The sequence below is a fragment of the Thalia democratica genome, chromosome 4 (assembly GCF_965202585.1).
Source record: "Thalia democratica chromosome 4, ktThaDemo2.hap1.1, whole genome shotgun sequence".
Taxonomy (NCBI): domain Eukaryota; kingdom Metazoa; phylum Chordata; class Thaliacea; order Salpida; family Salpidae; genus Thalia; species Thalia democratica.
In genome coordinates, this window is record NC_139168.1 from 33,060,030 (window position 1) to 33,204,208 (window position 144,179).

Genomic DNA, 144,179 nt, shown 5'->3' on the forward strand with positions numbered 1-144,179 from the left:
AAAAATTAAATTTATTTAATACTGGAAAAAAGCTCTTTTTTAAGTTAATATAGCTATTGCAATGCAAAAATAAAGTCAAAGTATATAAAAACTTAATATCACCACAAGTCAGTTAAAATGCTAAAACTAGAGTTTTTAAAGATTCTTATTTTTATTTGTTTCAGTGACAAGTAATTAAAATAAAGTAGTAGATCTTACAGAAAGTAACTAATTAGAGTCCAAAAATAAGCGTTTTAAGCTGTTATGCAAATACACTTATAAAAAGTAAGTTTTTAACCTAAAAGCGGTATTAAAGATTTTGAAACAGTACTAATGTGATAATTACTGATCAAGCAGCTTTCAAATTTTCAGTAAAAAAGTAAAAAACACATTATGATTGACCTAAAAAATTTGTTTTCGTATTATAACTTCATCTACTACTATTTGTTTTTTTTCTCTTACTCATCAACAGTATCTTCAACTGGTTTCAAAAGCTGTGAAATATAAGTTTAAAAAAAATGTATATGTTTTATTTTAGTTCAAAAGAAACAAAAATAAATAAAGTTTGGATGCTAAGTGCTAAAATTAATAGTAAAAAAAGAAACGATAAAAAACATGCAATATTTACGAGTTGAAAAACTGTTTTATCTAAAAACCTACATACCAAATAGAAATACTCGTACTAGTTTTTGGAAAATACCTGTTTGTAATGAAAAATTAAAAACATTATTTTATTAATTTTGAAGTTTGTATAGTAGAAATGACGTAAACATATGTGGCTGTTAATAGTTGTTAAGTTTAGATGACTAAGAGTTCGAAACAGTTATTTGGACTAAGAAAAGCTGTAACAAATTTTTAGAACCGATTTTAAAACAGGTCAAGCTCTTGTGGGAACGGGTCAAATATATACGAAGGGATCTTTGCACGAAGACACTTTTGCACGATGGGTCATTTTTTTCACGAGAATAAAAAAAAAATTAAAAAAAGAACAAGAAAAAAAGATAAGTTGAAAATAAAGAGTTATCGATTAAGGATAAGGGTTAAGGGTAACAGTGATAATAAAAAATAAATTATTAGTAAAGGTTACTATAAAAAAAAATATAAACTGATAAAAAAACAAAAACGAAGGAAAAAAGTTACCGACCAAGGGTAAAGGTTAGGGGTAATAGTGATAGTGTAATAAAATAAATTAAAAGTAAAATAAATAACTAGATTTATTTAATTAAAAAAATTTTCAACCAATGCAAAAGTGACCCCTCGTGGTAAGTTGACGCCGTGCAAAACTGTCTTCGTGCAAAAATGTTCCTTTGCGCAAAAGTGACCCTTTGTGCATATTTGCGCCCACGCAGCTCTTGTAGTTAGTTGATATAAATTTTTATTCACTAAGTTTTGAATCAAGTGTAAGCAAATAAAACATTAGTTTAGTTTTTAAAACAAGTCTGTAGCAATAACACCTACCATATAATAAAGTAATAATATTTTTGTTTAGTGAACTAAATAAAAACGAGTTTTTAAGTTGTTACTTTTCATCGAATTAAATAAAAACTTAGAAAATATCAGCGTTGAGATTAGTAAAATTCTAGAATAGCTCAACCAGCGTAATAATTTGTTAACATAATCAGAATTTCATTTAAATCTTTGTGGCGTTAAACAAACTTTGGAGGTAGGTTGAATTTCATCCATATGCGTCGCTTTATCACCACCTAGTGGCAATTGTTTCTGTTGCTCTTCAGTTTGTTTTGAACATTCAGTCTACATCATTTGGGTAGATTTTAATAGTTAAAAAAAAAATAAGTAAACACTTTAATTATATAGTTGAATTCTTTTATTTTGTTCTAAAAGCTAATGTTAAACAAATTTCAAATGGTTCTAACTTTTGATAGATCATTTTCCATCGTTTTAGGTTTATCGGGATGATTTTGTAAACTTCCACTTTTTTTAGGTTTTAGCTGTTTTAGTTCCATATTTTCTACCTGATAGAATAACAAAAATATTTTATTTCGTTTAAAAAACTTGCATTTACTTATAAAACATTAAAACCTAAAGGTCTATCGAAAAACGAATCAAAAAAGTTCTTTTCAGTATGCGAATACTTTGTTTGATTAAAGTCGTTTATTTGTCTATTTGAAGAGATCAGTTCTCAAAAAGCTCCGCAAAAAAGTTATTGATTGATTGAAAAAGATGATGCCTTAGTTTAACAAAGCATATACGAAATTAAAACATGGTTGAGTTTTTATACTATTTAATCATGATACTATGAAAAATTAAAACTTAATAAATAAAAATTTTTTTTAGAGCAAGCATCTATTTTTGGTTAATTGTATGTTTTTATTTCTAAAATATATAACAAGATATTTTTTTTAGATATTTTTAAGATGATTACTTTTGTAGAAATATGCTTGTTTGATTGTGATGTAACTTCATTGTTGTTTGTAGATGAACTTCTTCTCTATCGATTTATTAAAAACAATCAGTAAATTTTGTCTAAAAAGCCGATTTTAATAATTCACTGGTTTTTAAACCTATTAATTTTACAAACTATATCATACTTCAAAATTCTTCAAAATATATATTAAATACAAAACCAGTATGTATGTAAAGTAGTGTAATCTTACAGTAATTAAAATACTAAAACTTTTTGGCGACTTAAAACTACTATGAATACAAAAGACTGCAAAAGTAAACGTTTGATATTTTCAAACGAAAAGCAAAATATACTAAAAATAAAAACATAGCTTAAATTTTAGGTAATTTTTTAAGACTTATAAAGACATCAAGAGCTAATTGCATTTTGAATGTTGAACAACGAACCCCAGTGGCAGAGGTTGCCGAGGTAACGGTTGTTATGGAGGTTCTGCTTCGTCGCCTGTTCGTTGTCAACTGAATCTCCAGTTCGGTGTTCAGATTTTTCCACCAACGTTTTAGAACTTCGTGCACCTTTGAAATATTATATGTTGTCAGTTTGTTTATTAAAACTGACTCGGTTATTCACTAAAATTACATAAGGGTTTTAAGTTATAATTTTTTAATAAGTTATCGTAAAGATAAATTTAGAGTTTTAATGTTTTAAAAATGTTTTAACTTTTTGACTTTTTTATTTGTTATAGAGGCGAAAAATTACAAAAAAATAAAATTAAAATTACCTGTGCTTATATAAAACTATCAAAAAATCTAGATAAAACCTGTTTGGTGTAACAAAATAATTATTTAAAACAAACTAACATCTCCATTTCCCAAGCAGAAAATTACAGCCAGAAAAAAACCCTGAAAGATTATTAATTTTTATGTTTTGTTACAATAACTTACTTAAATGTTATTTTTAGAAATCTTTTCTAAAAAATTAAGCTAATTACATTAGCTATTTTCGTCTAAACTGTTATTTAGAAATGCTTTTTATCATTTTTCTTGATAATGTTATTAAGTTTCAGTTGTTTGCAAACTAATTTTAAACATTTTAAAAATCATACATCATAACAAAAAAATTGAAACAGTTATTTTAAACAGAGCATCCAATAACTTTTTCCAGCTCTACCTGAAACGAGTTCCAGCTCACGTCCCAAGTCACACGGATCTTCCACAAGGTGGTGTCCTTTTCCGGCCATGGCAGAAGCTGGAACACGACGCCGTGGACCGCGTACATCGGCAGTGCGTGCAGTGTGGACCGAACCAGCGTCCTTTTAGCCAATTAAATTTAATGTTTAATAATAGAGAAAGTTTAATATTATATTTCATTTAGCTTAAAAAAAGTGACGTTTGTTACTTCTGATAGGATTAGGGCAATTTTTTCGCGAAAAGTAACTGTTTTAAAAACTGACTTGAAAGTCTTGTCTTGTTTGTTATTGAGGTTGCAGTTCTTACTTCTGAGTTTCGTCCAAATTAAAGAAATCATTACAACGAACAAAATGAAATCACACTAAAAGTTAAACGAGTTTTTATTTTTTTATATTAGCTTATATATTTTTTGAATAAAAGAAAATAGTACTAAAATAAACCTCTAATAAAAAAAAGTTTATTACTACAAACTGTTATTACTAGATTTGTATACTAATTTTTTTCTTTATTTTTAACACCTTTATTTATATTTTTAGTTTAATAAATTTAAAACTTGATTTTGGTAAAGTACTTTTGTTATAAACACGTGTACAGTTTTATAACAATAATAACAAATTAGCAGAATTTATATAAATAAGAGATAATTTAGAATTTAAATAAAGTTTTCGGATATTTTTAAAACTAAAGTTATATAAAATACTATAATAGTTTATCTTTATCAACTTAACAATTTGAAGTTCTTTACTTGTACTGTTACAAAATTAAAACAAATCAATACTAGTTTAGCTTACCACTAAAGATCCTAAAATGGGAGCTTCGTAAATGAGATAAAACTGCTGGTACTTTGAGTCGAGCCAGCATCTAAATAGCAACAGTGTTAATTTTTACTGGAATGTAAACTTTGAATTTTTGAAACTATTTAAACTAACTCAGAATTGTCCAAGTAGTATCTCAATCCAGCAAAAAAGGACAAAATAACTATCGGAACACCTATTCAAAAATTACATCTTTATTTTTAATCAAACAAAATACTTTTTTTTTTGAAGAAATACAATAAATAAATTCAAGTAACTTGTAAGAAAAAAAACAAAGTATTTAAAAAAACTTTGTATTTAAAGATTTTGAATACGCATTTCTCTAACTTTTAAATAAAAAAACAACGAAACAGTCACAATATAAATTAAAACTCTATATAAAATGGATAGCAGATAATTAATACTTACCGTAACCGCATATCATGTAGTTGACAAGCTTGATTTTTTCAGGCTTTCTCGTGTACATTAAAGACAACAAATACAGACCTTCTTGTAAAACCCAAAAGTAACTCATGATGTGTGTGGCATAATACCCCATCATGATAAACCTGCACCCAAACTGTCAACAAAATTGTAAATAAAATTTAAAAAATAATAAGTTAACTTAATAGGTTTATTGACAACGCTAAGTGTGAAAGAAAATAAGTATATGCAACTATGTACTAAAATTAGTGACTACTCTGAAGCAAACATATAAAACAAAAATGCACTTCGCTACTGTTGTAAAGAGACGGAAAATTCTGAGTGGTTGAATTCCAGTCCCACCGGTCTTTCAAACACTTGTGTGTATCATTATGTTGAATGTGCAGAGGGTTGTGCAAGAAATGGAAAACTGATCGGAGAAGAAAGGAAATGAACAGGTTGGTGTGAATCTTGTTTCTAGTAACCCACAGAGTTCGCCTGTTCGTTTTTGATTGATAAATTTAATATTAATAAGTTCACGCCAGTCAAATGTACATTTAAAAGTTGACGTTAGATCCGGTAAATTAGATACATTTTTGCGTGAACTCAAAATTTTTAAAAAACTCATGTTGTTAACTTTTTTGTTGGTGTTATTGTAAACACATTTTTATATGAAATGTAAAACATTATATTTTAAATAGTTTGATAAAACAAGTTAAGACTTTATTAAATTCATTCACACACATAGTAATGTTGTAAAAACACACTTGACTTCAAGTAATAAATAGGTTGTATAATCTTCTAACGCTGGCAATTATAATTGAGTTTATGTTGTAATTACTTGGAAAAGAAAACAATGTATACATAAGGACAGTCAAAGTGGTTTTTAGTACATAGAAAACTTTTAAAAGTAATTTTTCTGAACGCTAGTTTTTTGATGGTAGCTGACTACCATATTTTAACAAAAAAAATTCATAAAAATTGGTATTTACCGTTTTAGCAATAGTACCACTCAGGAATTAAAAAAGATATTCTTTTACATCTTTTAATAAGTATATAGAGTTTTATGTCTTATATTAAAACATAACTTTATACTATTTAATAACTATAGGTTACTATTTTAATTGCTTAAAACTTAAAATTTAAAAAAGCATACGAAAACGAACTTACTAACCTAAACTTGAAAATGATGATCAGGGAAATTCCCAACGCGGCGATGGAAACAGCGTAGCCAACGTCCATCAAAGTGTAGTAAAACAAATCAGCCGACATTGTGATATTGGTCCCGGGTGGCAACCCCATGGGTTCCGGGTTGATGCCCACCTTTTGCGCGTCGTAAGTCCTCGACAAGCCCGCGAAAACGTTCCGGATTGCCGACATGAGGTCAGGACCGAATTCCACCGAGTTGTGCTCGTTTGGTATCCCGAACGCTTCAGCGAGACTCATCTATAAAGGTGTGCAATTTAGATAGAATTTTTATTTTCAAATGTTTTTTAGCTTTTTTATAAATTAATAATTTGGTTTAATAGGAATAGTTATAGATATAAACTACTGCAGTTTATCTACTTTGTAAAGCAAAACCAAACATTTTCGATTCTTGGTTCCTTCTTTCCTTTCTTTTTTCCTTTCTTTTTCTTGTAACTTTTTTTAGGTTTGTTCTTCTTTTTGCTTTGAAGTTTGTTCTTATTTTTGGGTCTATTACTTGCTGACCTCTTCTTTCTTTTGTGTAGTACGGGCTTGCATCTGTCATAAACTGGTCTTTGCCACTTCCCGTTATCACATAATCGTCTTATATACTTTTTCTCTAAAAGTATTAATAAAAAGTCAATTAAATTCTTTTTTTTAAGCTACATTAATATGTGTCTAACACCTTTATTTTGTTGTAGCTTAAGTTGTTTTTGATATTTTTAACTACATTTAACAAAAGTTTAAGTAAGTATTATATACTTCTTCAAAAAAAAAGTTAAACATTGATGTATTAAAACAGTCTTTTGATAAAAGAAAGTCTAGATTTACTGTTTTTTTTATATTCAAAATCTATACGATGTAGAGGTTTATAGCTTATTGTAAAACATTCAACTAAGCAAAATAGACAAAAATGTTTTTATTAAAGCAAAAAAAGCATTAAAATATTACTTTTCATTTTGTGCTTGATGTATTTAGAGTGTATGACCGGGTTGGGTATCACCAGTTCACAAGGTAAAATGGCGGTCAGACCCGATTCGATCGGTCCCCAACATGCTGTCCACCTCTGATGGTCTGAAGTGTATTCCCAACCACAGCTCCCGTTGCTCGTTGCTGGTACTTTTAAAATTTGAATTTTCTTATCAAATAGTAAATAAAAAATATTTCAAGTTACTTATTGATTAATTACGCCAGTACATCAAATACAAGACTTTTGGTAAAAGAAGCATATTAGAAATAAAAACCTTTCACTTAAAATTATGTTATAAATATTATTAAGAAATAATAGGGTTGATCACGCCAATTCGATCATCAGACCACAAGTTTCGGTAGACTGAGACCGGTTTCGTCCTTATTAGGACTCATCAGTCAGTCACAACCGAAAAACTTGTAGTCGTCAATCTACAAACGGTTTATCATGCTTTCACATGAATCAACCACTTGCTAGCAATGATCAGTGACGTCAGCATTGTCATTTGCCGTGCAACGTTTAAAACATTGTCCACTAAGCAAGACATCTGGCACGCTCGTTTTAGTACGATCAACAAAAAACATCGGCGAAAGTCAGCAGAGCAGAAGCCTGGACTTTCGTTTGCCGTGAGACAAGCTCAAGTTTAACAATAGGGTTGATCACGCCAATTCGATTATCAGACCACAAGTTTCGGTAGACTGAGACCGGTTTCGTCCTTATTAGGACTCATCAGTCAGTCACAACCGAAAACCGAAACCGTTTGTAGATTGACGACTACAAGTTTTTCGGTTGTGACTGACTGATGAGTCCTAATAAGGACGAAACCGGTCTCAGTCTACCGAAACTTGTGGTCTGATGATCGAATTGGCGTGATCAAACGAAAGTCCAGGCTTCTGCTCTGCTGACTTTCGCCGATGTTTTTTGTTGATATTATTAAGAAACTATTTTTTTTATAAAGATTGATTTACGTTAGTGTGATTACAATCGTATAGCTATATTCTTAAACTTCTACTTTTTATTTTCGAAATAAGTAATTAATACTTACCTTTATAGTTGTCAGCATTCCAATATTTATTACACTCTTCAGTATATTTCTTAAATATAACTTTTTCTTCTTCCCAAGTAATTTTGCTGTCTTGTTGAGCATGCTAATAAAACAAACATACCAAACAATTGTTTTTTGTTTAGTTTAAACTTTTTTTTAGATTAATTGTTTGTTTATCTTAACTTAGTTTATTTTCAATGTGTATAAGTAAGTCTTTTAAACATTCAATACTTTTTTTTATAAGTCATAAATTTAATAAAGCTAATAAAACTAATACCACAAAGAACAGTAAAATAGAAAACAATTAAATTGTATTACAAAAAGGTCAACATAAGATAAAAAAGTCAACTACTTTTAAAAACAAATGTCATACTTTTTATTTTTGCTTTTTTCTGTTTGAAAAAACGTTTATATGGTTTTTTGAAAAAAGCTGTAAACTTGTTTTTTGTTACTTTAACCTTGATAAAAAGCTTAAAACAATAGGTATTTGTAAATTAGTATTGTAAGTTACCGAACAATTTTTAATTTAACACTGTATATACTTACAAAAAAAATTAAAAATAGGTTCAGTTCCTGTCCTTTAGTAAATTTTAATTTGAAAGTATTATATTAATATTCGGTTTTTCAAAGCAATTTCTAACTTTAAACTAACCATTAAAAGGTTTCTTGCACTCATGTTCATAGAAGTGTTAATGCGGACCAACGGTTCCTATAGTAAATAGATGTAATGTTCACAACTAACTTTATATTTACACAAAGGTATCAAGCTAATAAGGAACTAATGACTCGTACAACAACGCAGTAACAACTATTATAAATTGTTAATAATCTTTGATTAACCTTAATTTTAAATAGGAAATTAATATATTCTCTAAGGAGTATGTCAAACAAAACACGTTTAAAGTTTTTTTTTAATATTTTAGTTTAAATCAGTAAGCTTCTGGCTTTATTCAGCATTGTAAAAATTAATATATTACAATGTAGAGGGAAGTATCAATTAGTTTTTATATTTAGACAAATCGTAAAGCTTTTGAAGCTTAATTAAGTTACGATAAACATATTTTTGTTTTAAAAACTTAGTTTTTATATGACATAGTAAAACAAAACTTACCGTTTGTAAGAAAGTGTTTTTAAGTTGTCAAATAAGCTTACTTTTATTTTTGTTAGTATACTAAAACTTTTTAATAGCCTTTTAAATTTTAGGATAGATGTTATGTAGTAGTATGCCTTCTTTAATGAAGAATAGGTCAGCTTATGAATTTGAAAAATAAAACATGCTTAAAAAAACCTTTGAAAAACTAACTCAACTCTTATAACGAGTATACTTTAAAAAATATCTTTTGTTTATTAAAAAGTTTTGAATTCTGCTTGTTAAACATCTTTCTAGTTTAAATATCTTTCTAATTGCTTATGTTTTAAGTACTGAGAAAGTTTTTTCAATGTTTTTCTAATCAAGTTTTGTCTTTTTGGGATTAAGTACTGTTTATTTTAGAATAAAATATATTTTTGATGTCATGATTCTATGAATTTAAGTAACTTAAAAGTTAATTATAGACTAACTACAAACCTAATTGTATAGTTTTAAACTTATACTACTCAAAACGCATTTTTATATTTAAAGTAAATATATTATTTATAATTAAAACATTTAAATATTATTCAATTTGTCATCAAAAAGATGACTTTTCAATTGAACGTTTTTTCAGAAACTAAAACAGCTACATTGTGTACCAAAGTATTGTTATTAAAGGGAAAACATTTATAAAGTTTAAATTAAACTTACCAATGTAAGAATACAGTAGACACCTCGATATATTGAAGGAATACAGCAGATACCAATTACGAGAAAGCAAAAATAATTACAGGTTATCAAAGCTCGTATTCCCAGCCATACTTTTTGCTGAAATATTCAATAATTAAAATTAGTTCAATGCAAACTATTAAGACTATGTTATAAATATTCCTTTTAAAAGTTGCTGTGCAATGTTATGTTTAGTTTTTTTTTACGTTTTCAAAACTTAATTTAAGTTAACTTTAGTTGAACTTTAGTTGATAACTTTTTTTTTTCGATAGCAAAAACCAACGAAAAAGATTTAGAGTTTATAATGTTGTTTAAAACTGTTTTGTTTTGAAATATTTGGTTCAAGAAGTTTGCTAGTATCACATACAACATTTTTTCTCATTATTTTTTTAGAACTTTTTGTTTACTTTATTACCGTTTTAAATTCTTAAATTTAACAACAATCAATAAAGTAAAACATATTAAGAATTTTTAGTTACAAAGTAAATAACTAATAATTTTTTTTTTGTAATTCTTCATTATCTGACAGTTTTTTTACAACAGACTTTAAAAGCTTGTTGTGCAGTATTATGATTAGTTTTGTAATACTTTAGAATTGATTTCAATTAACTTTATTTGAACTATAGTTTTTTTTTTTGACAGCAAGAACCAAATAAAATAATTTAAAGTTTTTAGTGTTACTTAACTCCGTGTCATTTTAAAATACTTGAAACAACAAGTTTAATAGTGTTTGATATAAAAATTTACTCAAAAGTTTATCAAAACTTTACATTATACATTATTACATTTTTATTTTGTTTTGTATGACAATAATAAACAAAGCAAAATATGCTATCTACATAGATTTTTTAGTTACAAAGTATTATCGTAACAAAGTTTCTTTTTTATTTGAATTATACCTTTCTTAGTGATTTTAAACACAAAACATCATAGCACGTATAAATTCATCTTATACGAAACACATTAGACTAAATTGTAAACAAACATATCACCTTAAAAGAATATGTAAAAGTTACTCACATTAAATGCTTTTGTAGCTTGAATAAATGATTTTCTGTTTTCCGTATTTTCAATTTCGGCTAAAACCATACTGTTTCACACAAATTTGTATTAGCCTTCAATAAAAAACTGCGTTTGTTTAGTAAACTCTATGCTCTATCTTGAAAATTTGAATTAAAACTATACTCAAATTAAGTCTATATATGTATATATTAAGTAAAGTTTTTAGAAGTCTGATAATCTTTCATGCATTAATTTTGCTATTAACAAGAGAAAAATTTATTTAATTTCATCTAAATTATACTGAATAAACTAATAAACAACACAGTTATATAAACAATAAAAAAGAAACCACTGCTTAAACTAAAAAATCAGCGGGCAACTACAGAGTTGACAAAACACGTTGTAGAAATTTAAAGATTTAATCTGATTACAGGAGGTTATCGGACAACAGCAGACTTTTGTTTTGTGTGTAAGCAAGTTGTCACTACAAACATAAACAACTTGCTACATTTATCGTCGAATTTTTTTTTTGTCTTTTTTGTCTTTTTGCTGAGTTTATAATTTGTTGTAATGATAAGAAATACTTTTGGTATTAACAGCAACAATTACAGTTCTTAACTCGACTTAAAATAAATAAATACAAACGTAATTAATTTTTTTAAGAGTTGCATTTGTCATGATAAAGTCAACTAAAGAAATTATTCTTTAAAATAGCTTAGTACTGTTTTTTTATATGCAAAATTGAAATTAATCAACCAAGTATATGCAAAGCTAAAATTTTATCATTAGTTTACTCGATATCTAATTCAGCAAAAACACGAAAGCAAGAAAGTTTAAAAATAGAAAAGCTGATAATTGAGTAGGAAAATGAGTAATAAACCAGGCTTACATCAGAAGAACTTTTAAATGATTTAGATGCTAATCAATAGTTCATCAGAGATTATCGCGTATGAGTAATCACGACACTCTGTTACACTTGTTTCCCTTCTGACAAAGCTTTTAAATAGCTGAATACTTCGTTTTTTACTTTATACTTTAATATGCTTATTGAATTTTTACTTTAGATGTATCTTTGGTCAAAATTTTATTCAGGTTTAAAAGCATCTTGTATACAAAAATAAAAACGAAAAACTGCACTACATTTTTGTCAAAGCTACATCAAAACAGCTTGTTTGAAAAAAGAGCCCACTAAGTAAAAATATATTTTTCTCCGAATCAATATATTACAGAATCGCACTCAAACTTTAAAAAAATCTCGTGTGAACAACCGTGTTAACAAACATCAACAAAAAGTTCTCACGACTCACACATACAGCTGAAACATTCTGAGTTTCGTTGAAAGTTCTCAAGCGCTCGACCCTACCGCGAAGACTCGAACTTAAACTAACTGCTTCAATTCGAAAAAATATATTTGCATACGAACGCGTTACGCACCAATGCGTTTCATCCGCGCCGTTGAGAAACATTTTAAAAAAGAGTTTTTGAGGCTTCGCATGGTGACGAGGCGCGCTAATTGAAGCGAATCGTCCCCATACATCATCTGTTGTCGTTGGCAACCAGAGGAAGCGGGGGGTCAATAGTGAGAAACCGGCGAGCTGCTTGATCCCTAAACCAATAGTTGCTTGTTTTTTCGTGATGAAAAAGCACAAATAAGTTGTTTTTGTGATTTAACCACGGAGTTTTCGTTTGTTGTGGGGAATTTCGGTTGAGTGCTTTTAAAACGTCCTTGCGAAAAGGCTGAAGAACAAATGTTTGAGGCTATTTTTAGAGAATAAAAGAGTTGATAAGTTTATGCTAATTTATTAACGAGTCTCGTTTATTGCTTCGTTGTTTAGTTAAACTTATTTTCACGTACTTCTACGAACCCTACATGAAGAATTTTCTATTATTGAAAAATTAGAAATTTCACCGAGGACCAAATTTTTTTATCTGGTTTAAAATAGCTTAATCTGTTGCTTCAACGAAGAGTAGTATAATATAATATTCAGTATAGTTTTTAGAATAACTAAAAATTTTTGGTACATATAAAACATTAAGACGTAAAATATGCAAACAAATTTTTTAAATCATTTTTTTTACGAGAATAAAGCAATTAAAGAGCTTTATTTCATTGTGTTTAAAAAAAAGTTTTTATAAAATCATACAAACAAACTAAATTTTATTCTTAAACTTGTCTTGTTTTAAACGAATACTAAAACAAGTTATAGTTAAAATTCAAATTCAGTTAAAATCTACTATAATATTTAGAAAAATTCTCCAAATTAAAAAAACGATTTGCATAAATATATGTAAGTTTGTAAAATAATTTATCATAAATAAATAATGTTCGATGAAGTACGATCAACTTAACACTATACTTAATTTGATTGCTCCCTATACAAAGCTGTTTAAATATTAATATAAACGCAGTCCAATTTTTACTTATTTTTGCAAATAAAAATTTGGCAAAATAATTCAATTATAAGGTTTTATAACCAGCTGTTTTTGCTTACAAATGTTTGTTTATGTTTTTTAGTTCAAACCTTTAGTTTTCACGACAAAATCAACTATCTTACTTTTTCTGAAGTTAACTATCAAACGGTTTGAAAAGTTGTTTTAGAAATTAAAGTAGATGATTTACTTAAGTTTGTATTTTATGATAAGTTTAATATTAGCTTAAATACACTAGTAATGAAACGCAAAAATGAGTTAATTTTATTTATAAATCACTGCACAAATCGATTACACTTTTATGGGAGGTTATACTTGCATTACTTAAAAGCTCATATTGAATCATTTGTATACATAATATAATTTATATTCAATATTTTAATAATGTCTGTACTTTTTACATGTTTTTTCTCAAATAACATTTCTAAACGTAATTACTTGAGGTAAAAACCGATAAAATTAAAATTAATTACTTATAAAATTTAATAAAAGTTAGTACGCAAGGTTTTTTATATTTTAAGAAACGGTACTTTATTAATTATTTATTTACTATTTACACCGTAAAAATAAAAACATTTTTTTGAAAATCAAGTAGATTTTTTAAGACTTAATATTTATAAAAATAAAAAATCTCCCAGCGTGATACATTAACAAATAATTTATTTACAAAAAGTTCACATCAAATACGAATTAGTTTCTATCACTAAGTTTGAAAAAAAAAAATTGTGTTCTGTTGAGCTAAGAAAAACACAATGTTCATTATTATCAATAATTCATTAATTGTAAAAAATAAGATTTTCAGAAACACATTATGTACTAATAATTTTTATAAGCTGTAATTGATTTAATTAAACTGTTGTCAAAAAACATGTTTTGTTTTCCACTTAACTATTTTTTTTTTCTTTAAGAAGAGTATTGTAAAATCAAATACTGTTTTAAGTCAATATCAAAATAACTTGTATCAGCCTTAAAATGATCCTAAACTAAACCAGCTAAAAAAATTTTAATTCAGATAGTTTATTTTTATTGTAATTTTTTATTAAACACTTGAAAATATAAAACAAGTGTTTTCTGTTATTTTATAGAAAATAAACAAATTTAAATTCAAAAATATAACCTAAAAATAAATTAAATTTACAATCTAAATGCCTTTAATAATTTAATAAAAACCTTTGGTACAATGTTTGGGAAATTTTTAGTATACTTTTGACATATATTTTTTATTCAAGCTTGGTTCTTGATAAGTTACATATTTATTATACTCTAAAAGAATCTTAAAACTTTAGACAACCAAGCTTAGTTTAAAAATTCTCATCTTTAAAAAAATTATTATTGAAACAAAATATATCATTTGTCTTCATCAATGAGCAACTTATAGTTGTATGATTTTATGTTAATTAACTTTTAACTTACAACTCTTTTATTTAAACTTTTTCATAGTCTAGCAACGAACCTGGCATACAACAGACTTAAAAACTTATTTGTGAAAACTAAAAGAAAATAACATTTAGTTTTAGTAAAGATATGAGTTAAATATATTGTTTAGTGAACGATAAAAAAGCGCTCAAGAGTTTTGATCTAAGGACCTGGTGTGCGTAAAAATTTAACAGTAAAAAGATAAAATATATGACTTAAGTTTTTTTAAGCTTCAACGTAAAATAAGATCGAGAGTTTTTTTTAACTTGACATATAATTTATAAATAAATTACTATAGTTATAAAGTGCTTTTTTAACTTCTTTGTTTAATGTTTTTGTACTTTTGTATTAATGTGGACTGAAGTTATGAATAATTTTTTACAATTTTTCTATAAAAGAGAATTGTACTAGATATAAAATTAGATCTAAAAACAAGTCATTCAAAAATACAAACGAAACTAACAATGTTATTTACTTGAGATTTTTTCTAAAAGTTTGGAGAAAAATTTTTTTTATGTAAAGTGCTATACTTAAGTAAAATAATGAATAGATTATCATTTTAAGTAAAATCAAATTAGTTTGCTCGTTACTGCTTTTATAGTTTGTGTAAACACAGTTGCACGTAACTAAACAAACAGCAATTAACTGTAATTTGAAAATGAGTATGAACCGGAACTTACATATAGTAATGCAGCCTATGTAGCGTACATTTAGTTTTCAAAGAATGGATAATAAAAGTTACTTTCTTTTTTTTCATTATCTTGTTAGTGTTATTTACAAAAGTACTTTGCACCCTATTTTACAGTATTTCTTATAGTGTTTCTTTTTTTTTTTAACAAAAGTTTTTATTTTGAATATTATAGAAAAGTATATATTTATATTTTAGAAAAACTATCTTAAAACTATTTTAATACAGTATTGAAATAGGCATAACATTTCTCAAACAGTTTTTTTTACAGAAATATAAAAAACATTTTAGTGGATGAAATATAAAAAAAAATGTTTATTAAGCATAAAAAAGAAAACACTTTACAAGTCACAGACTAAAATATTAAAAGGTAAATACTTTTTTTGAAACTTAAAAAAACTTTTTAACTGATTAAAAAATTATGAAAGTCAACTATGTAGAAGTATACTTAATCGATCTTTTTTTAAACATTCAGAAAATTTATTAACGCACGAACTAGTTACAATAGCTTTTAAAGTTTACACAGCTTAAGCAATAAAAGAATCTCAACTATAAACTCAACTATTTGAACACTTTAAAGAAAATATACTGTATTTTTAACAAATTTAAATGATCACCTTATACCAATTTTAGATTTTAAAACATATAAAACTATGAAAATAATATTTGCTGGTTATTCAAAATGCGGTACAAAAACAATGGCTGAAGCTCTTAGAATTTTAGGTTACAGCGTTTATGACTTTATGGAAAATTACGAGTATTTAGGTGACAAATGGATGAAAATTTTCAAAGAAGGAGGAACTAAAGATGATTTCTACGAAATGTACAACGATGTTGATGCAGTGACGGATGCACCTGCTTTTACGTTTTGGAAGGAAATTTTAGAAGCATTTCCAGATGCCAAAGTTAGTTTTAGTTCAATATTAATCTTCATTTACTAAGTAACTAGTTATATTTGTTGTTTAGAAACTGTATTTCAAAGTTATCAATGAAAGCTGTTCTTTATGTTAAACTTATTGTGATTTTTTTTTTATTATGTTAAAAATATATGAATTAAAATAACTATTCAAAAATATAGTTTTAAGTGTTTGTTAAAAAGAGATTCTAGCCAAACAAGTTCTATGGAATATATAATAATAACAAGTTGTACAGTACCCTTTTCTATTACACTAACACATGTTTCTGTGTGTTAACGGATTAACACACTTCAACGGTACTCTGTAAAATAATAAATACTGTAAGAGAAAAGTAGAAGCTGAAGTAGGTGTATACACGTGTCTGTTAAAAATTAAAATAATTTAAGTGTGTTAATCCGTTAACACACAGAAACATGTGTTAGTGTAATAAAAAAAGGGTACTGTATAATTTGCTTTCATGAATTAAAATACTGAGCTAAGAAGTTAAAGTTTTAGTAATTTTAAAAAGTATCAACCTTTATTAATTTATGAAAATAATTGTAATTTGTTGAAGTTACTTTGTGTTGCCTTTGGATATATTTTGTTATATACTATGAGTTAATAATTTTTTATAGCTTTGTGTTTTAGTTTGTTTAATATTAATTTCGTTAAGTTTTTTTTAATTTAAAACGTTTAAATTAAACAATTTAAGCTAAAAAAGAAATTATTACTTTTACTTAGTTCTGCTTAAATTTAGTTTTATTCGTTAAGTATATCATAATGTCAGCATAGTATTGTTTTTAATACAAATATCTTTTTTTTGTAACATAAACAAGTATGTATTAAATAGTGACCTACCAAATCTGGATTTTTTTTTTAATTTAAGACCTGTGAGCTGTTATTTGTTGTACACAACATTCTTTCCAAAGCTTCTTCTATATTTTCCGCCAAGGTTGCTAAGGTTGTAAAACTACTTTGACCTGGTCGACTATTCGCTTTAAAATAAAATAAAAATCAGTACTTTTTATGCGAAAACACACTTGACAGCAATGCGTTGTTTCTACTACAATTCTGCTTTTCTATTGTAAAAGGATAAAGCAGTTTAATCATGTAGTTACGAGCTGCCATTCTTCATCTGTAACAATATAATTGGATTCAAGTTTATTGTAAGCCACGTAGTACTGGACATTTTCTTTGAATTTTTCTAATCATATCAAAGCCAAAACTTTCAGACAAAATTAAATTAGAAGCATTTCTTTTTGCTTTCTTTTAATAAAGTCAGTAATTAAAAAAAAATTACAAAACTTCACAGTTTTTAATTTCAATAATATTCTAAACACTTTACGTTCTTTTTTTATAAACATAAAACTTTGAAATATAACTTAATTTTATAAATGCATTTTAATTTAAAATAAATGCTTAAAATAACCTATCTGAAAATTTCGAAAACAACAATCTTAATTGACTTGTTAAAAATTTTAAACACGCTAAAAAGCATTAAAAATTTCTATAATAAATTTTCTAAGCAAAAACACAAAAATCTAAGTGTAAAATTGAAAGAAGCTATTCGCGGAAAGCTAAGTCTTTCCAATAAACTGGATCCTAATGCGGATCATTTTTTTAACTAATATCCGACCGGATCCGAATCCAAGCGAAAAACATCTAAATCCAGCTGGGTTCGGATCCGGAACTAGGATCCAGTAGATCACTATTATGTAATTCTAGACTACTAGCTTTGAGATCACATGTATAATACGCATAAAATGTACACAACATACATTCAAAGCTTTTTTTTGCGTCATCATGCTAATATAGATTTTAAACTAAAACTTGTGATTTTATAATTTTCAAAGATAATTTTCCACGAAAGACCAGAGGATGAGTGGTGGCCCAGCATGCAGAAGCAAATGCAATCATGGGAAGGTTTTACACTGAAGCTGCAAAACTATTTGTCTCCTACTAAATACCGTTTGTTCGTATGGACACAGCATAAGTGTGGGTTTTGATATTTATCATTACTAAAAGTAAAGTTATTTTTATAAAAACAATACTTATTTGCTAAACAACAGACTACACTTTTAGTTGTGAAACATACAACTCATTGTTTATTGTTTTTGTAACACGCTGTACTGCAAATTTAGTTGTTGCTGTTTTCGGAGTTCAACTGAAAATGTATCTGATTGGAGACAATCCTACCAATGAGTTGCTCATGAGACATTCCTACAGGGCGCACAACGCTTACGTGAAATCGGTAAGCATTGATTCATGGCAAATGTTTCGAGTTTTTCTGTTTTTATTTTAGTGTAAGTAGCATTAAAGATTACGATGAAAACAGCTGTCTTAACATTTATGAGTTTATTTTGAAAACTATTGTTTACAGTGTGCGCCAAAGGATCAGCTTCTTGAGTTCAACATAAAAGATGGATGGGAGCCGTTATGCGAATTTCTCAAAGTTCCGATTCCCAAAAGTGAATTTCCACACAAAAATAAAAAGGCCAGTGTCACACAAGAAATGATGGATACAAACCCATTGTTCATAAGAATGCAAAGAGAAATGACTGTCAGTCTGTCGCTTTTAGCCGGTCTTTCCATGTTTTGTTTATACAAAGGCTTCACAAATCGTTTTAAATTTCTACAGTTATTTAGTACACATTTTTATAACATACAATCAATGTTTTAACGTATTATTTTTTGTTTATATAGTTTAAACTAGTGATCTTAAAGTTGTGTAAACATAAATGACAGATAAGTCACAACAATGTACTATAGTATGACATTTAATAAGTTAAAACAAGTATATGTTTATTCAGTATTTAGAACTCTTTGTTTATAGAATGCTTTGGTTTAATAATTTAAACAAAATTACAATATTACGTGTCCAACGGTTTATAAGGTTTGAAAATATTGTGAAGGTTTTTAGTTGATATTAAAACCTATTTGTAGAAAGTGTTTTATGCTTATCTGTATATTTAAGTATAAATTGCTTATTATTAAAATTTGGCTTTAAATTCTAAACTAACAAAAATATCACTTCAGCTATTTCTAGGATAAATATTTGTTCATTGGAAAAAAAAGCAAAAAAAAAATCTAAGTAATCTAAACTAAGGTTAATACATTTTTTCTTACTTTATTTTGGTTTTCTTCAAAGTTTGTTTTTTTAAATACTGGTTTCCATTTAATTTTTAAATCAAAACTTTTGTATTTTAACTTTTAATTGTTGAATAGTCTAACTTTCATTACTATCTCAATTAATTTTTTGAACTAAAATTTTATTTAAACTAAAAAAGTAAAGATTTTAAACAAAACATATTTAGAAAGTACATTATTTTTTATCTATATTTTTATAGATATAAAAGAAAAATAAAGCGTAAATAAAGTATAAAGTTTATATAAGTTTAAAATTTATGTTGAATAGGTATGCTAACCTTGTTCAAAACTGTAAAGATGTAAGCTGGAAAATCAAAACTTGCGAGTTTAAATATAAAATAAGTTTATTAAAGATAAACTCAAAGCTCAAAAAAAAAATCGTCTAATAGCTTTGGTGTACAAAAAGACTTTCAGTCATCGTACACCACAGTAAAGAAGATAAAAGAAGAATTTAAAATTATTTTACTAACAAGAAGATAAGAATCTGTATACATTGTATGTATAGCTTTATAGCTAATAAGCGAAATAACAAAAACTAAAAAGTATTTTTACCTTCAATACAAATACATTTAAAGCTACAATATGTAGTATACGCAGTAGAAAATATTTAGATTTTATAGAACAGTGGTGGTTTAGAAAAACTAAAGCAAATTTTAGTTTAAATATTGTGTTCTTACAATAGTTGAAACAAGAAAATTATAAAAAAACATAAAAAGTTTTCATTATCAAGTTCTGTTTTATGAAAAAAAAATGTTTTTTTTTTGTTTACAGCTTTAGCAGTAGCTACACCCAGTTTTAACAGCATAAACTTAAAAACATTTTTGGTGATAGTTTATTTGCTTAAACTTGGAATTTTTAAAATATTTTTCTAAATTTGTTAATAAGTCTTTTATTGTTCAATTAATTTACTTTTTTAAGTGCTTCTTTATTAGGTTTAAGTGTTATTCCTTGTTAAACATACCAACATTAAAATTTCATTATGTTTCTTTTTAAATAAGTATTTTTCAGCATAATCAAAAATGTTTTTATAAACAAAAAAGCTCTTTCTAAGTTGTTTTGTTTCAAAGTTTAACAAAAAAAATCTTTTAATAGTTTCTTGATCAAATTTTTTCTTAAAACATCCAATTTTTCTCTGAAAAGTTAGTCTACCCGCGTACCATTCATCCTATAACTTTTCAGCAAAAAAAAACTAATCACATAATTATAAAACTGGTTTTTATTTATTTTCACATAACAAAAACACAAAAAATTCAATGAATTTTTGTAAGTTTCCTCAATTTCAAGCGCAGTTGCCCTGCAAGTCGTAGTAGAGGTCGTTCCACTCATTGGGGTCGTACAGGTTGAGACCGTCGTCAATGTGGACCGGGTCGGATGGCGACCAGACCCCTCCCCACCTCAGCCCGTTGTCCATGACCTTCTGCACAAAGCACTCGCTTTAGCTGTTTGTTCCGTCTGAATGAAAAAAAATAATTCAGTAGCTGTTAATTTATTTTTTAAAGTCACGATTTCGTTAGAAATAATATACTGAAATTCTGTGCGCTAAAAACGGTTACATGTCAGTTTAAACTATGGAAATGTAAGTTGTTTAATAAATATTTAAGGGGCCACATCTCAAAAACTAATACTTATTAAAAAAAAGTATATTATGTAGGTCTTTTTAAAAAGATTGTGATAGATCATGATGGCAAACTATTTTAGTTTTTAAATATTTATTAAAAACATCAACAAATGAGAATTATTAACATTTGTAGTTGATATATAAATATGCGTGCACCCACTAAAACAATCATTACAATAAAAATCTTAACTTTGTTTTTAAAAATGATGTACAAATTGTTCTTGCATCTAGAGTATTACTAACACCTCAACTTAAAAAAAACATTCACTGATACTGTAATTCTAGTATTACCATCGAATACAGCCCAACAAAATGCGCATCATGACGTCACAAACTAACAGTACATGCAGTCGCCGTTGCACCACCCAGCAGGAGTGTCCAGGTTCAGGTCTATGGCGTGTCCTACGAGATGGTTGGAGTTGCTGGCCGGCGGGACGACAGTTCCGTCCAAATCCTGGCCCTCCTGCCTGAAAGCGTGGGTCACGTACACCTGTGTTGTGGTTTATTTATTTTAATTAAAAAAAAAAAGTCTGAGCTTTTTTTGAAGTGTTTAAAAAACGGCGCTGCCATGTTTAGAAAATTAAAACTGTTTGGATGCTTAATTTTTGTATTTATCCTTTGATTTTTTTGTATCATTTAAACTACCTTTTGATATAAAATAAAACTGTTCAATAACTTTATGGGTTAGTTTTGTTCTTAACGACTATAAATACAAAACATTATACTAAATAAAAATTATAACAAACGTAATATATCAAATACACAAACTAAGAATGTAAAAATTAAACACTAACAGTCACATCACATTGTTTTGCGTATTTGTTAATTTTATCGAGTGAGCTTTCAAATCCTTTTTCGTATTCCACTTTGAGGCCATTGTACCCGACAACGTTAGTTCCTCTGTAGTTTTTCAACGCACATGCTAAACGAAAATTAAGTTTATAGTTAAATATTTGTTTAATTAAAAATACTGGCTTTGAGTAAGTCATAAGTATTGTAGGAACATCGATGTATTAAGAACTTTGAAACCAGTGAAAAAGTGCGTAGTTTGCAGATTGGAGACAATATTTACCCTTTTCTCGACGAACAATAGCTAATATCTAACTGCATATTTAAACATGCTCTAGGTTCTTAAAGATATCAGACTTTTCCAAAACAAAAACTTTGTTATATCAGTGTTTATCATATAAAGATCATGTTATATTTATTAAACTTTATCCGTTTAACAAAACTTGTGAAAAATTTGTTTCAACAAGCTTTTTGATCCCACTCATTAGTTATTTAGGAAGTACCTTACGTAAATGCGTACCTCTTGAAGTGTCTTTATCTATCTCCTTACTTTACAAATGTATTTTTATCACGTTATTAAGTTAGTTGTTGTATTGTGACAAAAGTTTTTCATCAATAGTAAAGTTAAACAAAGACTAGGGCAGTTAGTTTAGTTATTTTTATACACCGAAAAACATTTACTTACCGTTAGCATATGCAAAAAGCAACACTAAAGCTACCAAAACTCTCATGATAAAGCTAAGGGTATGCTAAATTTGATTATAATTACTTCGTAAATTTCTCGTTTTATATACACTTTTGCATATTTGTTTGATATTTGGTTTTTTAATTACACTCCATGTGTTAGAGTCACACGGATATATTTCATATTTTAGTGTGTTAGAAGGTCTTTGTTTTTGCCGTGTAATAATATTTGTTTAAGGTTACAATTGCTGACTAACAAACGTGTGTAATATTTATCCTTGAAAACTAAATTAAATTATAACTACGTGAAATTCAATTCGATCAGTTATTGCAGCTTTAACAGTGCTTTGAAAGTAAAAGTTATACAAGTATTAAATGTTTTACTACGTACTTATTTTTTATAGTTGTAAAGATTGAGCCTAATTTGGTTTAGAACTTAAACTTCTCTTAAAATCTATTAAAATATGTAGTAAATAGTCAAAATAAAATTTACTTATATTTGTTTTAACTTGTTTTGTAAATAATTTATTACTTACAAGTTCTAGAATATACCGTTGGCAAAACTAGAACTGTTTGCTAATAAAAACTATACTATAGCTCTTTCAGGTATTAACGTAAAAGTTTTAGCGATTGGAGCAATAAATATTTTTATCAAAATATGGTTAAAGAAAAGTTCTTATAAATATTAAAAGTTTTTTAAGTTGATTTTACAAACTTTTTATGTTAAAAATTACAAAAGTTTAAATAACGTTTTTAATTAGTAAGGTACACATAGTATTAGCTAAAACCTGGTGCACCATTGTAAAGCTAAATATTTGAATAAGAAAACAGTTTTATTTGCTATTGAATATTTTTTATATTAAAAATACATGTAAAGTATTAACTTGAATTTATATTTTTTATAATGTCAAAAATATACTTCAAATTTTTATATAAAAGTTGTCATATTTAATATAAGTTATAGTACCATTAGATTTAAATACAAACATACTTTTGTACTTTGTTTGAATGTAAACTATTGTAATATACAACAAACATTGTATTTAAACATTATAATTAAAGCTGATGAAATATTTATTACAAATTTTTTAAATGAACATAATATGAAATTTAGTTTATATCTAAGACTACTTTTTTTTTCTAGTGTACTTATTAGAAACAAATACAATTGAAAATCCTGTAAGATAACATTTAAGTAAATCAAACACCATTTAACTAAAACATTCTATTTAATTTTTATCAATGTTTATTCAAGTACAACTATAAAATATTCATTTTTACTATTTAAGCTACTACTTTTTAAGATATTATCACTAAAACGGTTGCCAATAGTTTCAAAAATATAAAAAAGACAGCAATTGATGTAAGCAAATTTTACCTCATTACTCAAATATTTTAAAGTACTTTGATTAATAAAATATTAGTCTAAAGCAGTTAAAAGTTACACTTTTTGTATAAAAACAGTAAGAAAATAAATAAGAAAATTCATTGTGTATATTTTTTGGGTAATTAAGTGTAGTTTACTAAATACTTCGAACGTACGAAGCTTTCTAAAACATTGTTTTGTTTAATTAATTGTTTAAGCTAAAAAAACATTGAATGTTAGACATACTTGAACACTTAGGTATCTTACGCAACAAAAAAAGTCATAAGTTTTCCTTAAAAAACATAATAGTTAATACGTTATTAACAACTTCGTAAAACCCTAAAAAGTTCTTTTTACAAAAACATTCTTTACAAAATGAAACTTATCGGTAAATTACAAAACCCAAATATATTTCCAATTTACTAGTAAAATTTTTCTTTTTATCAAGCTTTCATTATAAAATAAAATAATTAGTTGTTACAAATCAGTTCAAAGTGAACATTTGTATTAATATTAGTAAATTGATTAAGTAATTTTTTTTAAATGTATCTAAGACTAAATAAATACAGTTTAAATTAAAGTTTTAGTTATTTTTAAATTAATAACATGTACCCTAAACATTAAAATAACTTTGAAAAGTTAATCAGTTATACGGTTATACTTCATAAGACTTCTAAAGTTGTTAAACTAAACGAAAAATAGATTACAATCCTAAATTACATATTCGTAATTACACTCAGCAGCTGGCCAGTACGTTTTTATTTACTAATCAGTTATACTACACTGTATTACGATTTAGAAAAGATATGTTTTTTTAATATATATATAATAAAATATATTTTACAACTTTGAGTAAGTTATAACAGATGTAAACTAGTAAACTATTAGGTTGAAAGTTTTAAAATTATGTTTACAACAAGCAAAGTTGGTAACTATTTCAGCAACTAACACAAGATACCTCACGAATTAAATCTTATGTAGTGTACAAATATAAATGCTCTAAGGATAAGGGCTACCAATATATTGGATTTACTTCGAGACCATTGATAGGAAGAGATAAATAACATCTAAGAGAAAAAAACAGCTGTATCTGACCATATTATAAATTGTAACAATTGTGAAAACGAAAAAACATCTGCTAGCAGTTTTGGTACTTTAAAAGAATGTAAAAAGAAAGTAAATTTGAGACATTGATCAGCGAAGTAATTTTGATAAAACGTTATAACCCATATTTTAAACCAACAAATAACTATACCTGGTATTACGCACACATTAAGAACTTTTATTAAGTATACTTTTTTTTTTGTGTATAAATGCTTATATGCACAACTTATATTATTTATCTTGTTATTTTACTGTATTAAATAATTTTTAATCTATAATTTTTCTATATTTTGTTGGTTAACCTGTGTTATAGTTTTAGTTGTTAAAACTAACTTTAGTTATTTCGCACAGTTTTTTTTTTGATAATGACCAACATATAATAATGACCGTCACGTTGGATTAAACTATGGAATTTTTATGTGTACCTCTTTAAAATTTTTATAAGAGTATTTTAAGTTGCAATTTTTAAAAGATCACTCTTTTAAGTGATGTGTAAGTGTCTACTCAACAAGTAGTATAGCATCGGTTTGTTATAATGTATTTAGTTTTTGAATATTCTGAAGATGATAAAAAGTATTTAAAATTAAGTTGCTAATAAAGATTGTAACGAAAATTTGCAAAGTACAGTAAACTGTCACCTAGGTACGCACTTTGACACAGCGCAAAAGTGCGTACCCAGCCGGCAGTCCTTACCTAGAAAATTTTGGTTATTAAAAACCTACATAAAGCCTAATACAATAATGTTCAAAACTACTAAAGTTTACAAATGACTCTATAAGCAAAATCCACAAAAAAGTCTATAACCATAAAAAACATATTTGTTAAAAGTGTATAAAAATTCTCCAGTACTTATTTGATATATGTACATAGCCAAAGTTTACAAACTACCAATGTTCTTGATAACTTTTACAAAAAGTCTATCATTCTAAATAAATATGCTGTCTTCAGCATAAACACAAGTAGCTACTGGTATCATTATCTTATCTACTGGTATTACTGGTATCATAACAAAGTTTTATCTATTTTTTTAGTTCTTGTTTTACTAAACAAGTTTTTAAGTACATTTTTATACACAAAATTCAGTTAATTTTCGTTTAGTTTTTTTTCTTGCATTTCGTTTAGCGATTATCTATTACTAAAAATTTAAATATTTAAAATTAAATCTAATAGCTTGTAAGAAATTTTATAAGTATGTGGTGTACGACTCGATAACCTAAAGGTTCCTTTGTACACCAGACCAGGCCCTTAGGCCAAACTTTTTAGAGCGCTTTTTTCATCGTTCAATAAACAACACTGGTAAAAACTATAGAAAGCTACAGCCAGCTTTTAAAACTTTGAAAATATATTTGAAAGATCTTGCTATCAAGAAAAAGTGTTTCCTTAACCCAAACGATTTACACTATCAGACATCTTTTCAAAAGCATTAGTAATAGATAAATTTAGTTGACACTTTCTTTATTTTCCTAAATATCGCTTTTTTTAATTACATTTATACATTTTTAATCATGGGGTGTGTAAATATCAATTGCAATGTTCTTTATCTTGGTTAATATTGCTTTTTTATACTTCGGTTATTTTCGGCTAAAAATTGCGTATCTAATTGGCAGGTTGCTCTACTTGCTTTATTCAACTGACGCACAAAAAACATGTGTCAGTTGATTAAAGTCAAAATAATTTAAAAGTTAGAGAAAAAAAAAAATTAAAAAAGAACATTAAATAAGCTTGTAAATTTACTGCTTTCAGCACTAGTATTCTTAAAAAATATTTTAAAGATAAGATAACATATAATACTTTTTAGCATTTATTATTCATAAATGCTAATTTAAAGCAAATATTGAAATACTGAATAAAATTGTAGTCTCGACGATTAAAAATGTCATGGTTTTTTGCCAGTTTTTAGTGAAATATATTAGTTATAACTTTAAAAAACATCAAATGTTATTATTAACGCATAGTAATTAAAGTTGTGGCAGAATTCGCTTTAACATAAGCAAAATCTTATTAATATGTAATTAAAATAAGAATAAAAATGCTCACATATAATTATTTACTATGGGCAACTAAAAACAGTTAAACTTTAGTAAATAAAATTTACCACTTTTGAGGTAAATTTTTTGTTTTTAGTTAAAAAATACTGTTATTTTTATAGAATAATTTTATTTAATTCTAGTGTTATTTTTATCTAAAAAAATTAATCAACTTAATAATGAGTTTTATTTTACAGTTACGCGCTCAAAGTCATTAAATAATTATTACATTAGAATAAAACTATGTTAATACATTCGTACTTATTGCAAAGGTAGCACTATCAAATAACTAAACTTTAGCTTATGATTACACCTTATGAGTTCAACATTCAATGTATAAAGTTTGAATAAAAAACGACAACTAAATCTTTTAACTAATGTAAAGTTTTTGGTTAAAAAAATTTTTAAGAAAAGAACATAAGTTTTATTCTTTTTTCCTTTTCCTTCTCTTTTTTATCACAGTCGTACAGGTTTAAGGGAGTCAGTAAAAGCCCAACCCCAGTTTTGAACACAGCATTTTTTCACTCAAGATTGCGAACTTAACCGTTTTTGCGTACGTAAAATAGTTGTATTTTATTTTAAACCAAATCAGTATAAAAATACTTCTCTTAAGCATTGTACTTCAAATTTAGCGGACATCTCGATTTAATAAAAAGGTCAGTCAAATTAAGTTTGAAAATCAAAGTGATTTATATAAACATTGATGTATTTATAAATGATATATATTATAAATTAGTTTAACCTATATGTTTTAACTTAAATTATCTACAATTATTTTTTTCTTAACTTCTTAAATGTATATTTGTATACAAGTTTGGTAGAACACTAACATCTGTTTTAGTAGAACATCTACTACTAAACATAGCAATGCTACCTACTTAAAAAGCATAGTCTATTATATTTTTTAGTCAATGGGTCTGCTCGGCGTCTCTGAAAAATAAAAAAAACAAAACTGGAAATTAAAAAACAACTACGAATAAATTTAAGTTTGAAATATGGGAAATCTCCATAGTTGAAAACGTGGAATCTAGAAATCATTGCCATACAATAATTCATTAAAAGTATTTGTGAACAAATAAGAATGAAACAGTTTGAATACTAAGGTAAAACATCATACTATATTTATAAGTATGCTTGATGTTATGGTAATAGTAAAAATAAATGTTTTTTTTTTATCTTATGTGCAATTGTTATTTTATTGCAGATATTTAGATTATATTTTGACATTTAAACAAGCTACTAATTTTATGACTAAATTAAACTGTTAATCTCAGGATGTTTTCTTAAAAGTAAATTATTATGCATAAACTAACAATAGTCATATTTTTTATTTAGCTTGAAAAGCCATGAAATATGTACACACTAGGGTGCTAATTTTTACAGCTACTTTTTATTTTCCAGCTGTAAAAAAAAGTTTTGGAATCATAATAAAAACACTCTTTACAAAATTTTAGATGATTTAAAGAAACACCTTGGCATCAACCAATTTTCCAAAAACCACCTCAATGCAAAATGTATGGGATCCAAAAATTGCAACCTTGGAGTTTTAAGCTTATTTTTTTTACATGTGGGCTAATTGTAACTCAAACACACTGTGAACAAGTTAAAACGATTTAAAGAAAGTTTTATGGTGGAATTTCTTGATTTTATGTTATTTTTATCACTTTTTGTAACTTCTATTGAATTTCCTTTTTTTTTCTAAAAACAAGAGATTCCACCATAAACCTTTTTTTAAATTGTTTTAAATTACTCACAGTGTGTTTGTGTTACAATTAGCTGAATAAAAAAAAAAAACAGGGTTGCCACACACTCAGGGAATCTCAGGGAATTTTCAAACTGTAGAAAATTTCAGGGAAACTCAGGGAAGTTTTGATTTTTTCTCTAAATTTCAGGTAAGTTTTTGAAAATCTCAGGGAATTTTTTTTCTAGATCTAGAATGAGGTTTAGTTAATCCAGTTTAAATATTTTGTTCAAAAGTAGTAATTTTTATTATTTAAGTGATTATTTAGAATTTTTTTTAGCCTTGCGGCTAGTCCTTCAATATTCTTAGTATTAACATTGTAGTTTTTTTAAGTTTTAAATTTATATTTAAGTAAAATCAAACAGTTTAGAGAAATGAAAGTTGTTGTTAACTATTCATTGAAAAGTTCTAATAAACTTTTTATTTTTAGTTACTTATGTAGTTTAAAAAACACTATGTTGTAGTATTAGTTCTTATTTTTTAAATAATAAAGTTATTTGTTATTTGTTTACAACTACTTGTTTTCAGTAAAAATAATTATAATGAATACAGATTAGTGTTGTATTACTTTTGTTAAAAAAATAGAGGTTAAATTTTTGGTTTATAAATAATAATTTCAAAAGTAGTAGCAGTAATGGTAATTAATTTTTTAGTGTGAATGTTTTAATATACTTTACAACTTTTTTGCAGATTTAATTTAAAAGCTTTTTAAGTATTATGAGTAAAGTACAGTTTAAAACGTTGTTTAAAAAAAATTGGCTTAACCATGAAGACTTCAAAAATTGGTTACTTGAGGATGTAGACAAAGAGAAGTTTAAATGTAAGTGGTGTGGTGATGATACACCAATGGCCTTATCCAACATGGGTATTTTCTTGAAAAAAGTCACAGTTTAGACACCTTTTATTTTGACACACTCGATATCCCAAGCAAGTATAAAGATTTAACAAGAGTCCTTGAGGCTGTTTTTGTGCTTCACAATAGCCAGGCAAGTGCTTCACATGGCAGCGAACGGGGATTTAGCTTAAATAAGGAAGTAATATCAACTAATATGGGAGAGATGACAATAAGGTCCCGAAGAATGATCAAAGATCATCTATATGCAAACAGTCTAGAACCAAGCACAGTTGAACTAAGTTCTGAATTGTTAAAATTTGTAAAATCTTCTAGGGCCCAATATTTGGCATATCTTGAGCAACAGCGCTTTGCTAAAAATGTTCCAAATAAAGGTGATGCTTTGAGCAAGTTATGAGAACAAAAAAGTAAACTTACAAAGCAACTCAAATGTTTGAATGAAGACTATGACAAATATACTGCAGAAGCCAACAAACAGTCTGATTTAGAAGCAATGAAAGAATTATTAGCAAGAGGAATAGCTGCTAAGGACAACGCAAATAAGCTTGAAAATAAAATTAAAACTATTGATTTAGAAATTGCATACTAAATAAAACAGTATTAAGATTTTTTTATTAGGTAATGTGAAATTGTTTTAAAATCAAAATTATATTTTCAGTTATTTAAAATAGATTGTGTATAAACATCCAGGGTTGCCACTCGGTCAGGAAAAGTCAGGAAATCAGGAAAAGTCAGGAAAAATTTAAAAAAATGACAAAAGTCAGGAAAAGTCAGGAAAAAATGGGGGGTTTTGAAAAAAAGTCAGGAAAAGTCAGGAATTTTGTTAAAATTTAAATAAAAGTCAGATTTTGTCAGTTTAAATTTACAAAATTCCTTGTTTTCCAAAGCCTTTAAAGGATAGAAATTAATTAAAAGTCCTTTAAAGTCAGGAAAAAATTCCAAAATTTTCCTAGAAATTTACAAAAATATTTAGTTTTATTTCCAATGCCTTTATCTGGTATAAATTAGTAAAATATCCTTTACAAAACATATTAAACAAGTACCCTACTTGAACAAGCAGATTTTGTAAGCTTTTCAGTATTGATGATCTGTAGTAAGGACACTTCCATAGTGAAACTGATATATACACAAAAGTTTATCTAGCATAATTTTAGAATCAAAGTGTTTTTTGTTGGAGTAAATAATTGAGTTATTCATAACTAAGCAGTTAGTTTAGTTTTTTATGTAACAAATTAATGTGCATACTTTACCTCTTTATAATTTTTTTAAAGTTGTTTAAATTTATAAAATAAGTTATAGGAGAGGTATATGCCAAGATTAAGTTTACTTATTATTTGTATTTTTGTAGAGTAAGTTTTTAAAGTAAATAAGGGTATATTTATTTGTTACAAGTTTTTTACCAAATGATAAGAGGAAATATTTTACAAATAAAAGTAAAAATAAATGAGTGCCAAAAGAAAAGAAATGAAGCCCACAAGTTGTGGCTTGATTTAGAGAAAAGATTTTCTTCAACAAGTGTAGGGAAGCAGATGAGAGCGATTTGAATAAAATAAGGCAAATAATTTTAACTGCCAAGAAAATAAAACGGAGTGCAGTTCAGACGAAGGAAACCATATTTTCGTTAGATGAAGAGGTTGAAGTGCTAATAAAAAAACGGAGAAAATAAATTTTAGTACATACATTTTAGAAAACAGTATTTGATTAAGTTATTTATTGTTTTAATGTTTCAACTGTAAAAGTTCGTTATTGTTTTAGGGTTTGAGTTGTGAAAGTTCCTTATTGATTTAAGGTTTTAATTGTATTGTTCCTTATATGTCGTTTCGTTTATTTAGATACATTTATGATAGGAAATTCTAAAAAAATGTGTTATTTATTGTTTTAAGGTTTCAACTGTAAAAATTTGTTATTATTTTAAGATTTTAATTGTGAAAGTTCGTTATTAATTCAAGGTTTTAATTGTAAAAGTTCCTTATATGTCGTTTGTTTATCTAGATATACAGTAGACTACCGCTTAAGTACGCACTTTTTTTGGTACGCACCACGCCTTAAGTACGCACTAAGTTTGAAAAATCTACCTTCTGGACAAATAGAGCATTTAAAAGATTTAGTGTCACTGTGAGTTGCTTGATGTTGAACTAATGAACATTGTAGAGCAAATTTTAATAACTATCTTAATGAAACTAGAAAAATAATTTTTTTTTAAATACTATTCAATCTACATTTTTAACTGTGCCATTATATGTACAATTCTTTTATCAAAATAAAGGATGTTATATTAGAACTTCTAAGAAATTCCAGTTTTTTTGCCTAAATTTTCAATCATCAAGTTTTCCAAATTATTTTATGTTTACAACCTGCTAAGTTAGCCTGAGACTTTCAAAAATTTTAAACTTGGGTGAGTATTCCTGAGTAGTCTAAGTGGCCTGAGATTGTGACAGTCCTGTTATTAAATGTTAATAAACTAAATACTTATGTAGTGGTTGCAGAAAAATGAAATGTATAATGATATTTGAGCTGTAATGCTGTAAAATAAATAAATCTAGATGAAAAAGTTAAAAAACCTACAAATACAACATAGTTAAGTCATAGTTTAATTTAAATGTACACACATTGATGCTTTGAAAATGTTTGGTAAACACAATGTAGTTTTGTACTCTTCCTCTAACAAAACAAAATATGTGGCTAGTTGTATGAAAGAGAACAAACAACTAAATTTCATATTATACTATGTCATCAAAAAGTACGCACTACCCGTGCTAAGTACGCACTTTTTGGTCATAACATTTTGGTCATAACAAATCATACGCACATTTTGGGTTCAATTTACGTACTTAAGCGGTAGTCTACTGTATTTATGCTTATAAAATTGTGTCTTTTTTCAGACAAGCTGTGTTTATAAGGTAATAATACAAGTATTTTGCTGATAGAGCTGTTTATTACAAACATCAATCATACACAGATGGTTTAATTAATGTACTGGAAGTTTGATGATAGAATTCAGCAAAAAACTGTTGTTTTAACCTCTATTGAAATTAGATTGAAAGCTTTATACAGTTTCAAGTGTTAGATTATGTATTTTAGAATAAGTTTAATTTAAGAGTTTGATTTAGAAAAGTCAGGAAAATTTTGGTAAAAAGTCAGGAAAAAGTCAGGAAAAGTCAGGAAATTTTTCTCAGCTTGATCAGTGGCAACCATGAACATCTAAAAGACATAAAAAAAATTTAATTTTAGATTATTTTGTATCAGTTTTTAGGTATTAAGTTGTACTTTGATATGAGATATTTCTTTAGCTATTTCTTTAAACTCTCTTTTTGCAGGTTTTTTTACAACAATGTTAAGCTTTTAAGTTTTATTTACTTCATTCAGAACAGTTGCTAGGAAAGACATACAAGTCATAATAAAGTTATTATGTATGCATTTAAGTGATCTTCAAATCATCTAAAATTTTGTACAGAGTGTTTTTATATGATTTTCAAAATCATAAAAAAATTTCAGCTTCAAAATCAAAAGTAGCTGTAAAAATAAGCACCCTTACACACTTGACAAAAATACAAAATTTTAGCTCTATAAAAAACTGAAGAATATTAGAAACAGGATATCTAATTACCCTAGAGCCCCAAAAAACCTAGAACTTGAAACTTAAAAAAATGGGTTCTGAATAATGTTTACATGTAAAGTAATGAAAATCTTATCATTTAAGAAATAACATTTATACATACAAAAGTACTTATTTTTAAGAATTTTATTTTTGCTTAAATACTTTGAAAATATCAATACAGTAACTTTTTAGTAATGTTATACTCTTAAAAACGTTTTTTAACCTTAATTTTAATTTTCTACTAAAGAAGACAAGAAAGTTTGTACTTATAAAAACCAGTAGAAATCTATAAAACACCAGTGACCACTTTTTAGGTTTAGCCTTATTAAGAAAACTGGCAAAGTTATGCATCATATAATTTAGTTACGAATCAGGCGAAGTTTTACTTTGCAGGTTCTTCAGAGTTAGGTAAAACATTTTCAGGTTAAAAAATATTTTAGTTAAACAAATTACCCATACTTAACCTCTCTGAAATTTTATGATAGAAAACTGTACCTACCAAAAGTTTTAAAATAACATTACTTAAATCATTTTTTATAAAAGTTTTTTTTCAAGTAAACTAATATAATTCTAGATATAAACAAATTTTCAGGCTTTTTTAATATTTCAAAATTATTAAGAGAAAATAGTGTTGCATTTTCAAAGGAAATATTTTATTTGTCAAGTTTTGTTACTTTTTAAAGTCATTTATTTCAAATTAGTTTGATTATCAGTAGTTAGTGAACTTTAAAAAAATATGATTTAAGGGCATAGGGGGGGGTAAACACCCTTTTTTGGTTTTTGATCTTGTTTTATATAGTTTTTACTAAGCTACAAGATGCTTTTTACAGATTTAAAAAATTCAAAATAATTTTTGAGATATAGCCGGTCAAAGTCAGAGTCAACAATAGGTTCCTTATGGGAGGCGCAAACTAAAACGGCAAAAATAGACTATTTTACTAAAAATCTATCTTCTCCTACGTTTTTTGAGATAACTACCTCAAACTTTCAGGAAATGTCCCTTGATATATTTAGAAAATTCTGTCGGAAGGAATTTTGAAAAAAATAAAAAATAAAAATTTTATAAAAAAAATAAACAAAAAAAACTGTTTTTTTTTTGTTTTTTTGTTATAAAATTTTTATTTTTTAATTTTTTTAAATTCTGTTCCGACAGAATTTTCTAAATAATGCAAGGAACATTTCCTGAAAATTTGAGGTAGTTATCTCAAAAAACGTAGGAGGAGATAGATTTTTAGTGATTTCTAGTTATTTGCGGTTTTAGTTTGCGCCTCCCATAAGGATCCTATTGTTGCCTCCGACTTTGACCGGCTATATCTCAAAAACTATTTTGAATTTTTTAAATCTGTAAAAAGCATCTTGTAGCTTAGTAAAAACTATATAAAATAAGATAAAAAACCAAAAAAGGGTGTTTACCCCCCTCCCCTATGCCCTTAAAGTCATGTAATCCTAAAACATCATTGGAAATCATAATCATTCAAAGTTTAGAACTTGATAAATAATTTATAACTGATAATCGGCGATAAAAAAGCTAACAAAACTATTTCTTAAATGTTTTATTTTTTCTAAGTTTTTTAACTATTTTTATCATTTTTTCAGTATGATGTTCATTTTTTATTTTCGATTTACACATTAGAACCATTTTAGTTTAATTTCAACAATGATTTTTGGTGTTTATATGACAAATATTTTCATTTTCAAATATTTAAAAACTCAACTAAGGGTTGCCACACACTCAGGACAGTTTGGATTTTTTAAATCTCAGGCTAGCTTAAGCAAGTTTGAAAAAAGAAAAATCAGGATGAGTCAGACTAGTTTGGTCTAAAAAAATAAAACTTAGAATAGTTTTAGGATTTTTAAAAATTTATATCCAGTATTTTTTCTATATTTTAAATGAAACTTAGTTGATCAAGATTCAATATTTTGACATTTATAACTAATTTTGTTCAAAAACTTTATTTGTATAAATTTATTTTTTATGTAGATCACTCTTGATAGTTTTTTTTTAACGTAAACAGTTGCAACTGTCAACTGGTGATATTTTAAAAATATTAAAGTTTTACTTGTTGAAGAAGTATCCACCTAAAAAAACAAGCAAGTAGACAAAGTTTTGTGAACTAAAAGATTTCTGAAAAAAAAATTGGGACTACTATGTTTAGATCAATAGCGCAAACTAAAACTAGAAATCACTAAAAATCTATCTTCTCCTACGTTTTTCGAAATAAATACCTCAAACTTTCAGAATATGTTCCTTGGAATATTTAGAATATTCTGTTGGAACAAAATTTAAAAAAATAAAAGTATTATAACATAAAAATAAATAAAAAACTGTTTTTTTTTATTGTTTTTATAATTTTTTTTTTTTTTTAAATTCTATTTGACAGATTTTTTTAAATATCGCAAGGAACATTTCCTAAAAGTTTGAGGTATTTTTCTCAAAAAGCGTAGGAGAAGATAGATTTTTAGCGAATTATTTTTTTTTTGCGGTTTTAGTTTGCGCTTCCCATAAGGAACCTATTGTTGCCTCCAACTTTGACCGGCTATATGAATTTTCAAAGTCTGTAAAAAGCATCTTGTAGCTTAGTTAAAGCTCTATAAAATTGTGAAAAAGTGATTTATCCCCCTATGTCCTTAATTTTTGTTTAAGTAGAAGTTAAAAAATTACATACATCATGTGGCATAGAATAAGTTAAAGGTATAGAGAAGTCCATTTTTTTTTTACAAAATTTAAAATTGCTCTTATTTTAAAGCTTATAGTATATACATTACTACTAAAGTTGTTATTTTGCTCAACTGTTTAGAGCACTCTTATATTAGTTGTATACAATACAATTACTAGAATAAGTGAAAAAAAGTTTACCCTTCAGATTACAAAGCATTTATTTTTGAAAACATATTTTAAAACAACTTATATGCTTTCTTCTTTAGATCTTATAATAAAATAAGCAAATAATAATATAAAAAGTTTTCTGTGCATACATTAATGCAGTGATTGTCAAGCTAATCAAAATCTATGTACACTTAAATGCAAAAAAAAAATTGTTGCACCCCAAGATCTAATTTTAATAAGTGCCGCTAGTGGTGTCACTACGTAAACACTTTTACTAATGCAATTCTCCTTTAAAGTAATAACTCAGTTTATATGCATTTATATGCAAACCTTTTAACAACTAAAGCTAAAATTTCTCATTTGATCCTTTTTTTAATGAACATTTCTATTTGGTTGTGTACCCTTAAAGTTTTGTACATCCCAAAATAAATTAAGTGTACACCTTAATGACCACTGCACTAATGTAACATTAAATTGTATATTTTAAGTGATCATACTTAAAAAACACTGTTTTAGACTTAACAAAACTACTGTATAAATTTCAGTAAAAGTTTATTACTGTTATTCATATTTTAATTTTTAATATTAATTGCAGGTATATAAAATAGATAGAAATGAAAAGTTCTAAACCAAGTAAACTTGTGGTAGCAAGGTTTATTACCAACGAGGGAGTTAGCACAAGTTTAGATGTTCAGTTGCCTTCTTTTAAGCTAAGCCAAATATTTTCAGTGTTAAAACAGTTGCAGAAAACTAGCAATGATTTGCTGACAAAGCATGTTGAAGCAACAAAAGCTGCAGCTGAAAAGGAAAAGGATGTCTAACGAGACTTCTGATAATCTAAATGGAAAAATAAACAAGATAGTAATCATCTTTTTAAACAGGCAAAAGGGTAATGTAAAGCTGACTTTTCTATTTTAGGAAAATTGTTTTAGTATAATAATGAAAATAAAATTGAAGTATGTAGTTTAAATTTATTGTTCACTCATATATGGCTTACATTTGATTATGATTTCATTATAAAACTTTGTAAGTTTAAATTACTTTAAAGAATAATTTCTACTTGAGCAAATAAAATTCAAATAGTGTTTGATAATTACAACAAAATGTTTCAAAAATGTGCTTTAAATAAAAAAAAATATTTATAAATGTTTGTTAAGGCCATAGGGGTAGTTAAGGCCACCTTGTTTTAACAATTTAATTTTATTTTAAGGAGTTATATCTTGGCTATGAACCAGTTATTATCATAGTTTTTAGTAAAATCAAAACAACTCTTCGGATTTAAGGAACCCAGAGTTGGTGAGTTTAAAAGGTTCCTTACGGTAGTTGCAACAAAAAAAAAATCTGTTGATAGAAACTATGTATTGAACCAGAACTATGAATTGCGGTCCATGTTTGTACTAAAACTACATACGAAATCAAATATATCTCTCAAGTCTAAAGTAACTTTATTTTTGATACTCTAAATAATTTAACCTATAGTTAAAACTTAAAAGGGTCACATAAAAGCTGATGTGTTTTTATGTATTACAAAATTTTTTACCCTTAAAATGGCCATTATGTATTTTCAAAATAAGTATCTAGGTAATTCTTATCTTACTATTTACTAAACTTAATAAATTTTCTTTTGTGAACAACTTATTTTTTTATAACTTTTTTGATCTGTTTTGTTTTGACACTGTTTAAACAACAGCTGTTTATAAATTAACAATTGATACTATTTACAATTTGTAGTATTTAAAACATTCTAGATCACTAATAAAAAAGTATATAATGTCTGGTGAGCTCACAGGTTATCCACGCATAGCTAAGGACAACGTCTTAGATCTAATCAAATGTGTCAAAGATTGGTCGAAAAACAAAAACGATTCCATTTTCCACTTAAACAATGTGGCATCAATAAAGCTGGACTTAATAAGTAAAAAGGTTATCAATGAAGATGAAGAAGAACCAAGCACTTATAGTGATTTGTTGCAAGTTCACACAGACAAGCTTTGTGATACTTACAAAAAAATGGTAGCAGTAAAAGATAAAATGCAGAAGATTGCAAACAAGTTTCAAGGCCTGTCAGCAAGTTTCAATCTTGAAAGAAGTTTCAGAGAAGGAGAGGAGGAAGATCTGGTGTTTGACAACTTCAAATGGGATCAGTACGTTTCGAAAGTAGCCACTGTGGCAAAAATGTTCTCAGAAGAAGCCAAAGTAAAAGAGGAGATTGTCAGAACAGTTTGTCATGTTGATAGTTTTCCTGGAGATCTTGACTATGATGATTGTAAAAACGTTATCACTACAATGCAGTCGTCTTGGAAGTATGAGCCGTGTGTGAATGAAGATGAACTTGAAAATGCTATTAGGCCTATGTTAATAGACTTAGACCTCAACTGCAAGAACCAGCTTAAAGAGGCATATGCTTTAAACTATGGATATTAACGTTTGTTTTAAGTTAGAAGGGTACTACTACTAAACTATAGGTATTTACTGATATCATTTTAGGAAATTAAATTTTAGGCTATAAGACTTGTTTTATGAATTATTTAATTAATTATTTTTTGCTTGTGTTTTAATAAAGTTGACTATGAGGCTTTCTGAATTGAAATCTATTATTTGTGTAACAATATGTAGAGTTTTATAGTTTTGATATAAATATGAACAAAAAATAAAAGACATCAATAACAAATTTCTAAGATTGTTGTTAAACAAATTTTTTTTAACTTAATTAAAAAAGTAGTTTTCAAATAATTTTTTGTTTTAGAGAAAGCTAATGAATATTATTTTTTTGTTATTAGTGTATACTTTTTGTTTATCTAAGTACTTAGTAATTTTGAATTGTTTTAATTTAGCTTAATAGAAATTGTTTAGTATAAAATACTTTTTTTTTAGTTAAAAAGTTTACATTAAATTAAAAAATATATATCTGTATTAAAACTCTAATAAGTTTTTCTAAAAAATAGAAAACAATGTTGAAGCTAGTCTTTTTTATTGATATTGATGACCGCGGTTGCTGTACTAGTTAACTTAAATGATAAATAACTAAAAAACTGTTTATTGTTTTTAAAACTAGAACCACTTTTTTATAAACTATTTTGAAAGTAAAGAAGTAATTCATACCGATTATGTACTTTGTTTTAAACCTAAAATACAGGGCTTCCTCACGTATAATTTAGCTGGCGTTTAAAACTAAAGTTGTATACCAGTTTCAACATTAACACAAACTGTCTGTCCAGGTTTTATGATAAGAACAATAATCAGGTACATAGCCTCGTACGTGATGGAAAAGCCAAAAGTCATATTCGTGTTGGGCGCGCCCGGTTCGGGGAAAGGCACGCAGTGCGCCAAAATCGTGGAAAATTTCGGCTACCTGCACCTGTCGGCGGGCGACCTTCTCAGGAAGGAGAGGAGCAACCCGGACTCCAAGTACGGCCAGATGATCAGCCAGTACATCCGGGACGGGCTGATCGTGCCCGTGAAAGTGACCTGCACCCTCATCGAGAACGCCATCAACGCGTCGGGCAGCAAGAAAGTGATGGTGGACGGCTTCCCGCGCAACAAGGACAACCTGGACGGCTGGAACGAGCAGATGGGAGGGAAGGCCGACGTGGACTTTGTCCTCTTTCTCAAGTGCGACCAGAAGACGTGCACGGAGCGCATTTTGAAGCGGGCGGAGACGAGCGGAAGGAGCGACGACAACCTGGAGAGCCTGAAGAAGCGGTTCGACACGTACGTCAACCAGACCATGCCCATCGTCGAGCACTTCGAGAAGGTGGGCAAGGTGCGCACCATCGACGCCGAGCACAACCCGGAGGAGGTGTTCGACAAGATCACAAAGCTGTTCGACTAGACGGGTCCCTGTTGGAGGAGTGGAACATTTTAAACTTTCGCTCGCTTGGTTTTAGAACTGCTTGCTGCACCTTTATTATTCCTTTGCTTAGATGAGTTAAATTTTGAATATGTATTCAACGAAGTATTTTATTGATGTTTTACTTATTCAAATGCGATCATTAGTCATGAGTTTGGCACTATTATTTTATTGCTTTATTTTTTTAACAGCTAATTTAAAGTATTCGATCTCCATGTTTCATGTTTGCTACAATAGCAGGCTAGACTAAAAATTTTATTAAATTCATTTTGATTTCTTTTTTTAATTTCGGCACACTCAGGACATTTTTAGACTGCTTTTAGAAAACTCAAACTAGATTAAAACTTTTAAATAAAGTTAAACTAGTTATGAACCAATTTAAAACCTTTCATTTAGTTAAAAATAAAAATTTAAGCTTATAATGTGGTTTTACAAACTTCAATTATTTATTTTGAAATTTTCAAGTTAAAAAAACTGTAAAAACAATTTTTTTAAAGGTTTTTTTATAAACTCACACTTTTTTTGTTTACTCAAACTACTTTAATTTTGTTTTAATGAATTACAACCCTGCTTTATATAAACTGATGTTCATTTTGGTTTTAACTTTTTTTTTTTTTTGTAACATAGTTATATATATATATTTTTTAATTAAGATATACTTTTTGCCGTAATGCAGTTACTTCTCTACAAGTCTAATATATAATCAATTTTCTAAACTATAATATCAATTTCAAACGTTTTACTTAATTTCTGTAGAATACTCTCACTTTTAACTACCTAGCTGAAGCAGTTTTTTTTTTTTTTTCTTGTAACAATTTTTCTAGTAATACATCATTTCAACCAGATCAACGCTTTTATTATTCTTAAGTAGCGCTTCAGATCACAAATAGATACAAAATGAACAAATCAGTTGTGGCCACGGCAGGAATAAACATTGCAATTATAAAGTATTGGGGAAAAAGAGACGCCAAGCTCAACTTGCCTCTTAACTCTTCAATTAGTATCACGTTGAATCAGGTACGCATGTTTTATAAAACATTTTTTATGCAGTAAATTAATTGGTGCATCCAAATAGGTTATCTACAAATAATGTATAAAACGCTTAATAAGAAATATAAGTAAAGTTCACGTGATATTTCCACAGGACCACCTCAAAACAACTACCGAGGCAAAGTTTGACGCCAGTCTCGAGGATGACAAGCTGATTGTGAATGGCGTTGAAGAAGATATCTCAAAAAACAAAAGAGTTCAGAACTGCTTGTTTCTGGTACGTTTTAGCATTAATGACTTTTTGAAGAGAAAATAATATGCTGAGTTATTAGTTATATAAGTTTTGAGTATAATATCAAAAACATTATCATATTTAAAATCTATTAATATTTACTATTGAAAGGTGTTTTTCTTTAAAATTAAAAAAAATCTTAACTGCAAATTTTTAAAATAGTTTCACCATAGTTCTAATAAAGTATTAAAGTTGAATTTCTAATCAAACAGACGAATAATTCTTTTATTGAAGCAAGTTGTTTTTTGAATTCTTGTTTTTTCTCTTACTAAATTTAAAGTTGCTTATATTTAAACGTTATAAACATATGACCTTCAGTAACCTCGCAGATCAGGCAGCTGGCGAATCCTCCTTGCCCGCCTTTTCCCGTACTCATTTCCTCCGTCAACAATTTCCCCACCGCCGCCGGCCTCGCTTCTTCCGCCTCCGGATACGCGGCCCTCGTAACCGCGCTCGCCGCCCTCTACGACGTCACCGACCGCGACGCCCTGACAACGGTTGCCAGGCGCGGGAGCGGCAGCGCCACCCGCAGCATGCACGGCGGCTTCGTCAAGTGGCACCGGGGAGAAAGGGAGGATGGGAGCGATTCGCGCGCCGAAGCTCTCCGTCGCCTCCGGTGGCCGGAAATGAGGGTGTTCGTCGTGGTCGCTTGCGGCGATCGCAAGTCGGTGGGAAGCACGGAGGGAATGCGGAGGAGTGTCGAAACCTCCGAGCTGCTGAGGCACAGAGCCGAGGTGGTGGTGCCGCGGAGGATTGAGAGGCTAGAAGCGGCAATCAAAGCAAAAAATTTCCCTGAATTCGCGCGCGTCTGCATGGCGGAGAGCAACCAGCTGCACGCCATCTGCGCCGATTCGTACCCAACCATCCGCTACCTCAACGAAACCTCGGAGCGCCTCAAGCGGATGGTCCTGCGCATCAACCGTGACGGGGATATTTGTGCGTACTCGTTCGACGCCGGCCCCAACTGCTTCCTGTTCTGCTTGGAGGAGAACGCCTCCATGCTGTCCGCCACCGTCAAAAAGTACTTCCCATCCTGCGAGCCGTACTTTAGGGGAATTCCCCAAGACAAGACAACGGATTTTTACGACCTGGGCGGGGACTTCCCGGTGAGCGAGAACGCGGTGGAGTACGTCATTTGCAGCGACGTTGGAGGCGGACCTGAAGTTAAAATAGTTGATTGCTGATAAATATTAATGATTATCATTTAATTTTCAGTAAATGTAAGAGTTATGACGGTAAGCTTTCAAAATTTTAAAAGCTGAATCACGCAATTTCACTGGGATATTGTAATCATTTAAAAATTTTTCTATCCCCTCGCTTTATGAGATTTTACGCAGCTACGAGTTACAAGCTGCTGCACTATTCACTGTTAACTTTAATATCACGTTTAATATACACTTGTTCTTTTTATGCGTAAGTTTTATCAATCTAAGTAAAAACTTTGCTTCTAATGAATTGTTCATAGTTTAATTGCGCAAAAACTGAATTTTACCTAGAAAATCTGCGTTTACTATCGATGATGATTGAAATAACACATGCATAAATTCAAGTACTTTTTATTGTGTTTTCATGCTTTGTTTTTTATTATATTTTTTGCCAATCACAAGTTGTAAAAACGTTGTAACTTACGTGCTTGTATTAAATATCAATAGTTATTATTTCTTTTAAACAGTGGTTATACTTAAAAAAGTATATTAATCGTAGTAGAGACAAAAAACCAAAATTTGATTACACTACCATAGATTCATTGTATTAGATTATATTTTTAATGACTTTGCACATTTTGGTCTACTACAACTTTTTTGATACTTTATTTAGAAGTTAAAACTGTTTATAAATTAATGTAGTAGTTTTAAAACTTAACTCGTTTTTTTTGACATCTTTACATGTAAAAATAAACACTAAGTAGTTTTAAAAATTATTTTTGTTAAATTTAGGTTTTAACTAAAATTTTAAGATGGGTTTTTATATTTTTGTTTTAGGTTAGAAAACAATAAGAAAACTTTAGGAAGTAAGAAAAACGGTAGTGAAAATCATCGTTGCTGGTAAATGAATCATGTACTACTTTCAATAGGCAAGTCTAGGCAATTAAAAATAGGTATAAGTTAAAAAGCATCTACTAAAAAGGTTTGAAATAGATATCATTTGTAAGTTTTGAAAAAGAGTTATTGAGTTAGGAAACATCCAATTTTATATTATATGCGATTTTTTATGTCGATTTATTTAAATCATAAATTTTGATACTGCTAAAACCACAACGATAAGTCTTTATTGCTTCAATTATAACATCACTGGTGTATACTATAACTTACTTTTTATAAGGCAATAAAAAAAAAATATTTTAATACAATCGTTTTGGTAAAACTTTTTAGGTAAAGTATAGAAATTTTTCATTGTTATTATTTTTAGAATTTGAAAATTTTACTAAAACTATAATAGTTACATGACAATTAAATTTATTTTAAAAAATGATTAACACTAAAAGTAAAATATATTTGAAAATTTTTAAAGAGGGTTTATAAATCTAATTGATACGATTATGATACTGTGAAAAAATATTCAGTAAAAAAATGCCATATCTCAAAAATTATCTGTAAAGATTAATTAGGCTGAAATCAACTCTTTTTTAAGTATGTTATTTTTTGGAATTTAAATACTCGTGCACCCAAATCTATTACCTACTTTATTTTAAAGCATTTTAAAATGTGTACAATAAAACTCTGTTTCCTAATAGTTGTTCACTAAAGATTAGACTGAGAACGGTTAAAAACGATTGTTGAAAAACTGTACTAGAAGTAATTAAAGTGAAATATTTCACTTTCGGCTTTTAATTTATTTTGCACCTTTCATAAGCAACCTTTTATTTATTTTAAAAGTTACTTCAAATGGTAAAAACAACAGCTGGTAGCTTATTTATTAATTTTTAAAAATAAAATTACATTTAAAATGAGTAATTAACTCCGTTCTATGCCCTTAAAAATTTTTACAATAAATATTTTTATAAAGATTTTGGTAGTTATCCACCGCATCCTGATCTTTTTTTTTGGTAGTATCCGTTAAAAAATATTTAAGTTATAAATGTTATACTACATTTCAATGAAATACTATTCAAATTATATAGTAAATACCAGTTTACTGCAATGGTAGGATAATTTTTTTATTCGTTCGGCAAAATTAACCAGAAAAGTCTTTTGGGATCCGGACATGTAGGAAAATAAATTTTGGAGGGCCACGTTAATTTAAAAAATACTTAAACTTTTAAGAGCAAAATTGTATCCGAATCATTATCTTATAAGCACTTGTGTTGTGTGCTTAGATTCCAATTGATATCACATTATACATAATAATTTTGTTATAAAAAGCACAACTTCAAATTTTCACAGTCACAATTGGTTTCGGAGGTAAAAATACATTGCGAATAAGATCTTTGTTGCAGTCTGTACGTTTCCCAACCTCCTAAAATTTGGTAAATTTTTTTAATCACAAAAAGGTCAATGTCCACTTGTCAATCCACTGTGTAATTGAAAACATTGTCTTTAGTTTTTTATAATCAAGTCTAATCAGTAAAAATACCAAATACAGACACCTGCTAAAACGTTAATTATTAATTGTAATGTTAATTTTAAAACTCATTTAAGCAAGAATACAATTTACATTCACCCATTTAAATGTTATACAACAGAACCATTAACGCTGAAGTTAGTTAACTAGTTTAATGTTCAAGTGATTTTCATTAAAAGCAGCATGCAAAAAAATATTTTCTTTATTAATTAAAAGTGTATATAACCGATTCAACTTGTAAAATAAAATTGATCTTATAGATGCAATGGACTAATAACAATGTGTATATAGTTGAGGTTAGTTTTTGGCAGAAATCTATCAATAAAACTGACAAGAAATTACTTAAGTTTAAATTATCCCAAGTTTTGTTTGTATTGTTACAAAATTTCACGTACACAAAGAACATGCTGTGTTATAAAGGAATGAAAAATTTTAAGTACTTCCATACTTATATTGTTATAAATATGTTAGGTTAGCTAGATCCGAAAAAATAGCTCTTTGGCGCTGTAAGTACTTGTTCAGGCAACTTTTCGCTATAAGCCTCTATTTCAAACATCTTTTGCTCTGTATTCTATGACATATTAAAATTCATTTTTTTGAATTTTTAAATAGCATTATTTAAATATTAATGTTTTAAAGAAGTAGCTAATAAATTTAAGTTATATTTAATTTTAGGCGTTGGAAGCATTTTTTTCTGTCACACTGTAAGATTTTTAAGCTGATATCAAAATAAAAAACTCCCACAAGTAGATATAAGTAACAAGAAACGAAAACTGAGTAACTTTTAAACCAAAACTTATATTTTTGTCAAACTTAGTAAAATAATTATCTTAATCTTAAAAGTTATTTAGCAGCTCAATTAAAAAGTTAATTTATTAGGTATTAGATCCTCGATTTTGTTTTCAAACAACCCTTTCTAAGTATCTTTTAAATAAACGTTTTTTTGCTTTATCATGTAAAAACTTTTTTTAAAGACTGACCTTAGTTTTAAGTAAGTTTACGCAGTAGTTAACTTGATTAGTATAAGTCTTTAAAGTTAAAAATTTGTAAAATAAATATGTTTAGTATTGTTTTTTTTAAAGATAGTTTTTAATTTAGCGATGTGTTACATTTAAATAAATAGTTTGACTAGTTAAAGTACAAGTCATTTAAAATAAGTGATTAAAAGATAATAAAAAAAGTTATTGATATATGGAAGAACTAACAAAAAGCATTTAACAACAAAGTTAAAAAATCCAAGTGTTTAGTATTAATATTTTCAAATACTTGATTATGATCTTTTTTTGTTTTACAGCAAGTTTTGATCATATACTCTTGTTAGACATAAACTTGGGTTTCCAAAATGAAAGACAAAAACAAAGTCTTAATCGACCGTGCATTTTATGATAATGAATGTAATATGATCAAATGATAACGAAGTGGTACATTTGTTTTTGTTTTTAAAAATGGCTTTAGATAAATGTAACACTTTTAACATTATGTTTAGATAACTAAATACTTGTCTCAAATTCCTAAATATACATTTTTAAACTGTTTGTTTGCTAATACCTTGTAAAAATAAATTTGAATTAAATTTAAAAAGTCATAAATTTTGAATAAATTTATTATTCGGTAGAAAAATATGACGAAAAACTAGTTAAAAGTTTAGAACGGTTATACTACTTAATGGTTGTTTTTTATCATAGTATGTAAATTATAAAACTAATTGAAACTTAAATAAGTTTTTCTAAAGTGTTGTTATAAATAATGTAGTTAGTTAATGAAGTTGAACTCTTTTTAAATTTAAAATTTTCTTATTTCAAAAAAATTGTTAAACTTGTCAAGTGATACTTTTAACTTTTCAATATATATATAATAAGAATATGTAGTTTTATTTAAACATAACTATACTTAAGAAATTACATGAACAAGTAAATTAATTGCTAAACAACGCAGGTATTTAGTTTTCACAAAACTAGGTTAAAACATAAATTTATTTTAAATAGTGTAATCAAAAAAGTCTCATTTAAACTATAGAAAACGTATAATATAAGTAAAAAAGAGACTTATTAAAAACAGATACATTTAGTTTAAGTTTTTTTTTGTTATAAAAATTTTTTGTTTGCACAACAGAATTATAATGTCCTTAAAAGCATTTGAGTTTTTTTCTAAAGTTAATTTATTGTTTTAAAACTAATAAACTACGCTAAAACAAGAACTTTGAACAATAAAACCTTATAGTATTTAATTAACATAGAAATAACTTAAGCTGAAATGTATCAAGTTAGAACAAAATAGAATACTTTTGTAATCTAAAGAACAAGTCATTCAAAGACTGCATTGATAAAGTTCGATTTTTTACACTTTTGTAAAAACAAAATACTGTCAACCCTGCTAAAACAGTACAACTGACTGCCATTTCTCTTTGCATTCTTATGAATAGTGGGTTTTTATCCATAAGTTCTTGTGTGATGCTACCCTTTTTGTTTTTGTGAGGAAATTCAGTATCTGGAATCGGAACTTTGAGAAATTCGCATAAAGGTTTCCACCCATCTTTTATGTTGAACTCAAGAAGTTGATCTTTCGGTGCACACTTTAAGATAATTTGATTAAATACTTAAATATTAAAACTTTATTTTAATTGCAGAATAATTTAGAAAGAAAAAAATAGCTTGAATAGCTGGAAAAAATGTATAGGTTATACTTTATATAAAACTTCGGTGCTTTGAAATTAACAACAGACTTACTTTTTTAACATAAGCATTATGCACTCTATAAGAATGTTTCATCAAAAGTTCATTAAAAGAGTTGCTTCTAAACAGAGACGTTTTAGCTTGCATTCCAGTAACTGCTACGACTATAAAATAATCATATTACAAACTATAGATACTAATATACCTCATTACCAACAAAATAGGTAAATATTAATAGTACTACTATACTGCAAATATATATATAGTTTTATTAGTTTATAGTTAGTGGGAGACATATAACCAAGTAATCTTGTTTTAAAGTTTTCCACAGATGCTTTTTGCTTTTGCATGCTAGCCCACCATTTATCCTCTGGCCTTTCACAGAAAACTATCTTTAAAAAAAAAAGTGTTTTAACCTTTAATTACTCTAATTTAATGGTTAAAACTTATATGCAAAACTTAAATTTTTTCATAAAACGTTTTAAACTGCACAAACATTACCCAATTCAAAAAGTAAAGCATTAAGTTAAAAAAAAGTTTTTAACTAAAATTTTTAAGATAGAAATTGATAATAAGATTTAATGAGTTACAATTAAATTATGAACAGTTATTATCAAAGCAATTCATTTGATTAATAAAGAAAAAAATACATGTTTATAAAAATTTCAAGCATGTGTTTATTTCAATTTAAAACTTAATGAAAAATGTTTAGTCGTTCATTTTTTTAAGCTACAAATCAAAAGTAGTTCAACCATTTTTGTAGAAACTGTTTATATAGAACACTATTTTTGTACTAGTTTTAACAATAGCTACTAAGTATAACTATTTGTGAAAAGTAAAAATTCTTTTTTTATGTATCTTTACTCATTTTGTCAACATTAAGTTTACTCTTTATTTGTGCACCTATTTTCATACGGATAAGTAAATTTTTATATATTCGTGTGGATAGCAGTTTTAACAAATAATTTTACAATAAAAAAGCTGATTACAAACTAAAATATAGGATACGTTCAAAATTCGCCCGCAGTCAAAATCCACCCGCGGTCAAAATCCACCCAGTCAAATTCGAGAACTGCTTACCGATCGAGGTTTAGGGGTAACAGTGATAGTGAAAAAAAAAATAATAATAAATGCAAAACATATATTAATAAACAAAGAAATAAAAAATCGGGAGGATTTTTTAACGCGGGTGGATTTTTATAGTATACCTTTAAATATACAGCAAACACTAAATACTGTAAACACTTGACGTCGTATTAAAAGCATGTAAAGTTATTTTTTTGACTGTAGCTAGTACAGTTCATATCATGGAGTGAAACCTTAACTTTCCAAAAATAAATCTAACTTTATTAAGTTAAGTTTTAAAAAATTAAAAAAGTGAAGTTATAAACTAAAACTTATAGTAATTTATATTAGAAATAATGTCCCAAAAGTGAGAACGGGTAAAATATGCACGAAGACATTTTTGCACAGAGGGTCGTTTTTGCACGAGAATTAAAAAAAAATAAACTGATAAAACACAAAAAGTAAAAAAAAAGTTACCGACCGGGAGTATGGGTTAAGTGTAACAGTGATAGTAAAAATAAGAAAAAAATAGTAATAAAAATTATTAATTAAAAAAAAAAAAGTTACCAACCAAGGGTAAGGTTTAGGGGTAACAGTAACAATAAAAATAAATACCAAAAAATAACTAATAAAAATGTTTAATAGAAAAAAAACTTAAAAAAAACAATTGATAAATAAACAAAAAAGAGTTAAAATAGTTACCGACCGAGGGTAAGGGTTAGGGGTAACAGTGATAATAAAAAAATAAATAAAATAGAACTAAAAAAAAAATAAAACAAATTTAATAATAGTTCCGTACCTGCAAAAATTTCTTCGTGCAAAAGTGACCCTTCGTGCAAAAATGCTTCGTGTAAAAGTAACCTTTTGTGCATATTTGACACCTACCTCTCAAAAGTATAATTTAGGTAGACATAATTTTTATTAAAATGCTACTTAAAAGACATTTTTATCAATAAATATGAACAAGTTTTGACTAAAGAGACTAATATTGTTGTTTTGTATAGCCTTCAAAACATTTTTCTTATTAAATTCAAATGTATTTAAAATTAATTATATAAAATAAAATAAAAACTTTTGCATCTGGAAAAGCTTCTAAAATCTGATTCCAAAAGTAAAATGCAGGCATATCTGTCACTGCATCAACATCTTTGTACATTTCGTAGAAATCCTCTTTAGTTCCTCCTTCTTTGAAAATTTTCATCCATTTGTCCCCTAAAAGCTCGTAATTTTCCATAAAGTCATAAACGTTGTAGCCTAAAATTCTAAGAGCTTCAGCCATCGTTTTTGTACCGCATTTTGAATAACCAGCAAAAATTACTTTCATAATGGCAACCCTGAAAAATTTTTAAATGATTAAATTTATTTTACGCAAGCTTATATCAAACAAATATTAAAACAAAACTATAATATATGATACAAAGAAGTGGTCTTTAAATATCAAAAAAAAACTGTGCACAGTAGCTAACTGATTAAAGCTTTTGTCGCTTTTAGTTATCAGATAAACTTTTTTGTAGGTAGCTTGTAATCGTAAAAACACATTTTACTTGAGCATGTTTAAAGCTGTCGAAAAAAATTATTTTAATAAGTAAGATGAAAAAAAAAAAATATATATAAAACTACAGTTTTCACAATTAATTTAAGCACTTTTTAGCATAGAATTAGCTTATACTCTTGGTTTAAAAAAAAGTACTCTGATATACAATCACTTGCTAGCACATATGTTTTTTATAAATATTTGATAACGTTTATTGTACAGCAATGGGTTTAATTTTTACAAGTTTAAAGAAAGTATTAATAAAAAATTTTTACAGAATAAAGAAAAAACTTAATAATTTACGTAAATATAGCATAAAATACTTATTGGTTAAATATTAAAGCTGTTTTTAAAAGCTTTACACATCGTAAAGTATTATTTAATTCTGAAAACTATTTATGTAAATCAATTACCATTTCTTACACTTCTTGTATACTTAAAAAGCTTAACTTAATGCTTAAACAAGTTTTTTAAAATAAAAATTTTTAAAAGAGTGTATTGAAAACGATTTTAAATTAAGTTAGTTGCTAATTCTTCTTATATAAAAAAAACAGCTCTATATTCTATTTGCTATTGAGTGTTTTTATGCAATAACAAAATGCTTTGCAATCATTAATGTGTAGGAAAGAGAACTGTGTAAACAAAATATTCAGAATAATGTACACAAATATAGTCTTTCATTTTTACTCCCATCCATACATTTTGTTACGTATCTCCAGTATTAAATACTTGGGTTGTGAAATTAAATATAATTTAAGCAAAACTGAAAATCAAAGCATTACTATAAAATATCATTAAAAGTCTACTAAAAAAAGCATACATGCATTTCTTGGTTTGCTTTTAAACCCGAACACATAAAACTATCATAGATATTTAATTGAACTAATTGTATTTAAAAATGAACAACTAAGTTACTATTAATTGTATTTATGTGCTAAAATGTTTGTTTGTATCAATAATGTAGACAGCTTTAAATTTTTATAAGTTTTTTACTCTGTAAACACCTTATTTTCGGTTTATATCAATAATAATGAAGTAGGTAACAAACGCTACATTTTAATATACATTTATATTACACATACGTATAAACATTTAGTAAGAACTTTTGTCCAAAATTGTTATTTTTTTCACTTGAAATTTAAATCTGAAAAAGCAAAACAAAAATCGATTAAAAAGAAAATAAAACGTGTTATCCCTGAAAAATAAGAAGTAACTAAAGCTTATACAATTCACTAAAAACCTTGCTTAATCAGAAACTTTATGTGTTTTAATTTTTGGTTGTGCTTTTTTGCTGTATTTTAATAATGAATGTTTATTGTAAAAGATTTAAACATTAGAAAGTTACTCGCTGATGCTAGCCTTGCTGCAATCAGATGAGACAACTTTGAGTTGAAATTTAAATAGTGATATCATAATGAGTTCATATAACTTTATTGGAGCCTATCTGTAAAAGGAAAACTGTTACTAATTTTTATAAAGTTTTATATTAAAATGGTACTATATATGTATATAAATGAAGGTTATGCGTTGCTTTGTTGTTAGATAAATGTTAGATGTAAATATATAATTTTCAAACTTTACTTTTATAGTTTGCTAAAAACTGATTATGTATTTTTAACTACTCGACCCTGATATTAATAGGTTACATTTAAATTTTATCTTTAATAAGATTGAATAATATCAATTTCAAAAAGAAAAACTTGAAACTAAACTAGTTTATTAATAGCAGATAATTAAATTTACAGAAAATTAAAATCTAGTTGTAAAAAAAAATTTTAAGAATAATGTTGTAATGTTTTTAAATTGTCAATCGTAAATATTTGGTTTACAACTACTTGTTAAAGTTGAAATTATTATTTCTTAATTTGAAAATTAACTTTTTTAGTTATAGTGTTGTATCATTAAAAAAATTAAAAACATTTATTTTTCAAACTTTTGAATGCAAAGTATTTAACTGCAGTTTGATGATGATAAAGATGTGAAAATAAATACTTTTTAGGTCATAACTTAAAAAAATGTAAATACACAATAATTACTTTTTGAAATGTTCAAGAATTTTAATTTGTTGTTTTTCAAGAAACAAATCATAACAAGTTTATAAGTTTTTTTCTAATAGACTGAGGGTTTAGTTCAATGATTCAACCCAGGTGCATGTCTAGACTTTTTAAGTGCGGTTGCACGTTTTTTTTTCGCTCAATAATAACGTATTTTCTGCATTAAATTTTAATGAAATAATTGAGAAATAAAAAAAAGTCTTACTTTTTCTTTTTTTTCTTGATTAAATTAAATACTTTTTCTCATTTGATTTTTTATCTAGTTTAGGGTATAAATAAGAAATTATTTTTAAAAATTTTTAACTGATATAGCCACTATGATAACTTACTTATTCTGTAAAAAAATTACTGCTTATTAAACAATATATATTAACCAGTTAGTAAACAAAATCCTTTTTTAATTAGTTAATATTTTCTTCTTGTTTAATGCTTTTCTTTTTTGTATTTGAAGTCTTTGATGTTATTGCTTAATAAAAGCTTACTAACTAAAGTATTAACTAAAAATACTAGTAACGTGTAGATCTTGAAAATATCTCAGCAAATTTTAGTAATTATTTTCTACTATAAATAATCTAAAATCGTAAGCAGTTTAGGTCTATTTTTCTTTGCATTGTTTACAAGTCTATCTTGTTATAGTTGAATCTATTGTACAAGTTTATTAATACAGTGCTTATTCACTTATCCGGACAGTTTCAGTTAGAAGAAAATTCAAAAAATTTCAACAGTAAACACAAAATTTATTCGAAAAGTTTCATAACTTTTTAAATTCCATGAGTTTTTTACTGAAAAACGAAGAAAAACTATAAAACAAACGTCTTTTACTTCTTGTTTTAGTTCCAATAAAACTTCCAATAAAACTAGTTTGTAAGAAGTGATATGTTTTCGTTAAATTGACTTTAAACTTAGTCAAGTTTTCTCGTTTTCTTTCTTTCTGTTTTTTTTTTTTTTTGTTTAAAAAGTTTTTTTTCATATAAAGACATAGGTATACATCATTTTTTGTTCTTAGAGATAAATTTAATTTATATTTTCTCTCAAACAAAAATTAGTCTTCTTTTTAATTTGAAAGTTAGAGCAGGTGGAATTGCAAATTATTAATTTTACTTGCTTGACCCTCGAAAAAGCGTATATAGTTGCAGAGAGTTAGTAAGTCTGACGTTTTCTTACCTCAAAAAATAAATTAATTAACCTTAAGTTTAGCTTTCGTTATTTATCATTTTATTATATATTACTTACAATTGTATTTATTTTCACCATTACACTTTTATTATGCATTGCATTATATGCAGCAGTTATATTACTATATGTAAAAATTTAATTTTTGTACTTATCCGGAATTTTGGTTATCCGGACATGTTTACAGAAAAATCTCGCCCAACGTGTCCGGATAAGTGAATAAGCTTTGTACGATAAAGAAACCAACGTTCAGAAATTATACTCAAAGGATCTGGTGTATAAAGAGATTTTTCTATTATCTAGCTACAAACCTAATATTTACTTTATCTATATTGTGTGATAAAAATGGATAAAGTGTGATATGGGGTGTTGCACTGCTGCACTTGCACCACCTTAAATTTTGTAAGAAAAAATTAAGTACCTATAACTTTTTCGTTATTTTTTAGAACAAAATCTCTTATAAAACTACAATTTAGAAAACGACCATTTTGCTCACTACTCTGCCGCAAACTCTTAGCTGACTGCCGCAAATGAACTCAAAACAGTAAAATGTCTTCAAGAATTACCGCAAAATCAATATTTTGCGGTAAGTAAGCTAAGTTGAAAATTCCCTAAAACAGTACAGGTTTAAGTATTATTCAACTAGCTATTGTAAACAAAAAACGAAAACAAAGCTAAGCAGTGGCAACTCGAGCAGAAGCAACTCGATCACCGGCTATTTGAGCAGAAGCAACACAAGCAGAGGTGATCCAAGCAAAAGCAACTCGAGCAAAATAACTCGAGAAGAAGCAATTCGAGTAGAGGCAACTCGATCAGAGGCAACTCAAGCAGAAGCAACTCGAGAAGAGGCAATTCGAGCAGAGGCAACTCAAGTAGGGGCAACTTAAGCAGAAGCAATTCGAGCAGAAGCAACTCGAGCAGAGGCAACTCGAGCAGAGGCAACTCGAGCAGGGACAACTCAAGTAGGGACAAATCGATCACCGGCAACTCGGTTTTTTTTTTCTGCACCACCTAAGAAAAATACCACGCGATGCCACTGGTACCAGCAACTGAAAGTATTAAGAGCACACAGTATCTTTTTAGCACAAAACTCGAACAATAAAACATTCAAAAGTAAACTCTTTAATTAAAAAAAAAAGGAGAAAGAACCTAACCAACTAAGCGGTATTTTTATATTTTATTTCTCATTATGTGTTTATCTTATATTAGAGGTGGCCAACTTTTCTAGTAGGCGAACAAATTGACATATTTTTTTATCGGATTGGATTTGTTAAAAAAGATAAAGTCTAAGTGAGCCAAACGATTTTAAATAAGTGTACTACAAACTTAAAAATAACTTTTTTATAGTATGATTTCAACTTTATTAACCGGAATTTTCAACTGAAAAACAAATCTTAAATAAAAGCTTGTTTTTAGACAAATTAGTTGAGTTGTTTACATTAATAATTAATGAACTTCACCGCAAGATCAACAACAACTAATAATAATATGGTCGTAATAACTACTGGTTAAAACTGACCAAACGAGCACAGACTATAATCTCACAATAAGCTGACAACGTATGAGACGTTGGGCTGTGAATGATTTAGCTGAGTCAATTTTTTCAACTTTTCCCACAAACGGTCGCTTTATTACTTCGTACTCATCCCCGTTTGGTTGGGATCACTTCAGCGGTTTCTCTCGACTATAATATACCTGCCTGATGAGTCCTAATTAGGACGAAAACGGTCATAGGTTGTCTCGGATGCTGTTGTTGTTGATCTTGCGGTGAAGTTCATTAATTAATAATGATGTCCGTCATCTCAACTCTGTTGATGATGGCCGTAATAACTACTGATTATTTACATAAACAAATTATACCAATTTTTATAGGAAAACATTAAACAAGCAATTTTTAATATTTAATTTTTTAAGTTTATGTTTTTTATCTGAGTTTATAGTCTTCGTATCTTGTAGTAAATAAGCCATTGTATGCTTAAATACCAGTTTTATAGCTTATAAAAATAAACTATAGTGTAAAAGCTTTTAGACTAATATACAATTTCACTTACAAAAGTTAAGTCTCTACAGTTTTAATTTGATGTTTGTGTGAAAGCTATGACAATATCAAGTATAAAGAATTTAGTTAAGAAAGGGCTCTGTGAAATTGAAAAGATTGAAAACAAGCCTACAGATACTTTTTTCGTAAATTCATATCTAAATGGATGGGTTACATGACAATTGAAAATCTTACAGGTAAAATTCTTAAAAATATATTTAAGAGACTAATCTAATCAGTAGTATATGTTTGAAATAAATAAAAATTATGTATGTAGGTCATCTATAAATCTTTTTTTTTGCAAAGTTTTAGATATTCTTAGCAATAAAAAAAAATAGTTTTAAATAAATTTTAAAGCTTATCCTGGCCACAAATCAAAACATTTTTTAAATTTTTTGGAGAAAAAAAATGGCTTGTGTATGTTAATAAAACCTATATATATCTTTTTTTCTTCAAATATACATTACTTTACAAATTGTAGCACTTTGAAATTTTTGTTAAGAATTTAACAAAATAGTCGTGCACCCAAATAAATAATTTTTTTAGAACAACTAAAATTATTTTTTTATCAACTTCTACAAATACTATTTAGGTCTAAACTAGATATAATTATTCGACAAAAACAAAGTAAAACTTAAATAATGTGACATGTAATGATTCCATAATTATTTTTTGCATTCAGACTCAATATACATATTCAAACACATAGTAATTACATTACAATTGTTTTCAGCGCAGTGTACGTACATGTAAGTTATTTCACTGTGTTCATCATGTTTTTCGTACTGTAAAATCTACATTCTATAACTAAAATTATTATTTTAACAACTTGATTTATTTCAACTATGCTTAATAAATCTAAGTTTATTTTAGCTCAAATGAGACTGTGATAGATGTCTGATAACCTAGTGCGTATACTTATATTATACACTTCATTTGTAGTTTTTAGAAAGAATTTATTTATAAGTAGAAATATCTATAAAAATAAACATTATTTGAAGTTTTCGCAGAAGAAATGTAGAACAAATAGTTAGGCTATTTTGTTGTAAAGAGTTAGCATTCTTTGGAATGCGTATGAAACGGCTTATGATTTGTTAATTAGAGATTTTATTTAATTTAAACTTCCAGCAGCAGAGTGTTATTTACGACAAATCAAACAAAAAAGAAAACATGCTGTCGGTTTTAGTTGTCTTAAAAAAACTTGTTAAAAAGAATTATTCATTTAGTTATGGTTTATTTGTGCTTAAAAATTTTTTTGTCACTAATGTATACAATTAGCACAAAAGTTGTTTTCAAAAATTGATTTCGCCTCTACCTACGCTTCCTTAAATCATCTGAAACTTAACATGGTGTTTTTATGATACTTCCTAAATGCAAGTCAACCTGCAGCTGAAAATGCAAAGATCGCCATTTACACCCTGTTGACTAGTTAATTTAGCTCTTTAATTTCATAAAAATATCATCTTGTATGCATTTTTATTTTCAAAAATTAAATACCAAAACCCACGATAAAACAAAAGTTTTATTAGGTTACGAAAGTAAGAAAGCGAGATAAAAGAGCAAAAAATGTTTCTCAGATTGTACATTTTACAACATTTATTCCGATAAGCGCGACTAACGAGAAACTTTTACTAGCCTGATTATACACTAGTTCAACTTAAACTGCACTTTCCGAGAAACAGTGATCAGAGGACGTAGTCGAGCTCGTACCTGTGGTAGTTGTTCTTCCCCAGGTCGTCGTCTTCGCCGATCCTCGGGTACGCGGGAATCAGGGCGTCCTGGGCGCCTATGTACACCCCGTTGTAAACCTTCCAGTACACGTCTCTCACCTGTTGAAAGTTCAATTAGCATGGAACTTATTGCAGTTGACCTACTGATTTCTTTACTGGTTAATGATAGCATTAGAATTTAACTGAGAAAATAAATTTAACTGAGTAAGAGCACAAATTAGCAAGACGAACTTGAGTGCTCAAGCTTGAAAACAATTTTAAATCAAGTAAAATTATATAACATCAATGCATTATACGAATAAAAGATTTACCTTTCTGGCCGGATGGAATATTCCCTGAACGCAGTACTGCAGCAGCCTGGTGGGACCGAGGGCCACCCTGATGCCCTCCACCGCGGCCATGACCGCCTGGATGACGTGGGGACTCGTCTCGAATATGTTGGGCCATACGAAGTTCAGGATGTGGTTGAGCACGTCCTCGCAGCCGAACCCGTACACGCCCAGGGCCATGTGCCCGATGGCCGCCGAGGAAATCTGCCGGTGGACCAGGTCGCGCTCCATCAGCGCGTCTTCGAAGAGGGGAACCACCGCGTATATGTAGTCTTTTCCCACCTGAAAAAAAATTTTTGAATTTATAAAAGATACTCAACATTTGTATGAATAGTTGATTGCAACTTAAATAGATATAAAAAAAACTTTCAAGTTTTAAACTTTGTAAGTTTCTTATCTATACTTGTCTTTGTTATGCATTATCATTTATAAGTGTGCTAACATCTTATAAAAATATTATTGTGTGATACTTGAAACTTGTTTCGTTTAACAATTCGTGTTGTGAAAGCATTTTGTAAAATTTTTCCATACAACCAAAACAAGCTCGAAACCTCTCCGATGTACTCGAACAGGAACGAAAGCGCCTTCAGCACTCCGTTCTGCACGTTCAGCTCGGGCACGCGGTACTCGTTCATCAGGGCGGGAAGGACGGTGAACGGGGAGCACGTCTCGGCGACGATCGCTATGGCGACGGTGGTGCACACGCGGTTCTGCCGCTCCTGCACCTTCAGGTTGTTAAGCAGCGTTGCCAGGACGTCGTGGGGCCCGATGGCCTTTGCGATGTAACCGAAAGTGTTGACGGTCGCTCTCCTGATTGATTTCTTGTGTGCCTGTGTTTTTAAATGTTAATAACTTGTATATTTTTTAATATTTATAAGTTTAAGCCAGCTACTTTCAATTAATATACTAATCTGTATTTATAACTGTTCATTTTTATTTATTTTAACTGAACTTATTAAAATATAAAGTGATAACTAAGCCTATTAAATATTATTACAAAGCTAATGTTTAAAAGCGTCTGTAACTAAACTACGCCTCTTTAAACCCGGGTTCAACATGCGTACCTCCGCAGCAGGTCACTGCATTCTAAATTTAACAAATCTAAAAACTACTTTCGACATCAGCTGAGTCGTTACAAACATCAAACATTAAACAAAACCTTGAGCAGCTCGAGAAGCTCGAAACAGATCCTCATCCACTCCCTCGCGCTGACGTACTCAGCGCCCCTGTCGGCGATCCTGCCCACCAGGTCGATGCAGTTCTCCTGCACCTTCTCGTGCCTGTTCTTCAGGATGGGGGTGAGGCGGGGCAGCAGGTCTTTGATGGGCGGCTGCATCTTCTTCATACCTGTTGTATGTAAAAATTATCATCAGTATTTTCGAATTGAAACTATTTGTAAATAATTCTAGCATTATTGTACAGGCTTGTATTTTGCATTCAACACACTACAATTATGGGAAATAATCTAAATGAATTATAATCTCAGAACTTTTGATATGAATTGTATTTTATTTAAAGAATTTCTAACAAAATCAATAAAACTAGCAAGTTAAAAATGGTTTAAATATTGACTTATATTCTAGAACAGACTTATAATTTGCATTACTATTTTATAGTTAGGGATCTACCGGAACCGGTATGTTTCGTTCATATCCGGATCCAGCTTATATTTTGTGTACCTATTACAACGCAATAATTCATACAATTAACAAACAACTCACCAATAACGTTGACAATGGACTTCAGAGCGCCGAGAATCGAACCCAACACCTCCGGGTACTCCTCGCCCAAGTACTCGTACAACACAACTCCCAAGTGGCACATCAGCTTCTCCTCCTCGCACGCCAGCATCACCACCGATATCCTGGCTATCAGGTCTGCCGCTTGCTGGCGCACTTTAGCCGCCTTGTTGTTCAATCGCCACAGCACCGTACCGCAAATCTGTCGGTTTTGAAAGTTAAAAAAACCGTTGGAAAAATAAGAATTTGATCTAGTTTGATATTTTTTAGTATTTTACATAATTGAATACTTTGTTATTAACGTTAACTGTAAGATATAAAAAATAAATTAAACATTATAGTTTTAGCAAAAACATCATGGTTTATTTAAAACAAAAATAATTTTTTCTATTTATCTGTATCAAAAAAATAAATATATCATTAAAAAACAAAAAATTACTTAAATCTAAGAACATTTTAAATTTCATTTATATTATTGTGTCTTTAATAATCATAAATGTTAAAACCAATTTTCAGCTAACTTTTACGAAATTACACTCATAATCACAAAACTATTAAAATCATAAACCTGCGGCAAATACGCCTTGACGCGTTTTCCCAGCGTGTTGACGACCGTGCCGAACCCGTTGAGCATGACCACGTCCTCGGTGGTCTGTTCCTGGAAAGCGTACAATATCCCGTCGATAAGCTGCTCCTCCAGCGCGTGATCGATCTCGTCAGCTCCCAAGTTCGCCAGAATCTGTTGTAAAATGTGTTATTAGTGTAATGTTTTCTTTTTTCTTTTTAAGTGGGAAATTTTGACTACACGTTCAAAATCTGATTTAAAAAATAAAAATGGCTATCTTAAAAAAAACATATTATAACCTTTTTTTTAATGAACTAATATACCTATTTACAATATCTAAATCCCAAAAAAAGACCAAGTTTAATATTCTTCAAAGAAAGAAAACAAACTTTGTCGATGGTCTCCATGACCATCTTCCTGTACTGCTCGTTCTCGTCCTTCAGATCATCCACGATCTTCTGCACGATCTCGGCGGCTCCCACCTTGTTGGCGATCTCGACGGTGGTGTCGACCAACTGACGGTAGTTCCTTCTGTCTACCGCCATCCGCTGGTTCCAGAAGTTGCGGAAGAAGCTTGGCAGGATGTCGGATTTGATGTAGCTGGACTGCACACCATCGGTGGCGCAACACTGCTTCACCACCTGCATTTTATAGGTTTGTAAATTTCATTGTTTGAAATCTATAGTAATTACAATAAAAAGTTATCAAATATAAAAAAGTAATATTAGTATTATTTATTAATAAGTTGTTATTACTGTGCTCATAAGCTGTTATTTTTTCTAAATAATTTTTGAAATCAATCAACAAACACGACACAGTAAAAAAATACTAAACTTGAATCAAAATTAATTTACATTTTACACACGTAACAGTTCGTACCTTCAGCACAATTTTCTTCATTTCCTCGTCGGGCGACTGGAACTCCCTGATGAGGATCAGCATGACTTCCCTGGTGTAGTACTCCGCGTACTCGGCGTCCATGAGCGGGATCAGGTACCCGATGGCTTTCAAAAACGCCGCCAGCCCCTTACCCCTGTGCGTCCTGATACCCTTCCACAGCGGCTTCAACACGCTATCGAACGACTCGATTCCGTACGGGGTGGCCGCTTCGGCGAGCGCAGCCAAAGCCAGAGCGGTGATGGTTCGCACCTTGAAAGTTGAGAAAAATTGTAATAAATAAGAAAAAAATCATGATTTTTTTTCTCAGATAGTACTTTCAATTTTTTATTACAGATAGCATAAACCGTATAATAATAAGCTATTAAAATTAAATTAATGAACAAAAACATAACTTCATAAACAAACTAGAAGTAACTATCAAGTTAAACAAGTAAAAAAACAAACTTTTTGCTGTTCATCTTCCAAACCGCGCTCGATGGTTTCAACAAGGGATCTGAGATGGGGCAGAATCGCACATCCCATCAAAATGGCAATCTGCTGCGTGATCTTGATACCTGTGTGGCGAGCCTGTAAAAAAATTATTTCTTTGAAAAATTATTATAATAGCCTGAAAAATATAGAAAGTGCTTATCTTGCTGAAGAACAAGTGATAAGTAACTTCATTTAGTCTAAAATTACAAGTGAAAAGAATTTTCTTAAAACAATTAGAAAACAAAGGCCTAAGAGGCACAGTGGGCTAAAAACGGGTTGAAGCGGCAATTGATGATAATAAAATAATTTTGCTGAAAAAAGTGTTAGACAGAAATTTATTTCTTTGTTTCAAAATTGATTTTGTTATTTTTCTGAGTATTTAAGAAGTTATAAGAAATTTAAGAATCCAACCAGTCTTAGCCTTTTACAGTTTAAAAAGTACTACGAAATCTTTATAGTTTTTGTCAAAAACTGCTTGCCGAAATCTACAGAAAAATACCTGCAGAACATATTTAGAATTTTTTTTTTACCATTTTTTTAAATTTGGTTTAATTTGTATCGGAAAATACATCGACTTATTTAAAAACTAAAAAATATTTTTTTTCTTTTAAAAATTTATATTCTATTCAAAAAAAAGCATGTAGGCATCAAAATATTGCTTGTATAAAACTAAAAAATAGTTATATGCCTAATAATACATTATTTTGTACGTTTGTATATATAATCTTTGTCATACTTGCTAAACCATAAAAAAAAGAAAAATATATTTCAGAACTAAGGAATTGAGATACTCTCTCTTATAAATACCCTATACTGCCCTAAATACCAAACAAAATTTTCGAAAGAATAGCAGATCATTGAAATCTGTAAAAAGCTTCTTGTAGCTTAGTTAAAACTCTATAGAATAAGATCAAATTGTGAAAAAAGTGATTTACCTCTACATGCCCTTAAAGTTTTGATCATTAGATATTAACTTCAGAGTTGCCACTCTTTGAAACAAAAAAGCCAGCCTGAGTTACATCAAATTAGCCTAAATCAACCTTTTTTTAGATTGAAATAAAAGTAGCATGACACAAAAATTAAAAAAAAGTCCTGTTAATAAAGCTTTAATATCTAAAAAAAACAAGAACTAAAGGAGTTATGAAAACTTCTTTTAAGAAAAAACATTTCAAGTAAAAAAACTAGCCCAAGTTTTTCAAAAAAGTTCACACAAATCTGATTTTTTTTCAAAAATTATACTAGCCTGAGTTATACTTTAGTGTGTGGTAATCTTGCTAAAAACTAGCCTGGATTACAATAGCTCAATTCAAACTGTGTGTCTTACAAAATTTAAAAAGCAAGCAGTAAAAGCCAGAAATTTAAAATATTTATTGATGATTGAAAGTTTTTTTATCGTAAAAATACAAACGATTAACATATAAAAGAGAAACATATACGAAAAATATAGTAATAAAAATTAGTCAGAGAGATTCAAGAAAATGTTACAAACTAGACTAATCTATCAAAACATTTTAACAAGCTTAAGTGTATTGCAACCCTTTAAATTTTTAGAAAACTCAGTTTATGAAAGTTTAGCTGTCTAAACTTGAACTTCTTAAGTATAAAAAAGGTTACAATGAAAAAAATTAGCCTTAATGTAAGAGCAAATTTTGATTTAAAAATGGTACAGACCATATTTTTTTTGGTAGTTTGTAATCAATCATGGAATTACAGATACATATGAGAATAACAATATAATTAACGATTTAACAGTAATAAAACAAACCTGCCAGGACTTTCTACTGCGGCAGACGGCTTTGAGGAAAGGCAGTAACGAAGGGATGCCCAACGCGGAAGCGACGACGGCGAAGGCACGAGCAGTTGTGTTACGAACGTACCTGTTGCAATTTGCCTTGTTAATTATGTTGGTGTGTTTGTTTCAATAAAGCTTACTAGGGAAGGGTATAAAAAATGTTTTTGTATTTTTACAAAATCTATATAAAACAAGTAGTCATTTACAAATTCGCAGCCTCAAACACCCTATAAGTGGAAACAACGCTGCGAAAAGCTGAAATTTCAGTTGAAGTACGCCTGAAGCCGCAAACTTACTTTTTTTATTTATAAATACAAAAAAATGTAAAAAAATACAAACTTTTAGCTTTATCTGCAATATTAGTTTTACTACTTTAAGCTACGAGCAGTTAAATTATATCAAAAACAGCGAAAAGTCTTTGTAGGCGGAAGATCAGATGACAGGCGCTTCTTTGTGTTGGAAGCTTCATACAAAAGAAACCTGAATGTTTACTATTTAAAAGTTTATCCTAGTTTTAACTTTAATTTTACAAAAAAATTGAGTGCAATCTTCTTCCTTGGCACTTACCACTAATTGAAAGACACTGAATGCAACAATTTTCTGTGAAACTCTGCGAAGTCACTGAAAATAATTGCGTGAATTAGTCTTTCATTTTAATTCATTTTCGCTTCTTTATGGTTATTACAGTTATTAATTATATATAAACTTGTTAGCCTGTTTAAAAGTTATACCAATGGTTTTTGCGAGATTCTTTAAACTGGATGGTTTAAAATATTTATTTTTATATCATGAATAATAAATTAAAGATGAAGTGTTTGATCAACAAATATCAACAAAAAGAAAAAAATAACTTCAATAATAAAACAAACCCTAAGTGAAATAGTAATTAACAATTAGACTATGTAGTAGATGAAAGCTATTGACAATTATAAAACGTGCTTAAGAATCTGTATATTTACTAAATGTCTAAAATTTATACCCTTGTAGAACTTTTGTTTAAAAATAAATAACTACTAAAAACTTAAATAAGTAAAAGTAAATGTTTTTAATGTTCAAAGTTTAAATACATATTGAAAGCACATGATTAGATAGCAAAATAAAAAACAATTAGTAATGTATATAATCAACCAATTATAAAAGAATGTGTCTGGTATCAGTAACATTTTATAAATTGTATTTTTTCTATAACTCTTATTAAACACTATTTAGAGTAACAATTTTTTCATTCACCAATTGCAATCATTAATAGTCCTTTTTTATGCAGTATGTTAATGCTTTGAAAAAGGAATAGTAAACCTAAAAACTTATCAAACCACTATAAAGAAAAAAGAACAGGAACAAACAAAACAAGAGAATCGTCTCTAAATAAAGTCAAACACAGCAAGACTGAAGTGCAGTTATGAACATCTATAACATCTCACTCCAATGCAAGCGCGCTTTAAACAGTACTGAGACGATTCTGCTCAGTAAAACGCTGTTTATCTACTATAACTTAAAATTAAAACGTAACATGAGTTGTAAATATATTATTGTTTGAATGAAAGTTTATAAGGAATTAATGATACAATTTAACGTAGATAAACGACATTTTACTGAAGCAATAAAACAATTATAACTTAATAAAAGTTAACAAATAACTGAACTCAAATTTAGCAAAATTTGAACAACCCTAGCGGATAAAAAAAAATTAAATTCCCTTAATTTTATACAAATGCATTTCTAGGTTAAGAAATAGTTTAAGCTGACTACTTATGTATTAAAAAAAACATACATTAACTCTAAATAAATTCTACTGATAGAAAACAAGCAAATGAAACTGACTCGTCCATATTGTCGATGTCGGGCCTCATCACGGAAATCATGGTGGCCAGTCCGGCGGCCTTGGCCAGGTTGGAAATGATCTCCCTGCCTTCGACGCGAGCGTAGTAATCTTCGTCGATCAGCAGCGGTTCGATAACCACGAGGATCTTGTGCACGTAGGGCCGCACCAGATCGTCCAGCTTGTACAAGATTCTATCTATGACCTGCGTAAAATAAGTGTTGATATTTTAAACTACCAAAAAGCTTCAAAGTAAACTATATTGTGTTATTACACATTGCGTGTATTGTAAAACTCAAAACTGTATTCTTATAATAGGATGTATTACCAAGTTCCTTAAAGCCTAATGTAGATAACTCATATGTAAGATATGTTCAAAAGGCCAAAAATTATTTAAAGTAACTAAGAACTGAGGCAACGAACTTTTACGAGCAAGTGGCGCTCCTGATCTTCAAGGGTGGGCGACATTAATAGAGGTAGGATCTGGTTGAACAGGGGACCTGCTCCCAACTCCCTCGCCTTGTCCGTGACCTGTCTCAGCGCGCTCTTTCGCATCGGAGGCGTGCCGTTCTTTATCTTCAGCAGCAGCTTCATGATCCTCCTCTCCTTGGCTTCCTCCGGAGACAGCATGTCCTCGTCGACGTCCGTCAGCAACTTGTCGAAGTACTGGATGTCGTCGGGCTTGAGGAAGGGCAAATTGCCACTGGGCTGGTCGGCTAGTCCTTTAAAATTAAGTGTTTCATAAGTATTTTAAAATCACCAACTAATATGTATAAAACAAATACACTTAAACAGATATATGAAACTATAGGTCCACTTTACTCAACTTTGATACGCTTAACTACTTTTTTAAAGTACTCATTCTATTAGTCCTAGTACTCTAAAATTACCAACAAGAAAAAATTTAAACTTTAATAAATATTTTATAACCGAAATCTACAATACCTGCAGCAGCAATTCCTCCCTCGGTCTGCATGTGAAATCCAGTTCCGGGCCCGATCAGTGGGGTGGGAGTCGCAGTTATTTTCCTGCCGGGTGTCGTCGCGGGCTGGTAGCTGGCGGGCGGCTGCAGGACCTTGTAGCCGTCTGGGAACATGGTGTCGAGCTCCTCGTCGGTCAAGTACCTGTTCCTCTCGTCAATCTCACGCTCCCAACGCCAGTTCTGCAGCTGCTCGGGTGTCATCTGCATCAGCTGCGCTTGCGAAGGCGTCGCCATTGCAGCCGCCGCAGTACCGATCGGAGTGACGGCTGACGGAGTGAACATTGAAGGCGTGGCGCCACCTGGCGTTCCCATTTGGTTGGGAGTGAAAGCCGAAGGGGTTCCCCCTGGTGTGAATGAGGGCGTTGCCGCGGATGGGGTCTGGTTTCCGCTGGGCGTTGCAGCTGCTGGTGTCAGATCCCACCTTGACTTGCGCTTGCTCGCACCCGGAGTCTCCCTTGTGCTCTCTTCTCCGGCATGGCGACCCGGAGTCTCTGCCCAGCCCATTCCACGACCCGGGGTTTCCCGGTCCGTTTTCGGGGTTTCGTCCCACCTGTTCTTGCGGCTGCTTGGGGTGGCGCTTGGCGTCATGCCTATGGCGGGTGTCGTTGCGCCCTGACGTCCAGGAGTCGCGTGCCCCGGGGTCATGTGACCGGGCGTTTCTGCCCACTGCCGCGTGCTCTGCCCCGGCGTGATGCCGCCACCTGGTGTCTCGCTTCCCTTGAGATGGGACGGGGTTTCCTCCCACTGGTTGGCGTGGGGCGTCGCCATGGGAGTAGCTTCGGCCGCCTCCCAAGTCATCTTCTTGCGCGGCGTTTCTTTGGCTTCCTGAATTTGAGGAGTGGCGTCGTCCCATCTAAAAATTAAGTATAAATTTAAGATAAATAATAAATAAATTTATCTCAGTTATTACCACTTGAGAAAAAATTGATTAATTTGCTAATTATTAACATTCATTAAAAGTTTATTATTAAAAAATTTACAGCAATAATTTAACAAACAAAAATTTACACTACATATATTAAAACTTAATAAATGTTTATAGACTAATTTTTAGACAACAAGCGTGCAAGATCATAAACTTATTTATCAAAACAAGAACTGAAGCTAACCTTTTGCGCTTCTTTGCATGCAACTTCCCTGATTTATCTGCCTCAAGAACTTTGTTTTTCAACTCCTGTTCTTCTTTTTTCAATCCCTGAAAGTTTGAATTAGAAATTAGCTAAGTAAATTTCAGTAAAGCAGTTCGTATAATTAATTTAAAAATTTATCATAAACCCAAAGTAACTAAAATTCGTAAAAAAAAACAATATTTTTTTTTTAATTTTCAGCATTAATGTATATCTTTTTCAGTTGACTTCATAATTTTTTTGGTAACATTACGAATCAATTATAAAAATAATACTTTATTATAAATACTCTTAAAAAATTTCAACGGCCACATTTCTACAAACAAAATAAATAAGAAAAAATTTAAAAAATTTTGAGTAGGTCTAAATAATAAGGGTATTATTGTAAAAACATTACTTGAAATATTTGATAAAAAATAAAGTTGATAAAATTAAAAATAGCCATATTTAGTTTTAAAAACAGATTTTTTATTTATGTTTAGAAAACAACAATTATCATGTAGGTCTATTTCATGAGATTTAAATAGCAAAAAAAACACTTGAAACAAAAAACAGAAAAAGAATTTTAAAAAGTTTAAAAAACAAATTTTTTTAAACATCACATAAAATTGATTATGCTCGATGATATTGAAACCAACGTAGTAATACAACTTATATATGCGTTACACATCAAAGCACAATAAAAACGTTACCAAAATAAAACCCCACCTATTCATTATTATTATTTTTTAATGACAACAATCTTACAAAACAACCCACCTGGTACCTCATGATGTCTTTGTACTGGACAGCCGACGGGTCGGGGGTCTTGCCTCCGTCGGCGAACGGGTCGAACCTGGGAGGAGAAATTTCCTGCTGCATTCTGCGCTGGCGGTACTGGTCCTCCCTGCTGGCGATCGTCTGCGCTTTCGTGTGCGCGAACGGGTCCACCTCCTCATTCTATGCAGACAACAATAACATTTAAATGTTTGTAACATTGTTTAAAAAGTCGAATAATTTATTTCTAATTATTTCCATTTAAATGTTAACAAAAAACATATCCATTTTTGGTCTTAGAAGTTGGAACTCTCCTTTTTAAAATACAACTAATTTTGTGTAACTTAAAACATTTTTAAAATTACAAACGTAGTCAACCTTAATTACTATAATGAAAAGAAAAAACAATAACAAACTTGGGGAATTGAGTTGAGAGTGGCAACTGGGGGGTTTATAGATCTCTTTCCAAACGCTTCCTCGCCTACCACGTCCTCATCGTCTTCTTCCTGTGAACATTAACATCATTAAAATGATTAAGTGTCTATTTACTTGGAGTATAGATTTTGTTATAATTTTAAACGTTGCTTTGAAAGCTTTTTGAAACCGTGGCCAAGTTATCAAACAACAAAGTATAAATGAAATAATATTAATTGGCAAATTTAGTGCAAAAAAATAGTTTTATTCTTTGAGTATGTTATTATAATAATCGTAGTTTTAGTTGTTGGCAAAAAAGACTATCTTAAATTACAACTATCATACAACACCTACGCAATAACTAGTATAAGATTATAGCCAAGTTTCTAGTTTTCAACTCTAAACTAAAACTTTTATAAAAATTATTCAGATAATAAAGAATATCATGGCAACAAATCTGACTTAAATCAAAAAAAAATTTTGTATAAAGTTAACTTTATCATTGAATAAATGTTATGATTTAATTTCTTGAAATCAACATATTTACTTAGACAAAACTTTAACAAAATGAATAAAACCATAAGTATTTAATTTTAAATACTTGCTTTATACAGTTATACCAGGATTGCAACTCTGTAAAGCAAACACAGCCTGCCTGAGTTACATAAAACAAGCCTAAGTCAGCCCGAGTTTGTGAGAGAAAAAAATATTGAGAAAAATCATAATAATAATAATAAGAACATGATCTAATCTTTATAAGAAAAAATCACAAAAAATTGAATTTCAAGTCATCAAAACTTTCAAATTTCAAAAAATCTACAAACAAGCCCGAACTTTTCAAATATTCTGAAAAAGTCTCAAACTAGCCTGAGTTAGCTTAAGTTAGCCTGAAAATTTTTAAAATATTTAACTAGCCTGAGTTAAGCAGAGTGTGTGACATTAAGTTATTTTTATGAATAATGGGAGTTCAGAAAAAGTTTTGATTTTCTTCAAAATTTACACTGGCTCTTACACAGTGGGATAAAATAGGAGTCAAGCAGATATTGACATTTTTGGTAACTATAAAATAAAATCAAGTGTTATACTTCATAGTTCAATAGGACTAGATTTCTTATTTTCAAAACTTGTTTTTTTCTGGTTGAAGTATTTCAGAAGTAATCTAAAATAACTTTAACTACTTTTGCTTTTTTTAAATTTAATACTTATCAAAAGTACTATATTTAAAAAAAACTTAAAGAATTTTTTTTGTAAGTACAACCGTATAAAATACTAAGGTATTGGTTTAGAGTTGAAGTCACGAAATATTTTTTGTAATTTTTAGCTTCAAAAGAAACCAAAAACTAAAAACACTTAACTTAATCCTAAAATACTTGCAGCAAAAAAAATAACATTTTTTAGTTTTATCTAACTGTTTATAAGACTTGGCTTGATTTTCTCGTAACTAAAACTGTCAAAATGTACGCCTGTTAGTCCTCCGTGTCTTATATGGGAGTATCAAGTTCTAACTTTAAGTTTTTTCAATAGAACTTTTAATTCTAATCTATGTTTGAGATATAGCCAGTTTTTTTGTAGTTTTGCAAAAAAATATAGATTAATCTTTTTTTATCATCAATTTTACTTATTAATTTTTGGAATTAAATTTTAATTTAATTTATACCCCCTTTTTTTCAGCTTATGAACTACATCTGATTCAAAAGAAGCGAGTTTAAGCTTTTTTATAATAAAAATTATTTTTTACTTATCGGTTAACTATGCTACCTATTTTAAGTTGATTTCATTACAAACTTAATTATATATGTTTTTTTTTAATTCTAAGTAATTTTTTTCAAAAATACAGTGGCCAAAAGTAATATTTAAGTTTATACATGATCTCGCAAAATAAAAAGTTTATTTAGTATATCTGGCCCCTCCCAAAAAACTCAACCTACACTTCCTTCTAGCTTTAATATAAAAGTCAATGTTAATTTTTGTGAAACTGATCCCTATGAGCATAATTTTAAAATTAATGTATAGAATGAACAGGATCAAAAAATGCAGCTTGAGTTGGATTAAAATCATTCAAATTTACAACAAAATTTTAAAGTATTTTGGGCAAAAAACTGTAATATTGAATGTATATCAACCTTGAATACATAACATATGTGACATTTTTCCCAAAAATATATTATTTTTATATTTTATAAGAACATAAGTTATAAAAATTAGCATAAGATACAAGTAAACAATCAAAACTAGCTTAAGTTTTGTAAAATACTTCAAGAAGCCTGAACTTTAAAAATATACTTAAAAAATTAAATTAGCCTTAAGTTATCTTGAGTGTGTGCGGAAACCCTGAACTCAAACAAATATAACACAATTTATTTTTCAGAACACTATTTGGTATTTTTTGAAGTTCAAAATTTCTTGCTACATCACATAATTAGAAAATCAGAATTATTTAAGGGCATAGGGGGTCCACCTTGATTTTTACAAGTTGGTCTTATTTTATAGAGTTTTATCTGAGCTATCAGACATTTTAACCGCTTGAAAAATTTTAAAGTATTTTTTGAGATATGAGCAGTCAAAGTCGGTGACCTCAATAGGTTCTTATTGGAAGGCGCAAATTAAAAACGCGAAAAAAGACCAATTCACTAAAAATTTATCTCCTCCTTCATTTTTTAAGCAATCTTCTTCAAATTTTTACAGAAAGTGTATTGTTAAATTTTAAAAAGATTGAATGTAGGATTTTTTTTTTTAATAAAATTTTTATTACAAAAAAAACACCAATTTTTTCGTTTTTTTTGTCTAAATTTTTTTTTTTTTTTTTAATTCCAACATTCAAAGTCTTTCAAACTATAAAAGGAACATTTCCTAAAAATTTGAGGTCTTTATCTAAGGCAAAGAAATTTTTTTAATGATTTTTTAAATTTTCAAGAAAATTAACCGCAAAAAACTTATGGTCCATACATTGGAAACTTTTTATAAAAAGCACAATATCTTAAAATTTAAATAATATTTTTTAATTCTATAAAAACTGGCTTGTAGTTTGTACTTTAAGCTTTCATATAAGATCCAATGTTATTTTTAGTAAAAAAAAAAAGTGTGTTCCCTATGCCCTTAATAAATACTTCATTAAACATTTAATTAAAACTTAAAATTAAAATATTTGCATTAAAATAAAATAATTAGACAGAAAATAATAACAAGAATAAAAGATGATAAAACTTTCATGAGTAAAATACTAAGACTAGTTTTTCATTACAATATTGTAAGACATATAAAAACTAGTTCTAATTAATATAAGAACACATTTCTTTACAGTAAAAGTATATCAAGTAAAACCTACATCAAAGATGCGAAATATAAATAAAATACAAGTGCAGTTTGTTTAAAAAAGGGTTTGTATTTATTATAAATTATTTTTTATAAATAAACAATAAAAAAAAGCATTGATAAAACACAAAGATCAAAGGCATAAAAGAATATGTTATTACAATGTTATATATTTAGTTTTAGTATTTTATTTTTATTTAAAGCAACATAAACACCAAAATAAACATGAAAAAAGTTTTTAATATATATTTTTTTATATATTATTGATTTTTAGCATAAAAGCTCACCAATAACATTCAATTTTTGTAAAGTTAAAAGTTTTTTTAGGAATAAATAATTAACTACAGAAGACTTCTTTATTAAAAGAAAGTCAACAACACAAAACTAAAAAATATCAATATATTTTTCGCATCTAAATACCTGCTCTGGATCTATGGTAGTGTCATATCCAGCAAATTTAGCTTTAGTTCCTCCATAAATATCTTGATCATAAAATCCAGATCCTCCTAATGTAATACCCTTATTTTCTTCATTTCCATTCTTTTCATGATTATCACCATTACTTGACATGATATTTATTTAAAACTATAAATAATAATCACAATAATAATAATAACATATAAAGTAATGAACACTAATAACAAAAATTTTCAAACAATTAAAGTAAAAATAAATGTTTAAAAAAAATTAATTTAAAAATAGAGAATAACATATTAATTAAATAATTACATAAGAAATGGCTAAACAATACATTGTTAACTAAAATAACTTAATAGTTTGTTTTATAAAATTAAATTTGATTTTGAATACTTTTAAAGTTATTTTTTAACAATTTTACCACCTGAAATGCAATTCACTAATACTACTCATAATAAATGATAAACAACACACTTAACATTTAATATGAGTGGTTTTAATGAATTACTGTACTAGTTAGTATACTTGAATAATAAATAATAGCTTTTCACATAATAGTTGAAGTATAATTGGTATTTACACAACAAAAACATTGCTCATGGTTATCATAATCAAAGTAAATTATTTCTATTTTTTTTATTTCAATTTATCATTAATTTTTTTTTTATTATTGAAATTTATTAAGTTATAGCTTAGCCTTGAAAATTTGTTCCAACAAAAATTTTAACAAAAATTAAAATCTAGAAAGTTTAACTAAAACTTCAAATTTAATAATCTTTTTTTAAATTGTTGTTTTTGTATCTTTTGCATTATTAGAACTTATAGCAATTAGAGAACACAAAAAATAACCAACTTGAAATTAAAAATATAAGATTTTTATTTGAATATTAGTGGCAAAAAAGTTTTCTTGATAGTTTTCAGGCTGGCTACTGGTTTTTTTTTTACTTAACATATAAAAATTGTTAAAATTCCATGTTTTTCAGTGATTTTTGTTCTAAATTCCAGGATTCCAGGTTTAGTGGTTTTTTACTAAAATATTGTAAACACTTGTACTTTAAAACTTAAAAACAAATTATAAAACATGGATGAAAGTTCTAAAAAGACCGGTGTCCTGTCCACCCTGTAAAAACTTGTTTTTATTATGACAGGGTGGCCAGGACACCGGTCTTTTTAGAACTTTCATCCATGTTTTATAATTTGTTTTTAAGTTTTAAAAATACAAGTGTTTACAATATTTTAGTAAAAAACTAAAATAAAAATACCAAACTAAATTATAAAAGTTTAAAAATTATATGAAACTATTAAAAAAATACTGTAACACTTTTTGAATTAGTTATAAAATACATAACTTGATAAAATAGTTACTACAGGTCTTTACAAAAATTTTCCAGGTTTTAAATTTTAGGTTTTTTTATTTAGTTTGAGTATAGAATTAATGTTAAGGTAGTAGACTGTTTTAAATAGTGTCTTAAAATATTGAAATACACTATAATGCTACCATGTATTAAAAAATATTAATGATATATACTAAAAAAGATATATATGATAGATTTTTCATAACTAATCAAAGTTTTAATATTTTACATGTAAAATTTCTTTAAAATTCCTTTTTTTTTATGATTTAAATTCAAAATTCCATGTTAAAAGTTTTTTTAGAGTATCCAGTTTAATGCTATTTTTCCTTAACTTTTTTTATTCCAAGTTTTGCAAATAAACTACTCATCTTGTATTTGATAATCAGAAAAAAAAACTTTAAAGAAAAACTTAAAATTTTAACTCAAAAATAAAATTTACAAATTAAAAAACATTGAAATTTAAGGAAAAAAACAAACCTAGGTGAAATAGGATTTTGAAAAAAAATTATTAGAGTCTTAATCACTTTCTAAAACTTTTAATTTGAATTAGCTTGTGTGTGTAACAAATTTGCTTACCATACTAAGATTGGTTTTATTTTTATAAAGATATACGAATTTGATGATTTAAAAAAAAAACTTTTTAGTTGTAAGTAAAAAACGTTATATAAATTTTCTGTTTCAATACAGAGTTTAGAGTTAAAAAATATATTAACAAATAAAACGGATAATTGGTTAAACAATCTACTTGTAAATTTCGATTTTTTTTCTTAGAAATATTGAACTGAAATAAAATATCTTTGCTTCAACAAAAAAAACTAATTTTTAGTTAGCTAAAATAGTGTAAAACTTTACTATCTAATCACAATTTTGACAGAGTATAATAGAAACAATTTTAATTGATAATAAGAAACAGCTTAGTTTGACTTGTAACAAGATGGCCATTTTATCTAAAATTTTAAAATTATGATAATAAACTTAGACCTTGATATTTATCCATCTTTTAATGTAAACAATGAAATTTAGCTAAATATAAAATACAATAAAAAAGTCTTATTTATTGAAAATATCTGCTAAAAAGGGACAAGAAAACTTTCACTTCAAAAAAAAAGGAAGAAATTTATGAAAAACCAGTTGCCACATTGTTGCTATGACTTTTGTAGAACTAACTGTTATTTAGTTTTATTATTAAATAATTAGTACTTTTTGAGACTAACTAGTTTAAAAACACAAAAAAAAAGACCATAAAGTTTATTTTTAACTTATCAGCTAAAAATTTTATGATCATCAACCCACTTCATAAAAGTTAAGAACTTAGGACTCTTATTTGTACTCTAATCAAAATCAACATTTAATCTAATTTAGACCTTTGATTAGTTGAAAGAATATTACTGAATTATTTTTAAAGTATTAGCTGAGGTAACATTAAAACCATGTATTATTATTGTTTATTGAACAACAAAAAACACTCAAATAGTTTGGTCCAAGGACCTGGTGCACAAAAAAAAACTTTCAAAACCTATCAAAAACTTTCAAAAAAGATGTTAAAAAAATCAAAATGTACTGTATAACACTAAATAATAAAATTTCAAATAAATAATTAATGGTTAAATCAACTTTTTAGAAGGTTGGCTTTTTCAGTCAAAAAAACTGTCCTGGGTCACTTAAATCTGTACTGAGTGACTTTAAACTATCCTGCTTCATATTTAGTTTTTTCATATTAAAAAAAAAAACTCTTTTAACTCTTAAAAATTTAAAAAAATTAAGTCTTTTACCAAAATTCAATATAAATAACAAAATATTGCAACTTAAACACCCATGTACCATTCAAAATCTATAGAAATCTATTCTGAGTTTCTTATTAAAAAACAAAACTATTTTGTGTCAACAGACCTTTAAAAACAATTCAAAATATCCTGAGATTTTGAGAAAACTCAGAATACCTTGAGTTATTCTGAGTGTGTGGCAATCCTATTAATATTGTCAAAAAAAAAGTATGATTTTTTCTATAAGAGCAAGGGGGTCTGAACTTTATTTTTTAACAAAAATTAGCATTGGCTCTTATATGAAAGCTCAAGGCCATAGGGAGGTTAGCTATGTTTTTTACAAGTTGATCTTATTTTATAGAATTGTTTCTAGGCTTCAAGATGCTTTTGAAGGTTTTAAAAAACTTGAATTATTTTTGAGATATGACCAGTCAAAGCCAGGCCGCATAATAGGTTCCCTATGGGAAGGGAAAACTAAAATAGCAAAAAAAGACTATTTTATTTGAAATCTATCTCCTCCAACATTTTTCAAGCAATCTTCTTCAGACTTTCACAGTCTAATATTTATACAACAACAAAAAAAATTAGTTAAAACTTAAAAAAAAAAACTTTTTTTTAATTTTTACATAAAATTTAGATTTTTTCAAATTATTATAATTCATAAGGTAAGTTTTTTTATTCTTTTAATATAAGGAACATTTCCTGAAAATTTGAAGAAGATTGCTTGTAAAATGAAAAAGAAAATAGATTTTTAGTGATTTTTAAAATTTCTAAGAAAATTGACCCTGAAAAATTGTGGTCCACACTTTTGTATAAGAAACTTTTTACAAAAAATAAATTATCTCAAAATTTAAATGATATTTTTGAATTATTTAAAAACTGGCTTGTAGTTTGTACTTAAAGCTTTCATATAAAAGCTAAAGTTAATTTTTGTAAAAAAAAAAGTGTTTCAAGTGTTACAAGAGCAACCACAAAAAATGCAACAAATAACTCAAAATTAAATAAGAGGGGTAAATTGGTAATGTCACTTATACATAAATATGTATAATAATCATAACACTGTAAGAGCACCATGATTTTAAAATAATGTCTATAAATTTCTAGTATATAGTTCATTAATTTGGACTGGTGCACAAAAACACCTTTTGGTTATCATATATTATATCTCTATATTAAAACACACCACACATTTTAAAATCTTGTGCATGACAAGAGTATATGTGCTTGTAGGTTAGTAAAAATTTTAAATTGTTAAATATTTGCTTATTTGTCTTATTGATTTATAAACAATTCGGTTTTAATTAACAACAATTTGCACTTGTAATTTATTAAATTTGCTTAAACTACAAAAAATTAAATCACTCTTAATACTGAACAGGGAAAGTTAGATAACAAAAGTAATAAAACTTAACAAATATTCTGAATGAATAAAATAATAAAAGTATTATAAGTGAGTTAAGGCCATAGGGGGGTCCAACATTTTTTTTACAAAAATTAACTTTAGCTTTTATATAAAAGCTTTAAGTACAAACTATAAGCCAGTTTTTATAGAATTAAAAAATACATTTAACTTTTGAGATACTTAACTTTTTGTAAAAATTTTTCAATATAAACGTATGTACCGCAAATTTTTTGGGGTAAATTTTCTCAGAAATTTAAAAATTCACTAAAAAATATCTCCTCCTTTATTTTTCAAGCAATCTTCTTCAAATAAACACCCTTTTTTGTTTTTTTATCTTATTTTATAGAGTTTTTACTAAGCTACAAAATTCAAAATAATTTTTGAGATATAGCCGGTCAAAGTCGCAGGCAACAATAGGAACCTTATGGGAGGCGCAAACTTAAACGGTAAAAATAGGCTATTTCACTAAAAATCTATCTTCTCATACGTTTTTTGAGATAACTACCTCAAATTTTCAGGAAATGTTCCTTCATATATTTGGAAAATTCTGTCAGAACAGAATTTGAAAAAATTAAAAAAAAAAAAATTTATAAAAAAATAAACAAAAAAACAATTTTTTTTATTTTTTTTGTTATAAAATTTTTATTTTTTAATTTTTTTGAATTCTGTTCGACAGAATTTTCTAAATATTGCAAGGAACATTTCCTAAAAATTTGAAGTAGTTATCTCAAAAAACCTAGGAGGAGACAGATTTTTAGTAATTTCTAGTTGTTTGCCGTTTTAGTTTGCGCCTCCCATAAGGTTCCTATTGTTGCCTCCAACTTTGACCAGTTATATCTCAAAAATTATTTTGAATTTTAAAATCTGTAAAAAGCATCTTTCTTGTAGCTTAGTAAAAACTATATAAAATAAGATAAAAAACCAAAAAAGGGTGTTTACCCACCCCTATGCCCTTAAAAAAATAAAAAATTTATTACAAAAATTGAAAAAAAAAGTGTTTTTTTTTTTCAAAAAAAATATTTTTACAAAAAAATTTTTCAATTCCAAAGTAACGTTTTTTTGTTATTGTATAAAAATTAGACTGTGAAAGTTTGAAGAAGATTGCTTGAAAAATGTAGGAGGAGATAGATTTTAATAAAACAGTCTTTTTTTGCTGTTTTAGTTTTTCCTCCCCATAGGGAACCTAATATGCGCCCCAACTTTGACTGGTCATATCTCAAAAAATAATTCGAACTTTTTAAAACAATAAAATGCATCTTGAAGCTTAGAAAAAACTCTGTAAAATAAGATCAACTTGTAAAAACATGGTTTACCCCCCCCCCCCTATGGCCTTAAATAAACTTTACATAAACATTAAACTTAAGTTTTTAACAAATAAAATTAAACAACTAAAATAACTAAAAAAATATGAAGTTTATACACCTAATTTTAGGATATCTGTCTTTTGAAGCAGATATGACACTTAAGATCTGGTAAAGAGAAATTAAAAACAATAATACAGAAATAATACACCTACTTATTTAGTTAGACTGTCAATAAGGGTGTAACAACACTATTTAATTTTAGATACAAGAAACAAAAAGAAAAATAAATATAATAATAATAACAAAAAAAAAAACCACTTATACCAATCCAGCTCTACTGCCACCCAGTTTATGAGACCAACAGCAAGTTTTATCATAAGTTAAACATAAACAATGACTTGTTCTTATATGTATCTGAGTAAGTTAATAGTAGAAAGCAAGAATTATCATAAAAATTTGGTTAAATGGTGAAATACTTAAACATCCATATGCAGAGTCAATATTATACACAACAATAATAAAACTGATAGCTTACAAAAAGCCATTATAGTCTCTACTAAAATATTTAAAATGACTTATATAAAAGGGAGACTGAAATCTAGATCGAATAAGAGTTATAGTAATTCAATTTAAACAAGTTTAGATATGAAGTATAACAAACAAAATGTTATCAAAAACTGTAAAAATGTACCGATTTTTAAAGAGTAAAGCCTAAATTTTTCGAACAAAAAAGTTTTAAACCTAGTCTAACGTATCGGTGAAGTTTCAAAGAGACCAGCACAGCACGCATGTAGGCTGTTTGATAAGAAAAAGACATCAAACATTACGTTGTGAGTTTAAACAGTTGTAAACAAATATGAAAGCTTTTATTGTTTTACAATAAACAACAAGTGTTTATAAACTATTTAATTTTAGATTCCTTTAATTCAGGCAATCATTCCCGCCTGAGCTAAAGTATTTAATTGTTTCTATTAAAATTATTTTAAACCTTTCGTATTAAATTCTATTTCAATAAGTTTGTATTTTGAATACTTTAAGTTTGATCACCATTTAATACCATAAGTAAATACTAGTACAAAATAATACCCGTGTGCTACATTGTTTAAAACTTGAAAAGATTAGCAATTGCCGAAGCTACCAATTATATTTAGTTTAGTTACCTAACTTATATTCTATTAAACCGTAGTGTTTTGCTCAACCTAAACTTCCTTTGGGGTGATTTTAGCGTCCAAGGGGTAATAAATAGTTACGGGACAAAAAGTAACTGATTAAATAACTGATAAAAGCTGTTTGTTTTTTTTCAGTTAAAAGAGCAGTTATGAAAATAAATTTTGGAAACATATTTGCCCTCCTTTGATCACGAAGTGGCAGACAGTTTTTGGTCGCGGATTAAATTTCAAAAAAAAACGCAATTAAAGCTTTAATTACAACAAACAAAAGTTTTATACTTTTCATTACAGTTTTCTAAACTTCAATGTCAGTTAGTTAGTTACCCATTTAACTTTTTAAAGCCATCGCCTATAATACTGAATAGCAAACTGTAGTTAAAAAAAAGCAAGGGAAAAAAAACCACAAAATTTCAAAATAACCCCCTTTCTAATTATTGCTCCCTATTTAATATAGTCACCAAAAAAGAGGTAATTTTGCCGTCTTTGGAAACTTAGGTTTTAATTCATTGAAGACGGAAAAACTTAAATTATAAATTGTTTTTTTTCTAACAGTGAGTTTTTATGTAAACTAAAAGAATTAAAATTTGCGTTTTTTACCAAGACGTGTTTTGACTTGTTTGTTGTTTCCTAAGCAAACTCTGAAAAAACTGTAGAAATAATAAAAAGCGATTGAATATGGTTTTTCTTTTAAAAAGTTTACTAAAACTTTTTATCCGTCTTTTCGTTTTTTTGCAAAAATGAAGTTGTTTTATAAGTACTTTAAAGAAAAAAAAATTTGCAAAGATTTTTAATTTAGAAAGCGAGCGTGTTTTAATAAGGAAACTTTTGGTTTAAAATAAGTCAATAGGAAGTGTTAAAAAATATTTTTGAATAGTTTTACACCTACAACGGTTTCCTACAAAATAGAAAATCATTGATGAACTTGCATATAGTTTTTATTTTTACAACATAAGAAAAACTTTAGTTTTATCAAGTTGTAAAATAGTTGTTTACGACTGATACTTGTTTTTTTTTTTTATATACACTTTATTTTTGATTCAAATTAGATTTTTAGTTAAATCATTTTAACTAAAAATGTTTGACTAGGTAATTTATTTACATTTACTAATTATTATTAAATATACTTCATTATCATTAAATATAATTTATCAACTAGTTTGATTAGTACTTAAAAGAAAAGTTTTAACATCGTCAATTATAACAAAATATAGGTTTGTATTTTAATTGTTTTACTAAAAACTAAAGAACTTGTTTACTTAATAAATTTTCTATACATTTTAATTCTTTTTTGAATTTATAGTTTTGACATTTTTATGTACCTGAGAAAGTTTTAGAAAGTTATATAATTTTCTTAACGATATTATTAAAAGCTACTACAAAAAACAATATTTTTTGAGCAAAAAAAATCTAAAAAAAAGTCTACATACGCCCCTGTGTCTCATAAGTATTATTTTTTAATATTTTGCACGAAATGTTTTTATAGTTAAAAATAATAGGTAGCTTTTAAGTAAAAAACTTAATTTTTTACGTTAAAAAAATATGTTAGTTCTTTTGCACTTTTTCTTTATAAAGAGTAATCATTTAAACTAGTAAATTTTCAACTTATCCAAAACTTAAACTTAAGAACTCTGTTTAACGTTAATAAATTACATTCAAAAAAAGCAACATAATAAAAACACTCATTATGCTTCTGATTACGATGCAGTCAAATAGTTACAATCATGTCCTTTAAAAGGGTTATGGTGTCAAAACCACTGATGGTGCATCAGCTACATTTCAATGATGTCATCTAATGCATATGACATAAACATGTTATCTTTTTCAAGAAAACATCAATTTAGGTACATAACTTGTCTATGTACTCAAGAATATAAAGAAATACAAAAAATAAAGCTGTTATTTATTACGACAGTAGTAACATCGTAATGTGTAAGAAACGCGATTTTTTGCTATTTATTTGGACTTTTTCTTCTTCAAACGTACAAAACTTTTAATTTAGTTTCAAAACACTACAAACTCTTTATTTCCACATTAGAAGTTTAAACGTTTTCGAACGTTTACGTTATCTTGTGGTTTCTGTGCACAATATTTATTTGATACTATTAAGAGCTTAAAAACCTTTAAAATATGTTGTGTTACGTAACTATTATGTAACTGTTATGTTTCTTATTTGAAAATATGTTGTATTATGTAACTATTATAATTGTTTTGTGGTTGTTTTAATTAAGATTAAAAAGAAAATTCATCATCTTCTTCTACTTTAAATTTTGAATATAGCTTCTGTACATAATGTTTATTTGATACTATTAAGAGCTTATAAACCTTTAAAATACGTTGTATTATGTAACTGTTATACTAGTTTTGTGGTTGTTTTATTTAATATTACATTAAAATTTCATCAATCTCTTCTACTTTAAATTTTGAATATATCACACAAAATAAAGTTTTTAAGTCACGAATAAAAAACAATACAAATCAGAAGCATGTCTTTGTAAGTGAGGTAGCACTTTTTTGTTAGAGAGTAGAGTATTTTTTATGATAGCTATAAATAAAACACATTTTTGAATTATACAAGTATCTGATTAACTAGTTTGTTATAATGTAAGAAAAAAATTGTTAAACTAATATTAAGCTATCAATATTTTTTGTCATATATTTATATTTCAGTTTTTATTTTCTTATAAATTGTTTTATAAAAATTGTTCACTCAATGAGGTCGTCAGTATATAAAAAAAAAACATTTCTAAGTTTTTTAGTTTAGTATAGAAGATAATGCTAGTAGACATTAAGTATTGGCTGAAACTGATATAATAAATAAAAAAAGTTTTAAGTTCAAAAAACAAAAAAGTATAGTTATTAAAAATTTGTATAAAATTTTGTTTTTGCTAAATATTATAAAACACCCCAACATTAAGAAAAACTAATAGGTGCCTAATACTTTGTGTGGCCTGATGGCGTAGGGATCTTATTGAGGGCTTTGAAAACTAATTTGAATGTTGCAAGATCCAACCCTTGACCGACACATGTACAAAAAAAACATAAATAAATAAAGTAAAGCATAATGTACATAAACTAACTTTACTATTGAACTCGTTTTTAAATATTTAGTTCAATAATTATGTTAAACTTTTTTTTAAAGTTTTTGTTTTTTATACAAATTAAAAAACTTAAAAAAAAAAAAACAAACTAAAAAAAAAGCAAACAAAAAAAAGGTAACTAAAGTAATGAACTTAAAAAAACAATTTTCTTTAGTAAACAAACAAAAAAACGTGTTTTACATCAAAAATGCAATCATATAATCGTTAAATTAACACAAAATTTTCATCAATATTAAAGTAGTAAATTTGTGCATGCTTTAGTTTTCTTTCCTCTAGTCTATTAAAACAGCAAGACATTAATGATTCTTACCAACCGTGTTGAAATAAAAAAAACTTTTGTTAATAGTAAGCTGTTTTATAATTTAAATTCAATTTTTTGTTTTGTTTTTTTTTTTTAAAGTGAACCTTTTTAAACTTTAGGATTGGTTACAAAATGCTAAATAAATATTACATTTCTTTTTGAAATAAATAGGTTTGATAACTAGCCTTATTGTCTACAGACAGACTATAATAATTTACAAATCACTTAGTGCTTTTTGTTGCTTTATAGCGTAAAAACATTCCCAATGAAATATTTTGGACACATGTTTAAATAAACTGTCAACAGCCAAGGGTAGTAATCCGATGTGTAGACTGTGGTTGAATTAAGCTACCGCCGTTATGTAAGCTTTAAATCGAAAAGATTTATATAAACTAAAATGATGAATTACTTTATTTGTCATAATATCAAAAAACTACTTCAACACAAGCGAGACTGAACTTGATATTGAACAAAAAGTTTAAGCAAGTAAGATCAGGACTCACGTTGTGGTTTTTAAACTGTTTGAAGTTTGTTACTGAGGGAAGTTAACACGCTGAATATAAACTATAAGTACTGTTTAACAAATGATCACATACTGATACAAAATGGAACAAAGTTGTTGTTGTTGTTGTTGTTGTTGTTGTTGTTGTTGTTGTTGTTGTTTTATTTTTGTAATACTTTTTCTAATAGTTTCTGATAAGTTACCTAAAAGCCTATTATAAGTTATTTCGATGAAAATTTCAAAGTTTATTCACCGTAGTTAAGTAGTAAAACTTGACCAAAAACAATTTTGTTGATTTTGTAAAATTATTAATTGATTTCTACTAGCATGTAAGGCCATTAATTAAAGTTGAAATTGTTAGTTCAAATATTAGGGACATTAATTCTGATTACAGATAACTTTAAAAAAAGGACATTGATGGTCTAAAACGGACAGTTTTTTAGATTAACAAAAAAATATTTTGACAATACCAAACGCTTAAACTAGGTAAAAGGTTTCTTTCTGAAATAACAGTTTTAGAAGAATATACTCAAATATGTTTTCTTTATATTTGAAAATGTGTGAAAAAAACGTTTCAATTAAAATAACTCATTAAAATTTATTTTAAAAGCAGTTTTTATTGTATAATTTTTTGGTAGATTAGACCTACCAATTAAATTATTTTTCTAGCCTTAGCTTTAGAAAATCTTTCTGTTTTTTTCTTTAGAAATGCTTTTTAGTAAGTTTTGACTATTAAAAATTCGCAAATCAGTATCTTAAAGTTTTCTTCAAGTTGATTTTTCAATGTTAAACACTAAAATATATTATTTCATGTTAGTTATGAAAAGAGAACTGTTTACCGTAGGTTGTTCGTTTAAAACCGATGCAAATTAAAAAACAGTTCATATAACTTTGGCTTATTCTTTGTAGCTCAGTTTGTAATTTTCAATGTTTCTTAAGTAACTTGAAGTATTTTAATCTACGTTTGGTAAATACTAAAATATAATAAAAAACTTTTGTGTTTTTATATACTATTCTTTAAAAAAAAGTTTATTCGGAAAACAAAGTTTCGCTTTTTTGGTGCTTATAATAAACTAAAATTTCTTATTGAAGTAGAATAGTGATTTTAATCTTAGAGACACTTAAAGACATAGTTTTTCTACAGCATGAATATTTCCCTCTTGATGCAAAAATTAAAAAAAAAAAAAGAAAAAAAAAAGAGATAGCAAAAATACTAAAAACTACCTATTCGTATATATAATGAAACAAGTTAAATGTAACTGTTTCAAATTGTTTCATTAAACAACTTCATCTATAAAAACACGACCTCTAAACAGTTTCGATACGAATTGATCTGTTATGGATTTGCATATACAACACATATAAATTGATAAGACTAGTGAAGTTTTGCGCACTCGGCTACCTTGGCAGATGAAAACATCTGTATTTTTTGTACTTTTTCATCAAGAATAAACTGTTAACTTGCTAACAGATGTTTCATGAACCACTTCCGGTAATAAGAGTTTGTAGAAGGACAGAAAACTATCTATATGCCTGTTTATAATCAACTTTTTATCTAAGATAAGTTTCAAACTATGACATTATGGCTCCCCTATAGACACTTTACTAGTAACTGGCCCCCTTTGCCCCTTTGAAGATTATTGCCCCTTAAATTTTTGAAATAGCCCAAAGGGGGTCGTATGGCCCATTTGGAAGGATTCCATACTATTACAATTAAAAACGTATGTTATCTTTTTTTTTCTTTCAATGTAAAATGAAATTAATTAAATTAGTGTAAAATTCAGGGTTTAAGAGTTATTTTAATTATTTTAGTTATTTGTTTAAGACATAAAAGTTATCACAATAAACTATCAAACTTAAACGTTAAATTTTAAAATAAGCTTAAAATTATTATTGGTCAAATACAAGTTTTTAAGGACATAATATTTATATTCAACCTTTTAAATTAGTATATATTATTCGCTTGGAAATATTTTTTCATACCTTGTTTAATAAGTTTGATAATTTAGAAACATTTTTTTATAGTATAAGTTAAAGTAGAATTAAACTTTTTATTATTTTATATGAGATGTTACCATAACTTTAAAAACACTTTTGTAAAATGAATATAACTCTTTTTATTATATAAAAAAACATTTAGAATTTTATTCATTACATAAAAAGTTTTATTAGTGTTTCTTAACAAGCTTCACTTATTTCAAACATAATTTTTTTACAAGTTTTAAAAACATTTTTATTTATAGTAGCTTTAAGGTTTTTTACCAGTTTGAATTATTTTTTTGTTTTGTGTTTAATTGAAAAATGTAATCTTAAGCTAAACTTTAATGTCTCCTTTAATATTCATTTATATTTTTAGAAATTATTGTAACTGAAGATAACATTAATACCAATGACTAACTGACTTAAAAATTATTTTATAAATGAATTCGTAAGGTATTAAATTGATATAGTACTAAAAATGCTATGTTTATCAAAAGCTAAATGTATAAGTTAACTTAAAACATTATTTGAACAGCAGACTATAATTTATTCAATAGATTATCTGTAAATACGTAATCATTTGATTTTAAACAAATATTGTTGTAAGTTTACAATAATCTAATATTTTTGAAATAAAAAACAAACACCTTTCTAGAAAAAAACGGAACATTCCTACAACATCTACACATATATTCATGTATAAACAAGTATAAAGGTTTTTTAAATATAGGAAAATAATAAACGTAATTAACTTTTAACTTGAAAACAAATTTTACTTTGGTTCCTAAATATTGAAATTTGTTTATCTTTATTACAATTTTCTAAATGCTTCATCAAACTTTAAACTGACAAAACAGTTATATACTTTTACAAGTTACATAGCTATAAGTGTAAGCTTAAGGTCATAAAAACCTGGACTTCATTTAGAAACCAAAATAATTCTCAATACAAACTTAAAAATAAAGCAAAAGTTAAATTGAGAAAAAGATAACAAGCAAAAAAAGACCTAGATCAAAATTAAATATTTTAATCTAAAAATCTGGCTTAAAACTGTTTTTTGTCAACCTTTTTTTTAGCACTAACTGCGGTAGACCGTTGTTAATATATGAAGTAAAAGCTAAACATGTTTTTTAGTACAAACAACTCTTGTTATTCTAAGATAGGAGTCGACAGCTAATTATATTGAACAGTTAAGATCTACTGTAAAAAGATCTTTGCAGGACTCATTATATAAAACAAAATAACGCGTGTCAAATTGATATTAAAAACGTTTACTTAAAAAAAGCATACATTAAGAGCAAGTATGTATCAAATAATTGTTTATTGAACGAGCATTCAAAAAGTGTGACCAAGGACCTGAGGTACGGAAAAACCTTTCGATTTTCGAGTCATAAATACTACTCAAAACTAAAATTTCAAATTTCATGTTAGCTTAAAAGCAAAGAAAATACCAGCGAAGTCTAACAGAGCCTTAGCCTGTACCATCGTATGCCGTGATACAATTTAATGGTTTGGTGATTGAAGTGGTATGATCAAACCTTTATGTTAAACCACAAGCAAAATAAAGCACTTTTGTAAATTTTTTCAATGAAGTTTAAAAAAATAAAACTCACTAAACTAATGAACTTGAAAAAACAATTTTCTGTAGTAAACAAACGAAAAACTTGTTTTACCACAAAAATGCAATCATCAAATCGTTAATTAACACAAAACTTTCATCAATATTAAAGTAGTAAATTTGTGCATGCTTTAGTTTTCTTACCTGAACTTAATAAAAAAAAACAAGACATTAATGATTCATACCAGCCATGTTGAAATAAAAAAAATCTTTTGTTAAAAGTAAGCTGTTTTATAATTTAAATTCAATTTTTTGTTTTGTTATTTTTTTAAAGTGTGAACCTTTTTAAACATTAGGAATGGTTACAAAATGCTAAATACATATTACATTTCTTTTTGAAATAAATAGGTTTGAAGACTAGCCTTATTATCTACAGATAGACTATAATAACCTGAAACCACTTAGTGCTTTTGTTTAAGTTAAATATAATTGTATTTGTTGCTTTTTTAATAATGCGTGCAAAACAAAATTGAAAAAACTTAAACAAATTAATATTACAACGAAATTATTAATACAAACAGGACGTTTTTGGTGCAAAAGTTCAGTCTCGCTTGTGTTGAAGTAATTTTTTTGCATGTCGAAAAATATAGTAATTCATCATTTTAGTTTATATAAACCTTTTCCATTTAAAGCTCACACAAAAGGCGGTAGCTTCTTTCAACCACAGTCTACACATACATATTACATTTTTCTTTTTGAAATAAATAGGTTTGAAGACTAGCCTTATTATCCACAGATAGACTATAATCGGGTTGCTACCCTGGGCTGTTGACAGATTATTTAAACATTTGTCCAAAATATTTCATAGGGTATGTTTTTACGCTTTAAAGCAACAAAAAGCACTAAGTGGTTTGTAAATTATTATAGTCTATCTGTAGATAATAAGGCTAGTCTTCAAACCTATTTATTTCAAAAAGAAAAATGTAATATGTATGTGTAGACTGTGGTTGAAAGAAGCTACCGCCGTTATGTAAGCTTTAAATGGAAAAGGTTTATATAAACTAAAATGATGAATTACTATATTTTTCGACATGCCAAAAAGTTACTTCAACACAAGCGAGACTGAACTTTTGCACAAAAACGTCCTGCTTGGACTAATAATTACTTTATAAATTTTTTTTTTAAGTGTTTTTAAATTCTGTTTTGCATGCATTATTAAAAAAGCAACAAGTACAATGATGTCTAAATTAAACAAAGTTTTCACTCAAATGTAGCAACTAAAACACGCATATGGTAAAAATGTTATCCATGTTTTTTATAACTAATCATCATCACGAAAAAACTCTACATTTTTACGCAACAAATGTAGTTTTTTTGCATAGTTTTTTTTTTATACAACAATAGCTTTCAGAAAAATATCATAAAAATAATTGGTAATAAGATAAACAATAAATTATCAACTATTGTAAAGTACACTTCCCCTAATATAACAACTGCTTCTTATCTTACTTAACAAGAAAGCAATCAATAACTCGAATAAGTTACTGACAATTTGTATTAGATCTAGTATTTTCAAAGGAAGATTAGAAATAGTAAAAGGATTTTAATCAACAGCTTTTCTACATTATCAGATGCTAAATTTGGTCTTCAAAAGACTCAGAGTCTAAGATTATTAAAAGTTCAGATTATTATAATGAAAAATAGTTTTATTAAACTAATTAAACTTTTAAGTATTAGTAACAACATAAAATAAAAGGTGTAAAAACACATTATCTAAATACAGTAAACAAAAACCTATTACGATGGATAAGTAATTATGAACATTTTAAAACTATACCTAAACACATTAAAAATATTTAAATTTTTCAAATTCATATATATGTATTATTTAGCAGTAATAGAGTGTTTTACTATGTTTTTTCAACGTACTATTTTTTCAGTGAATTAAAACTTTAATACACACTGCATATCATTTAGCTTAGTTTTGTTCTAAAACTTTTACTTATGCCATAACATTTTTTAAAGTTTAAAAAATCATTTTGTTTTTTTTACAACTCTGCTAAACTTCGTTGAGCTGGTAAGTACAATATCGTTTTTAAAACAGTTATCTTTACACTAGGATACACCTTGCACGACGAATTTCGATTAATTGAAAACAAGAAAGCCAGTGAAAGTTAACTCTGTACGACCGTAGAGCTTTCAAAATAAACAGTGCAATTATATCACCGTTGTTATAAGGTAAGCTGCGTCTATTAGACTTAATAGTTTCGTTAACTTTTACGCAAGTCACAATATATGTTGAATTACGTTTTGATAACAAATGATTTTTACTACCTAAAAAATAGAAGTTTACTACTATAAATTAGATAATATAAAATAGAACTACTATAAATATTCATGTTTAATTATCAAGTACTAAAAATATTGTTGAAAACTTTTTTAAATTTTAACCAAATGACGTTTTTAAATAAAAAAAAAGTGTATAAGTTTACCTTTTTGCTCATTTTATATTTTGAAATAACATTAAAGTTTATTAATACTTAAATCTTTTATGGTTTAGTTTTAATTAAACACTTTGATTATTTTTTTTTTTAGTTTATTTCTGTTTATAATGTGATCTATCTAAAAAAGTTTGCTATTTAATTTTATTTGTCTTCAATACGTTAAAATTGTTAGAAATAAAACATATTAATATTCTAGTTCAGTTTATTTTTTCTTCGTTGTTTAGTTTTAAACTATTTTAATTTGTTTTTCGATTGTAGTTTAGTTTAAGTTTAGAATTATTTTGTATCAAACTAACTTGAATTTGTTTTTCTAGAATTATTTTATTCACTAACGGGTTTATCTAAAATAATAACTATTTAAATTATATAAAAATATAAGTTTAGGTTAATAGTGTTGATTTTAGTCAATTTAGTTTAATATTTGGTTTATTCTTAATATAATATAAAGAAACATGTATATAATTCAACTAGTTTAAAACTAAAGTCAATTAAGACTAAAATTTTATTAAGATCTAGTTATACATTAATTTTTTTAAATGCAAATAAAAATATAAATAAAAACTCAACTGAAACTAAACAAAAATTAAAACTCAATTAAGTTTAGTTAAAAAGAGATGACTGTAATCATAAGTCATTTAGAATATTAAAACAAACATTAACTAAAGTGTAAAATGTACTTATATTGAACTGATAAAAACTTCCAATTTTCCAAAAAAATATTACAAAGTTTATTCAAAACTAGGTATAACTTTTTTCTAGATAGTAAACTTGATTTCTTAGCAGATTTTGTAGTTTTGATGTAATTTTGCATTGCATATTCAACAAGTAGTTTCTGGTTTAAGTAATTTTGAAGTATAAAGATCTACGTACTTAAATTAAACAAAAAAAAAACGATTTTATTTTTGTTTCAAAGCTGATTCTGTTATACCTATGAAATTAACATTTATGATTATATAACTTTTCTTTATAGTTATTTTACAAACAAGTTTAAATACTTTCAACAAACATTTACATATATTTAAAACCAGCTTTGTAAAGTCCACAAACGCTGTATAGGATATTCAAATTAGTAATATTATTTTAAAATAACTTTTATTAGATTTTTAAAATATAAACTGAAAATGAATATCTTTTACTTATTTATACCATTTGTTCAATTTTTTCACAAACCTGAACCATTAAAGTAATTTATTTTTTCCAGAAACTTTTTATAAAAGTAAAAAAATGTTACAAAAAAAGCTAACTTGGTTGACATCTTTTTTTGAAAACCTCTTCTTTTCCGGCATTTTCTTCGGATGGGCGAGCCTTTTACCGATCCTAAAAAACGAAGGATTCTTCCCATGTCTCGCATCAGTGGAAAACGTTACGAACGCAACCGAAGCGGATTGCGAAGAACACCAAGACGAACAACTGTCCTTGGTGTACACTCTAGTGTCGTCCATCGGTCAGTTCTCACCGATAATAACGGGCGCGCTCTTGGACAAGATAGGCATTTGGCGTACGAGGACAATTTTGATCAACATTTCAGTGGTTTGCTTGGTGACGGTCACCGTGGCGACGCCCGTCACTTCTTACCAGCTTTACTTCGCCTTTCCCGTGGTTCACTCAACGGGCTTCGCCCTGATGATCAGCAACCTTCAAATTTCGAACTTGTTTACAAAGAGCCGAAATCTCTACGTGTCTTTCGCGTCTGGCGCTTTCGATTCTGCTTCGTTGGCATTCTTGATCATGAACAAAATTTACTTTAGCGGTGTTGGTTTTTCAAAAATTTTTGTTGTCTTTACAGTTATTTATTTTTTCCTTAATTTGAGAACGTTTACCTTGACACCAAAAGATAAGGTTCCGGCTTCAGTACCAGAAGGATTTAAGTATGGTTTTAGAGAATTGTTGTGCTTTAAACGGTCAAATGAAAGAAAAAGTTCAAAAGATGAAGAAACTCCAATTAAGGCTATTCAAAATAATAATGATAGAAAAGAAAGACTAAAAAGAAACCTTTCTTATTTTTCTTATTTTAAACAAGGGTATTTTATTTCAATTCTATTCACGGTGTCCCTCTCAATACTTCTTGCGATTTTTTACATCTCAAACTTTAACACTTTCATCAGCACTTTGACTACGGAAAGTCAAAAGAAAGAAGGACTAGTTGATTTTTACGTACTTGTTTTTGGTCTATTGCAATGTATCGGGATTATTGCCTGTCCTACCGGTGGTTGGCTGTCGAAAATTTACAAGAACAAGCTCATTGAAAGTGGCGTCGATGAAAAAACAGCGGAGGTGAAGTCTTCATTGATCGCTCTTTTTCTCGGGTCATCTTGCATCATAGCAATGCAAGCTTGCACGCTGATCGACTCCTTACAGCTGCAAATGTTCGCCATGATCGCGCAGGTGCTGGGAAAAGTGTTCGTCATGGGCGGCGTGAACCACTTTGTCAGCTTGTACTTTCCCGTCCAGTTGTTCGGCAAACTGTACGGCACGATGGCGGCGGTGGCAGCAGCGGCGCTTCTGCTGCAACGGCCGCTCGTCGTTTTGCTGAACAACGTTTTGGCGGGAAAGTTCTTCTACTTGAACGTGGGGCTGACAGCGCTCTCGCTTCTTTCCCTCCTCCTTCCACTCGTCATTTGCTGGAAGCTTCGGGGAGGAAGGAAGTTTTCAGTTTAGTTTGTATTTTTTGGCTAAACTGATATCGTTTTGTTTCATACTTAAACGCTTAAAATAAATTTTGCAAGATTTAAAATTTCACATCTTTTTTGAGTTTTTTTTGTTGTTTTTAATTTTACGGGTGTAAATTCAAAATTTATATTCTTTAATCATTTTAAGCAGCTAAATAACTTTTAAATTCATAAAAAAATTTCAATTAAAATTTTATTAGCATATTGGTTGAGTAATAGTTTTATTACTTTGAAAAAAACTATTCTTTAAAAATGTGTTATAAAATGAAGTAAATTAGCTTTTTTTTTTCTGTAAAACTTCTAAAGTTCTACTTTTATACAAGTTGAATTACAGATATGAAAATAAAAAAAATTATTAGAAAACAGCAAACAAATTTAAAAATTTTTAAATATACTTAGTAATACAACTGTTTTTAATTTTTTTTTCAAATCTTAATTGATTTTTTTTGTTAATGATAAGCATAACTTGCTGTTCTGATATTAATTAACTACTGTATATATGAATTTTATGTATTTTTCGAGTAAGTGTATATAATAAAGTTCGGCTTTTATATTTTATAAAAGTAAGTATATTTAAATTTAAAAAAAGAAACTATAATAAGAGGAAATTTTTACATTTTTTTTTAATTTATAATATTCATACAAAAATTGAAAGACCTTCACTTATTAAGATAAACAAAGGTAAAGTTTCTCGACATCCTATTGATCAAAATAGTAATAAGTCTGCTAAAGTAATCGATGTAGTAATTTTTAATTCAAACTAAAAAATACTAGTTTTCAAAACGATTTTAAATTTTTACGGTAAGTTATCAAATATTATGTATATGAAAATAAAAAAGCATAATGAAACATTTTATACTTTGTACAGATAAGATAACATTGTTGAACGAAAAACAAAATGTATGAGTAGTCACTTTTGCTTCTTTCTAAATTTTTACTTAAGTATAGTTTTATTAACACTTAAAATTTGTATGGCTTTGTTAAAAAATCGTGATTTTTTTGTTTAATTCTGATTATTATTTGTTCGTTAAGTTATTAATGATTATAAGCTAATCTATTTGACATAGATAGTTTTATTTATTTTTTAAATATGTCTTAATTTATTTTAGATAACCAAAAAGACTTAAAATAAGAATTGTTTTTATTCAATTTTAGTTTATCTTTGTTGATTGTTTTTGATTTATTGACTTAAAGCTTTATCAAAAACAATAACTATTAATAACTTTGTTGAAAAAAGTATCAATACTGAACGGTTAATTTATTACTTAGTTAAATGTTAATCAGGTTTAAACAAAAAACATACACAAAAAGTTGTTTAAAACTAAAAAAAAAATAAAGTTTGTTACGATCTGATCATACTTTAATTAAAAAATTTACAAACAAAAACATTGTAATATCTCTATCCTTAATGTTTATTTTTTCTGCTAAATTTGCCTTTTTTCAAGTATGTTTATCTAGTATTCGAAAACTTAAACAAAATTTTGAATACCAATTAGTGACAAGTTAGGGAAATTACCCAATATACTGATTTGGTGCGCAAACGAAAGTGTTGATGTTGATGAAAAACTTAATAAATAAAAACTTTATAACTTTATTAAGTTCTTAAACTTCATAAAAGTTTAGACTCAAAAAGAACGCAACAAAGTTCACCGCAGTAGTATAACCTTATAGCAGACTTTTCTACAAAATGTTTACAAAAATACGTCACGCTTAAAGGAAAATTAAACAATTTTACAAGTTTTTTTTTTATGCTACAATAAATGTTAAGACTACTGCTAGTTTTCTGATCTTTGTTTTTGTAAACATACAAAAAAAAGCGTGTCGGCCTATGAGAAATAAACTTTGTTTGTAATTTTTATTTGAAACAAAAACAATCAGATGAATTAAATTTAAAAAGTATACTTTTAACTATTTTACAAAGTTGTAATAAATTGTAATAACAGTTATAAGATTAGTCTATTTTAATTTTGTGTAACTTTATTTAAATTATGTGTAATGAGGTGTTGTTATCACTGTTGTATTGTATATTAAAGAGATTGATATTTTGTTAGTAAATTAAACAGATACTTGAGTTCTATTGAATACATTAATTTTCAAAGATATAAAACTTACTCTAAGTAGCAAAAACTATTTTTATTTAGTAAGTTTACATTTGTGCAAGTATAAGTAACTCCAATGAAATTTATACTTTTTTAAAAATGTTTAATTTTGTTATATATAAGTACTTTTTAAAACAGTAACTTCGAACTTATTTTGCTTAATGAATTTAATTCAATTATACTACTTATAAAAAGATCTTTTTATAGCTAATTACAAGAGTTTTAATTTAAGAGAATTTTTGAGAAAATAATTTACGCACCCCCTGACCAAAATACCACGCCACTGGTGCTTAATAAAATAAGTCACCTGTTAAAAGTAATGCTAAAAAAATCTAAGACCAAACATTTTTGCTTACCGGTTACATTTAGCCCGAAGTCTCAGGTTGCTAATCCCTGTATTAGTCTGTTAAATAAATGTTGCGCTGTAAAAAAAGACTTTTTTTCAAAAATTAAATCAGTAAAAAAAGAAAACTAAGTCTGATTAAGAAGAAAATGAGAGCAGATTAGGATATTATGCCTTGACCTATATCAACAAAAAGTAGATTCCAACTTTTTTTCTCTTACAATCATACTAAACAGAGTATTTAAAGAATTAGAAAATAAACACACATCAATTTGATACGTTAACATCTAATGTTTATTGAACGACTAAAATAAAAGACGCTCAAAATATTCGGTCCTAGGACCTGGTGCACAAAAAAACTTTTCAGTTATCAAGTCGCACACCACTTGGATACCTTTTAACGTCTTGTATAGGATTTTTAACAACTACTTTTAAAGAATTAAAGCACTAACTATGTTGAAGTAAAACAGCCTAATTGGTAGAAGTACTTTCATAAAACAAAAGTTTGGTTTTTCAGATCCATGATAACTGTGTTTTAAATCTTGTGAATAGGAACTTTAAAATATATTTTTCAATTATATTCGTGATCTACTTGACTAACTCCAAGTTAACAATTAATGATTTGTGTATATATTTCCTCTTATGTAAAGTAACAAATGTCCCGACATTTCGTTATAATACATTTAACGCTTTGAATTAAAACGGTGTTGTTATCAATTTTTTATATAGTTAATGAAATTTAAAAATATTTTCAAGAAGCGGTAATCGTATGGTTTGATTGTTGTTGTTTCTTTAGCATTTTCATTTTTTTACAATTTAACTTTAAGCTACCGTTCAAGAGATATTAGTATCTTCATATAAAAAAATTGACCTTATTAGTTTATATTATAAAAACTATACTGAAGGACTATAAGAAAAATCAACATATTTTTTTAAAAATAAAGCAATAGAGTATTTCATATTGTGTAAACCGGTGATTCCCAAACTTACAAAATCTCTGCACATAAGATCACTAAACGAAAAAAAGTGTTATTTTAAAGTTAGCAATTTATTTTCTCAAAAATATTTTATTGTTGAATAAAGTTTTTGGTGTATACTTTATTTGAGTTTGTAAAAAAAAAATAATTGAAAACAATGCAAAAAATGTACATACTTAAAAATAGTTGCTATTTATTGAAAATCTGGTCAAAAATAAGTTAGTTTTCATATTATTACACAGACGCTTAACTTTATAAACGTGATCTTTAAGACTTTATTATTACGCCGTGGGCTGAAAAGGGGGTTTAGGCAGCCATTTACTATTTAAAAACTACTGAACAGGTAATCAAACTAAGTATTAACATAGTTAGGTAGAACTTGATTTCTTTGATTCAAAACTAGTTTTCTTACTTTTTTGCTTTAAATATTTAACAAGTTTAAATCCAACAAGTTTTTGCCTTTCACAAATTGAAAAGTACTCAGATTCTTCATAGCAGGGTTTTGCCAGTGATTTTTAATAATTTTTCTTCAGGTTTTCAAATTTTCCTCCAGGTTTTTAAAAGTACACGTTTTTAGGTCTATTTTCATTTGAAAACTAAGGTAAAAAACTGTGTTAAATAGTATTATAAGTTGTGCTTTTTCGAATTTGTATTCAAAATTATAAAAGTTTTTTCATTAGAATTTTTACAGTTGATTTAGAAGATATTAAGGTTCTGTATAATTAAAAAAAGATCTAAAACATAAACTGAGTCATTGTATCTAACCTGTGCTTGACAGTTTTTAATACGGTTGCCAGAAAACATAACATTTTTTAAGTTTTGATTTCAGTTAAAAAAATTGTCTTTTAACTTAAACTAGTCTTTAACAATAATATGATCTAACATAGGATTTTCAAAAGTAAGTAATATGGCCCCTTTCGGACAATTTTGGCTATCGAGGGAATCGAAAAATTTAGTTATTAATTAAACGTTAAAGGGGAGGTATTTACTAAAAAGAGACGATTGTTTTGAAGAATTGTACCAAGAGGGTGATTATAAAAACGAGCTTTGGAGTTCCTGTATCAAATAAAATTAGCAAGTTCTTTGTAGTTGTATGCGAAACAAAAACTTCATACTAAATGCGTATTCAACTATAATCTTAGACTAAAGTATGAACTACAGCAAGTATATACAACACGAGTGTGTAAAATTTCAATATTACTTAATATATAGCTGCAAAAAACCATTTTGTTTTGTCAAGACATAAAACTTAAACTTAGCTGGCTTTTTTTGTTCTGTTTACAAATTATGTCATGGTCAAGAAATTTTTATCATCTCTTGTAAACCTAGTTTGGTTATTATTATGATCTAGATAACTCAAATCTTTCAAACGCTTTTGTTACGCTTACATAAAAAATATTGCAGCGCTACAACATTATCGCAGTACATATGGACTCAAAAATGATAAAACTAATATAAAATTTATTGTAAATATTAACTACAACGAAAAACAAATAATAAATCTTTAATGGATATAAATTATGCTGAAATATTTCAAGTTAAAAAATCAAATCTTTTAACAAAAGGAATGGTGTCAGCTGCAATTCTAAGGTCGCTTCTGATTAGCTAACATTTTACTTATCTTAATTTTTAATTTTAAGTGAAATTTTTTTTTTAAAATATATTTGGGTAAGGTGGATTAGGGAGTAGATTGAAAAATTAGGGTAAGGTGGGTTAGTGATAAAGGTGTAAATTTTCTTAATATTCTACTGTATTTTCAATTTACCTCATTTGCATAAATTTGCATAGTGTTATGAATAAAAGCATTTCAAAAAAACTTACAACTGCAGCCGACCCAAAGGAATGAATTACAACCTGGCTGTTTGCATTACCAAAAACAATCTATTTAAAAACTGTGTTGATTCGATAGTGTTGTTAAATGTTGTTTAAAATATACTATATATTATATTACTACGTAACATCTAGTTTTGTATAATTTGTACTGTACTCATATGTTTGCTTTTTATTGATTAAAAAACTTTGCTAAAAAAGCGTTTGACGCTGAAAAAAGTGTTCAAAGCAAATGTTATTTTTTGTTTCTTAATTTTATATAAATAGATAGATATATAAGTTGTTCATAAACAATTTTATGCTAGTATAGCCTCTAATTCAGGTTTTCCAAATGGGCTAAGTGAGACAGAAATTTAGGGGCCATGACCAGCAAAAGAGCCATTTCATGATGATGCAGAGCAAGAAAAAAAGGTCTTATTTGTTTTTATGTTTTTAATTGTAGTTTTCTGAGTAGCCTTGGTGGAGGGAGCCATAGCTTTTTTTAATTTTTAAAGGGGTCCTTTTGATTACAAGCTTGAGAAACCCAGCTCTAACTGTTAATGCTAAGTTATCCTTTAAGCTTTTGCTCTAAAAAAAGTTCGGTTCGTAAGACGGAATTTCCCTCTTACAACCTACAAATACTATAACAGTAAAAAATGTGTAGTAATGAAACTTATCTAAGGACTTGATTGTTTAAATTGTGATGTATACTGCATATTATTCATTACTCTTATGTATCATAATTTGTCTTGCAAGTACTAGAAGTTGGTTTTAATTGTTTACTGGTATTATACTAAAAAGTAACACTAATTAACACTTGAAAATTAAATACTATCTACAAAAATGTTGAAAGCAAGGACAATAAATATTAAACAACTTTTGTTTCATTTTAAATATTTTGTCTTATCATGTTTTTTAATTTTACTCCAACCTTGTTTCTATCATCTCAGTGTATGTTTTCAATATAATTAAAAATTTCTAAAACAGTCATAAACATGTAATGTATCTACATATTAAAAACTTTATATATTTTAAGTCAAGTTTTGAGTAAACACCTATATTTTTTTTGTTTGACAACTACTAAACAACATCATGTTTCCTACTTAAAATAATTTTATTAGAATGTATCTGCACAGTCTAAAGGTACATTAGTAGCTGCTTGAAGCTGTCTTTATAGGTAACAGCTATGTTTCTTAAGTTTAATAACAAAAAAAAAGTATTTAATGATTAACAAAATAATTTCAAATGTAATATATTGTAATTGACTTGGAAAAGAAAATAGAAACTATTTTTTTTGATAAGAACAAAATGGCTAGTTACAGAAGAACTACTTAAAGTACTTAAACTTAAAAAAAATAATATACTTTAATTAAATTGTAGATACTTTCTGTTTTGAAGCATTTTAGAGTTTAGATAATAGATTTTCTTAAAAGTTCAAGAATAACTCCTATAAAGGGTAGCCAAAATTCTGTATCTTTTGAAGACCTGGAGTTAGAGAAACTTTGAAAAAAAACCTATAACTTTGAACAAAAATCACTAAAAAGCCTGAAATTTAAAGAAATTTTGCATGTGAAGTATTTTAATTTCAACAAGATACGAAAAATCTATCATATAAATAGAAAAGTATCATTAAATTTAAAGAAAAACACATTTTAAGTAGCTCTACAGTATCTTTTTTATGTTGTTATACTATTTAACACAGTAACACCTTATATTTGAATTTATACTAAAAAAGGACAAAAAAAAATTGGTCTTTAATAACCTGTAAAAAAAATTCAACAAACTTTTGGCAACCTGTTATACAAGTAGAATCAAGTTTTTAACCAGTTCCCTATTAATATTCTTTCCTTTTAAACTGTAAATCTTTCATTTTTTCAAAATTTTTAAAGGTTTTTTCAAGAAAATTTAAATATTTAAAGTTCCTAGTAAGATATGTCAGAGTATATAGCTGTTAAATAATCTTTGAAATTTTATAAAACTTAATACAAATTAAAAGGGATATACAAAGTTGTTTAAAAATTTGTTGAACTTCAAAACGTTCATGAAAGGCTTTAAATAACATATCAATTATCTTATGTTAAATCAACAATTATTCAGTTGTAAGAAAAAAAGTGAACACTCACAACTATGGTTAATTTATTAGCGTGGAGATAAACCTTTTGGTCATCAAGCCTTACATAATATATTTTCTTAACACTTGATCAGTTTTAATAAAACAATAATAAAAATATAAGATCAATAAAAATGAACTTTGTTTTAATTTTTTTAAATTTCAGTTAAATAACAAAATTAAGTCTAAAAGAAAAGAAAAAACAGGTATGCACTCTTTTTTATATCATTTTAGCAAATATTAACCAAGATAACCATAGTATACCATAGGCCCCACCCTGTCTCCTCCAAAAGATTTTGATTTTTACAATTATGTACGTTTACATTTTTCTTATTGTCCTTTCTACAAGAGCAACCCTGAACATGTGATAAATAGGCAAACAAAAAAAGATAAGTGATAAAATTACTGTAAATAACATATTTCTTATTTTTAAAAGTATAAGAAATCAATAAAGAAACAAATTAAAAAAAAAAAAACAATTCCTTAAAAAAAACAGACTTAAGATTGTTTAACCAAACGTTTAATGAAAAAAACAAGTGTAACACTTAACAACTACTCAAGTAGATAATAAATAAATAACTTAATAAATCTCACATAAAAGAGAAAAAAAAAAACAATTATACATGTTAAAAATCCTTTATGACTAATAAAGTAAACCTAACAACTATTTAAGTAAAAAAAAAAACTATATTAAATTATAAGACTCACATTAGACAAAAAATAAAGTTAGTTAATAAAACTCTGTACGTTCAAAGACTATTACTAAGACTGAACCATTTCCGCTGACATCCAATCAACAAAACGACCATTGATTAGCCTTATGAAATAGAGAGTATAAATATTGTCAACCAAAAATCATTTTATTTATTACTAAATAATAAAAAAACCAAACTTGACTAACATCTGATTGATTTTTAAGTAAATACTGGGTTCACCTCTTTATCCTTAATATTATCTTTTTATATAGTATATTAATTATAAAAAGCTTTTTTATAATGGTGTTCCCTATATGTGTAAATTAAGAGCATATTACTTTTTAGAGCCTCTTTACGATGAACTATATGCTTCTGGTATAAGAGCATATTTAGATGGAGATTGGATGACGTGTGTTCAAGATATTGAAGAAGCAATAAAACTGTATCAGTTAGTGCTTGTTCAAAGTCTTAATTAGTATTTTTGCAAATTAAAAATTACATTTATCATTTTTTTAAAGTTTATTATCTGTAAGTTATAGCTATGAATTATTATGTTTAATTGTTGTGTGGCTTTTAATTACTAGTAGGGTTATGTACATTTTTACCGACTCTAATATTTAATAACTGTGCATTATAAAAGAAAACATGGAAATTAAATTAAACTTAAAGTTTTATAAGTTTACTTTAAGTTGAGCTTGTCTTGTGGCATATGTAAGTCCAGGTTTAGACTCTGTTAGAATTTTTCAGATGTTTTCTTTAAAGTAGTTTAAATTGTTAATTCTTAAAAATTTTTATTTTTGTTTTGTTTTATACTTTTGTTTTTTAAAATGCATCTTTTGCTGTACTTATATTTTTAATATAAAAATGTTTAAATGAAATTAAAAATAAAACATTTTTACAGAATGTATGTAAAGTATTTAGGTGAAATAATTTATTATTATTAGAATAAAAGGCTAATATAAATAAAAAATGTTTTAAAAACATAATCTAACATTTCAAATACTTTTTAAATATTACCAGTTTTTAACTATTAAAACTAAATTGTAACTTGTACATATAGACAAATAAAGATATAAGTTATTGTAAAAATTAATGAACTAATTTAGCTTAAATTTTTAATTGTTATTAAGGCTATTGGTATCAAATACTTTTTATTACGAAAACTAACGTTGACCTATATTTAAAAGAAAGTTCTTTAAGTTACTTTTGGAATAAGTTTATTAAAATTATTTTAATAATTATTTTTAGTTTTGTAAAAATGACTGGTTATTAATACATGAAGTAGATTTTTTGGTAGCCAATTTTTCTAATTAAAAAAAAGCCTACTAAAATTTAACTCATATATGTTTTTAAAGCATTTTTTTAATATTTTATAAATAGGAAATGTGTATTTTAAAATTTATCATTTTATACCTAAAAAACGAAAAAAAAAAATTAAAAGCAAACTTTTTTTAAACAACAGAAATAAATAAAATATTTTATTATAAAAAAAACTTTTGTTCATTTTTAGATGAAAAATTTTAGAATAAAAAATACTTATTTAGATAAAATTTAATAATAAGTCTGAGAAGATTTGAAGAAGGTTGCTAAAAATTGTGATAGGAGAAAATTTTTATTAAGATAGTCAATTTTTGCCTTTTTATTTGCACCTTGTATAAGTAACGTTAAAACTATCATGATTGTCTATATTTCTTTAATTGAAAGTTGTTTAAATTTTAAGGGTGAAAAGTAACTTATTGCTTAGTTATTGAAAAAAAAACTAATTAAAAAAAAGACGAATGGCCTTCTGTGGTTTAAAGTACTGTTTTTAAATTGTGATTTATAAAAAGCACTTTAAATAAAAGTTTAATTTCATACTTTCAGTCTTGTTATTTTTGATATGTGAAGTTTTATAAATAACAAAAACTATGATCAAGTTAAAATTGTTTTCTGTTTATTTCAAAGCAAAAAATTTACACTTTTTATAGTTTTAGGTATCTTTGAATAAATAAGAAAGTCAATATGTAACATATATATGCAAAATAAAAGCTTTAAAAAATTGCAGTTCATTGGTATAATTTTTATATAAATTGCAAAAGTTTTGTGTATTTTGTTTATTGACATTCAATTGGAATCAATCTAAATTGAAATTTAATGCTTGGGTTGGTATGATTTTATTATATTATATAATGTTAGGTGTACTTTTTAAACTTTTTAAATAGCTGTAACATAATTTTTTTTTCTAACGCTATTTGTTAAGAAGTTCTCTTATATCTTTATACTTTAAAATAGATTATTAAAAGCTTTTACAAAACACAATATTAAAATGTTTCATTTGGTTCTGGTACATTGTAGTCAAAAACATAGATTGCATTTATGTTTTTATTTGTTTATGACTTATTTTAGCAATAGTATTAATTACAATCTATAGTTTTTGTCAATAAGATATAGTATAGAATAAAAAGCATCTAAAGCCTAAACTTTATTCTGCCTAAACAGTATATGTTCGTAAAGTAAATAAAATGTTTTTTTGATGTTGCATTTTCTGTATAATATTTTGCTTTAGATTATATATAAAGATTTTTTTTTATAAAAACCATTTTATTTTTATTTTTTTATTTTAACCATTGTGTATCATATAAAAGACTGAATTTTAGAAATAATTTCATTTGGAAGTTGATAACTTTGTTTTATAGTTTTTAAGAAGACTGATACTAAAGACAAATATAATATATAGCTTTTACAATCATGCACTGAAAGAATGTGGTGAACTTTGTGAGTTTGACAAAGACAGCGATAAATCAGCGGTCTTACAAAAAGGTATTTTTTAAGTTTGTTCTACTAAGCTAGTATGTAGTATTAAAAAATTATTAATAGACTGAAGAGAACTTTCAAGTTGTACATTACGTTTGTAGTAAATTTTATAATTGTAAAACCATGATATATGTTGTTTATAGTTCGAAAACTACATAAATTTTCATAAGATGTTTTTTTTTCGACATTTTGTAATATAAGTTAGGTTCTCATAAAGTAAAAAAAGAGATTAAATTCATTTATTTAAAACTTATTTATATAATTAAAGTTTATTTAAATTATTTAATTTATTTTTATTTATTTATTTATTTGCAATTTTTTATTATTTATCAAATTATGATTTATAGCGAATTAATTTTTTAATTTAAAGTACAGTAACCTCTCGCATCTTTACGCACTCGTGACGTTACGCACTCTCGTTTAGTTACGCATTTTAGAATTCTAAAAAGTTCAAACAATGAAAAATTTAGTTTTCTTTAATATTGCACAAATTAGGTTTATTGTATATTTTTAATGTAAAATATGTTTTTAAATAATAACTCACTTCTCTATATCTTTATACTTTGTAAACTTATGTTCCTTTACTTATTGATAAACATTTAGTTATACCTCAGTATATCATAAATTTTGTTAGCAATAAGAGATTTAATTAAAATTCTGAAAGAAATATGACTGTAAGAAAATATTAAATAATGAAAGTATAATGAAATAATGAGGGTTTGTAAAACAAGTAAATAATACAGTATTCTTGCCCTATATATGAATAAACATCTAAAAAAGAAATCTAATGAAACTTCCTAGCAAAAAAGTAGCAGTGATACTTAATAAATAATAGAGCTTACACTTAACACAAATTACAATTGTTTATTTTTAGTAAACATAAAACTAATTTTCATTTAGCGTTTTTTTTTATTTAATTTCTTCTTCTGTACCACTTGCCTTGCACAGCCATTTGCTAAGTAGAATAGAATATAAATGTTAAGTATCAAATAAGTCAGATATAAGTAAAGGTAAAATCTACTTATTGTTAAAATTAGTAAAATTTTTCTACAACTATTATTATTTTAAATAAAATTAAATCCTTTTTTTAATATGTATAGTTTTATCTTTTGTTTTCATATTTATAAATTAAGTAAGTAAACTCTTAAAGTGAAAAAATCCTCAGTCTGCTTTTAACTAGAAGCAATATCAAAAAACATTTATTATAGTAAGTATATTTGGTACCTCTCGTTTCTTTACGATCTCTTTTATCTTTACGCACTTTTTCTGTGGACACAATGTGCGTAAATAAGCGAGAGGTTACTGTAATCTATTTTGGTATTAAGATTATAGCGTGTTCATTTATGATTGTATAACAAGTTAAACCTTTTTTCATTTAGTTGTATATATTATTAGTTGTTTTTTTCTTTGAAAATTATAAAAATATAACTAAAAAAATATTAAACAGCTATTTGTGATGAGCAGTGTGAAAGTAAGTTGTTCAATGGCACTTTGAACACTGTAAGTATTAGCAATGAAGTGAATGAAGCTTTCAAAAATCGAATTCCTTACACATACATTCAGTATGCATATTTTCAGGTTTTGTTGAAATTTATAAATTTCTTAATCAAATCAAAATAAAAAAGAAATATGTTACTTTGTACTTCGTAAGAGAGCTTATTTTACGTACCCAGGAAAAAAAGAATGTAATTTTAAAACCACTGTGAGATAGCAAAAGTTAAAATCATTTCTAATAAAATAGAGTTTAAAAACAAACAAACAGATGAAGAAAGTTCGGAAGGCGGTTGAAGCAACTTACACTTACCTGCAGCACGACGGTGATGACGCGGCGATGCAGGACAACCTGGACTACTACAAGAGCAGGGAGGACTTCAGAGAGGACATGCTCGTTGACCTGGAGGTCACTCCCGTCATGGAGGCGTATCAGAAAGGTTTGCGTTCTAACAATGTTGATTTTGGTTTATTATCTTTGAATGTAAATGTAATTCTGCAATCTGCCGTTTGAGTGTGAACTTTGAGCACAGCCAAAAAGTGCAAACCTAACTTACAGTGTGTACTCTAAAAGTTCTGTATTGTATTTAAGCATATTAAGCTTTTATTAATGATGAAAGCAGTCATTTGTTTTAAGAAAAGATATCAGAAGAAGCAAACTGTTATTTTAAGAAAAGCAATCAGTAAATCATGGTTATAACAAAACACCAGATGAAGACAAAACAATAGATGTTGATACTGCCAGTCCGTTGTTAGAAGCAGCAACATCGTTGATAATGTTTACACAAATACATCTTCAAGGAGAGTTGTTTTCATAGAAACGGCAGCTGCTGTTATTATCCTTTGGAAAGTTACATTACACAATAACAGCTTTAAAATTATTTAAATAACAAGTGTTTGTTATATTCAAGCAACAAGCTACTCAAACATATGTTTTGAAAAGAATATAGTTCTAAACTTTACTCAATGTCTCTGTTCCTTAATTTTGCTAAATAACCAAATTTTAATATGACTTTTGTTTATATTTTTTATCATAACTTTTTTGCCATTGCGTATGTAAATATCATTAGAGCTGTTCATTATTTTCATTAAGTATAAAATTAGTTATTGATGTATTATATATTTAGTTTTTATTCATGGGACATTTAATACATTTAAAAACAATACATATTTTGTCTTCAGTTTTTTGTACTGATTCTTTTTGTTTACATCGAACATGAAAAACTTAGGTTAAAAAATAGTCTTTTTTTATAACAATTTAAAGTTAAAAAAGTGTTAGTGTTAAGTATTGTTTTGGTTCAAAATTGCGTACTCAAGCTGTACTACTTTTGTTCTACAGTAGAACAAGTATTTTTTGTTTTTATTTTTTAAGGATGATACTCTACAAATGTAATGTGAACTAGTGTAAATAGTGGAAGCTCTTAACCAAAGTTTATAATATTCTGATTATTACTTTGAGAAGTTGAAATTTTAAAATATTTTCAGGTTATTGGATTTTTTTCTACTCACGTAGTACGTAACAGTTGGATAAACTTAATTAACATATGTTCTACAGGTGAAATTGTAGATAAAGCATAACATTTTTTTTGCAGAAATAACTAAAGCTAAGCTGTAATTATGTAGTAAAATATTTCTACCCAAAAAAGCACGCTATTTTTTATATTTTTGCTTTAGTGTATGAAACATAGATAGTTAACTTCTTAGTTTAAAGTTTTTATATTAATAAAAGTTTTTATATTTTTAAAATGCTATGTTTAGTTTTTTGTTTACTTTTGGAACTAACAAAATACTCATAAAACTTACTTTTTCATTCTATTGTATTTTAAGTTAACATGAAAGCTTGTACAATGGGGTCGTATGAACATTTTTGTATCAGCTGCTTTAAACCCTTGTTTATAACTGTTTTTAGAACAAAATCAATTTTTAGTACATATAGTAAATGTTTAAAAACTTATCTGTGTGACCATTTTTTGTAACAGTTTTTTTTACTTTCAAAGGATCAGCAGCCTACTTGCAAGGGAACTACCAAACGGCAATCGAGCTGTTGGAAGTTTCGGTCAGGGAGTTTTACAGGGAGGAGGGGCTGTGCAGGAAGCGGTGTGACAAGTCTTACGATGCCGGCAAGGAATACACAGAAGAAACTAAGTACCAACACGACAGCATCAATGGTTTTTTTAAAATAATTTTAGAACAATTAACATTTTCAATTAGCTACAGTAATCAGGGTGTATACACGGTTGTCTTTAAGAAGCTCGTACAGTTTTTTTATTTGACGCATGTATTTATTAATTTCTATGTAATTTAAATTTGTAAGAATGCTTTTATTATTATCAAATTTTTTTAATAGTGCACAAAACAGTACAAATTTAAAAATTGTTTAAAAAGTCGTATGAATACCAGTAACGAATGAAAATTATAAAATTATAAATAAAAAAAAGTTTTTAGAATAAACGTTTTCTAGATTTGAGTATTTTAAGGCCGTTGGGGGTCAACAAATACTTTTGACAGTAATTATTATTGGCTGTTATTAAACTTTTTTTGTGAATTTTTAGTATTTTTAAATAAAAAGATTCAAATTAACTTTGATTATAGTCCATTTTGTAAAACGTTTGCCTTACAAATAATGTGCTGCTATTTTTTACATTTTTTGTTTTGTTAAAACTTTTAAAAATCACTTAATATTTATTTACTTTTAAACTTAAACTTTTGAGCTAGTAAAGTGTTCAAGAAATAATGCTTAAGTAGTTTGAATAATTTTTATAACTTGAAGTTTATAAACGTTAAAAAATAAAAGTTGAAGATAAAATAATACACAACGGTGTGCATTCAATTTTTTTTATACTAAAACAGTTTGAAAATTAGTAATGGGATTACTGTAAAAAAAGGTCTAGAATTAAAAATTAAAATAGATTTTAAGTAAAAGAGTACATTTTTGAATATTTAGTTTGTGCCCAATGAGGAATCTTTTAAACTCACTAACTTTGAATCCTTTTATCTCAGAATTATTCTGTGTTTTCTTAGGCATTAAAAAGTATCTGTAAGCTGAGATAAAAGTTTATAAGTTAAGATTTACTTTTAAAAGCAAGGTGGACCCCTACTCACAAGGCCAAGTTGTAAAGTTTTTCTAAATAAGTTCTGAGAACAGTTTTCGTATTAAAAAAGTAAACTAATTATACAAAACTGAAAAATTTGAGACAACAAGAGTTATATTAAAGTGAATTTTAAGGAAAAAATATTGTTAAACAGTTTCATATTTTGAAACTGATTATAATTCCAGATTTAGCAATTTACATACATATCAAAACCAAATAATTTTTCAGAACTCAAAAAATGTTATAGAATGATATATTTACACAAAAGAATTAGAAAAGAAGTTTTATACATAATTTTATGAATAAAAAATATTTATTATAATTCATAAAACTTGAGTTTAAACTTAACTAAGTTGTTTTATTATAAACACAAATTATATTAAATCAACGATCAAAACACAGATCACTACAGGCAAGTGTTAGAATGCAATTTATTGTGTGTGTCTGAAGTTGCTGCAGTCTCTAATAAGCTGGTGCTGACCAATTTTCTACCTGAACTTTACAATTATCTGCAATTTGCCTACTATAAAGGTTTTTATTAATGTAATGTACTTTATTAAATGTACTAATCACTGTGTGTTTCAACTTTTTATACAGCTTTTTAAAGTTAAGTCTCAGTCTAACTAATTAAATATTTCATAATTTAGTTATATTATCCATATCTAATAAGCACTAACAAATTGAATTGTCGTTAAAAATATAAATTTTGCGGATAAGATGAATAAGTAGATTTTATAAAAATTAATAAACTGCTTTTATAGGTTGTTTATTTTTTCACTTTAAAAGTACTATCAGTAATAGTAAGTAACATTTTGAAATTCTAATAGGAAATAATAGAATATACGGATCTTTTATAACTTGATAAAATTATAAGAAAAGTTTAATTTCAGGTTTTACTTATTTGAGTCAAATGAAATAAAGATTACGTACATAAACTATTATATTAGAAATTTATCTAAGTTTATTTTCAATACTAATTATGATTTTTAAGTCAGCAAGTTTACTTAACGAATATAGTCATAAAAATTATTTCTGTTTTTAGCACACATTTTAAAATTATTATAGCTTGATTTGTTTTACAAATATGATACATTTTTGTTATATTTGACAACTTCAATCACTTAATAGTTGGAGATGTTGAAGAAGCCCTCAGGTGCGCTCAATCTTATCTCCTTCTTTTGCCAACTGACGAAATTATGAAGTCTAATTTGGGCTATTACAAAGTTGACAAGGAAATTAAACCGCGAAAGGTTTGTTGAATAGTTAAAAAAAAAAAGTTTAGGAAACAAGCGAAACGAAAAAATAAGCATGTATTGGGAAAAAATGTAAAGTTGTGATTGAAACTTGATTAGAAAAAGTTTAAGAAGATTACTAGACACAATACTTGAACTATTTTCAATTGTCTTCTAGTTTTGAAATTTGATCTCATAATAAATTCAAAGTTGAAGCAAAATTTATTGAGGTATATAAATACTTAAAAAAATTCAAAAACGGAGTAAAACTTGGTAGTTGTCAATTACGTTATGAATGTTTTATCTTTAAGGATGTCCAGACTTTTAAGCAAAGGTTGGATTTACAACTCGGCATTCTCGACTTCTACTACAAAAGCTTCGGTGTTAAAGACTCAAAAGTTGAAACTTTTGTCCCGTACTGGCTTGAAGCGGATAAGAAAAAGAAGGAAGAACAAGTTTTTATTTAATTGATTTCACTATATTTATAAATAGATATTCTGAAAAATTTATTTTACAAACAACTTCTAACACTTAGCTAAACATTAGTTGTCAATTAAGTAATCTAAAAACTTTTAATGATAATTTTTTATTAACTTTAAAGAAACGGTTAACATATGTGTATTTTTTTTAATTTTAGGAAGCTGAGAAAGGAGTGAATGTTGCTGAGATCAATGAAGTTAACAGCACTCCCGATCACGAAGAGAAGAAAGAGTCTTTGGATGAGGAAATTCCCATGAATGTTGATGATAAAGTTGCTTTTGCTGAAGGTTTTAAATCTAAATTAAGCTTTTATCCTGCTTGTGAATATTATTAGAATGCAATAGTGTAACTCTTTTTAATATTTGCTTGTTTTTTGTTTTGGTTTAAATAACTCTGAAGCACAAAAGTTAACAAAATATTTTTTTTATTAGAAAAATGGAAAAATTACCTATAAAACGGCTACTTATATTGAAATAATTTTAGTATATTTAGGAATTTAATCTAAATATTTTAATAAGTGTAGTTTAATATGTTTAAAACTATGCAATTTAATATGTATATACAGGAAATCTTGGCAGCTACAAATCGTGGCAGGAGAAAACAAACGACATAATCGAATCACGTGACATTTCGAATATCCGACGAGAAGCGCTTAAAAGAGGTGAAGTTGTAACTGAAGTTGAAACTGAAGAAGAAGAAGAATTAGCACCTGAAGTTGAATCGGTTAGTTTTAGTGTTTTAAGTTTTTGTAGATTTTAAATAAAACCATGATACTTACAAGTTAATTATATAATTTACATTAAAACAAATAGTATTTAAGTATTGTATTTTAACAGTTTACTATTATTTTCTATAAAATTAAATAATTTAAAATTAATACGCTGCTCTTCTTTTTTCTTACCTTGAAACAAAACCTTAAAAATTTCAGATACTTTTTTTTCATTACGAAGTTATCATCATAATATGATATTGAAGTATTCAGTTTTGTACATTTATGAAACTGGTGAAAACTACCCACAATCTAAATTACTATATAATTAACTTTAAAAGCACATTGTTGGCTACATTTAAATTAGTTCAAAAAAAAAAAAAAACTAAACCTTGCAGGATTTTGAAACGAGACTGAGCAAGTTGAACGAGCAGATAACAAGCAGCAACGTGGGTCGCAAGGTCATCGACGCCCCGGACAAAATAACCATTGACAACGCCACGCCCCAACGACCAACTGCGGAGGGACGCGTTCCCGAAGGCTGGACGCTGCTGGCCAACTCTTCTCAGATGGGAGGACCGCACAGAATGGCCATGGACGGTCTGCTTGACGACGGACAGTGCCAGACGCTGATAGACCTCGAACTTGTTAGTAAAAGTTGGGTTTTTGGTAAAAATACTTTTGTTTTAAAATAACTCGTTAAAAAATATAGAGTGGTGGTACTTCTGGTGATGGTTACTATGGCAACAAAAGCCCCCACACTAAGCACGAAAAGTTTAATGGATTGACCATGTATGATGCTATAAAAGTTTGTGGCTTTACAAAGCAATTTGTATTGAATTAACAATGTATTTATTTTTTTTACATAAGATTTTAAATGCTTACTCGCATCTCTACATCTTTAGAATTTGTAAAATAATGTTCCTTGACCAACTGATAAACATTTTAATGTGCCTCAGTGCATCAAAAGTTTTGTAGGTTAACATCAGTTTTAATTAAGATTCAGAACGAAACACAACAGTATACAAACAATAATGAAAGTTCACAACACAAACATAAGATATAGCGCTTACGCGTTACGTGTGAATAACAATTTGAAGAAATTGCACAAAAAGTTTTTTCAGCTAAATGTGAAAATGATAATAATAAAAAAACATGCATGCACATTACATAAATCCTGTTTGTTTTTCTTAGTTAACCTATCATTTATTCTCACTTGACGTTTTTTTTCTGTTTAAATTGCTTGTTTTAATTGAATTATGTAGAAACGTTTTTTTTTCACTTAAAAAATAAAACTTTTGTGACAAAAACAAACAAAAAAACAGTTTTTTTTTCTTTTTGTTTGTCATATAATTATTATTTTTTTATGAAAAAAATCTTTTCCTACAGAATTTTTTAAATATTGCAAGGAAATTTGCTTAAAATCTGTGGTAATTATCTTTGAAAACGTAAGAGGAGATAGATTTTTAATATTTTTTTTATTCGCTGGTTTAGTTTAAGCCACCATAGTGACTTAAAGCTCCGACCTTGACCGTATATATTTCAAAATATTGATTTGAATTTTTAAAATCTTTAAAAAGCTACTTGAATCTTATTTAAAACTCTACAAAATAAGATCAAGTTGTGAAAAAGTACCCCCAATTTAATATTGCCTTAAACGAGTTTATTGTACTAAAAAAAACAATTACTGCAACAAAAAGTGCTGAAATATTTTTAATATTCTATTAATTTCTAAAGAATATAACCTTTGACTACCTTATAGTGACACTGCAAAATTTTTATAGTAAACTATTTCAATTGTAAGTGGTTGTTTTATGTTGATGGTAGGTTGATTGTGGTTGTTTTAAATTTATTATAAAACTTTGTTTATATACCAGTTTTGTAAAGTTTAAGGGCATAGAAGGCAAAAATTAACATTGGCTCATATTTCAAAGCTTAGAGTAAAATCTATACGATACTTTTTATAGAACAAAAAAGTTTCAATTAGCCTTTGAGATATAACAAGTTTTCTTAAAAAACTCCGATACAACCGTATGGACTCAAAAACTTTTAAGGGTAATTTTGAAACATTCACTAAATATCTCTCTCCTCCTTCATTTTTTAAGCATTTCGATTCAAATTTTCATAAAATGTACTTATAATTATTACAAAAAACTGCAGATTAAAAAAAACCATAAAAATTTTTTTGACAAATATTTAAAAAAATAAAATATTTTTAGTTTATTTATTTATTTTTTTTTTTTTTACAAAAGTAAAAAAGTCTGTTTTCTACAAGTTGGTTTGAATTTATTAAATATTAATCTGAAAAAGTTTTAAAGAAATTGTCTAAAATATGAAGGTGGAGATAGATTGTTAGTTAATTAGTACATTTTTGTTCTTTTAGTTTCCGCCGTTCATAAATAATTTGTTGAACGCTCTAATTAATTTTAACCAGCGGTAAAAAGCAACACGTAGATTATCTAATTATGTAAAAAATAAAACTAAAAAAATGTTTTAACCTCCCTATGTCCTTAAGCAAAAGTTTATCAATTTGCTTTGTTATTTAACTTGAAGTCGATAACTAACCTATTTAACTTAAAAAACTAAATCTTTGATTTCTCAGCATTAAACAAAGTTTAATATACGTTTAACATAAACTTAATATAACTTGACAAAATCTATTTTTTCATTGTTAGTATTTTTTTCATTTTGAAATGAGCATTTTTCAATTGCTACTTGTTAAACGTAATACCTATTTTTTACACTCAGTAAAACAAAATTTTAAAAGTACAAATATTAAAACTACATTCTACAAAGTATGTTTTTGTTTTTTTTAATAATGCTGACCTTTAAAAACCACGTAGTTGTCAGAAGAAGGACTAGTTCCGTTCGATGCAGTGCAGCTGTACGACAGAGTGAGCAAGGAGGCGATGCGCGCAATAATCGAGTATTTCAAGCTCGACAAACCCCTCTACTTCGACTACACTCACCTCGTGTGCAGGACTGCGTTGAAACGTTTGTTTTGCTGTGAATTCTGAAAATTCAACGCTTAGAAAAGAGTTGTACTCTGATAAGTGAAAGTTTTATTGACAGAAGTTGATCAGCTGTATGATGCTCGAAAACGCATTTTGTTTAAATTTGGAAGCATTTATTAAAAAAGAAAAAATGTTAAAACATATGTGCTGAATACTTGAAGTTTTTTTTTTCCTAAACTAGCTCCTACATTGTTTATTTAAAGTATTTGGTTCTACTTTAACTGTTACATTTTTTTGTTTTAGTCGGGTATTTTGTAACGAGTACTCAACTTATTGAAAAAAGTATCTTCACGGTACCAAATGAGAGTTTTCTAATAATTTTTAATACGTGTTAAAGTTTGATACTTCAAAAGGAGTATTTAAAATAATTTTTCTGAAATCAAGTACTGATAATGTATGTATTTGTTATGTCAATTTTTGAAGTATTTTTTAATAAAAAAACTAGTGCATTTTTGTCCTCAATTTTTAAAAAGTTATTATTTTTTACTACCTTAATTATTAATTCAGTACAAAGCAACAAAAAAAGCAAGCTTTAATGGCAATTTTTCGCGTTTTCAAACCGAAACTTTCGCAAAATACCACTTTTCACACAGAGGGCAACTCGAGGGACGACCTGAGCCACCCGGTCCACGGCGACAACTGCCTGCTGCAAGTGGACGGTAGTTGCGTGAAGAAGCAGCCCGCTTACACGTGGCGCGACTACAGCGCCATCGTGTACCTGAACGAGCAGTTCGAAGGCGGCCAGTTCATCATGACGGACCCCACGGCCAGACAAGTCAAAGTCGGTAGTTTTGATTGTCAGGACAGAGATTTGTTATATTGATTGAAATGTGATGAGAAGTTTTGAAAACCCGTTAATTTAAGACATGTTTGAAATTAAACGATTAAACTTGACTTTAACCCACATATTGTTTTTGTAAAAAGAAGCCTTGAAAAATAAAAACCAGTCGTTGATTTCTGCATTCGAAATTGTTTTTTTTCAAGGCATTTTTAAAACAATGGTCAATTTATTTTCAGTTGGAAGTCGAGCCGAAGTGCGGAAGACTGGTGAGTTTTTGCGCGGGAGCCGAGTGCCTGCACGGGGTGAAACCCGTCACTAGGGGGCGAAGGTGCGCAGTAGCACTGTGGTTCACCCACGACCCTGGCCACGATGAGAGGGTGAGTTGCCGTGGTAATTAGTTGCCATGGATGCGGTAGTGTTTGTAGTTAGGTGTTATAAACAGTTTATGTTGAAGTACAAGGTGTCAGCACGAGCGTCACTTTCGCACGACCAAAAACTTTGCACTTTGTTTTATTATAAAAGTTCGAATTTTAAAACTAATTGGCAATTTTTTTTTGGTTTATTGTTAAACAACGGTTTAAGTAAAAAGTTTAAGTTCTTAGTTATTACTATTAAAATTGTACAAAAATAACGCTTTGTTCAAAAGTGACTCCGTGCATTTTTGACCCGTAAATATTTTTTAGAATTAAGGTATAAAAATTACATATGTTTTACTTTCAAGTTCGTGTATAACAAGATTCAAAAATAAGGTCCTTAAACTTTTTAAATTCATGCGGAATTTCTTACTAACAGTATAAGGATACATTTTAAGTAGTTTTAGTTTTAACATTTGTAAACTTTATTTACTTAAAGGTGTATTTTAATCCTTTGACCTTTTTTTTTTTGATTTACTATTGTTTAAAAATTTTGATAAAAAAAATCTTTAAATTATGATTTGAAATTAGTTTAAGAATAATCTTTAACTCTTTTAAACTTTAACATGCAACAATAGATGTAGTGAATACAGTTAAATTGTTATATTTTATTTATTTGTGCATATATATATATATATACATTAATTTAATTAGTTTTACTACTGAATATTTAAAGTTCGATTTTAAAACGCAGGTATAAGTTTAAGTTTTTAATACTTTAAAATCAAAATAAGTTCGAAAATTAATCTTTTAAATAAGTAAGTTTTTAATTACACTAAAATTCAAAAGATGTTTGCGACCTGCTTTGAAATTTTTATTTTATCAGTACAAATCAAAAACCAAGCTTGGTAATTGTTTAAAGACTTTAACTACAAACACATATAGTTTAGTAATTCTTAGCCGGTATTTAAACACACGTGTTGTCCACAGAGGCGTATCAAGAACGACTTGTCGAAAGCGAAATACTTCAACCAGCTTTTAAGGGAAGAGTTGTAACAGAGCGTGCAATTATGTGCTTCACTAATCATACGTTTTTGTTTTGTCTAGTTTATTTTTTGTACTAATTTATTGCTACTAATCATGTTTTGCTTTTTTATTTAATAATGTTACATTTTTTTGCACTTTCTGTTTTAAAATAAGTTCAGTCAAGTTTCTATACTCATTGCAGTTATGTAAGAGAAGTTTTTTCAGATCATTTGAAAATAGTTCACTGTTTTTATTGAACCTACTAGTATTATTTATAACTTTTAGTGCAAAAGTTTTTATTGTTTTTCATCATTATACCAATTTATTTTTTCTACTCACTTTTAGATATGCTTCGTTTTAGTTGGAAATTGACTAATATTTTATTTTTTTGGAACAGTAACTTTTTAATAGACTTTTATCAATATCTAAGTCATTTACAGTAAAGTAACATTATTAATTGATATTCAAAAAAAATGTAACTAATATATCTAAAACTAAAAGTATATATGCGTTCTTTACTAAAAAACCTGTTTACTTTATTTGTCTGGATTGTGTATAGCACCTTAAGTATTTATTATATATACATTATTATAAAAATAATAACACTTGAAAACTTTTCATAATAAGTTTGTTTAAGGTTTAAACTTTGAAATTTAGTTCTGTTTTTACTTTCTTCAAATTTTTAGCTGTCAAGTATTTCTACTTGTATATTTCTTATAAATAGTGAAGTGCCTATTTTTAAGCGAAAGCTCTTAAAATAGTTTTAAGTAAGATATTTAGTTATATGATTCAAGCGTAACAATTTTGTCAGGTAATTGACTAATTTTTAGAAAATTAATGAAGTGTAGCTAAGTTATCACGAAAACTTTTATAAAAGCTTGTATAATAATCATTTAGGTTAAAGTTATATATTTTTTTCTCATTATACTTTGAGCAAATAAACTTAAATATTTATCAACAAACGGTTATGTTGTAACAAATCTTAAAAACTAATCTATACGATTTAATATCGATTTCAGGTATTAATAATACATTGCTTTGTAAATTCAATACTACTGGTTATACTTATAATCTTATAAGCAATATATCCATAACAATACTTAAAAGTTAATCTAAATAGATTATTTAAACAACCAAACACCTGCAGACCCAGGATTAAAGATATGCATTCTTCGCTTTTTTTATACCTATAACTTATCATTTTCTTGGATTAATACTTATTTACTGAAAACAGTTGCTTCTAATCCTAACTATCTTGATAAATTGTTTGTTATCTAAATCTTTTTTGATAGGTAGAGTAGTATTTTAAACTTCGCACTTTGAATTTAGAGTATTTATAAAGGTAGTTTATACTGCCTCTAATAACCTTAAAATGATAGTTTATAAATGTTCCTGAACTATGTTGTTAAATTGTAATTTTATTTAAAATTTTTTATTTTTATTTACTAATTAAAACTGTAATTTATCTATATTTAAACTAGCATAACTAACCACTACTTTTAGTAAATTTTTGTAAGCTAAGCTGTCTATACGGAAACCACTCAATTCCTACCCGATCAAGTTCAAAGACTATTTACTGACCATGGCTTAGGGGTAAAAGTGATAGTAAAAAATAAACTAAGTAAAAAAGGAAAATAAAAAAACAATTTTTTGAATTGTGCTTGGGTGGCAACTGTAGGTATACCGTTGAAATTAGTGCCTATTTTTAGGTGAAGCAAACAAGTTGAAACTGATGTATATTTCGCATTTTTTTACTTTGGTTCGTCGTAAAAAATACGTAGAATGTGCTATCTTTAATGTATACATTACAAAGTAAAATATAAGAGATCACGTTGTAGGCTTTAACCCTATAGGTCCAAACAATTACAGACCGTCGGAGAATTAAAACAACTTTTTTGTAGTCAAATGCTTTATTCTACTAGTGTAGCTTTATCTGACAATTAATTAAAATCAACTTTATGAAGTATATGGTTATAAAATCTATTGTAGAGATTTATACACAACAACTATTGATGTAAATTAGTTAAAGTAATTCCTAAATTTTCTTTTAATACAGTAATTGTTGCAAATAAAACTTACAAATGATGTTAAAAGCTATAAAACTAAGTTTAAAATAAACTGTATATTAATTTGTAAAAAAGATATCTGCTATTATTTATTTATAAAGTTGTCTTCTGTTTTCTCTATAGTGTATATTTTAATGCATACAAAACATTGAAGTATAATTATTCACTATTATTAACTTTAGTTTTAATACAATGTTTTATAAACGTAAAACTGTTGCACTTGTAAAGAAGCAAAACATTAAATGTATTTTAGTTTTATTATTATATAACAAAACAATTTGTTTTAAATATTTGTTTTATTTTTGATATTGTTTAGCTGAAACAAACTACTTAAAGCAGTTTAGATGACGTACTCTTCTAAAAGTTTTTGAAAAGTTATGCTTGAATCTTTTATAAGTACGTATAAAAAAGTTTCTTTTTTTCTTAGTAAGCACTTCAGAAGTTGCCATCGTTAAATCAATCTCATCTGCTTCTGTTTTGTCAGCATTAGCGTTGGCGATTTCGAAATCTTTGTTAATTTTTTCATTGCAGACACCTGACGAAACTACTTCTGTTTTGTCAGCTTCAGTAGTAGGGTTGATCAGATCTTCCTTAATTATTTCGTTGCAGATATCTGAAGAAACTGCTTCTGTTTCGTCAGTTTCAGCGGTAGTGGTGATCAGATTTTCATGAATTGTTTTAGTGCAGGCATCTGACGAAACTGCATCTATTTTGTCAGTGTTAGTAATGTCCAGATCTGAATTAACGGTTTCAGTGCAGACATCTGACGAAACTGTTTCTGTATTGTCAGCTTTTGCGGTAGCGGTGATCAGATCTTTATTAATTATTTCATTGCAGACATTTGACGAAACTACTTCTGTTTCGTCAGTTTCAGCGGTAGTGGTGATCAGATCTTCATGAATTGTTTTTGTGCAGGCATCTGACGAAACTGCATCTATTTTGTCAGTGTTAGTAATGTCCAGATCTGAATTAACGGTTTCAGTGCAGACATCTGACGAAACTGTTTCTGTATTTTCAGCTTCAGTAGTAGGGTTGATCAGATCTTCCTTAATTATTTCATTGCAGATATCTGAAGAAACTGCTTCTGTATTGTCAGCCTTAGCGGTAGCGGTGATCAGATCTTTATTAATTATTTCATCGCAGACATCTGACGAAACTGCATCTATTTTGTCAGTGTTAGTGCTGTCCAGATCTGAATTAACGGTTTCAGTGCAGACATCTGAAGAAACTGCTTCTGTTTTGTCAGTTTCAGCGGTAGCGGTGATCAGATCTTTATTAATTATTTCATCGCAGACATCTGAAGAAACTGCTTCTGTTTCGTCAGTTTCAGCGGTAGCGGTGATCAGATCTTTATTAATTATTTCATCGCAGACATCTGAAGAAACTGCTTCTGTTTTGTCAGTTTCAGCGGTAGCGGTGATCAGATCTTTATTAATTATTTCATCGCAGACATCTGAAGAAACTGCTTCTGTTTCGTCAGTTTCAGCGGTAGCGGTGATCAGATCTTTATTAATTATTTCATTGCCGACATCTGACGAAACTGTTTCTGTTTTGTCAGCTTCAGTAGTAGGGGTGATCAGATCTTCCTTAGTTATTTCGTTGCAGATATCTGAAGAAACTGCTTCAGTTTCGTCAGTTTCAGCGGTAGTGGTGATCAGATCTTCATGAATTATTTTAGTGCAGGCATCTGACGAAACTGCATCTATTTTGTCAGTGTTAGTAATGTCCAGATCTGAATTTACGGTTTCAGTGCAAACATCTGACGAAACTGTTTCTGTATTGTCAGCTTTAGCGGTAGCGGTGATCAGATCTTTATTAAATGTTTCTTTGCAGATATCTGACGAAACTGCATCTATTATGTCAGTTTTAGCGGTAGTGGTGATCAGATCTTCATTAATTATTTCATTGCAGACATCTGACGAAACTGCATCTACTTTGTGAGCGTTGGTGATTTGCAGATCTGCATTAATTATTTCATTGCAGACATCTGACGAAACTGCATCTATTATGTCAGTTTCAGCGGTAGTGGTGATCAGATCTTTATTAATTATTTCATTGCAGATATCTGACGAAACTGCTTCTGTTTTGTCAGCGTTGGTGATTTGCAGATCTGCATTGATTGTTTTATTGCAGATATCTGACGAAACTGCATTTATTAAGTCAGTTTCAGCGGTAGTGGTGATCAGATCTTTATTAATTATTTCATTGCAGACATCTGAAGAAACTGCATCTATTATGTCAGTTTCAGCGGTAGTGGTGATCAGATCTTTATTAATTATTTCATTGCAGACATCTGACGAAACTGCATCTACTTTGTCAGCGTTGGTGATTTGCAGATCTGCATTAATTATTTCATTGCAGACATCTGACGAAACTGCATTTATTTTGTCAGCGTTGGTGATTTGCAGATCTGCATTAATTATTTCATTGCAGACACCTGAAGAAACTGCATCTATTATGTCAGTTTCAGCGGTAGCGGTGATCAGATCTTTATTAATTATTTCATTGCAGATATCTGACGAAACTGCTTCTATTATGTCAGCGTTGGTGATTTGCAGATCTGCATTAATTATTTCATTGCAGACATCTGAAGAAACTGCATCTATTATGTCAGTTTCAGCGGTAGATGTGATCAGATCTTTATTAATTATTTCATTGCAGACATCTGACGACACTGCTTCTGTTTTGTCAGCTTCAGCATAAGTGATGTCCAAATCTTCATTTGTTGTTTCAATGCAGATATCTGACGATACTGGAACTTTTTCATCAGGGTTTTTGGTGTCATCGACCTCTAAAGTCTCTTCAATGCTCTGCATAGGTAACAGATGCCTTGTACCCAGTGGAACATCATAAGTCTTGCCATTGAAAAAAAACGACACTGAGTGGTCAATTTGTTCCCATTGGACTTCTGTTTCTTCGACTCTTCGTCTGAACCTCGTCATCTCATCTTCCACTTCATCTAATGAGCTAAAAAGCTCAGCTTCGCATTCTCTGCAAGTATTTTTTTGATAATAACTTCTAAAAACTCAAATTACTTTCTTTTTCATGAAATTAAAAGTCTATTATATACTTTACGTAGTGTTTTACTTGAAGTGTAAACTTCAAGTGGTCATAAAGTAAAATGTTAAAAGTTTTTTTATAACTAAGATTGTAGTTTTTTAATTTAACAATTCAGCATTGTTTTTCTCAAGTCGAAAACGGTTTTCTTCTTTCTTTCTTTTCTCTCAAAGTATTCAAACCGCTTAGATTCAGTAACGCTTTTTGCTTCTAAGACTCGACTTCTTTATATACAATTAGTTTAAGCATTCTAACAACCTAACTATTTAATCAAGGTAAGCTTAAATTATAGTCTAAGTTAATTCGCATTCCATTAAGTCGACTTAGCTAAATAACTTAGCTAAGTCAATTCTAAACATTCAAATACCGTCACCGATATTGTTATAACGCGTTGGGTCAGTTAATAGCCAGGTTCGCGTAAACATAGGTAACAACATTACATCGGTAGATCGGCAAATTAAAATGTAAAAGATAGCAAACAATGTATAATCTAAGTTAAGCAATGACCAATTTAACTCAATTCTCAATTCAATAAGTTTCATGTAAAAACTAAAATATAGTTCAAAATGTTTGAAAAATATTTATAGTTCAATAAACAGTGTACCAAATAACTTTATTCGAATAAAACTCTTTATTTTATTACAACTATTTTATCAAACTTCATTGTGTTGTTTCACCAGGCTAATAAATTTATATTATTAAAGGATAACTTTAGTCTTTTAGTTTTTTAAAGTAAAAGTAATTAAAACTAATTTATTTAAGTAAAAGAGCAAGTTTAAAATACTCGTTTGATTTAATCCCAACTTATTTAAAAACGATAAATTTTTAGATAAGCAAATACTTCTTTAATAAAATAGTTTTAATAATGTAATAAATTTTATCTCTTAACAAAGCTTAATTATATATGATAAGACAAATTAAAAGTTTCATAAGTTGAACGACAAAAAATAACGCTTAAAATATTTAGTCCTAGGACCTGGTGCACGAAAATACATTTCGGTTATCGAGTCGCACACCACGGATACCTTTTAACGTCTTGTCCAGGATGTTAATAAAAAAATAAAGTTATACTAGTTTTACTTTGCAATAATTAAAAAACTTAGAAACTGTAAAGAGTTAAGAAAAAAAAAATAAAGCTTTTATATTAAGTAATATAAAAACTATAAATAACTTACTCTGCCCAAGAAAATGGTTTTTGAAGAGTTTCTTTTTCGTAGCAAGTCATTATAAAAGGTTGTAACTGGCTTAGAATATATTTTGCTATCACAAAATGATCTGGTAGTTTTGAAAGTTTTTATTTTTTTCGATCGGATAGTTTTATTTTTCTAACGTCATCAAAATGTTTCTTAGCAACTACCAACTCGATTGGTTTATTTTTATAGAATTTTGTCTGAACTTTGTTAAAAAAGTCATTTACAATAAGTTAATAAAAAACTCGAGATTTTAACAAACGGTCGGCAAATTCAGCTATAATTATATGTTCTGAAAATAATTGGGGAAAAACTTATAATTAGGTTCATTATAAAACAATAACAACTCTAATGCTTATTGTATTCTGTTAATTTTTTTTTGGTTTCAAATAAGTTTTTTCTGATTAGTAATACTGTGATTACTATGATTGTAAAAAAACTGCGGCTTGCGAAGAAATTTTTTCTATACAGTTCGGCTCGCGAGAACACTATTCTAAAAAAATGCCCGTAACTAATAAAAGGCTGCCGACCCCTGACTTAAGAGTATGCATTTATTTTATGCAATTTAGATAACTAAAAATTATGCTTGTCTATGTAATAAAAGTATAAAATGAAATCTCTAAAGTATTCTTAATTTTTATTACAATCTTTATTATTTTTTGCCCTTTTACGTCTGAAAAGTTTTCATCTAACTAAACTGTTTCTGTAAAATGTTTATGAAATGATTTTAAATACAGCTAGCATTCTAAGTTGTTATAAGAATAATGACTTATTTTTGGGGTGCTCAACTATTCAAACTCGGACAATTCAAATTTCGACAAATCAATTCTTTTTAAACTCAAAAAGTAATATATGTTTGCAAAACATAAAAATTACCTATGTAAGTCTAATTAAAACCGACAAAATTTTTTTTTAAATTATTTTAAACATTTTTTGAGAAATAGTTTAAATGATTTTTAAATTCTAGTAGTTTTTAGTAACTAATCAAATTATTTTTTAGCAATAATTTTTTGCTTAAAAAAGTGTTTTTTAAGACCTACATACGTATTTTTAAATTTTTTTGTTATATACTACTTTTTAAATTGTGGCCTTAAAACATTTTTTTAAGAGTTTGAATTTTCATGTAACCTTTTCATTGATAGTTAGATGGCAGTTCAAATTCGGACAATTAAAATTCTGATGTAAAACAAGTAAACAAGTTTGTTTAAAATATTATTTATAAATGTACTTACGTATCTAAGGGTGTATTATAAATAATATTATAAAAGTATTTATATGACTACAAATTTGGGAGACCTTTATAGAACTTCTTTAGTTTTCTAAAAATTTTTAAAGAGTATATATATACTTTTGGATTTTATTCTAAAGAACTACTTTTTTGTTGAAAAAGAAAAAGCTGTTGTAGTCTCAGCATTCGCTTGTTATCATAATAAGTTTTATACTTTAAATGTAAACACTTATAGTGTCATGTAAGAGTTTCTGTACATGACATAGAGGTATTTAATTTTATGTATTCTATACATAAAATTTAAAAACTGTTTGATAACTCAACCTTGACAAAACTATTAGATTTACTAATCGCTAAAGCTTTTTAGCTAAAGCTTACACAATTTCCAAATAAAATATATCTTAAATCAAAATAGTATCTGGTATTTAAATAATTAAAAATAAGTCGAATACTTTATCAAAATTGAATCGACTTTTAACTTTTATTATTTTTTTTTTGACTTTTGCTTTAATGGTGTACATAAAGATAAAGCACTATATCTCAAACATTTTAGTCTGTTTGTTACTAGTTATCGACAAAATAATAAACATCCTTTTCATCTGCTTGATAATCCTTTGGTACCGAGGCCCTCTAAAATGTGTTTACAAGGTTACATTAAAATTGAAATTATGAACATAATACTTGAGATTTTCAAGAGCAAATATCTCAAAAAAAATGTTTGAAATTTAAAAAAACAAAAAAATGCTAGAATGTCTAATAAATGAAAATTATGATAGCTAAAAAAAATTAAGACATCACAATCACTCAGAATTATTAGAGTTCTAACCGACAGTATTTAACAGTAGTATCTAACAGAGTTTAGACTTTTTTACCTATAGAGAATTTTTGTAGGTAAGTTTTAGACCTTTTTAAATAAAATAGTTTAAAAATATTATGGCAGTACAAATAAAAAATTATATTTTTGTTAGTTGGACTAATTATCAGAAATTAAAAATTTATAAAAATAAAATTTTTACCAAAAATGTTGATCTTATAAAAAGAACCAAAATAAGGGAGTAAGTACCAAATGCTAAACTTGGCAACAAATTCTGTGATTTTAGTTTGTTTACACTAAGTTTTGAAGTATAAGGTTTGTTTGCATAGTAGTCTAACAACTGCAATTGAATGCTCAGGCAATATGTAATTTCTATACATATAAGCAAGTAAATAATTAACTTAAGCAGCACGAGTAAAACTCATTTGCTTAAAATCAAAAACTTAAATAGTCTATGATTATATCAAAAAAATGTATGTTGTATTTTTCTACCACAGTTAATTGTTTTTCGTTATATTAGATTTTAAGTTGACATATCTAAGATTTTTACATCGATTTGGTTACCCATATAACATAGATGTAAACATTTTACTTAAATTAAAAAATCAATCTATCTCTGTAGATTAGCAAGTTTTTAATTAGACTATACCATGAAAGTGATATTTGCCGGTTTTTCAAAATGCGGTACAAAAACAATGGCTGAAGCTCTTAGAGTTTTAGGATATAACGTTTACGACTTTATGGAAAATTACGAGTATTTGGGTGACAAATGGATGAAAATTTTCAAAGAAGGAGGAACTAAAGATGAGTTCTACGAAATGTACAAAGATGTTGATGCAGTAACAGACATACCTGCGTTTTTCTTTTGGAAAGAAATTTTAGAAGCTTTTCCAGATGCAAAAGTTAGTTGTTGTTAATGTTGTTGTTGTTGTTGTTGTTGTTGTTGTTGTTGTTGTTGTTGTTGTTGTTGTTGTTGTTGTTGTTGTTGTTGTTGTTGTTGTTGTTGTTGTTGTTGTTGTTGTTGTTGTTTTTGTTGTTGTTGAAAACTATAACCATTTCGTAAAATATAAGTGGATTAGTAAATTGTTGATTTTCTTCAAATTTTAATCAAATATAAATCTTCTAAAACCTAATTGTAATATGAAAACCAAATTTACTTTTTTCCAAATATTTAGAAACAACTAGAAATAAAAAATTGTTTTATACGACCATGCAAACTTCAAACAGATAGTTTTTTGCGAGCGACCAGAACAAGAATGGTACAAGAGCTTCTTAAAGCAAAAAGAGTCGGGCGAAAAACTAATCTACTACTTACTGAAGTGGTCATCTCAAACCAACTACCATTTTAACGCCTACAAGCAAGCTATGAGTTAGTTTTTATCTTTTAGTACATTTAGTTAAACAAAAGTTTTTAATGGTTTCGTAAAAAAAAGTGAAATTAAATACGTACTAAAAACGTTATTATTTTCAAAAAAACAGTTCTGGCTGTTTATGGTATAAAAAAGAAATCATCATTCTTTGGAAAGTACCCGGAAAATGAACTGCTCATAAAACATGCTTACCGACGACATAATGCTTATGTCAAAAACGTAAGTTGCTGTAAAGTTAAATTAAAACCAACAATATAAAATACTTTAAAATGTTTTAAAATTTGCATGTTACTTTTAAAAGGGTTACTTGCATACAGTGTGCTCCAAAAGATCAATTTCTCCGGTTTGACATAAATGATGGCTGGGAACCTTTGTGCAAATTTCTCAAAGTTTCAATTCCCGAAACTGAATTTCCACACAAAAACAAAAACGGCAGCATCACGCAAGTTCAAATGGACACAAACAAGACGTTCAAAAAGATGAAAGTAGAAATGGGAGTCAACTTATCAATATTAGCGGCATTGACAGCTTTTTGTGTGTATAATGCCTTTAACTATTTTTGAACTCTTGCTTATTTGTGGTAGTTTATTGAAAACATTATATTTTAAGCTCATAACATGTTTAAGTTTAACACATGTGAAAACGCATAATAAAGTACCAGTAAAAAATATTTTTAAATTACTTTCGAGGTTGCTTCAAAAGAAGTGAATTAAAAAAACTAATACTTTAAAAGATAGTTGTAGGTTGTTAATTAGACAATTTTAAAACTTAAGCATTTAAAAAATATACTTAAAATAGTTTTTTATTTACTCAATGAAAAAATAAATACAGAGTTGTCTTAGCAATAAATTTTATACAAAGTCACTGTTTTTATCATTAATTAATGTTTTGAAGCTGTATGAAAAGTATACATATTACACCAGAATTTTTATTTATCAACTACTAAAGATTTTTAATTTTTTTGTGATTTGGTTTTTAGAAACAAAACCGTAGATACTTTAAAAGTTTTCAAAAATATTTAACGCATAATGCTACCTCTTAATGTAATAGTTAGATTATATTTTGTATTGTGTATGAAGTTATATATAAATATTTGTATATAAAATATGATTATTCAAACTTGAACACCTTCTACAGAGCCCACTTGAAGGGCTTTTAAATAGTTTATTAGAAAAATACGATTTTACAAATATTAGTACATATGTTTCATAAATCTAAATGCTTTAATCATCAGCTAGTTCAACTTAAAATAAAAAGCACTTTGGTAAACAAAGATGCAAAAGTTGTACAAAAAAACAAAATGACGTAAGAATGTAATATTGTACATTAAAAAATTAGGTACAAAAATTGATCTTCCATCTAACATTCTAACTAATTAATCAAACAACTAAAATTCACAAAAACCACAGTTAAGTGACCATAAAATACTTTAAAATATATTGTATTTTAATAGGAGCTTTTTCATACGTCGACAAGACGATATGAATTCACTGCTCTTATTAAAACAACCTTCCTTGTTTAACTTTTTTGCTTAAATTCTTAAAAATCAGAGTGTTTTTTAAACTTACCCTACTGTACAAATACCTTCATTATTACTACGTCGTAATAATTATAAAATTTTCAAATTCTAAACTTCTGTTAAACACTTTTAATAAACTTTAGCTTTACTGATAACTATATGAGGTAATATATCTCATATACGAAACGGTCGTATAAACCTTTTTTTTTTATATAATTTATTAGGTATTTAGCTCCAAATCAATTCGTTGAGCACTATCGACCAGAACTTTAAAAAAATATTTTATTATATGTTTATATATAATTATATATAACATCAGACAAATGAAGATATATATTTTTAAACTTGTAATCTCTTTTGTTTTTGTTTGCAATGCTGTTATAGTTGAAGACTAATAGTGTAATTTTACAGTTGTGTGAAAATAAATGCTGAATTTTTTTTTTAATAAGTAATTAGGTTTTAACTTTAAAATTTTACAAACTTTTGAGATTTTTAACAAGTTAATATGCCTAAAAAATTACTTTAGGCAAAAAGTTTTTCTACCATTTGAATACCGTTAACTTTTTCCATATCTAGTTTTTCTGAATTAAAGTGCATGATATGTTTTCTTTTTACTGTACGTTTCTGGCTAATGAAATAACTTACTAATTTTCTAGCTCAAAAAAAAGCAAACAAATGGTATATAGCTCTATGATCAAAAAGTTTTTTTTGTAAATCCTGGTACTTTGATCGGTATACTATCAAAATCCACCCGCGTTCAAAATCCACCCGATCAAAATCCAGCCGCATTCCAAATCCACCCGATCAAAATCCACCCGGTTCAAAATCCACCCGATCAAAATCCACCCGGGTCAAAATCCACCCGATCAAAATCCACCCGAGTCAAAATCTACCCGATCAAAATCAACCCGAGTCAAAATCCACCCGATCAAAATCAACCCGGTTCAAAATCCATCCGATCAAAATCCACCCGATCAAAATCCACCCGAGTTAAAATCCCCCCGATTAAAATCCACCCGGTTCAAAATCCACCCGATCAAAATCAACCCGACTCTAAATCCACCCGATCAAAATCCACCCGGTTCAAAATCCACCCGATCAAAATCCACCCGGTTCAAAATCCACCCGATCAAAATCAACCCAACTCTAAATCCACCCGTTTCAAAATCCACCCGATCAAAATCCACCCGGTTTAAAATCCACCCGATCAAAATCAACCCGAGTCAAAATCCACCCGATCAAAATCCACCCGAGTCAAAATCCACCCGATCAAAATTTATCCGAGTTAAAATCAACCCGAGTCAAAATCCTACCGACACAAAATCAACCAAAGTCAAAATCCAACCGAATCGAAACAAGCACCTTGTTTACTTATTTCTTTTTAAATCAAGTATCATTTAAACAAATCTCACCACTCTAAAGTACCAATCTTAAACAAGTTTTATTTAAAAAACACTTATAAAATCTTGTATTTTTGTCCCTTATAAATTGACTTAAGAATATAAAAACTGTACTACAGATTGAACTTATTTTGTGAGGTTTTTTGAGTTGTTATTTGGTATTTTTGCTTATTATAAGGAATTTTTGACAAAAATATATTTGTTTTTTTGATTACTGAATATAATTTTGAATAGCTACAGCCGGCAAGCAGCTTTTAAAGGTACTGTTGTTTTTGATATAAGTATAACTATAAGAGCTAATAAAAGTTTAACAACGTCAGGATAAATAAATTAAAGTTTTACTATACAAATATGACTATGTTAAAACTTTTAGAAAATTAAAGGATGTGCCAGAAAAAATAATCTTGTATTATCTCAATCACAATTACACGACAATCAATTATAATTTACTGTTTCTAGGTATAAAATTTAATAATTTAGAACTTTTAAGTAATTTTTAAACAAATACGTCACACGATATAATTTTTATAAAAACTGAGTATTACAAGTGAAAGCTACCATTTATACTACAAATTAATCCATTTAATTTAGGGGTCAGCAAACTGCGGCCCTCGAAGTGTAAATATGTGGCCCTCGAGCATGTAAATTTGGTCAACTAAACAAAACAAAATTTAAATTGAAATTTTCAAAAAAGAAATTATAATAGTTTGTTTTTAAGTTTCTGAATATCATTCAAAAATCATTTATTATGCTTAAGCCTTAGATGTGAAAAAAGACAGATAGTAAATCTAGAAGTTTTTCTTTAAAGTTTAGACTTTACTTTTCCTTTTAAACAACAAAAGCTTACGTACTTGGATAAATTACTTATATAATATTGAAAAGTTTTTTTAATTGGCAATTTTACATGTTTTTAACTTTTAAAAACACGGTGACTGGGTTGAAGTAACTGTTGTACTTTTTTTGTTTCAAAAAGTTGCAACCCGAAAAACTTTAGATAGATTATTAAGGTATTTAAAGGTTTTAAAAGAAAAACTTACACTGTTTAAAATGAAAGTATTAATATTTGTTTATATTTTAACTAGTTTAACAAAATCACTAAAATTTTAAATACGTGATATGCTGTGCATTAAATAAAAAAAGATTTTTTTTAACTACTAAAAAGAAAATACAAATAAAATAATAGAAATTGATTATAAAAAGTGTACATAATGATCTACACCTGTTTTTAATGATCTACACCTTGTAAATAATGATAGAAATAATAATATGACACAAGTTTTTAAAAAAAATAGTTTTCGACTTTAGAAAAAAATATACATTTTAAATATGCCAGGCCTCATCCCTTTAAGTAGATAAACGTGACTAAAACAGATTAAAAACAAAAATTGAATAAAACAACGGCTCGCGGAAAAAATTGAAACATGAAATTTGGCCCGAGATAAACAATTGTCTGCCGACTCTGATTAAATCCAACTGCATCTTCGTTACTTTTAATTACAAAAAAGTAAAAGGCAAACGTTTAAAATTCATTTAGTTTGTGTTTTTTTTAATATAATTTTTTTATGTGAAAGGTCTTAACAAGATATTTTTTCTATAAAAGTTCTCTTTGTTAAGAAAAGGTCACTAATTTACTTTAGATAGTTACCTTTACTGTATTGCCATTTAAAGATTTTTCAATATTAACTTTAAATTAAATATTTATTAATTTTCGGTTTTATTTGTTAGACAAAATTTTCACGCTTTTAAAGTTAATTTGTCTACTAAACAATTTGTTATAACAATAGTTGTCTTTACCGTTTAAATTCGTTATAACCAATATAAAATTTTGTTTAATTTTAATATTGTTTCATTTTTAATTAAATTACTTAAAATTTCTTAAGTTTTAACAAATGGACTTTTTTTATATGAAGATTATATTTAAAAAAAATAGTGGTAAATAATAACATTTCCATTTCTATGAATTAAAAAATATCAATTAACAATATAATATTGAACAGTAAATAATAATTTATCTTACTTAATTACAATTTCTATGCAACTTTATATTTATAAAAAAACATAAAACGTTTACAACTAATTAATTAAAAACATGCAGTTATAGCTTTTAACTTAAATTGTCGGAAATTAATTCAAGAAAATTTATCGCATGTAAATTAAAAGTTTTAGATTAGACAATTTTAAATTTAAAATTTAAACGTTAACCAAAAGAGATTAAATTTTATAAAACCACTCAATTAATCACTTTCAAAACTGGCCTTAACCTATTAATAAAATTAATAATACGATTGTTTAAGTTGATACAGTCTGGTACAAAAGTTCATAAAAATAACTTATACTTCAATTTAAACTCTCTTGTCTGAAATACATACTTTTTTTAATGAACCTATGTAAAAATAGAACATTTTAATAATAAATTAAAAATGTTATAAGTTTTTTTTTCGTAATATTTGTTATAAATATAGTGTCATTTCTAAAAAACTCAACTTATTTGTTTACTACTACAATTCTAAAGTATATAATTTCCCTAGCTCAAGTCTAACTACTAACTTTTTTAGTTGCAATTTACAAGCTATTTGAGCAAACTCAATGAATTGTAGAGTCGATATTTGTTTTATGTAAAGGACTTTAGAATTCATAGAAAAATGTTTAGCTTTTTAATTTGTACTATTAGTTAAAAACTAGCAAATTAAGTTGTTATCTAATTAAAATTACTTATAACTTTAGTCACTTTAGACGAAACTATTTTTAGTTTTTTCAAAAATAGATGGTTTATAAAAAAAACATTTAATAAAATAAAATTCAATTAACTTAAACACTTTGAAAAAAAGATTATAGCAGCTAAAATTATTGTATAAATTAAAAAAAATAACTAAAAAATATTTGTAACAAAAATTAGATAGAAAACAATAAAATTGTTTTAAAACAGTTATTGATTTCTTACATATTCCTCATTTATATTTTTAGTAAATTAGTTTTCGTATTTTTATATTAAAATTTATGTTCTGTTTTTAAAAATTACTAATAAAAGAAACGTCAATAAATTATTTACTAAACGACAAATAAAAGCGCTCAAAATATTTGGACCTAAGTCCTCTTGCACGAACATACCTTAAAGTTATCGAGTCGCACACCAAAAATATCTTTTAACGTCTTTTCCACGTCGAAAACAATAATGTTTAAAATATAATTAATAGGTGATAGTTTTTCCAAATTTAACAAAGGATTTTTATTTTATTATCACGTAGCAATTTTATATTAATCTTTATCTATATTTTTTTTTTATAAACACTGTTAGTTGAAATTTTTTATATAAAAAAATATTGTATGTAATACTATTTTGAAATTTAAGTAAAGCACAAAACACAAAACTTTTTACATCAAAAAAAAAAGCTCAAAAATTTTAGATTAATATTTTAATTTTCTTTTTGTAACATTTAATTAACATTTCCCATAAATTTACATTATTTGGTATTTGATTTTTGTAATTTTCTTTAGCTTAATAAATGTTATTAAAGATTCTTCTAATTTATAAACTTCTATAGTTTTGATATTTTAATTTACTATGAGTTATGCTTAGTAAATATTTTTATTTAATTATGATTGACTTTGGGAAATTAAATTAGAAGGAAGTTTAAATGGATTGAAACTGAGCGTAATTCTTTTTTTATTTTTTTTTAACTTCTTTTTTTAAAAGTAACACCAACACTACTAACATTAATAAATTATAAACATTTTAAATACTTGTAAAGCTACTATGAATTTTTTTTTTAATGCTGTTTAATTATATTGTTTAACTTATTTTTTTAATTATTTTATTAAATAAATTAAAATTTCTTTCTTTATAAATACTTGCTCTTTTTTATACCAATAGTTGTTTAAACATATAACTTTATTCAATATTACAAAATTCTATTAGAAATTAATTCTTATTTCGAAAAAAAATGAGCTCGGGTTGATTTTGATCGGGTGGATTTTGAACCGGGTGGATTTTGAACCGGGTGGAATTTGATCGGGTGGATTTTGACTCGGGTGGATTTTGATCGGGTTGATTTTAATCGGGTGGATTTTGAACCGGGTGGATTTTGATCGGGTGGATTTTGAACCGGGTTGATTTTGAACGGGTGGATTTTGAACGGGTTGATTTTGACTCGGGTGGATTTTGACTCGGGTTGATTTTGATCGGGTTGATTTTAATCGGGTGGATTTTGAACCGGGTTGATTTTGATCGGGTGGATTTTGAACCGGGTTGATTTTGAACGGGTGGATTTTGACTCGGGTGGATTTTGACTCGGATGGATTTTGATCGGGTGGATTTTGACCCGGGTGGATATTGATCGGGTGGATTTTGAACCGGGTAGATTTTGATCGGGTGGATTTTGACCCGGGTGGATTTTGATCGGGTGGATTTTGATCGGGTGGATTTTGATCGGGTGGATTTTGATCGGGTGGATTTTGATCGCGGGTGGATTTTGATCGCGGGTGGATTTTGATTGCGGGTGGATTTTGAACGTGTCCCCTTTGATCATACTTTTTAGCTTCAATTTTTTCGTGTTTATTAAAATTAAAGAAAAAATACAAAGTAATTATTTTCAAGTGTATCCTTATCTTAATTTTAGATTAACATTAATGCTTAGTTTTAAAATTGTTATATTCTTAAATTCATAATTCCTTTTAATGCCTCAAAAATATAATAAATTCCATGATAATACAAAACTCAGAGTCTGACTATCCCTTAACGTTTTCATTGAAAAATCATTCTGGACATGAGTACTTAATTTACCTTAAAATGCTACACTCAAGTAGATTCTGTGAACAAAGTGAGTTAAAACTGACAATCTGCTTTTTATTAACGAATTTAGAATGGAGAGGAACAGAATTGTCTAAATGCTAATCATTGATTTGCTAACTGAGTACTTAAGTGTATAAACTTTTATTTGTTTTAAAATTGAAATTTTACAAGAGAGTAATTGAAGCAATTCGTTTTAACAAGTATGGGGCGGAGGCTTTATTTGATGTTTTAAAACTCTTATTTTATAAGCTTCTCTGGTAGCTAAATTTTTGAACAAATTTGTCTTTTTTGTTTAATGTTTAGATCTTTACTTTTGTGTAATGGTGAGTTTAAGCTCATGTTTACTAAAAAGTTTAATAAATGCTAATTATCCAAGCTTTCTTTTGATATTGTCAGATATGTGTCATGTAAGTACTGAGCTAAGAAATATTTATTGAAATAAGACAGTTTTAATTCTTAGTAATAAATCATGAAAATATTTTTTTTACAAATAAGTTCTATTTAAAGTAGAAAAAAAAAGTTTAGTTGTTTGTATTTTGTAATTGTTTATAACTAAATAAAATTACATTAAGAAAATAGTAAAATCTACCTTTGATTTTACAGGCTCCTAAAATATACGATTTTATGAAAAATTTCAACATTTTATGTTTACACCTTCCCATATTGTATATACTATACTCTCTAACTTAAACAACATAATCTTAATATGTTGTCTACTTTAAAAAAATTTCAATAACTCTATTAAAGTTGGCATGGCAGATTACATCTGTTTTGTGTATAAATGTTGTAAATATGAAAGCAAATATTTTAAATTTTTTTTATAAAATAAACTGTTTGTAACTTATTTTTTCCCTACTTTCTTAATTCTGTGTACTAAATATACTTTGTATATAAAATTTTAATTTCTTTAAAGGTATGATCTAACATTGAATTGATAGTTTAAGTTTTATATAATCAAGTACTTCATAAAAAAAATTAAATATTATCTAAATTAATTTTTAGTCTGAGTCGTGTTTGATTAAAGAAGTATATTTTAATGTATAATTAGCATTATTACTATTTATTTTTTAAAACATATAAAATTTGATTTTAGTATTGGAATAAATTTTATTTGAATATGCCTATTTAAAATGATTTAATTTTTTTCTTCGAACTTAATAAAAGCAATTTCAGTAGACAGAATCTAAAAAAAACTTTTGAAATATAAAGTTAAAAGTTTTACCTGTAGTGGTTTTAAAACTTTTTGAATATTATCTTAATTATTGTAAATAAATTAAAATTTAATTTTCAAGCTTACGAGAGTTAAATTAAAAAAACTTTTCATTTTTTCTTAAACGTTGTATTAATTTTCTGAATAGTAAAAATCCTACCTTTATTTTGTAAATTTATAGTAGTTACCTTGAGCTTTTATTCAGGTGGCTACCACTAATTAATAACTAGTTTTAAGCAATTTTTACACTAAATATTATAGAAAACAGGGTTTCCAAAATATCTTAAAATTTTAAAATTTTGCGAAAAATCCTGGAATTTAAACAAAAATAATTATAAAACCTGGACTTTTAAACAAATTTTACATGTTAAGTAGTAAAATTTCGATTTGACCCAAAAAAATCTATCACATGGTTATTTTTTTTTGTCATTATCAAATTTTTTTTATAAGAAAATAATTTAATAATGCTTTTCGATATCTTTTCAATTTCTTTATACTATTTAACGCAGTTCCATATCTCAAACTTAATTTTAAAATAAAAATAGAACCTTAAACGTGTATTTTTAAAAACTAGGCAGAATTTTTGGAAACCTGGAGAAAATTAGCCAAAAACATTTGCTGGAAGCTACAACTATTGATTTTTAAATAAAAATTTGGATGTTTTAGTAAGAAGTTTAATGATAATTCCCAATTAAATTTTTAACACATTCGTGGTTTTTTATATCAAAAAAAGTTTATGTACTTCAAATTACACGACCTTAAGTCGTTTTTTATTTTTACATTATTCACTTTTAAACAGCTTATGTTTTTTTTTTGCTTCTTTACAATTGCAGTCTTATATTCAGGTTTTATTCATACCCACCAGGCTAAACCAGTTTTTTAGTAATAATAGTAAAATACAAGTTTTTTGAGTTCAAGTGCTTAAAAGTTTTGGTAACTTAAAATAAATTTTAGAGTAAAATTATTTTTTCAAAAGATTATCAAGTTATAAATGTTTTTAATAAGAATTGAATTTTTGTATCCCAGCACTCTGTGAGCTAGCTTTCGAAAATAGAATGTTAAATATGTCTGCATTGATGATCAAAGTTCAGAAAACTCTAATTGTTATGATATTTTTCAGGGACTATATCAAATGAATATTTTGAAATAAAAGATATAAAAATTTATCAAAAAGAGTTGTCTGGTTGCTTAGTTTCATCTAATTTTAAGCCTAGTAGGGTGCCCTACCAACAATGGTCAGGAAAATTTCAGTTTAATTAAGGGAACGATTGTCAAGAATATCTGTTATTTTTCAATCTACACGGTGTAGAATCTAAACTTAACAATTGTTAAGTAATTTTTAATACATTATATACAAATTATTTGAAGTTACTAAAACTATAAGAACAATTTATAAATAGTTTTAACAGAAGTTATTTTAAGTAAAGCCTATATAAAATATGAAGTTTTTGAGTGTAAGTCTTGAAAAATTTGAATAAAAATGAAAAAGTAAATGAAGTTTTTTTTTATTAATAAAAAATGAGAAGTAGATATAATCTTAAGTAGGGTAGCCACGAGGTCAGGAAAAATGAAAAAAAAAAAAGACAAAAGTCTGGAACAAAAAAGAATTTTCAATAAATAGTTAGGAAATTTGATATAAATATACTTTTAACAAAAAAATTACCATCACTAAAAAAGAAATTTTTCTAATGTTATTATCTAAAAAAACTCCTTTGCAATTTATCTTTTTTTGAAGTCTAACTATTTTTGAAATAGATTAAAGTTTTTGAAGTATTTGTTTGTCTATTTCTAAATAGTTTTAAAGAAGAATTTTATTTGAAAAAGTTAGAGAAAGTCCTGAAATTTTTTCTGCTCGATCTGTGGCAACCCTGTGAAGCTAATAGTTAATACAACATTGTTAAAAAAAAAACTCTTTTCATAAGCTAATCTTTATTTGTACTAATCAACTGTACACTAACTGGGAGCACGACTACTCAAATTCGGAAAACTCAAATCCCGACAATTCAAATTATAAAGGAAAAACTTTTTTTAACGGGATAAAACTTAAAAAGTAATGAGTATTTAAAAAATATATACGTATATAGATCTTATTAATATCAACAAGCCTTTTTTATTTTGAAAAGTTGAAACATTTTAATGGCCAACTTAAGCTTTAAAGTATAAGTATTATTTGTAATTTTCAATTTATCTTAAAATTGTTAAATATTTTGCAAAAAGTTAAAAATGGATTGTAGATACTAATAAGACCTACTTGCATATTCTTTTTTTAGAAATATATTACTTTTTGAGATATGACCTCTTGTTAAGATTTTAAATAGTCGATATTTGAATTGTCCGAATTCAAAGTTTAGTTTTCCATTAACTTTATAGGGTTGCCACACACTCAGGCTAGTTTTTTTTGAAAACATACGCTGATTTAAGCCAATCGGTTTTTTCTTAAAAAACTTAGTCTAGTTTAAAGATATTTTATAAACTCAGGCTATTTTTTGTTATATTTTAAGTGGGTTTAAGTTGCTACAGATTTAGATACTTTTGTATTTTTTTTTTCTTCTACTTGATTTTGTTGATTTTAAAATGTAAATTTAAATTACCAGATGGATTTTTTGCTTTGCAGCTAACTCTACTTAATTATAACAATAGTACTTTTCATGCCCATTTGTAAACAAACCTGCTCATTTAAAATACTGACTACTTTAATTCTTATGATAATTTTTAAGAGGCAGTATCAAATAAAGATAAACAGTATACTATAAAATGTTATTATTAAGGTTATGATGGTAACAACTATTTATTAAAAAATAAAATGCACAATGTTTTAAAAACGATATGTTTAGTAAATTTTAAATTTTTTTTACCATAATCTAAAGTTTAAATTAAAAAAAAAAGTCTCATTAAAAAACTAATGATATCTAAAAAAATAAAGAATACATTTATTGAAACCTACAGTTGAAAGTAACTAAAACTATTAAAATTTTAAATGTCGGAATTTTAATTTTCGTGCACCTAGACTTGATCAGTTGTTTATTTATTTATAATCTTTGTTAATTCAAAAAAAACTCTGTGAAACAGTTATCCTTTAAAAGTTTACGGAAAAACTTCATAATAAGTCTTTTTATACCCAATATTTTTTTAAGTGTTGTTTTTAGATAAAAAATCATTTATTGTTTTTTAGTTAAGTGTTTTAGTTGGTTTTACATAATTAACTTTTTTTCAAGTTAATACATTTTAATTAATTCTTGTCTCTTAAACGATTCTAAGTCTAGGGGTATGTAATTTTGGATATTTCAAAATACATTTCATGGTACCCCTCTAAAAATGTTCTTTCTTAATTGTGCTCTTAAAATCACAAAAAACTTTTGGTAAGGTTTGCTTACCTCTAAAGCCAGCAGCCATGGATGACCCTTTTGGAAAACAAGTCAAACAATGTAAGCTGTATGTGAGCTAAAAGTGTAACTTTCGGGTTTTCGGCTTGAAGTTGTTTTAAATGAGGAAATTATCCAAAAAAAATCCTAGGGAAAAAAGTTTTAAGAAAGCATTTTTAGATTTTTTGAAATTCAAAAAATACAATTAAAAATTACTTAAAATCAAAAAGAGCATTCTTGGAACTTTCATCAAACTGTCTTATATTTTACACAGGGTTTTTAGCGATAAATTCAAAAAATTAAAGAAACTTTTGAAAGTCGCATTTTTAGCTCCCGTACAGTTACATTACGCTTGTTTTCCAAAAGGGTTGTTATGTCTGCAAGCTTAAGAGATAAGTTAACCTAACCAAAACTTTATGTGAACTCGAAAGAAACTTGGGATATTTTTACGAGTTTTTAGAAAAAATACATATTCCCTACTAAGACCTCAAAACAGTTTGAATACTCTTATCAGGGTTGCCACCAGAGATGTTAAAATGCTAAAAGTTACTATGGTAATTCAGCAATGAAGTGTTTTATTTTTGGTTTGTTTTAAGTTAGTAATTTCACGCTTGAGTAAACAAAGCAGAGCTTTTTAACATGTCTGGTTGCCACTTTACCTGGAATCCTGGAAAACCTGGAATTTGACAATTTAGCCGAAAAAAAACCTGGAATTTAGAAAATTTTGAAAAATAACTGAAATTTTGAACAAAAATCACTAAGATAACCTGAAATTTTAACAATTTTCACATTTTCAATAGTAAAACTTCAATTTAACTCAAAAAATATATCATATAAATAAGAAAATTTTGTTACCTTCAAAAAATTTTTTTTTTAAATCATGTTTAAAGTAGCTTTACAGTATCTTTACAATGTTTTTATACTACTCAACACAGTTTCTTATCCTAAACTTAACTTAAAAATAAACATAGACCCAAAAATGTGTACTTTTAAAAATCAGGAAGAAATTTGGAAAATCTGAAAAAGTTTTTGAAAAAACGAGTGGCAACCCTGACTTATATAAAACTATAAACGCTATACTTACCTTAATCATATTAATTTGCTACTGTTTCAAAGAATAGTTAAGAATAAAAACAATGTCCTGCCGAATGCAAGTGACGACAAAGTCTGGAACGTTCACTTTCCACGACCAGCTTGTCAGAAGGTGCAAAGCGAAAAAGATCTGTGAGAGCAAAGGTGAGATCCTCGCTCCCATTGAGAACAAAGAGTTTAATACTTCTTACTCAGTATAAAAATCATATACAAGGTTTTCTAAATGTTATACACAGTCCTGTTCAACAATACACAACATTTTTAAAGCGGCAAAAATTAATGTTTATCTATAAATTTTTTCAAATGCAAATTATCTATTATTTTTCACAAGCTCTAAAATAAGCCAACATAGAATATTAAGCTATAACGAGGATTTTTTATTAATACAACATAGAGCATGATTTTGCAAACGACTGGCCACATGCGGCCCATTAAAGGTGAAATGCAGTCTGCGTGCATGTTTGTTTTGAAACTTACACTTTTTGAATATTAAATTTTTTGATTTAGATATTCTGGGGCTTGAACGAAGAGTAGAAAACTCAATCGGTCGTTTTAACTTAGAAGCATTTTAGTTTTTAATACAATAGGAACGAAAAATGAATAAAAACGCACTATAAGAGGTAAATAAGCGTGTAAGGTACGCACTAAATCTGGAGGAGTAAAACCAAAAACATATATAATATTTTTTGTAATATTTTACAGTAAAAATGGAGTTAAATGAACGAAACACCGCCTTAATATGATTAAAATAAATATAACTATTTACTAAATGATTCTAAAAACTGTAAAACAAACTATAATATTGTGTATTTTTATTAGAATTAGGTAGATGTCCTGGGCATGACGTTAAACTGTTCTGGTGTATGACTAGAACACCGTAAAGTTTTTTGTACACCAGGTCCTTTGACCAAACTTTTTGAGCGCTTTTTTTTTGTCGTGCAATAAACAATAGATGTTAAGCATTATATGGTGTAAAAAGCTTGAAGTTTGACTAAAACTGTAAGATAAGAACTTTTTCATGCATTAAAAGTTTGTACCTTATAAAATCCCTACTGACATTTATTTAACATCTCTGCCGTCTATTAAAATAACCAAAGCGCTTTAATTTTATTGATACCTAATCTTTAGTCATACTTTAGCCGTTATTTTAGTAACTATACTTTTGAATATATGTAAACCGTTAACACCTTATAAGTGTAAAAATAAGTAAACCTTGTAATTAAAAATCTGGAATATTGTTAATGTCGTAAAATGGAGAATACACTTAAGTGATAACTATTGTTGTACGAACTATTTAGTAAAGTGGTAACTTTGTCATTTAGGTTTATCTTTAACTTTTTTTCAACGTAGAAGCTTAAAAAAAAGTTTGAGCCAAAATGTGCGAACTCAACGATTCAAGAAACTTATCAAGTAGAATACTTTTTACTTACTGTCATTAACAGGTTTTCTTTAATGATTTATAAGTATAAAATTAAAATAATTTAGAGAATTTATAAGTCAATACCTCTTAGTTTTAAGAACGTACATACTTTGTAAAAGTTTTGTGGTAAACGTTTTGAAAACTTAATCATAAGTTCTTGTATTTGAAAACTAAACCATATTATACAATGACAGCACATATTTACTTAGTAATTTTTCTTACTAAACTAAATGTTAAGCACTACTAAATATGATTAAAAACATGCAAGTTAAAACTTCTTGCGCTTTATCAAAAAATAATTAGATTATCATTACAAACATTATATTATTTAGTATTTATAATAAAACTACAAGTAATGATTCTACGAATTTATTTCACTATCTAAGCACTATCTAACATGCTACGCTTTTCTTCTTCCAAAACTCGATTGCGTCTGTAGAACCTCACTGCGACTAGTACTGCACAAAAAAACGCTACTGTTGGAATAGCGAAAGCTAAAAACGCAAAATTGTTGAACGAATGAAGATCAGCATTCTTCACAAGTGCTTCTGACTCACCGGTCGGCTTTGCTGGTTTCAGGCAGATGAAGTTTGCTTCCATTTTACCGCAAGTACTATCAGGTGTTATGTAAACGATCTCCAAATTAGTCTCTCCAATCGCTGCGGGTCGAACGTTAGACTCGCTGAATTTGAAATGAATTTCTTCGTACAGCGAACCATGGAGCGTTTCGTTGTACTTCACGCCGTCGGTGAAAATCCTCTCTTCCCTCTTCCCGCATACATTCACGTCAAGTCCCGTGAAAAAAAGGGGAAGCGGAGGAAAAACTCCACATTTTTGCATCAGTAGCTCGTGTATGGCGTGCAAGTCCTCTTTGGTCTCAATAGGAGCGAGAATCTCCCCTTTGCTTTCGCAGATCTTCTTTGCCCTGCATTTTTTGACCCACTGATCATGAACGGTGAAGGTTCCGGACTTAGTTGTTGTTTGCATTCGGCATGTCATTTTTTATTTTAATCCTAAAATTTGTTCTTAGCTAAAACCTTTAAAGGTGAAAAACAGAATACTACATATAAGCCTTAATTTTTAATTGAAAAAAAAAATGTTTTAATTAGAAAATAAAACATTATAATTTTTTTCTTCTAAATGCGTTGTAGTAATTTTTGTACAGCATTCAAAAAATAAATACAAAAATATAAAAGCTTCAAAAAGCTTATTGTAAAATAATTAAAATATGTACGATGCATTTTTAACTTAGTTAATGCTTGATATATGTATACATAACATCAAGTGCATGTTACATAGTTTAGCATTAAGTATGTACTTTTTTAATTGAAGAAAAGTATAAATTTTAAACAAAAATCAATTAACATTAAAAAACATCACTTTGAAAATACTAGATTATCTTTAAACAAACTTAAAAACGACTACGTATTTAAAACTTCAGTTTCTAATAATAAATTTTATTTAAATAAAAAATACTTTGTAATTCTTTAAAAAAAAGGTAGGCTTAGGAGTTAGCCACTACTACTTCATATAGATGTAATTTTGTACTAATATGCTTGAGGGAGTTTGTTTATTCACATTTTTTGCCTTGTTAGTTTAACCCATACCCAAACTGTACCCAATGCCAATAAAATTTAAGTGAAATCTGAACCGAGTATGTAAATCTGGCGTTTTAAATCAAATTTTATAACTTGCACTAGACAATCAGGGGTTTGAAATATAGACCAAAAAAGGCCCAAAGTACAATATACGGGATATTTAAAACTTACAAAATATATAGTAAAAAAAGGGTTACCCAGAATTTGTATTTTGTGGAATTGAATTGGATAATCGAGTAGTTACTATGAATTTAATGAAAATGAAAACTACCAAAAAGTAAATTTTGCCTCGTACCTAGCTAGATAAAAATGTTGCACATCCCTAACTTAACACTAACAGTTAAATAAATAAAATACTGCATTTATATCAAGCGGTATTTTTTTTGCCACTAATAGGTCTACAATATAGGCTAAAATTTTAAAGCCTTCCAAAAATGGTCTGATCTACAAATAAAATAGTGAAAGTCTTCAAAGCCGAAGCCTGGACTTTCATATGCTGTGAGACAAGCTTAAGTTAACAAAGTTTGATCATACCAGTTCCATCATCAAACTACAAGCCTTCGGTATACTAGGACCGGTTTCGTCCTGATAAGGACTTATCAGTCAGTCACAACCGAAAGACTTGTAGTCATCAATCTACAAACGGGTTATCATAAAAATCATGAATCGGCAATGTATTTAAAACGAGCGTACCAGGTGTCTTGTTTAGTGGACAATGCATTGAACGTTGCACGGTAAAATATACAGCTGACGTCACTGATCAATACCAATGTACAGCCAATTCATGATTTTTTATGATAACCCATTTGGAAATTGTTGATTTCAAATCTTTCGGTTGTGACTGACTGATGAGTCCTAATCAGGACGAAACCGGTCTCAGTTTACCGAAGGCTAGTGGTCTGATGATTGAATTGGTATGATCAAACCTTGTTGAAATTTGTCTGGTTTACAGGTAAAAAGAAGCATAAAAACAAGCTGTTTAAAAACTAACCTTGTTTTTGAATAATGTAATACAAGAAATAATTTATACTCTACTAGACACTACTATGAACATGTGATAAAAAGTGACTTTTTGAACCAAAGACGCATACATCAGGGTTTTCAAAAAAAATTTTTAAGCCCCCTTTGAATAAATTAAAATATCTATGACCCCTTAATCAAAAAAATAAGTCAAATACTCATATTTTTTTTTAATTTATTTACTCGTTTTCATCAACTGCAGATTACCTTGTATAATTTTCAAATTATGGCCTTATGCCTCCTTATTCAATTCAAACAATAAAAGGAACAACCTGACAATTGTTTTTAGTATATCTAGGTTTTATTTATTATCATCTTTAATCTGTTATTTAACTCATATATAAATATCATATACAATATGCCAGGTTACACAGTGGGCTGAAAACGGGGTTCAAGCGGCCATTGACTAAAATAAAATATTTTTTTTTGAAAAAAAATTATACTAATTGTTAAACATAGTTAGACAGAACTTGATTTTTTTGTTTCAAAACTGGCTTTCTTATTTTTCTGCTTGAAATATTTAAGAAGTTATGAAAGTTTAAATCCAACCAGTTTTAGTCTTTTACAGTTTAAAAACTATTCAAAATTCTTCATGGTTTTTGTCAAAAATTGTTTGCAGAAAGATATAAAAAAATTACCTCTAAGATATGTTTAGAAAAACGTTTTTACCCTTTTTTATGAACTTGGTTTTATTTAAATCAAAAATTACATTAAGTTATTTCAAAGATATATCTTTTTTTTGTTTTTTGAAACTGATGGTTTTTCAAAAATAAAGAAAGCAAATAGGCATCAAAATATTGCTTGTGTAAACCTAAAAATAGTTATGTGCCTAATGACAGTTTTTTTTGTAAAATTTTATGGGAACACGACAACTCAAATTCTTAAATAAAAAGTATAAAGGACTTTAATTAAAAATTTAATATAAATATTTCTAAAATAAAATAACTATTTAAATGTATTGTTAATATATACAGGCCAAATTTCTATTATTGAAAGTTTTAGATATTATTTGAGAAATAGCTAAAATAAGCTTAAAAATATAGTAATTTCTAGCAATTCCTAAATATCTTAAGGAATATTTAAAACTTATCATAATAAAATACAGCCTGAAGATATCAATAAGACCTACAAACCTATGTTTTAACCTTTTCAAATATACATTACTTTTTGAGATATGGTCTTTTAAATGTTTTTTTAAGAATTTGAGTTGTCATGTAACCAAATTGTATATAAATACCTTGTCATAGTTGCTAGATAATAAAAAAAAAAACGACTGTGAACTTAGCTTGATAGAATATTTTAGGAATGTTATAAAAATGTCCAAACGTAAGACCCAATTATTTTCCTTATCTTAACAGCTGATATAGTTCTTTTTTTTTTAAAGAACGGTCCTTTGTCTTTAATTAAAAAAAAATCTATTGAATTGGGGTTTGAATTTTTAAATGAAGTCCATTTAAAAATTTTGTGTTTTTTTCTCCTTTTTTATTTATTCAACCTTTTCTCCAAAAATATTTTTTTTTTCAAACTTTTTTTTAGCATACTTATTAAAATGAGTTTAATGATGATGTAATTTTTTTTTTCAAATTTTAATTATAAAAAGATTTGTATAGTTATGTTTTATGATGTTGTGTTATTTTTTCCCAGTTTATTATTGCTTTTAAAAGATATGACCCATACAAGTTTTACTAAAATTCTTAGCAATATTTGAGGGATTTCTTGCTCAAGTGCTAATAGTTCAGGTAAAACTTGTATGGGTCATATATTTTAAAAGCAATAATAAACTGGGAAAAAAATATCACAACATCATAAAACATAACTATACAAGTCTTTTAGAAATAAAAATTATTGAAAATTATTTATTTTTGCATAAAAAGTTGTATATCTGAAAAACAAAAAACATGCAAAATTGGAATTTTTCTGAAAAGTTTATTCAGGCTTATGGTATAAAGAAAAATTTACAACATCATTAAACTCATTTTAATAAGTGTGTTTAAAAAAGGATATTTTTTCTTAATTATTATTTTATGAGAAAATGTTGTATAAATAAAAAATAGAAAAAAATACAAACTTTTTAAACGGGCTCCACTTAAAAAGTCAAACCCCAATTCAATGGATTTGTTTTTGGTTAAAGACAAATGACCATTCTTTAGAATAAAAAAAAAGCTTTTAATTAGCTATTAAGATAAGGAAAATAATTGGGTCTTAAGTTTGGACATTTTTATAAGATTCCTAATAAACGATCTCAAGCTAAGTTCACGCTAGTAAAAAAAATGAAATTTCTGCACTAAGCAATATAGTAATCTCTCTTAAATTTACCCTATACTGCACGAAATACACCAATGAAATCTCGAAAGAATAGCAGTTTTTTTTTTAATGAGGAAAGTCACTAAAATGGTCAATGGCCACTTGCCAGTCAACTTCGGGTTAGCAGGCAACAATGAACTCTTTTGTTACTAAAAAACTAAATTAAGTGTTTAATAATTTTTTACAGTTGAGTTTCTTTTTTTCAAATATATTTTTTACTTTACTTTTTTGTTAGTTATGCAAGGTTAATAACGTTCAACTTTAGTTATTTTTAATTTGAAAACTTTTCAAATGCTCTACACTTTTTTTCTAAATTGAGGCTTGCAACAACTACTCAAAAACACTTCAATTATTTATTCACGACTATTCTTTTTACAGTTTTGCTTTGATTTAGTACTGAGTTTATTGAAGAACAGGGTCACTTGTATAAAAGTTAAAATTTTTACTTTTATTATGTTTTTTTTTCATGTTCTAAAATTCAAGGTTGTTTTAAGAGTAATCTAAAGTCATTTTCGTCAAAACCAGAACCCATTTTTTCTAAAGATTTAGAATTTAATAAAAATAAACTAAATAAAATAACTTAAGTTTAAATTCTGATTTCAGAAGTTGTTTTA

At 27.4% G+C, this 144,179-nt stretch overlaps 9 protein-coding genes and 1 pseudogene across 9 annotated transcripts; 7 read left to right on the forward strand and 3 right to left on the reverse strand.

The window, feature by feature from the left end:
• The first annotated feature begins 15,922 nt into the window (after positions 1 to 15,922).
• LOC145835249 (uncharacterized) lies at positions 15,923 to 19,127 on the forward strand. The gene is made up of 4 exons (XM_082942814.1): positions 15,923 to 16,190; positions 18,035 to 18,176; positions 18,323 to 18,432; positions 18,562 to 19,127. The coding sequence occupies exons 1-4, from the start codon at positions 15,939 to 15,941 to the stop codon at positions 18,859 to 18,861; spliced, it is 804 nt and encodes a 267-aa protein (XP_082798940.1). The 5' UTR covers positions 15,923 to 15,938; the 3' UTR covers positions 18,862 to 19,127.
• Positions 19,128 to 20,607: 1,480 nt separating this feature from the next.
• On the reverse strand, positions 20,608 to 22,466 carry LOC145833273 (uncharacterized; annotated as a pseudogene).
• Positions 22,467 to 37,689: 15,223 nt separating this feature from the next.
• LOC145834887 (uncharacterized) lies at positions 37,690 to 38,651 on the forward strand. The gene has a single exon (XM_082942413.1). The coding sequence runs from the start codon at positions 37,706 to 37,708 to the stop codon at positions 38,357 to 38,359; it is 654 nt and encodes a 217-aa protein (XP_082798539.1). The 5' UTR covers positions 37,690 to 37,705; the 3' UTR covers positions 38,360 to 38,651.
• Positions 38,652 to 39,157: 506 nt separating this feature from the next.
• On the forward strand, positions 39,158 to 40,624 carry LOC145835074 (UMP-CMP kinase-like). The gene has a single exon (XM_082942616.1). It carries the CDS (start codon positions 39,159 to 39,161, stop codon positions 39,765 to 39,767), a length of 609 nt encoding a protein of 202 aa, XP_082798742.1. The 5' UTR covers position 39,158; the 3' UTR covers positions 39,768 to 40,624.
• Positions 40,625 to 40,633: 9 nt separating this feature from the next.
• On the forward strand, positions 40,634 to 42,841 carry LOC145835073 (diphosphomevalonate decarboxylase-like). Its single transcript, XM_082942615.1, has 3 exons — positions 40,634 to 40,802; positions 40,930 to 41,052; positions 41,397 to 42,841. Exons 1-3 carry the CDS (start codon positions 40,683 to 40,685, stop codon positions 42,249 to 42,251), a joined length of 1,098 nt encoding a protein of 365 aa, XP_082798741.1. The 5' UTR covers positions 40,634 to 40,682; the 3' UTR covers positions 42,252 to 42,841.
• A 1,595-nt stretch (positions 42,842 to 44,436) lies between these two features.
• On the reverse strand, positions 44,437 to 49,689 carry LOC145833274 (uncharacterized). Its single transcript, XM_082940464.1, has 5 exons — positions 49,438 to 49,689; positions 47,630 to 47,692; positions 47,021 to 47,200; positions 45,143 to 45,199; positions 44,437 to 44,523 (listed from the first exon to the last, which is right to left on the reverse strand). The coding sequence occupies exons 1-5, from the start codon at positions 49,687 to 49,689 to the stop codon at positions 44,437 to 44,439; spliced, it is 639 nt and encodes a 212-aa protein (XP_082796590.1).
• A 6,979-nt stretch (positions 49,690 to 56,668) lies between these two features.
• Positions 56,669 to 71,681, reverse strand: LOC145834807 (splicing factor 3B subunit 1-like). Its single transcript, XM_082942319.1, has 17 exons — positions 71,521 to 71,681; positions 67,791 to 67,880; positions 67,378 to 67,557; positions 66,601 to 66,686; positions 65,455 to 66,344; positions 64,933 to 65,231; positions 64,512 to 64,714; positions 62,664 to 62,775; positions 60,872 to 60,994; positions 60,407 to 60,676; positions 59,917 to 60,168; positions 59,531 to 59,701; positions 58,945 to 59,164; positions 58,383 to 58,570; positions 57,775 to 58,053; positions 57,206 to 57,505; positions 56,669 to 56,993 (listed from the first exon to the last, which is right to left on the reverse strand). The coding sequence occupies exons 1-17, from the start codon at positions 71,668 to 71,670 to the stop codon at positions 56,850 to 56,852; spliced, it is 3,957 nt and encodes a 1,318-aa protein (XP_082798445.1). The 5' UTR covers positions 71,671 to 71,681; the 3' UTR covers positions 56,669 to 56,849.
• Positions 71,682 to 89,677: 17,996 nt separating this feature from the next.
• On the forward strand, positions 89,678 to 91,111 carry LOC145833275 (equilibrative nucleobase transporter 1-like). The gene is made up of 2 exons (XM_082940465.1): positions 89,678 to 90,165; positions 90,559 to 91,111. The coding sequence occupies exons 1-2, from the start codon at positions 89,678 to 89,680 to the stop codon at positions 91,109 to 91,111; spliced, it is 1,041 nt and encodes a 346-aa protein (XP_082796591.1).
• Positions 91,112 to 97,020: 5,909 nt separating this feature from the next.
• LOC145833925 (prolyl 3-hydroxylase 1-like) lies at positions 97,021 to 114,657 on the forward strand. The gene is made up of 17 exons (XM_082941196.1): positions 97,021 to 97,114; positions 99,501 to 99,603; positions 101,872 to 101,954; positions 103,396 to 103,526; positions 103,711 to 103,879; positions 105,437 to 105,607; positions 106,934 to 107,062; positions 107,660 to 107,781; positions 108,075 to 108,218; positions 108,401 to 108,530; positions 108,809 to 108,966; positions 109,351 to 109,599; positions 109,665 to 109,760; positions 111,796 to 111,946; positions 112,560 to 112,747; positions 112,984 to 113,124; positions 114,091 to 114,657. The coding sequence occupies exons 1-17, from the start codon at positions 97,054 to 97,056 to the stop codon at positions 114,154 to 114,156; spliced, it is 2,292 nt and encodes a 763-aa protein (XP_082797322.1). The 5' UTR covers positions 97,021 to 97,053; the 3' UTR covers positions 114,157 to 114,657.
• Positions 114,658 to 123,131: 8,474 nt separating this feature from the next.
• On the forward strand, positions 123,132 to 124,414 carry LOC145833276 (uncharacterized). Its single transcript, XM_082940466.1, has 4 exons — positions 123,132 to 123,383; positions 123,709 to 123,850; positions 123,961 to 124,070; positions 124,169 to 124,414. Exons 1-4 carry the CDS (start codon positions 123,132 to 123,134, stop codon positions 124,412 to 124,414), a joined length of 750 nt encoding a protein of 249 aa, XP_082796592.1.
• Positions 124,415 to 144,179: the final 19,765 nt, after the last annotated feature.

Bases quoted from the DNA above. Each gene is read 5' to 3' on its own strand.
- LOC145833925 (XM_082941196.1), top strand. From the start codon at position 97,054: ATGTATACTGCATATTATTCATTACTCTTATGTATCATAATTTGTCTT. The intron at 105,608-106,933 runs GTTTTTTTAAAA...ATCAAAACACAG, and splicing joins CCAACACGACAGCATCAATG to ATCACTACAGGCAAGTGTTA. The intron at 108,219-108,400 runs GTTTTTATTTAA...TTTTAATTTTAG, and splicing joins AGAAAAAGAAGGAAGAACAA to GAAGCTGAGAAAGGAGTGAA.
- LOC145833276 (XM_082940466.1), top strand. From the start codon at position 123,132: ATGAAAGTGATATTTGCCGGTTTTTCAAAATGCGGTACAAAAACAATG. The intron at 123,851-123,960 runs GTTAGTTTTTAT...TCAAAAAAACAG, and splicing joins CGCCTACAAGCAAGCTATGA to TTCTGGCTGTTTATGGTATA. The intron at 124,071-124,168 runs GTAAGTTGCTGT...ACTTGCATACAG, and splicing joins ATAATGCTTATGTCAAAAAC to TGTGCTCCAAAAGATCAATT.
- LOC145835249 (XM_082942814.1), top strand. From the start codon at position 15,939: ATGAAAATAATATTTGCTGGTTATTCAAAATGCGGTACAAAAACAATG. The intron at 16,191-18,034 runs GTTAGTTTTAGT...TAATTTTCAAAG, and splicing joins AAGCATTTCCAGATGCCAAA to ATAATTTTCCACGAAAGACC. The intron at 18,177-18,322 runs GTGGGTTTTGAT...CTGCAAATTTAG, and splicing joins CGTATGGACACAGCATAAGT to TTGTTGCTGTTTTCGGAGTT.
- LOC145834887 (XM_082942413.1), top strand. From the start codon at position 37,706: ATGTCTGGTGAGCTCACAGGTTATCCACGCATAGCTAAGGACAACGTC.
- LOC145835073 (XM_082942615.1), top strand. From the start codon at position 40,683: ATGAACAAATCAGTTGTGGCCACGGCAGGAATAAACATTGCAATTATA. The intron at 40,803-40,929 runs GTACGCATGTTT...ATATTTCCACAG, and splicing joins TTAGTATCACGTTGAATCAG to GACCACCTCAAAACAACTAC. The intron at 41,053-41,396 runs GTACGTTTTAGC...GTAACCTCGCAG, and splicing joins TTCAGAACTGCTTGTTTCTG to ATCAGGCAGCTGGCGAATCC.
- LOC145835074 (XM_082942616.1), top strand. From the start codon at position 39,159: ATGATAAGAACAATAATCAGGTACATAGCCTCGTACGTGATGGAAAAG.
- LOC145833275 (XM_082940465.1), top strand. From the start codon at position 89,678: ATGTTACAAAAAAAGCTAACTTGGTTGACATCTTTTTTTGAAAACCTC. The intron at 90,166-90,558 runs GTTGGCATTCTT...CACTTTCATCAG, and splicing joins GGCGCTTTCGATTCTGCTTC to CACTTTGACTACGGAAAGTC.
- LOC145833274 (XM_082940464.1), bottom strand. From the start codon at position 49,689: ATGAAAGTAATTTTTGCTGGTTATTCAAAATGCGGTACAAAAACGATG. The intron at 47,201-47,629 runs GTGGAAAACTTT...ATTATCTTAAAG, and splicing joins TGCAAAAGCAAAAAGCATCT to TGTGCACCGAAAGATCAACT. The intron at 45,200-47,020 runs GTCAGTTGTACT...AATATGTCATAG, and splicing joins GAATGCAAAGAGAAATGGCA to AATACAGAGCAAAAGATGTT.
- LOC145834807 (XM_082942319.1), bottom strand. From the start codon at position 71,670: ATGTCAAGTAATGGTGATAATCATGAAAAGAATGGAAATGAAGAAAAT. The intron at 67,558-67,790 runs GTTTGTTATTGT...TTGTCTGCATAG, and splicing joins CTCTCAACTCAATTCCCCAA to AATGAGGAGGTGGACCCGTT. The intron at 66,345-66,600 runs GTTAGCTTCAGT...CTTAATTTTTAG, and splicing joins CATGCAAAGAAGCGCAAAAG to ATGGGACGACGCCACTCCTC.